The sequence below is a fragment of the Salvelinus sp. IW2-2015 genome, linkage group LG28 (assembly GCF_002910315.2).
Source record: "Salvelinus sp. IW2-2015 linkage group LG28, ASM291031v2, whole genome shotgun sequence".
In the NCBI taxonomy this organism is placed as follows: Eukaryota; Metazoa; Chordata; class Actinopteri; order Salmoniformes; family Salmonidae; genus Salvelinus; species Salvelinus sp. IW2-2015.
In genome coordinates, this window is record NC_036868.1 from 16,625,546 (window position 1) to 16,769,724 (window position 144,179).

At 42.6% G+C, this 144,179-nt stretch overlaps 3 protein-coding genes and 3 long non-coding RNA genes across 10 annotated transcripts in view; 5 read left to right on the plus strand and 1 right to left on the minus strand.

The window, feature by feature from the left end:
• Positions 1-4,484: 4,484 nt before the first annotated feature.
• Positions 4,485-79,686, minus strand: cd2ap (CD2-associated protein). 3 transcript variants are annotated; one of them, XM_023974239.2, is made up of 19 exons: positions 79,375-79,686; positions 59,583-59,740; positions 49,302-49,482; positions 46,943-47,043; positions 46,387-46,507; positions 43,716-43,894; positions 40,680-40,767; positions 39,930-40,024; positions 36,797-36,895; positions 36,587-36,643; positions 34,021-34,057; positions 29,110-29,172; positions 19,832-19,976; positions 18,599-18,708; positions 14,509-14,624; positions 13,851-13,934; positions 12,101-12,342; positions 11,653-11,716; positions 4,485-8,961 (listed from the first exon to the last, which is right to left on the minus strand). In XM_023974239.2, exons 1-19 carry the CDS (start codon positions 79,376-79,378, stop codon positions 8,920-8,922), a joined length of 1,986 nt encoding a protein of 661 aa, XP_023830007.1. In that variant the 5' UTR covers positions 79,379-79,686; the 3' UTR covers positions 4,485-8,919. The 3 variants fall into 3 exon arrangements, with proteins under 3 accessions (XP_023830007.1, XP_023830006.1, XP_023830008.1); XM_023974238.2 differs by having other exon boundaries at positions 59,583-59,743; XM_023974240.2 differs by having other exon boundaries at positions 49,311-49,482; positions 59,583-59,743; positions 79,375-79,685.
• A 6,116-nt stretch (positions 79,687-85,802) lies between these two features.
• tnfrsf21 (tumor necrosis factor receptor superfamily, member 21) lies at positions 85,803-116,031 on the plus strand. The gene is made up of 6 exons (XM_023974030.2): positions 85,803-86,162; positions 94,625-95,282; positions 98,836-99,381; positions 109,060-109,325; positions 113,684-113,897; positions 114,324-116,031. Exons 1-6 carry the CDS (start codon positions 86,100-86,102, stop codon positions 114,551-114,553), a joined length of 1,977 nt encoding a protein of 658 aa, XP_023829798.1. The 5' UTR covers positions 85,803-86,099; the 3' UTR covers positions 114,554-116,031.
• A 10,885-nt stretch (positions 116,032-126,916) lies between these two features.
• Positions 126,917-130,297, plus strand: LOC111954106 (uncharacterized). Its single transcript, XM_023973603.2, has 8 exons — positions 126,917-127,032; positions 128,587-128,690; positions 129,029-129,083; positions 129,229-129,381; positions 129,501-129,671; positions 129,772-129,813; positions 129,943-130,104; positions 130,196-130,297. Exons 2-8 carry the CDS (start codon positions 128,589-128,591, stop codon positions 130,285-130,287), a joined length of 777 nt encoding a protein of 258 aa, XP_023829371.1. The 5' UTR covers positions 126,917-127,032; positions 128,587-128,588; the 3' UTR covers positions 130,288-130,297.
• A 2,158-nt stretch (positions 130,298-132,455) lies between these two features.
• On the plus strand, positions 132,456-134,379 carry LOC111954151 (uncharacterized). Its single transcript, XR_002875949.2, has 3 exons — positions 132,456-132,502; positions 133,963-134,124; positions 134,215-134,379. It is a non-coding gene; the product is annotated as an uncharacterized lncRNA (long non-coding RNA).
• Positions 134,380-134,911: 532 nt separating this feature from the next.
• Positions 134,912-135,478, plus strand: LOC139023202 (uncharacterized). The gene is made up of 3 exons (XR_011474336.1): positions 134,912-135,057; positions 135,147-135,188; positions 135,318-135,478. It is a non-coding gene; the product is annotated as an uncharacterized lncRNA (long non-coding RNA).
• A 1,869-nt stretch (positions 135,479-137,347) lies between these two features.
• Positions 137,348-144,179, plus strand: part of LOC111954107 (uncharacterized) — a 16,004-nt gene continuing 9,172 nt past the window's right edge. Inside the window, exons 1-7 of one of the 3 annotated variants that reach the window (XR_011474337.1) lie at positions 137,348-137,506; positions 137,598-137,765; positions 137,853-137,894; positions 138,026-138,186; positions 138,277-138,444; positions 138,534-138,575; positions 138,917-138,994. This is a non-coding gene — a long non-coding RNA (uncharacterized lncRNA). Of the gene's footprint in view, positions 137,507-137,597; positions 137,766-137,852; positions 137,895-138,025; positions 138,187-138,276; positions 138,445-138,533; positions 138,576-138,916; positions 138,995-140,131; positions 140,210-144,179 lie in introns of those variants that run through there. The other 2 variants (XR_011474339.1, XR_011474338.1) reach the window with 2 other exon arrangements.

Sequence of the window (144,179 nt, forward strand, 5' to 3'; positions counted from 1 at the left end):
CTACACAGACAAGTATTTGCTGTGACTTCAAGGACTGGATACAAAACATGCATGACATTGTGGAGTCGGACCTTGGGGCCGGTTGGGTGGAACGGATGGCGAGAGGGTGGAATCATCTTTAAGAAAAAAAATTTACTCCAAGAGATTGCCTTCTACAAATCCAAAGAAACTGTCAAGAAATAGACACATGCATAAGTCAAACATTACATACCTCAAACATAAGTCAAACATTGTTCTATTCCCTTGAACATATGGAGTGGACAACATCCATCATATGCACTTTGTAAACTGCCTGCTACAAGTAACACGCCTCTCGTCAACTCTCTGCTCAATCTAACTAACCTTCAAACTCGCCATACAGCTATGAATATACGGCTTAGCAAAGGATGCTGGAAATAAATATACTGTATAAATATCCTAAATCTTCTTGTCATCCTTTTTGAAATGCTGGAACTGGGTTGAAAAGACTGAAGAAAAGGGGGTTGACATATTTAGTCTGTCCAGATAGGAAACAATGATGTCCAGACTCACACTAGGCCAGAGGGTAATTAGAGCAAAAGGGAGAACTATAATGTGAGACTGTGTTAGAAAACAGATTACATACATGAGACAAACACACTACTTATACACATCACTTCAACATTACAGTTTGAGAGAAACATGAGAGACATCCTTTGTGAATGTTAAAAGTTAAATTTGCTCTTGTATGATTGCACAGATAAGAAAACATGTTGGTCACACACCAGGCCAGAGGGACAAATTTGAATAAAATGTTTCAAAGGAGAACTAGAACAAGACAACATGGTAGTGAACAGATTACACACATACACGATGTGGCCTACATACATCACTACAACATCGAGCTACTCTATCATTACAGTTAGACAGAAACATTACATTCTTTGTGAATTTCATATTTTATGTCTGTCTGCATGAACTTGAACTAATGAGAAGTGACAGGCAATCCAAATATTTTATAACAGAATGGGTTGGCCTTGAAAGGCAACGGTGTCCCTTGGCTAGAGACCAATCAGCCCTCTGTTTGTGAACCCTGTACACCCAAATACTTCCTCAGAAACTGTCAAACTGAGGCAAACCAAGTGAACAACAGTTGGCATGAACATAATACAAACTCCTCCACAGCTGTTCCTGATGACCGGGCTGAGATTCAGTGAACTTCAGTCCTGGAGGAATAAAGAGTTATTCTGTTTATGGACAAAAGCTCCAAAATCCAATAATTCAATCCTGAGAGGTAGCAGCATGCAATCTTCAAGCAGCGGGGTGGTGCTCTGAGTCAGTGTGTGCAGTGACCATGCTGCTAAGAACAGTGGAGCGACACGCTTTGAACCAGAGGGTCTATCAAATGTAATGTCAGCTGATTCTCACAGGAACACCATGTAACATGTGGAAAGCATTTGGCTCAGCTTCTACTGTAACATCAAAAAGAAAATTAAACGATACTCAACTGTTTATAAGCTATAAAAGAGAAACAACTCAAAACAAAACCTGATAAGAAGATGCTTATTATTTACAATGACTTGTTCAACGTTTTTCTTAGTTAATCAACCTAACAAGTTACGTCATGTTAGATCTTGCACACTGTCATACACGTTTAGACCCTCTTTCTCTAAATGAATGCCCACAAACATGTTCAGAATGAAAGAAATGGCACCCTGCATAATCCTGGCTGACAATTATCATAATAACCTCCTCTTCCATAGAGCATTAGCTACCGGTTATGAAACAGGCTGCTTGTTATGAAATATCAACAACACAGATGGTTCAGACGGGCAACACTTCTATGGGCACCTTAGAAAATTAAACAAGTCTGTTCAATTAACTACCATGTCAATCTATTGAGTGGTGAGAGCGACCAAACACGGTATTATTGTATTCGGTGAAATACCTGTACAAATGACAAATATCCCATACCTGTCACAGTCAACTGCAAATATCTTATGATGTTAAAGTGTTCCGGCAGACATTGCTTTCCAATTTTTTGGGCTGTGTTTTTCATCGAAATATCGGAGTAATACAGTTGAAGTCGGAAGTTTACATACACCTTAGCCAAATACATATAAACTCAGTTTTTCACAATTCCTGACATTTAATCCTAGTAAAAATTCCCTGTCTTAGGTCAGTTAGGATCACCACTTTATTTTAAGAATGTGAAATGTCAGAATAAGAGTAGAGAGAATTATTTATTTCAGGTTTTATTTCTATCATCACATTCCCAGTGGGTTAGAGGTTTACATACACTATATCAGTATTTGGTAGCATTGCCTTTAAATTGTTTAACTTGGGTCAAACGTTTCGGGTAGCCTTCCACAAGCTTCCCACAATAAGTTGGGTGAATTTTGGATTGAGGTCAGGGCTTTGTGATGGCCACTCCAATACCTTGACTGTTGTCCTTAAGCCATTTTGCCACAACTTTGGAAGTATGCTAGGAGTCATTGTCCAATTGGGAGACCCATTTGCGACCAAGCTTTAACTTCCTGACTGATGTCATTATGGCCAAACGGTTCTATTTTTGTTTCATCAGACCAGAGGACATTTCTCCAAAAAGTATGATCTTTGTCCCCATGTGCAGTTGCAAACCATAGTCTGGCTTTTTTATGGTGGTTTTGGAGCAGTGGCTCCTTCCTTGCTGAGCAGCCTTTCAGGTTATGTCGATATAGGACTCGTTTTACTGTGGATATAAATACTTTTGTACCTGTTTCCTCCAGCATCTTCACAAGGTCCTTTGCTGTTGTTTTGGGATTGATTTGCACTTTTCGCAACAAAATACGTTCATCTCTAGGACACAGAACGTGTCTCCTTCCTGAGTGGTATGACGGCTGCATGTTCCCATGGTGTTTATACTGCGTACTATTGTTTGTACAGATGAACGTGGTACCTTCAGGCGTTTGGAAATTGCTCCCAAGGATGGACCAGACTTGTGGAGGTCTACAGTTTTCTTTTCCTGAGGTCTTGGATGATTACTTTTGATTTTCCCATGATGTCAAGCAAAGAGGCACTGAGTTTGAAGCTAGGCCTTGAAATACATCCACAGGTACACCTCCAGTTGACGTCAATTAGCCTATCAGACGTTTCTAAAGCATGACAATTTTCTGGAATTTTCCAAGCCGTTTAAAGGCACAGTCAACTTAGTGTATGTAAACATCTGACCCACTGGAATTGTGATACAGTGAATTATAAGTGAAATAATATGTCTGTAAACAATTGTTGGAAAAATTACTTTGCACAAAGTAGATGTCCTAACCGACTTGCCAAAACTATAGTTTTGTAACAAGAAATTTGTGGAGGGGTTGAAGAACGAGTTTTAATGACTCCAACCTAAGTGTATGTAAACTTCTGACTTCAACTGTATATCGCAATATACTGGAAAATCAACAGAACTTAGGCCGTTGACAATCGCACTGTAAAACCACATCTTGATGCTCACGAATCACTATGGCAAAACCCCCCATGTCTCTTCCATGGTCAACAAGCCAATTGGAAGTGAAGCTACAATTACTACCCACTCTACTGCATCAATTACGCATCACCCTCACTGACCTTCCTTGCACTGAACACCATATTTAGACAATCTTTTACACCAAGTGCATTTCACTTTTGTGGTGTCACAATACCAGTCATTGTAGGAGAAAATGAACCTTGTGTTATTCCCAGGACAGTGTTACCATATGAATGCAGGAGAAAGCACTATGCCATAATGCTAGTCAACCCCTACCCAGGGTTTGTGTATGGAGGGCATAAGTGCTCACAGTTGCTATTGTCAAGCTGACACGTGAGGCAGGAGGACACCCGTCTTCGTCTCTGGGAGACTCTCCGTTCCCCTTTTCCTTGAATGATGAGAGCAGAAAATGCTTTCATAAGAGACAGAGGAGTCAAAGTTCAGATTGCGAAAAGGTGCAGGAAATTACCATTCTGGCAGTGCTAAGACATTGGATGTTATTGTGTGACGGTTCAGTGGAATTGACTGTAGCCTCGGACAGAGTAAGTCCCTCACACTCTGTCTCTCTGCAGAACAGCAGGGCTCCAAGGGCCAACACTGACGTCTGACTAGGTTCGACCTGTCCAACGATGTCAGATATGCAGGTAGCCTATGGTTCTGTCAGGCTCATGCTTAACGATCCGTAGAGAATGCACACGCGTAAAATACGTTTCCTGTCATTGCTGAACTCAGTTTCCTATCCATATTCCCCATAAGGTGTTCAAATCAAATCAAAATGTTATCAGTCAGCCCTGATTCATCCGATAGACTCCCTCGTTATAATAAGTTGTGGACCAATCAATTCAGTGTGTCAGTCTTCTTACTCTGCCTCCATTTACTGATGAGTAAATATTTTCTCTCGCTTACCAAGCCATGAAAAGGACTCCCCATGAGGGTATAGTGTACCCACCTCTAGTGTTGGAGAGAAAAGACAAGATAGAGGCCAACTAGTGGACAATATCACATAAAATAACCTGGTACTCATGAGTGTAAATAAAGATTATATTTATTCATTTTGGAAGAATCTCAGTTCATGCAATTTTACAGCACATGTAAACAAGATAACTTGAACAGATGTTAAATGTGCACATAATTCCTATTTTCTTTGCATCAAATAATTGAATGTACAGTATTAAGCTGAATGACAGTTATATGGATAGCTTTTTCATATATATATATATATATATATATATATATATATATATATATATACTTTTTTTGTTTGTTGCATGATTAACTCTTTGCTCAAGCTCAACTTAGAATGTAGCATGAGAAACATTGAGGGATGGAAAAGAGAAAGATATTATTGCTTTAGGGATCAATGTGTAATCTTGCCCTTTATTTTACCCGGACCAGTCAACAAGGCCAAACACACTTAGGACAAACCCCAAACCCAACATCACAGATACATACACAGGCTTTCAGGTTTCCTTTCATGCATACACAAACACGTGCAAGCACAGTCCCTGATCAGGAATGCTTTCTTTTAAGGGATACGATTCTAAGCCTGAGGATAGTACACGACTTGGTGTACTCATGTGAAGGAGGAATAACAATAATTTCCCATTTTGTGAGATCAGTGTGTGTGTGTGTGTGTGTGTGTGTGAGATTATATATATATATATATATATATATATATATATATATATATATAGATATAGTACCAGTCAAAAGGTTTGGACACCGCCTGCTCATTGAATGGTTTTTCATTATTTTTACTATTTTCTACATTGTAGAATAATAGTGAATACATCAAAACGATGAAATAACACATATGGAATCATGTAGTAACCAAAAAAGTGTTAAACAACTCATAATATATTTTATATTTGAGATTCTTCAAAGTAGCCACCCTTTGCCTTGGTTCTCTCAATCAGCTTCATGAGGTAGTCACCTGGAAAGCATTTCAATTAACAGGCATGCCTTGTAAAAAGTTAATTTGTGGAATTTCTTTCCTTCTTAATGCGTTTGAGCCAATCAGTTGTATTGTGACAAGGTAGGGGTGGTAAACCGAAGACAGCCCTATTTGGTAAAAGGCCAAGTTCATATTATGGCAAGAACAGCTCAAATAAGGAAAGAGAAACGAAAGTCCATCATTACTTTAAGACATGAAGGTCAGTCAATACAGCAAATTTCAAGAACTTTGAAAAATGTGCAGTCTCAAAAACCATCAAGCGCTATGATGAAACTGGCTCTCATGAGGACCACCACAGGAAAGGAAGACCCAGAGTTACCTCTGCTGCAGAGGAGAGGTTCATGAGAGTTACCAGCCTTAGAAATTGCAGCCCAAATAAATGCGTCACAGAGTTCAAGAACAGACACATTTCAACATCACTTGTGCAGAGGAGACCGAGTGAATCAGGCATCCATGGTCGAATTGCTGCAAAGAAACCACTACTAAAGGACACCAATAAGAAGAAGAGACTTGATTGGGCCAAAAAACACAAGCAATGGACATTAGACCGGTAGAAATCTGATGAGTCCATATTTGAGATTGTTGGTTCCAACCGCCGTGTCTTTGTGAGACGCAGAGTAGGTGAACAGATGATCTCTGCATATCTGGTTCCCACCGTGAAGCATGGAGGTGGTGGTGTGATGGTGCTTGCTGGGACACAGTCTGTGATATATTTAGAATTCAAGGCACACTTAACCAGAATGGCTACCACAGCATTCTGCAGTGATACGCCATCCCATCTGGTTTGCGCATATTATGCATTTGGATAGAAAACACCCTGAAGTTTCTAAAACTGTTTGAATGATGTCTGTGTGTATAACAGAACTTATTTGGCAGGCGAAACCCCGAGGACAAACCATCCAGGATTTCTTTTTTTTGAGGTCACTCTCTTTTCAATGGGTTTTCTATGGTGATCTAGATTTCTAAGGCACTTGCTTGCAGTTCCTATCGCTTCCACTGGATATCAACAGTCTTTAGAAATTGGTTGATGTTTTTCCTTTGAGAAATGAAGAAGTTGGGCTGTTCAGAACGAGGGTCGAGTCTAGTGTACTGTTGTGGTTGGGGCGCGTGACCTGAAAGCTCGCTCCACTGTTTTTATCCGCTATTGAACGCAGTTTATCCTGTCTTAAATTTGATTGATTATTTACGTAAAATACCTAAAGTTGTATTAGGAAAGTTGTTTGAAATGTTTGGACAAAGATTACAGGTAACTTATTAGATATTTTGTAGTCATGTTGCGCGAGTTGGAACCGGTGTTTATCTGGATCAAACGCTCCAAATAAATGAACATTTTGGAGATATAACAACGGAATTAATCGAACAAAAGGACCATTTGTGATGTTTATGGGACATATATTGGAGAGCCAACAGAAGAAGCTCTTCAAAAGGTAAGGCATGAATTATATCGTTATTTCTGAGTTTTGTGTCGCGCCTGGCGGGATGAAATATGATTGTCTGTGTTTGTTTGATGGGGTGCTGTCCTCAGATAATCGCATGGTTTGCTTTCGCCGTAAAGCCCTTTTGAAATCTGACACCGTGGCTGGATTAACAAGAAGTCAAGCTTTAATTTGACATATTGCATGTGTATTTTCAAGAATGTTAAATATTTACAATTCTGTAGTTTGAATTTGACGTCCTGCACTTTCACTGGATGTTGGTCAGGTGGGACGGTAGCATCCCATCTAGCCTAGAGAGGTTAACACTTTTTTGGTTACTACATGATTCCATATGTGTTATTTCATAGTTTTGATGTATTCACTATTATTCTACAATGTAGAAAATAATAAAAAATAAAGAAAAACCCTTGAATGACTAGGTGAATTCAAACTTTTGACTGGTACTATATATATATATATATATATATATACACACACATACAGAAAAAAATGTAAATAATTCGCTTGCTAAAAAAGAATATGAAGAAGGATGCAGAGAAAGAAGGCCATCCACAGTGTTCAGGATGATCTGGAGTCGAGGCAAACATCCTTCTGGTCATGATGGGTAAATAACACGTTAGGAATCAACAAAATGCTGCATAATCTAGCGACAACCTCAAAGATGCTTTTCATCAAAGGCAATTTCTTTTATGATTTGTCTGTCCGGTACACTGAACGCATCCCATCAAAAACACTTTGTCCTTCGTTGAGTTCAATCACGTACATTTCATTGACAAAGTGGTGCTGGCTGTGCATAGGTACAGTGCAGAGCTTAACCCTTCTGTATCAAGTAGATCTCTTCCCCAATGCCTTTCCATTCAGCCTCTCACTTACAGTAATGAGAAATGGCAGAGATACTGTGTACTGGACTATGTGCTCAGTTGGCCTCCATGCTCCACATTTCTACTTGGTCCAAGTATAAAGACGTGTGAACCAGACCCATTCAGAACAACATGGAAACACACAAAGGTCACTGCTATACAGGACTTCAGGTCTCATCTGGGAGGTTAGAAAGAGATTGCTCACTCTTCAAAGCACACATGATTTTGTTTACAGAGAGAGATTTAGAGAGCTGCATATGGTTCATAAAAGAGGGGTCAGAGAAATTTGGCGTACAGGAGTTGGTGCAAGATAACAACAATCAATGAGTAAGCCACAATTCTGACCGTGGCGTGAAATAAAATTTAGGTTTATCTCATAAACCACTGGTGCTCTTTTCAAGTAGCGCTATTATTGGCTGTATTTGATGGTACCAAATATATGATCTATATAACACACCTGTCACTCTCTTTCTGAGAGAACCGTTCCACGTGACATGTACTTTACAAGAAGAACAAAATTAAAAGAAAAAAGGACCCTCTATATGTCTAAGCACATTGTCAGAACTTACAAATACATATCATCAGCAAGTCTAAACAGTTTGATAAATGTAATCTCCCAATATTAACACTTTAATATGTGTTTAACAGGCACAATAGTGTTACCCTGGATAGGAATGTTAGAATAAAAAAACCAACAAAGAAAATGATCCCTTATGCGATAGCAATGGAGTACAACACTGCTATAGCAACAGGGACATATCACAATATAATTCATTATGATCTAAAGGAGGCTAATATGGATACTTTAACTGAAAATCAGAATCATCTTTAAAATCAACTACCTGCAAGTCATTAAAAAAAAAAAAAAAAAAGGAATCCCCTATCGCTTTATACAGAATCAGTAGTATTGAGAGCAACCCTCACACATTCCCATAGAGAATGCAGAGACTGCCAGTCCAGCACAGTAGTTAGTAAGGCCTCGATCGTTTGTGTTGGCAAAAAAAAAAAAGTAACAAAAAACATATACATCTGTATTTAATTACACCTTTCTAGAACTAGAAAACCTTAATATGTGCAAAAATGTAAATCTTACAAATGTGGAATAGGTTGATGATAACTAAAAGTATTATAGGAATGCCATCGTCCCCTTCCTGTTTCTACTTAGAGACAGACCGATAGGTGACTGATGTTCCAGGCTGATTGGGTCAGACTTCACGTCAAATGAACCATCTTCTTTAATTTCTCTATCTCCATCTGAAAGAGACAGACACACACACAGACACACAGAGAGACACACAGACAGACACACACAGACACCATTTTAACTAATTTCTCATGGGAAACCAGCACCGGATGCAATTCTGATAACATCATAGCTAACAGTCTCACAGGGAGGTACGTCGGTATCAGATCTTGAATGAAATTAAAGTCTTATTTCCACTTTTGGTCCAATTTAACCCATCCATACCATTTACAATATAAGTGTAAAACACACTGCCATTTCATGCTCAGTGTCATTTGAATACTAATATGTAGGTTGACTGACAACGGCAGAAATAAGACACCATATGAAAATCTATTGCATTCATCAGAGAAAAGCTCTGACATAAATGGAATTCAAAAGGAGAGAGAGGCAGAGAGAGAGAGTCTGCACAGGCCTACCTCCCCTCACTGCTACCACTGGGGAGGATGGACAAGGTTGGGGTATACTGGGTCCGACTCCGTGAGTAGTGCTTAGGGTTGTTGTGGTGACTGTATTACCGCCACACCAGCGGTCACGAGTCAAATTCCACGTGACCGTTTAGTCACGGTAACTAGGCTTCTCCAAGTGCTGATGCTGCTGATAGTCATTAGTAGCCTACCAAACTTGCTAACTGCCTAGTACTCAGCACTCTGTTGTCAATCTAATCATGACAATGAAATTTAAATAAAACAATTCATGAGAGCCCATGAGCTCATGTGGCGCAACATTTCTATAGGCTATGCAACTGCGTGAGAAAACAGGCTAGGCCTACTATATGTATTTATCAACTTTCCTAATATTAAGCACATTGCTTTGCAACAGGCGTATTGTATTCCTGGTAGCATTAAAATGAAAAAGCTCCTCAATTTGCTATTTAAGTGCATAGATGAGATGTATTTTTCCCCCTGTTCTGAGACAGGTGCATGATAACGGTCCATTCTAAATCAAAACTAATTTCACAAATATATTATTTAGTATATGTAAAGGCAAGATTAAATTAAGAATAGTCTGATGTGGGACAACATTAGCCTATCACTTGTGAATGATGCCCAGCTTGCGTGCAGTAAGGCAAGAAACAGATCATATATTTGATTTGCGACTTTTTCAAATTATAGTCGCACACCTCATGTAGCCTAGCCCATAGGCCTGCCTATATGTTTTGATAAGGTTTGTATCACAACTAAAGTGGCCAAATAACTTCTTAAAATTAAGCAGATTCATCCAATTTACAACCGATGTAGAGCCGCCTAACTGGCAAATCCTGCGTATAGCCTACTGCCGTGTACGCATTGCTGCGCTTATAATGTGAAGAAATAGCCTAATAGTTCACCAACATTTTAAGCTAAACGTTCTGATCTGTTGCAGCAGCTTTGTTGCTTTAAATGTTTTGTTGTTGATGCAAGTGGTTGTATTAATTTGGGATCTATCGCATCCCACAACTGTCCCAGACTATGTTTGGAATATTTATCTCGCACAGAAGGACAATAGAATGTCAACTTCTGTAATATGGGGGAATAGTAGATTGACAGGCTACTGCGTTTGCTGTTCGTTAGAACTCCTCATCTTGTTGGCTGACAAAAAGATGGACATTTCTACTAACATCTTCAATATGCGCCTCAGAATTAGGTAAGGAAGCACGCAACTGCGTCCCCGATATGTTTGTCTTCTCTTGTAGCCTACTTCGGAGCTGAGATGCCTGTGAGAAGGACCCGATCACGTGACAGGCATTGGCTAATAAGAATTGTGAGTGAGAAGTGCTTCGGAGCACGGCAATTGGCTGCCAGGAGAAGGGAATTATAATTATTATATTCAGCTCAAGGGCACAACGGCCATTGCCCGCAAAAGGCATGGATTTTTTAGTGTGCATTGCCGCAGCGGAAATTCTAGGCATTATCATGTGCTTGTCAAATTGTGAATGAGAGACTGATGAAGTGTGCAGCCTGTGCAAGAAACAAAGCAGAGCTCAAATCATCATTAGTCGCAACATGCAGCCTTAGAATGTATTAAACATCTAAACATATAGCCCAACTTTGTATCAAATAAAGTTGCATAAATAACTCCAAATTAAGGATATAGGAGGACCTGTTTCTATGTTAACCGCATGTGCACACTCCCTCAGAAATTGTTTGGAGAAAATATAATTTTGATTTTATTCAGCTATGTTCAATTTTATTCTTCATACTATAAAATACTATAAAACAACGCAACGGAATTCAAAGCAAATGTCGTCTGTTAAATGAACTAGTGCAGCCCACAGCCGGGGCCTAACATAAGGACAACTCGGAGTATGCTATTCTGTTCTTCTGATATAGACTACATTTTCTTCATATCATGTTTCCTTAAACCTGTCAAAAATAAATACTGGATTTATTGTGATGGTGTAGGCTATATTACATGGATTTTAGACTTTTTGAAATGTAGATGTTCCAAAAGGTCTGCATCAGTGGTAGGCTGTGCGTGGAAGCCAGGAGATGCTAAATGTGTTTATGTAAATTAATGGTCAATTACCGTAAGACTGGCAGTTATTTGCTTGTCAATCACCGTCTGACAAAATGTCATGACCTCCACAGCCCTACTAGTGCTGAGTAGGGACATAAAGCATTCCACAGTGTGTATGAACCTCTGTCTTTCCAGCCCACCTCGCACCCGCTGACTGGACCTGACAAGCTGCGATGTAAAGACGGATACCGTCATCAACTTACCTGCAGGGCCACTCGTTTCAACCTCTCCTCATCCAGCTCGCTTCTCAGCTCTGCCATCTCTCTCCTGCAAAGCAAAGCCTGAATGTTTACAAGGCTCCTCAGAGATTGAACACATGACAGGCTAGCATCTGATCAACAATAAGATCACATCACCATTACTCTGCCTGAACAGGCTCCACTCACAAGCTCCAACAGTGACTCGCCTATATACAAGCCGTAGGGCACAAAAAAAAAATAGGACAGTAGCTAAAATAATGCTCTGAAAAGGGTACACAAAGAACAATTTTGACTGATTTATGTAGCTAGCTTTATAATGAAGCGTTATCATCTAAACAAGGCAACATTTGTTTGGACATCTTAACAAAAACATAACGCTTCATTTGAGGAGTACAGAGTAAATAGTAGGAACTGAACAATACCAGATCTAAGGAAAATGGTAGTTAGTTACATTTGCTGGGTCTTGAGGAGCTCCACAGACAGCAGCAGTTCTTTCATTTGGCCTCTGAGGTCCTGCAGCTCAGACTTCCGCTCCTCTGGCTCTGCCTTGGGCTTGGTCTCCGCGCTGGGGCCTGGGCTGGGGCTTCTGCGGCCAGGGGCCGAAGCCGCACTGGGCTTGAGCCCCTCTGACGGGGATGGGCTGGGCTTGGGGACGGGGACGGGAGATTGGGAGTGTGAGCTGGGCATGGATGGCTGCGGAAGAAGGAGAGAGATGGTATAAAAATATTTTTGTCCTGGCTGTGACCTCCATTCTGAATGCTTTTGACTAACGAATGAAGTCAGTGTTTCTTTGTTCAAAATTAATCAAGTCAATTCTTCTGGTCGTAACATACCGTAAGTAGTCTTCAGCGACCAGCCATGACTGCTAGGAGGGAGCTACAGTAGCCATTTGAAACACTGTTGCAGAGCATTCAGTTCGTACTGTAGCTGTGGAAGGCTATTTCATTTGGATTGAACACAACTGATCCCCTGTTTCTCCCTCTGAAGTTATGTCAGGGGTACTTTAATATTGTGTTCTCCTGCCTCCCATCACCTCAGGATATAGTTTTCATTCATTTCCTTATTTTCCTCTGCCGAGAGGGTCAACATCTAATTTTAAAGGATTTAAATGTCCAAGGAGCCAAAGGGTATCTTTAATTCAACCTATAGAACTTTGTAACCCACAGTTATGGGGCTTGATGCGCAGGGATTAGTCACTCGATTTAAGTGGTACAGGTAAACAGCTGGTGACCGCAGAGTCTGGTGGGTGCTTTGAGAGGGCCTCCAGTGGCACTGGCCTGCCCACACAGAGTCAGCGTGAGGTGCATGTCCGCTTTACTCCCCCACTGGGCATCTGAGGAAACGCTAACAAGATACACACGAGGATGGACATGAAGTTTTCATTAGAAACATGAGGATGCCCTCCGTTTGGCCTCTGTAGGACAACTAGCACCGTCTCCCAGTGTGACTAAAACCGGCCTTACACTGGGCCTGAGTGGATTTGTTGGATTGCAAAAGAGCATTATTTTGTGAATGCATGTGAATATCTGCGTGAGTGCGTGTGACTGCATGCGTGTGAATTATTAACTGGACGTATGTGTACGTACATCTTGTGTGACCTCAGGGAGCTTAATGCCAGAGGCTTGCGACTGTGCTGTACTGGAGCCGGTGGGATCAGGGTTCATCAAGATAAGAGGGCTTTCATACAGTAAAAGGGTGGCTTACATACAGAGGGAGGGAGGGAGGGACGGCGAGAGGGATGCCAGGAGGAAAACAACCTGGCAGGAGGACGGCGCCTATTAGTGAGGGATTGCCCAGAGGAACTGAGAGAGGTCTCTATGATTTAACAGAAGATCACAAGACGGTTGCAGTTTTCCGAGGATGTATTAGTTAATATCTATAGACAAACCTGACTCAGTTTCTGAACTGAGACATATATTTTCTGTTCTTTTTGGGGTGTTGTATCGTCTATATTAATTCCTTGCTGAGTGCAAATATTGGCTGAAGTGACTAATTTGCAGCAATAGCATCCATTTGGGATGATTTGTATAGGGGTAGAAATAGATCTAATGTGCATTTGGGCCATTGATTCAGACTCAGAAAACTTTATTGCCATACATACAAAATAGTTGTTCTGGAATGAGGTTGGTGTACCACACATACAAGTTCAATACAGGTTAGACACTAACCAATGCAATCAGACACGTCAATGTCATTGTTACCTTTCTTGCGTCTATCAACTTTGGCTTGGGGCGGTCCTCTTCGTCAAACTTGAAGGTTTTCTCCACGCTGATGTCCTTGTTTGGCTGAGAAGACAAAAATACAAAACAGGTCTGCTCAGTAGTTGACACACCTTGCCAGACATTCTCACAGGCAGACTCACAGGCTTGTTAATCTGTTTCTAATGGAAGGCTTTCACATTACTCTTCATGGAACTCAGTCAATCTCAGACAAATCAGAGCGACCTGACAGCTCTCCTCTCAGGCCTTCATGCAACTCAAATGTCTGCTATTCTGTTCTCAAATGTCTGATGTCTTTTCAAGTGGACATGTAGCAACCTGATCCCAATCTCACGTCAACTCCCCCGACCCATCATGAGGTTCAGATAAGGTGCGATATCTGTGTATGGAATGGGGTGATGTACATTTGCTGTTCAGATAGGGCCCGCAAGCCAAATGTGTTTTTGAGAGGAATTTGATGTGTAAACGTAATGTATGGAGCGAGATTAACGTGTGTGGTTTTGCAAGTCTGTGTGCAGAGTTGTGTCCTCAGCAGCGTGTTGGTATGTCTGTGTGCAGAGTTGTGTCCTCAGCAGCGTGTTGGTATGTCTGTGTGCAGAGTTGTGTCCTCAGCAGCGTGTTGGTATGTCTGTGTACTCACAGAGTGGCCTCCTCCAAACTGAGCAGGAAGCCTCTTGCCAGCCATCTTTGGTCTGTTAGCGGTGGGGTGAGACAGCTTCTCAGAGGTAGACGACAGATCATCAAAGCTCATCAGGTCTTCAGAGACATACCGAGACAGATACAGAGGGAGAGGCGTAAAGAGAAAAGTAAATAACAGCACTTTTCTTTACAAATGCAGACAGCAGAAAGATCATCGGCTTTTCATGAAATGGAACAAAGAACTGGATAGAAATAAGACGCTGCAACCAAAACCATTGAACAGTAGTTGTCATTCTATCGCCTTGTGTTTTCCTTTCAATGAGAAATACAAGAACACACAGGTTTTTCATCTGAAGAGACACAGTTCTGGGAAGAAGACCAACTAAGGAATGGGGCTGTAATCACATTTCATTGTTAAGATTTCATGGAGAATTGTACACACTGAAACTGCCACACAGTATGACAATCTTTGAGAAAAACATTAAGCACTATATAGTCCTACGGGTAACACATAATAAACCATTTAAGGTATTTATAAAATTGTGTGATCACCATTTATTAATCATTACTCCCACACTTATAAACCATTTAGTAATCATTAGTAAAGTATTTTTGCAGTCCCTAAAGTGAGAGCGATTTATATAAATACTTAATGTTTTGAGTAACCTGCAATTTCTCACAAAAAATGGGCATGCCATTGGTAGATATTCCAGCAATACCCGGTAAAAGAATAAGCAGAATGTTTAACGAAATATACACAAATGTGAGAATAACTAGCTTAGTAACAATAACAAATGCGGGAGTAATGATTCATTTTTTGTATTTTTTATGAATGCCTTATAAATGGATTATTAGGTACCCTTAAAATGAAGTGTTAACGTCCTATATAAAGACTATAGGCAGGACTTTTATTAACATTGCAGAACTCCCAGGGGAGTCAAGTTGACATAAAGGAGAATGAGGAGGAGTGTTTTTCCCTGTTTGTTTTCACACCCTAATCCCACGGGGCTAATGACCTATGGTTTTAGCAGCTCTTTGATGCTTTTAGCGGCGTGGGTCACAGACACGACTCCCCAGGGAACTTCTACCTCCATGATGTCATGATTCTGAGAACTCACCTCGCCTAAACTCCCTTGTCTTCCCTTAGATCGATCTCCATCCCTTTATCTCTTCCTAAAAGCTTTTCTCTTGTGTATTCCTGTTTGTGATTGTCCTTGGCATGACATGAGAGGTGATGTAAACATAGCCAACCTCCATCCCTCTTTCTCATCCTCTTTTATCCCGCCATCCTCCTCCTCTCTCCCTCTATCATCCAAAAACCTATTCACCCATGGGTTTAGAGGATTAAATCAACACATTAGCGACACAAACTCTAAAAATAAAAACTAAGTATTTTAGTAATTTGGGATTTTACAGACAAAGCTGTCTATATATCTTACAGCATTTGATCATGTGTTACAGTAGGCCTGAATTGCTTCAGAGAGGAAATCGTGATGCTGAAATTAAACCAGTCGATTTTGAATTAGTTTCAGAGTTTACGGATGTCTCCTGTTGCATCTGTGATGCAGTGTGAATCTACCGGTATGTGTCAAAGGGCAAACCAAACACATGAAATATGCATAATGTTAGTAAAAAACTAAGCTCTTAATGGACACAAAAAGCATACTGGACTTTTTAAATGTTGGAAGGAAAAAATTTAAAGAATGTCCCCGAATCAACCTTTAAAGAAAAAAGAACAAAGGCAACAGTAAACATGTCGTCGCCCACAAATGAATATCTGAATTATTAAAAAGGGGTTTCAGCTCATCCCCCTCTTTTTAGGTCAGTGTTTCCTGTTCTTGGGAACATTACTCCAACAGCCTGTTGTGGCAAGAGGAGTAATCCACAACTCCAATATGGATCTACTGCACTAATCCTCAGTTGAGATAGAACACCATCAGCCAGGAGCAAGAACACCATCAGCCAGGAGCAAGAACACCATCAGCCAGGAGCAACTCATCCCAAAACTCAATTAAAAACACAGGAGGGACCTACTGCAGAATGCTACACACACACACACACACAACTGGTGCTGGTGGTACGCAGGAGTGAATGACTGCCCCCTCTCATTGAAGCCACGGAAGTTAAAGGCCGACCCTGGTACTGCAGGCAGTTAGCATCCCCCATTCTAGTGATTGAAAAAATGGCAATCTTGTGGTCAATCTCCGTGCAAAAAATAAATAAATTCGAAGACAATCATGGTCCCAATAATTGTTTCTAATACACCAGATGTCCTTGAACTGATTATCGCACACAGAAGTAGTTAAGGACAATTTAGTTGCTAATGGCACCCTGCAGTACCTCGGTCTGCCTCGGTTACTCAATGAGAGGGAGCAGCACTGAGCTAGCCTGCAACATCACTCCCCAGAGTAGCTCAAACCGCACATGTTATGTCTCCATGAGACGCCATCTCAACCGACTTCATTTGGCTTCAATGCACTATTGCGTCTTCACATAAGCATGAATGGTGTCACGTGATCGATGGCTTTGTCCATTGATATACAGTCATTGGTGGTACTCCACATGGACAGGCACACAGACACTTTAAATGTGACATAGTGGAGGGCCATAAACAACTCGTTGGGGTCATAACTGTAGGTAGGTACTGCTAATGGATGCAGAAACAATAAGGTCTGCACACACTGAAGAAAAAACATCATTACCGAAATGTCTATAAGCAAGTATTGAACTGTAAAATGAATGAAGTAAGCTCTTTATTTTTGAAAAACAAAAGTACGTAGCCCTTTACACTCGTAGCCGTATGTAGGTTGAAAATGGCTGATCTGGGCACTGATAAGTGTCTAAATTGGAACACAGTGGCTGTACAGTAATATGCTATAAATGATGTCAGAGCTCTGGCTCTACGCTTCACAGCTCTGTATGGGTTTTGACTGACAGCCGTTCTGAACTTGAGCACCACACGCGACAAGTTGCCCCCCTTCCTCCCATTAATTGGGCAACTTTTGGAAAAAAAAGTGTTGTCAGGGAAATGCTGTAAATTAAGAGGACTCAATCTATTTTGAAAGATGAGACATTTAGGATTAAAATAAATACAGAGTTGATGTCATACAAGCAAGCCAAACACCTGTGAGTCCAAATGTACACTTCCCATTCTCCATATCATGTCATATACAGTGTCAACATTTATGATCACTGTGTTCGATGTACAGTTAAAAAGATGACATCGCGTCATACCCTGGGATGTTCTGAACACAATTAGCGTGTGTGTGTCTATTGTGACAAGCTTTCAAATTATGCCCTCCTGACCCAGATCAGTATTTAAAATGGACCGTTCTAGGATTGCGTAAAACAGCAATTGTGTGGATGGCGGGGATGCAGGCTTGTGTTCCAAACAAAACTACACGTGAGCTTGCTCTTGTTCCTCAACAGCACAGCTAGGAGTTTAAAAAAAAGCACCTTGTGACTCTTCTTTGAGTCATTGAAACCTCCAAACTGTGCTCTTTTAATTGCCACCATGCTTATGCATTTTCATATTTCTTCTGTACGAAACATTTAAATGCAGCCCTATCAATATAGGCCAAATCCCACGAGTGTAAAGGAACTTTATTTTACCACAGCTATATAGACTAACTGGTTTTACGCATTTCATAATTTAAAAAAATTTAAACAGGCAAATTCTTATTTACAATGACGGCCTACACAGGCCAAACCCGGATGACGCTGGGCCAATTGCGTGACGCCCTATGGGACTTCCAATCACGGCCGGTTGTGATACAGCCTGGATTCGAACGAGGGTGTCTGTCGCCTCATTAGACCGCTTCGCCACTCAGGAGGTTTTACACATAAAGAAATATTCAACCTAATAAGCTGGAAGAGTATATATGGTTTTATAGATGAAACGTGATCCTGCGTTTGGAGTAAGCTGAGCATAACTAATAATGATGTCACGGAGCTGTATAAATTGTGAATATATATATATATATATATATATATATATTATCGGACCCCTTATGAACGTTTCATTGCATGCCTTGTTATAAAGGTTTTACTGCTAGGAATTTCTTCAAAATAAAATGTGGAGCCATACATACCCATGTCAAGGGCTTTGTCCCCCCAGTCACCCGACAGCGTTTTTGGTTTGCTGGGTAACGTTGGCTCAAAGTCAGACTTTGGAAGTGTGGAAGGCACCTCTCCATTGTGCCTGTAGAGGGGGATAACAACAATAACAGTAGCAAAACATTACTAGAGCTGTAAACAGTAGTGGCAGTAATACAATCCTGATGGCTGGAGTTATAGGTACATTATGTTAGGAATGCAACTGGATTTCAAAGGCCTTTGTGGTACATACACATTGAGACTTAAATACCAAAACAGGAAAGATATTTTCAGCGTGAATGCAATCATTTCGAAGCCATAAACAAATGCCTGACAAACTAAATATACTGGTTATTAATATTGTTGTAGTTTGAAGCTGTTCCTCCTCAAATGCATCTATACTACCACAGCAGACCTACTATCCATCGACATCGTATACGTTAGACTAGTTTCTAGAGTATACGGTACCTGCCTGGCACCCTGGCCTCACTCAAACCCTGACTGCTCAGCTGGAGCGGGTCCAGAAGGGAGCGTGCAGAATAATTCTGGGCGAGTCGTACACCAGCTATGGGGAAGCCCATGAAACCTTAGGAATCATGTCCCGGGAGAACTGATGGAAGCAGATCTGCCTGACATTTGCTAAATCTCGGCAGAGCTCCCAGTTTGCAGACTGGCCCCCCCCAACCAGACAGCAGGTCACTGGACGTAACCCACAACATCCACAAACTGAACACTCCCATGACCCAGACAAGCTGCTATCAGAACTCTCCCATGACACAGACAAGCTGCTATCAGAACTCTCCCATGACACAGACAAGCTGCTATCAGAACTCTCCCATGACACAGACAAGCTGCTATCAGAACTCTCCCATCCCATACTTCCCTAAACTGATCAACCTGCACACACACACACACACCATTCAGCCCAGATGCCTAAGAAATGCCTACATAACTCTTGTATTTTATAAAGCGGTCACTCCAAACCTTGCTATTGTTGCTTTGTATACATTGCATATTTTAAATGGTATCATATTAAATGTTTATGCTAGTTTAGGATTTTACTATTGTATTATTAGGATTGTAAATTGGTGTACAACTTAAGTCTATGACTGCGAATTTGCCAATAAAACCTACTACAGCACAATGTTGTCCTTCCTCAAGTGAATATCCAATATGAACAAAGGGAAAGCTGGAAGAACAGGGGGACGGTAGAAGGATGGGAGGCTTACTTGGCCCCTAGGGAGGGTGCGAGAGGCTTGTCTGGACGTTTTGGGGGGAGGACGCCTGGTTTACCCTTGCCTGGCGGGGGTACAGGTTTCTTGGGCGGGACCAGAGGGGCAGTAGGCTTTGACAGTTTTTGATCCGTCTTGTCACCTTCACACACACACAAACACACACACAGAGAGAGAAAGAGACAGAGAGAGAGACAGAGTCAGAATGATCATTGTGATAAAATATTTCACATTGTATGCACTGTACACATTTCAAGATCATGGAGGTTGCACGAGGTCCTGGTTGTTTTAGGCACATTCATTCTTCATTCTCGGCTGCCAGGACATGTAAGCATCAACTATTCCCAGGGATATTCCACTGAAATATTAAAATAGACAACCCCTAATCTCATTAGGGAAATGCTTCATTCCTGACAGAGAAATAAACAAACAACGCTGTGACAAATTATTCATATGGATAGAGAGCGATAAGATATGCAAAGCAGGAACAAGTGTAAAACAGCAAGGTGTTTCTTTTAGCTAATCGAGGCCTAGAGAGAAGGGAAGTGTCACCCTGTCCCTGAAGTCATCCTTTGAAAGGGGTTAGTGCCAGGGCGAAGGAAAGCTTTTCAGCCACCCTGAGGACTGCCAGTGACATCACTTCTGTAGCGTACAGTGAATGTGTGTAAGTGCAGCACTTCACGTTAATACCAAAGCGCCTTCGTGCATGAAATGGGCAAATGTGCAAGAAGCCCAGAGGTAAGCCAAAAACAGACACATAATCTAGGCTAAAGCACTGCTAATAAAGGCCTGTCACAATGGATTGCCTGGAAGAAAAAACATGCAGTAGCCGTCCGCTCACTGTCACATTGTCCCTCCATTTACCCTGATGACATAACGCTACATGTACATTTAAAAAAATGTATTTTACCTTTAACTAGGCAAGTCAGTTAAGAACAAATTCTTATTTACAATGACGGCCTACCCCGGCCAAACCCGGATGACGCTGGGCCAATAGTGCGCCGCCCTATGAGACTCCCAATAACATCCGTTAACTCATCCAATATCAGACTAAAACCCTGGAGCTACGATAGATATAAAAAGCAAAGGGAACTTTAGGATGAAACTAAAAGAAAACTTACATTAAACTCATAAAAAGCTAAACACTTAGGCTAAATGTATATTTTTGTTAATTACCTGACACTTTTATCCAGAGTTACTAAGTAAAAATAAAGTACAGGACATATAAATTAGAAGTTTTAATTGCTAAATATATACTGAACAAAAATAAACACAACATGCTACAATTTCAAAGGTTTTACTGAGTTTCAGTTCAAATAAGGAAATCAAATCAATTGAAATAAATTCATTAGGCCCTAATCTATGGATTTCACATGACTGGGAATACAGAAACGGATCTGTTGGTCACAGATACTGTACATAAAAAATAAAATAAAAGTATGGGCTTGGATCAGAAAACCCGTCAGATTCTGGTGTGACCACCATTTGCCTCATGCAGTGCGACACATCTTCTTGACATCAGGCTGTTTATTGTGGCCTGTAGAATGTTGTCCTACTGCTCTTCAATGGCTGTGCGAAGTTGCTGGATATGGGCGGGAAACTGGAACGCGCTGTCGTACACGTCGATCCAGAGCATCCCAAACATGCTCAATGGGTGACATGTCTGGTGAGTGTGCAGGCGAGACATTTTCAGCTTCCAGGAATTGTGTACAGATCCTTGCGACATTGGGCCGTGCATTATAATGCGGAAACATGAGGTGATGGTGGCGGATTAATGGCACGACAATGGGCCTCAGGATTTCATCACGGTATCTGTACTTCACCATGGGGCACTCTGTTCACAACGTTGACATCAGCAAACCATACATGTGTTCTGCGGTTGTGAGGCCGGTTGGAAGTACTGTAAAATTCTCTAAAACACCGTTGGAGGCGGCTTATGGTAGAGAAATTAACATTTCATTATCTGTAACAGCGCTGGTGGACATTCCTGCAGTCAGCATGCCAATTGCACACTCCCTTAAAACTTGAGACATCCATGGAATTATGTTGTGTGACAAAACTGCACATTTTAGAGAGGCCTTTATATTGTCCCCAGCACAAGGTGCACGTGTGTAATGATCATGCTGTTTAAAATCAGCTTCTACATATGCCACAACTTGGCAAAGAAGAAATGCTCAATAAAACAGGGATGTAAACAAATGTGTGCACAAAAGTTTGAGTGTAATGCATTTGGAACATTTCGGGGATATTTTATTTCAGCTCATGAAACATTGAACCAAAATGTTACATGTTACGTTTATATTTTTGTTCAGTGTATATTAGGCTTCTGGTTTTCTGGACTCACATAATGTGCCGTTAGCACGGCGGTCCAACATGATTCAAGCCTGTCTCGAGGTTGAGATACATCTGCACACACAAGCTGACAGTTCCGGAACTAATTCATTGATAGCACCTTAACCCCATGAGCTATGAAATGTTGCTATTGATGGGTAATTACATACTGCATGACTGATTATAACATTAAGTATTCAAATACAATTACATTTTATGTAACTTGTATTTGTCACATGCTTCGTAAACAGGTGTAGATTAACAGTGAAATGCTTACTTAGGACCCATCCCAACAATGCAGAGAGAAAGAAAATAGAGAAATAATAGAAAAATAAAAAAAAGAAAGAAATACACAATGAGTAATGATAACTTGGCTATATACACAGGGTACCAGTACCGAGTCGATGTGCAGGGGTATGAAGTAATTGGAGGTAGATATGTACAATATAGGTAGGGATAAAGTGACTTAGGCAACAGGATAGATAATAAACAGTAACAGCAGCGTATGCAATGAGTAAAAAAATAAGTGCCAAAAGGGTCAATGCATATAGTTAACCAATAGCTACCAGAACTAACTGTTTAGCGGTCTTATGGCGTGGGGGTAGAAGCTGTGCATGGTCCTGTTGGTTCCAGACTTGGTGCATAGGTACCGCTTGCCGTGCGGTAGCAGAGAGTACATTCTATGACTTCGGTGACTGGAGTTTTTAAGGCCTTATTCTTACACCGCCTGGTATAGAGGTCCTGAATGGCAGGGAGCTCAGTCCCAGTGATGTACTGGGCGGAACACACCACCCTCTGTAGCGCCTTGCAGATAGATGCCAAGCAGTTGCCATACCAAGTGGTGATGCAGCCAGTCAAGATGCTCTCAATGGAGAAGCTGTAGAACGTTTTGAGGATCGGAGGGCCCATACCAAATCTTTTCGGCCTCCTGTGGGGGAAGAAGCATTGGTGTGCCCTCCTCACAACTGTGTTGTTGTGTAAGGACCATGATAATTCCTCTGCCCTATGTTTCCTGTAGTCCACGATCAGCTCCTTTGTCTTGCTGACGTTGAGTGGGAGGTCAGGTCTCTGACCTCCTCCCTATAGGCATTCTCATTGTCATGGGTGAACAGGGAGTACAGGAGGGGACTAAGTACGAGGGGGCCCCATGTTGAGGATCAGCGTGGCGGATGTGTTGTTGCCTACCATCACCACCTGGGGCTGCCAGTCAGGAAGTCCAGGATTTAGTTGCAGAGGGAGGTGTTTAATCCCAGGGTCCTTAGCTTAGTAATGAGCTTGGAGGGTACTATGGTGTTGAACGCTGAGTTCTAGTCAATAAACAGCATTCTCACATAGGTGTTCCTTTTGTCCAGGTGGGAAAGGGCAGTGTGGTGCAATAGAGATTGCATCATCTGTGGATCTGTTGGGGTGGTATGCGAATTGGAGTGGGTCCAGGGTGACTGGGATGATGGTGTTGATGGGAGACATGAACAGCCTTTCAAAGCAGTTCATGGTTACAGATGTGAATGCTACGGGGCGAGTCATTTAGACAGGTTATTTTGGTGTTCTTGGGCACAGTGATTATCGTGGTCAGCTTGAAACATAGGTATTACAGATTGGGTCAACGAAGAGAAGACACTTCGAAGACACTTGCCAGCGCACGCTCTGAGTATGCAACCTGGTAATCCGTCTGGCCCTGTGACCTTTTGAATGTTGGGAATGTTAGGCCTTGTGAATGTTAGGGCTGACTAATCCTTGGGCATTGTTCTTTGTGCTTTCTTTGTGTTCCTGCACCATTTGCCATGCAGCTCCAGGTGACAGAGAGCACATAAACGAGGGCTAAGCCTACAGTAACATGTTGGTAGAAATGAGATAAAACGGATTTCAGTTTCCTGCATTAAAATCACTGGCGACTATGAGCACCGCCTCCGGGTGAGCATTTCCTTGTTTGCTTATGGCCCTATATAGCTCGTTGAGTGCGGTATTAGTGCCAGCATCAGTTTGTGCTGGTAAATAGACAGCTACGAAAAATATAGATAAATTCTCTTGGTAATGTAGTGGAAGAATGAGAGAAGGTGATACTCACACCTGGTGACTGGCTGGGGCCGAGGCCCAGCGTGATGACTCAATCCCAATTCATGGCATTGTTTAATGACATACCATCTGTGGGCTACCACAGGGGTCAAACACCTTATCTGTGGCAATTTAGAGGAAGAGACATTCTCACTGAAGTCCTGGGGTCACTTACGCCAGGAAAGGTGGGGAAACTGATGAAAAAACTTTAATTGGCAAAATGAATATTACTGTGTGAATTTAATTGCCATGTTTGGATTGTTTCAAGTGTTCAGAAATAGTTCTGAATGTTGATATGCTTCATTGTACTGCAAGTGCTCTGGATTGAGCGATACAGAGAAATTGTGTTATTCTGTTCATCGGAAGGCGGATAGTTCAAAGAGGAGCGATACAGGGGTGTGTTCTTACTGTATCATACAGTGTTGAGGTGTGGTGATTAGATTAGAGAATGCGTGTGAAGTTAATGACTTTGTTTGAATGTTTTTGGTCATGCAAAGTGATGTTAATTAGACGATGGGAGATACTGGGATTTGGCGCTTTTGTAAGAATAAAAGCTGGGTTTAAACATTGTACATCAGGAGATCGGTTTACCAATGACGCTATGATCGTTTGTATGTCATACAGGTGAAATAGTTTTTTCTTCTTTTTATAGTGAAGATTTCTGGTATGTACTGTTTTTTTTATTGTATTCGTATTGTGTTACTGTAAAACATCGCATTACTTTTAAATGGATACGAACTGTAGTCCTCACATTTGAATAATATTCCTTGAATTATTTGGTAAAATGTCTAATGGTAAATTGAATTCACAATTTACATAGCATATATGCTTGTTCTCTAACTGTGCATCTCTGAGCTAAAGTTTACTCAATAATTGTATGCGAAGACATCGATTGCAAGATATTAGCTCCTTGTTGCTTAGCCTCTTAATAATTGCAAAACGGTTAACCTAGACACGTGCATCTTATAGTATTCCGAGTGGTGGCGCAAGGCTAGCAACCTTGGCTATACCCACTGGATACGATTATGGGCCTAAAGCAGTCACAGCATAATGGAGTAAGATTGATGTGTAGTTTATTATTACTATATACAAACTAAATGTTTGGATCATTTCCATCCACCTACATAAGTGACTCATCCAATTGATTGGGGATGTCCTATATCACACTACAGAAATAGTGTGGTCTACATCTTATCATGAGGTATTCTAACTCAGGTGAGCAGAACCTCGAGACATCCTTAACATATGATGGAAGTTTGCTTGTCCACAAAAATTCTGGAAGTAATATTGAATCACGATGGATTCACAATTGATTGATTCACCATTGAATTACGTAAAAGTGTTGCAGAGACTGAGTATACAAAAAGGGCCTGAAAACACACACACAAAAGTCAGAAGACAGGCCTGTGATATGTCTTCAGCAGATAGATCCACCTCCTTGTTTCTTATAATAAGTGACTAATTACAGAGACAACTTAATCACCGTGTTAACAGCACACTCACAACAAACACTTTGTCCAACCTTACGTCTGACAATTGTTAACAACCTCTCCAGCCTTCTTATGCAAATCAGTGTTCCCTTTCGCTTCCCCTCTCTCAAATCATAGATTAGGCCCAATCGAGTTGATTTATTTGATTAGTCCCCTGGAAGAAGTGTGTGTTAATTGTAAACATGAACATCCCAGAGACATTGGTCAGGAAGCTGATTGCCTGTTCATAAAACATGCTGGAAAAGTAGCACATTGCTGTAGAGCAACAGCGTCAGTGACACAATTCACATTAAATTACCAGACGATGGGCTGCAGCTGACTGTTCTGAAACCAACAGGGATTATGGCTGAGCGATATGGCCTAAGAATCACATCACGAGTCTTTTCAAACTTATGGGCGATTCACAAAATATATCTAGATTTTTTTTATTTTCACGTTCTCTCTAAATAAGCTCAGTTGCACAATTAAAGGTAAAAAAAAACATAATTTGTTACAAATTTAACCAAAAATATGCACAATGCACATCCACTAAATGACCAACTTCTGGAAGCAGGCAATTTAGAAAACAAGCCCACCTGGTAGTGAGTAACCAGCTAATCGTTATATTTAAAGTCTAGCCAACTTGGATCTATTTGCTTGCTAACAATGAATACACCCTCCTGTCAGTCTCCAACTGTTTGAACAACAGCCTGTTCACTAAGATATTGAAATCAAGCGGCCTACCTGGATAAGGTGCTTATTTCTCAGAATGAGAACGCGTTGCCAATTCCTTATATACACACACACAAGTAAACGTGTCTTTATATGCTCATTGTACATTTATAAAAACAGATTAGAAAGATAGCCCATACAGTGCCTTCGGAAAGTATTCAGACCCCTTTACTTTTTCCACATTTTGTTACGTTACAGCCTTACTCTAAAATGGATAAAATACAGATCCTCAGCAATCTACACAAAATACCCCATAATGACAAAGCGAAAACAGGTTAGGAATTTTATGCAAATGTATTAAAAATAAAAAAATTAAATGCCTTATTTACATGTATTCTGATCCTTTGCTATATGACTCGAAACGCAGCTCAGATGCATCCTGTTTCCATTGATCATCCTTGATGTTTCTCCAACTTTATTGGAGTCCACCCGTGGTAAATTCAATTGATTGGACAAAAGACACCTAAAGACTCTCAGACCATGAGAAACAAGATTCTCTGTTCTGATGAAACCAAGATTGAAGTCTTTGGCCTGAATGCCAAGCGTCACATCTGGAGGAAACCTGGCACCATCCCTACTGTGAAGCATGGCGGTGGCAGCATCATGCTGTGGGGATGTTTTTCAAAGGCAGGGACTGGGAGACTAGTCAGGATCGAGGCAAAGATGAACGGAGCAAAGTACAGAGAGATCCTTGATGAAAACCTGCTCCAGAGTTCTCAGGACCTCAGACTGGGGCGAAGGTTCACCTACTGACAGGACAACGACCCTAATCACACAGCCAAGACAATGCAGGAGTGGCTTCGGGACAAATCTCTGAATGTCCTTGAGTGGCCCAGCCAGAGCCCAGACTAGAACCCAATCGAACATCTCTGGAGACCTCAAATTAGCTCTGTAACGACACTCCCTATCCAACCTGACAGAGGTTGACAGGATCTGCAGAGAATGGGAGAAACCCAAATACAGGTGTGCCAAGCTTATAGCGTCATACCCAAGAAGACTCAATGCTGTAATTGCTGCCAAAGGTGCTTCAACAAAGTAAAGGGTCTGAATATTTTCAGTTACATTAGCAAAAACACATTTTGCTTTATCATTATGGGGTATTGTGTGTAGATTGATGAGGATTATAAAAATAAAAAAAACATTTAGAATAAGGCTGTAACGTAACAAAATGTGTAAAAAGTCAAGGGGTCTGAATACTTTCCAACGGCACTGTAAGTCAGTGGATAAAATGCTGCTAGCAGTATGTGGTACCGCAATGCTGTGCACGACAGAAACTGAGGAAAAATGTTTGACAATCTTGTTCAATGATACTCGTCTTAGTAGGGTCTGCTCTGTTTCACATTTTAGGAGTTGATACCCTTTTTATGTATCATCACAAAAGGTTAAGTTCTCCTCTATTACAGAAAAAAATAATGTCTCAATGCGTTTTCGTTGTCCATATGACCGATTATGTTGAACCAAACCTCAAATGTAAATAGCAAGTTGAAGTTGCTTGTTGTCAGAGAGGAAGACGATCTTTCGTCTTTGTTGTGAGTGGCAGGGGGTGGGGCTTGATGTCTGAGTGGGAAGGTGCGCAGTGCACACAGTGCACACAGCACAGAAGGAGCGAAGGAGACGAGACCAAAAAGACAAACAATAATAAAAATGGAAAGAAATTGAAACCGCGATTCTCACGATACAGGCATTTGGAACACCGCACTAAAACAAATTCAAATTAATTTAATATATCGAATCGATATATATATTGGCCCTACGCTCCCACGCACACACACTTCCAAAGAGATGCATAATGTCTCCTATCATAGAATTTCTATAGGATCAATTATTAAAACCATTCATATTATATGTGAAGTGGAGGCCAAAGTGCTCTCAAATTTCTGATTGCAATTCACTGTACATCTGATTGTCCAATAAGTGTGTAAACCACTTGTTAATAAAGAGAAGGCTGAAGAGGACACAAGTTGTTTTTATCCAAGACGACACGACGCCCAACATGTGAAATGAAAAGATCAGACTGTTTTCCTCTAATAGCCTGTGGTAGGATACGCTATGGTCAGGTAGGCATAGCAGGACTGGTGCAGCTGCTGCTCACTGACTAAGTGAGGGGACCAAAGGGATATTTGCATCATCATTTCCCTACAAGTGGATCAACTGTCAACACAAACACTACAAGGATGTGAATCCCTGTGTTTCTCTTGATCTGTCTGTCTTGAGTCTAGACCCTTGGGATCAGCTTTAGTGAGCATATACAGTTAGTTATTCATGAAGTTATTCATGTGATTTTAAGAGGGGCCCAAACACAAAGGCAAATGTCAAAATTAGAGCTTACATCTTCCAGGTGCAAATGCCAGAGCAATGAAGAGCAAACTCTTCAGTGGTGTGAGACTTAAGACTATTTTATACTATACGGAGACGAAAGGTTCGGCACGTAGCAGTGTCGCTTTTTCGTAACTACACACACACACACAACCGGGCCAGGTTGTGTAGTAACACTAATATAAAATGTATGTGATATCTGGGAGAATGTGATCGGTGTGAGCCTATTGACCTCATCTGGAGAGCCACGTCCCTTGGAGCTGATTGGAGGATGGGAAGTGTTGGCAGCACCCAGAGAGGAGAGGGGAAAGGTTTCTCATCCCTTAATGGGAAAGGGCAGGTAGGTGGAAGGATGGGGAAGAGGGCGAACCTTACCTCTGTCCTCAGGATGCGGATGCAGGGGCTTCTTGTCAGCCAACGGGACCTCGGGTTTGCGAGCTGAAAAGCGAAACATGTTCCTGTTGGTTAGTAACGTCCTCCTCTCTTTACAATCGCTCTACGAGTCCATGAGGGCAGCCACTTGTATACAGAGCAAACTGAACAGACATTCTGCAAGCAGGAGGAGGATGTGAGACACTCAAGTGTTTCCTGTGCAGACTAAAGCAAGAGAACAGAAATCTTTGCAGTGCTCTGCAAGCACCTGAAACTTCAGATGTTTCCTAGATATGAGGCATTCTTGCAATAAGTATTAACACCCTTTGGAAACATGAACCTAAAAGAACAGAAAACTCAGATTTTTTCCAATCAACACAGGGATACATCAATGATGTCGCTCTCGCTGCTGGTGATTCTTTGATCCACCTCTACGCAGACGACACCATTCTGCATACCTCTGGCCCTTCTTTGGACACTGTGTTAACTAACCTCCAGACGAGCTTCTTTGCCATACAACTCTCCTTCCGTGGCCTCCAACTCCTCTTAAATGCAAGTAAAACTAAATGCATGCTCTTCAACCGTTGCTGCCCGCACCTGCCCGCCCGTCCAGCATCACTACTCTGGACGGTTCTGACTTAGGTATTTGTGGTTGTCCACATATTCAGGTGTCTGGTTAGACTGTAAACTCTCCTTCCAGAGTCACATTAAACATCTCCAATCCAAAATTAAATCTAGAATCGGCATCCTATTTCGCAACAAAGCATCCTTCACTCATGCTGCCAAACATACCCTCGTAAAACTGACTATCCTACCGATCCTTGACTTCGGTGATGTCATTTACAAAATAGCCTCCAACACTCTACTCAACAAATTCGATGCAGTCTATCACAGTGCCATCCGTTTTGTCACCAAAGCCCCATATACTACCCACCACTGCGACCTGTATGCTCTCATTGGCTGGCCCTCGCTTCATACTCGTCACCAAACCCACTGGCTCCAGGTCATCGACAAGTCTCTGCTTGGTAAAGCCCCGCCTTATCTCAGCTCACTGGTCACCATAGCAGCACCCACCTGTAGCACGCACTCCAGCAGGTATATCTCACTGGTCACCCCCAAAGCCAATTCTTCCTTTGGCCGCCTACCCTTCCAGTTCTCTACTGCCAATGACTGGAACGAACTGCAAAAATCTCTGAAGCTGGAGACTTACCTCCCTCACTAGCTTTAAGCACCAGCTGTCAGAGCAGCTCACAGATGACTGCACCTGTACATAGCCCATCTGTAAATAGCCCAGCCAACTACCTCATCCCCCATAGTGTATGTTTGTTTACTCCATGTGTAACTCTGTTGTTGTTGTATGTGTCGAACTGCTTTGCTTTATCCTGGCCAGGTCGCAGTTGCAAATGAGAACTTGTTCTCAACTAGCCTACCTGGTTAAATAAAGGTGAAATAAAAAAAATAAAGACAGATATCTAGGTGAAAGGTGCTTGATAGAATAGCCAAGTCAATCTACACACAATACCTCATAATGACAAAGCAAAAACAGGTTTTTAGAAATGTTTGCTAATTTATAAATTAGGCAGCGATTACAGCATTGAATCTTCTTGGGTATGACGCTACAAGCTTGGTACACCTGTATTTGTGAAGTTTCTCCCATTCTTCTCTGCAGATCCTGTCAAGCTCTGTCATGTTGGCTGGGCAGCTATTTTGAGGTCTCTCCAGAGATGTTCGATTGGGTTCAAGTCCAGGCTCTGGCTGGGCCACTCAAGGACATTCAGAGACTTGTCCCGAAACCACTCCTGCATTGTCTTGGCTGTGTGATGAGGGTCGTTGTCCTGTCGGTAGGTGAACTTTCGCCCCAGTCTGAGGTCCTGAGAACTCTGGAGCAGGTTTTCATCAAGGATCTCTGTACTTAGCTCTGTTCATCTTTCCCTCGATCCTGACTAGTCTCCCAGTCCCTGCAGTTGAAAAACATCCCCACAGCATGATGCTGCCACCACCATGCTTCACAGTAGGGATGGTGCCAGGTTTCCTCCAGATGTGACGCTTGGAATTCAGGCCAAAGAGATCAATCTTGGTTTCATCAGACCAGAGAATCTTGTTCTCATGGTCTGAAAGTCTTTAGGTGTCTTTTGGCAAACTCCAAGGGGGCTGTCATTTGCCTTTTAATGAGGATGGCTTCTGTCTGGCCACTCTACCATAAAGGCCTGACTGGAGGAGTGCTGCAGAGATGGTTGTCCTTCTGGAAGGTTCTCCCATCTCCACAGAGGAACTCTGTCAGAGTGACCAACAGGTTCTTGGTCACCTCCGTGACCAAGGCCTTTCTCCCCCGATTGCTCTAGGATGAGTCTTGGTGGTTCCAAACATCTTCCATGTAAGAATGATGGAAGTCACTGTGTTCTTGGGGACCTTCAATGCTGCAGAAATGTTTTGGTACCCTTCCCCAGATCTGTGCCTTGACACAATCCTGTCTCGGAGCACTACGGACAATTCCTTCGACCTCATGGCTGGGTTTTTGCTCTGACATGCACTGTCAACTGTGGGACCTAATATATACAGGTGTGTGCGCCTTTCCAAATCATGTCCAATGAATTGAATTTACCACAGGTGGACTCCAATCAAGTTGTGGAAACATCTCAAGGATGACCGATGGAAACAGGATGCACCCGAGCTCAATTTCAAGTCTAATAGCAAAGGAGCTGAACACTTATGTAAATAAGGCATTTGTTTTTTAATTTTCAAAACAATTGCAAATATTTCTAAAAACCTGTTTTTACTTTGTCATTATGGGGTAGTGTGTAGATTTGATTTGATTTGATTTGATTTGATTTAATCCATTTTAGAATAAGGCTGTAACATAACAAAATGTGGAAAAAGTCAAGGGGTAGGAATACTTTAAAGGCACTGTATCATGTTAACCAACGACTGCAAATCATCAATTTTCTGTGACATGGTTTTAAAAAATTCAAAGTTCCTTACTCATGATGATTAATTTGTGTGTACCGCTTTAAGAGCGGTACGCACTCCTTTTCAATGTTCGTCTAATACGACCCAAATCTAACTGCCTGTAGCTCTGGATATGCATATTCATGATACTATTTGAAAGGAAACACTGAAGTTGGTGGAAATGTGAAATGAATGTAGGAGTATATAAAACATTAGATCTGGTAAAAGATAATACAAAGAAAAATACGTGTTTTTTTTGTACCATCATCTTTGAAATGCAAGAGAAAGGCCATAATGAATTATTCTAGCCCAGGCGCAGTTTAGACTCTGGCCACTAGATGGCAGCAGTGTATGTCCAACGTTTTAGACAGATCCAATGAACTATTGCATATCTATTCAAAATGTTGTATCAAGACTGTCCAAATGTGCCTAATTGGTTTATTCATACATTTTCAAGTTCATATTTGTGCCCTCTCCTCAAACAATAGCATGGTATTATTTCACTGTAATAGCTACTGTAAATTGGACAGTACAGTTAGAACATGAATTTAAGCTTTCTGCCCGTATCAGATATGTCTATGTCCTGAGATTTTTTTTTCTTTCTTACAAGCTCATGCTAATCACATTAGCCTACGTTAGCTCAACCGTCACAAGGTCGGGACACCGATCCTGTAGAGGTTAAACGATACAAATTTGACATCAGCATGAGCGCACTGGACTTGAAACAACGATACAGATGTTAACATGCTCCCAAATCAAAATTACATGTTAATTCCACAGGTCCTGTTTTTTAAAAGTTTTTTTTAAAGTGAGTGTTACATTTGTTAAAATCAAGATTAGGAAAAGTTTTGCGGCACACCTCATTGAAAACCACCGCTCTAGAGATGTAGATCTATGGCAAAGTTAAGACCTCCGGGTATAGTGGGTTTTATCGCTTTAACAGCCGGGATGTGGGACCTAGAAGTCTGCTACGTGAGACTACAGTGGGCCATTAGACAGGAGTCAAAGGCTCCTAAATATCTACATGCATCACATCTCTGTTCACCTTGGCAGACAATCAAGGATTCAGATCTGGACTGAATTTACAACATGGTACAAAACAAAGTTGGGGAATTCATAGATGTTTATTTTCCCTGAATCCCAAACCCCTCAGGGTAGTAGTGCAACACAGTCCTCCCAGTTCAAGGCAGGAAGTGCATTAATTAATAATGTCACAATTTAGCCCCCCCCCCCCCCCCCCGGAGCTTCACAGATATCGCCGTCGCCACTTCTGAGAAAATCGTTCCAATCTATAAATCATTTTGAGCAAGCGAGGAAGCGATTAGAACACTCCACCTCTCCATCGCATTCTTTCTGGCCATTACCCCCAAGACCGGTTGCCTTGTCAACCAAACCGATGGAGACGTGAACGACTAACTACAATCATGATCACCTCTGAAGCATTCATAACAAGAGATTATGATATTAGGTGACAGGGTGCACTGATAGACAAGCAGAGGTACATGTTTGTGTTCTTCTGCCCATATTGATTGATAATGTACTAACACTCGGCAAGAGACGACACCAGTGGGGAAGTTTGAAAACGTAGTGAAGAGTCGCATGCAAAACCACAGGTTCCTGCTTCTTGGAAACTAACACTGAGAGACAAGTCATCCACCGCCTGCCTCTCTGTTAAATGATAGCGATGTACTTTTACCAGGGGCGCAACTTTGTTTTAGAAGTGGGGGGGACATCATTATTATTTTTAATCCTGTCGGATAAACACTCCAAACTGCTTACCCGACCGCTCGGAGGTGTCTGCATGGTTCTAAAGCACACAATTATAAAAACTGGGGGGGGGGCAAAAATGCCATTTCAGACAAGTCCCGTCCCCAGAGAAAGTTGCGCCCCTGAATTTTACAATCGTTGACATGATCATCTAAAAAGGAGGTTGACGACGGTCACACGTTCATTATAAGCAGGCCTTACCTATGCTTTTTGATGGTGGGGGTGGCTTCTTGGGTCTCTGAAAAACAAAAAGTAGGTCAATGTGACATAGAGGACTTCTCATTCAGCTACAGTAGCCCTCATTCGTTTAAATATGAACAGACTCCCAGCAGATGCACCATGATGGCCAACAAGCAGAGCGCGAAAGAGCACTTCATTGCTCCACTGTTTTCAGTTTAACATTCAGGGAATATGTTCAAAATGACAGTACGTAGTGAGGTAACAAGTCAAGCCTTTTTCTAAAGAAAAGCAACCCAAAATACCTGGAGTTACACAAGCTGACAAGTCATAATGCACTGACAGGACAATAATAAGGACAGGCAAAAGGCTTATTTAAGCATAGAGAAAAAAAAATGTATTAAGGTGTGGGAGTGTCTCTCTGCATCTAGCTACTTGAATAGGCGCTATGGCAACAAAGAAAGGTGCCCTGGGTTTAACAGTTTGTTCAAGGGGGACAATGTTTTCATGTTTTTTCCAGTGACCAACAACATTTGTTTACTTTGGCTCAGGTGCATCACGTTTAACAAAGAAGAAAGTCAGGGTCGGTTCAATCATTGTTGGTCCTTGGTCTTCATCAGTTTCTTAAAATTCTTCCTTATGTTATTCCTTTCTGCCTGGCTTCTGTAATTACATACGAACATGTTTCGTCTTTATTCTTACCCGACACATCTCCAATTTAAAACAGTATATCAATCGAAACACAAGGCTTCATGTGCCACAGATGCAGATAATGCCGCAGCTGTTCCACGTAGTCAGCCTGAGCAACGCACTGTGCCGAATCACTGATCTACAAATCAACTAACACTTTGATTCTGAGTTAGAAAGAATCAGGCCCATCAGTGTGTGAGAGTATGGGGGGCTGAGGAGTGACGCCAGACATCTAATGCTGCTGAGGCAAGAGCATCAGTCAGAAGAGAAGCAAGTACTCCAAATGAAAACAAGCAATTATTTTCCGTTCTACAATGATCTTAAAGTCGAGATCTGCGAAAGTTGAAACAACGCCACTGGTCTCCCCAGGCTCACGCATTTATTGTTTTTGTTTTATTTTTGAAAAGGAGGCGATGTCCAGCAAAGAAGAATCAAATAATCGTAGCACATGCTCTGTTGTTCTATTTGCTGTGTCAAAAAAAAAACAGTGTTCATTGTTTGATGACAAATTCCATGGCAACTTTCCTTATTAAGGCTATATCTGAGAATGAATTGCAGCCAAACTGTGGTAGCTACCACCAGTATCTAATCTGAGAGCTATAATTGATGTTTTTTACATGCTGTGGTCACGAGGGTCCGCATCATGAAGAATCACAGGGAATGTGGGACTTTACATTCTCTATACATTAGAGTGAGAAACCGGGAAAATATTTAAATAAACAAACAATCTTCACTCTATCAACAGCATCAGTGGAACACCTATATGGGGTGTTAAAAGCTCAGTCGTTAGGAGGTTAAAAGCACAGTTGTTCCCCCGTGTAAATTAAACTTGCATTGACAACAGGGATGGAGGGAAAATCAATACAGAAGAGTATCACAATATTATATTGATTCTATGAGTAACATTTTTTGCTAGGTAGTTCATGTAGCTAGCACTAGACGTCTGTACATGCAAAAAATGTATACAAATAATAAATTGCGGTAATTCCTAATTGATAACAAGATTGATACAGCCAGTCAGGAAGACAATTTCAAACTGAAATATTAGACATCAAACTGAAATGTTGCAATTCAGATTGCCAGCTTCGCAAAGATGCATATTTTACTAGTATGTATCCTGTAACAATCCAAAAACTGGGACTTCTTTATAACATGCTCAAAATAACAATCTAGAAATAGAGAAGGGAAGAGAAAGTGAGAGAGACTGGCCTGACCGCCTCTCTTAATGGAGAATTGTTCATGTCTGCCCTCTACTGAGCATCTAGCAGAACTGAGAACATAAAGGGCAACAGTGAGATCCATTATGGCGCAAGAACTTCCTAATGCTCTGGGCCAGAAGGCTGTTCACCACCACTGCTGCTTGACCCATTGACCCCCATATGGTGATGCAGAGCAGCATGGTCTCTCCACCGGGCCGTGACACAACAGCAGCCACTGTGTGGGCCGGGGAGGCAACAGAGCTAATAAACAGGGACATTGAAGTTCAAGTACCAGGAATATTTTAGTCTGCTCTTAAAAGAACTTCCCTGAAATTCAACCTTAACAAATTAAAATAATTTAGCTGGAGGATACTTTTTTTGAAGGCAAAGACTCACAAAAGTGATATTTTGCACTTCTCTTTAAACAGAACAGCTGTGAAAGGGCTTAGCTAGAGACAAGATCAAAACTGACTAGAACGCGTATAAATATCTAGAGAAAGCATCATGTCCAGTCTAAAGTGTGTGATGACTTATAGGAGACTCCTGACAGAGACCCCAATCTGACCAGTCAACAGAACATTCCCAGGCTACCACTCTCATTAGACTTGCTCTCCATATCAAGGGAAAAGTCCCACATTAATTCCGTGAGCATACACCAACACCATGTACTCTAACACAAGCATGTGGAAAGCTCAGCCTACCTCTTCTGCTTCCTGCTTGGGAGAGAGTTTGACTGATCCTCTTGATGTGGGAGCCGGCTGCAACAAAAGGAAATAGTTTACGTTTTTATAAATTAAACATGTATGATCATTACACAAATGACTGACTTTACACAAAAGCTATCTAGGGAGAAGACCACTAGGGAACACATACTGCATGTGATCTGGTGTTCACTATTTCTTTCATCATACCTCTTTGTCTGCGTCTGACATCACAGCCACAAAGTTGTCAGGAAAAACCCCCTCTTTACCGCCGATCTCCCCTCTCCACCACCCCGGCTCCCCTGTGTCCTGAAACATAACTTAACTGGTCAAGCATTTTTTAAACATTACCATGAAAAGGCTAGGATAGGAGTCTTTACTATGTTATTCTAAGGGAGTCCCAAGTGGCGCAGCAGTCTAAGGCACTGCATCTCAGTGCTAGAGGAGTCACTACAGACCCTGGTTCGATCCCGGGCTGTATCACAACCGGCCATGATCGGGAGTCCCATAGGGCGGCGCACAATTGGCTCAGTGTCGTCCGGGTTAGGTGGTTTGGCTGGGGTAGGCCATAATTGTAAATAAGAATTTGTTCTTAACTGACTTGCCTAGTTAAATAAAAAGGGACAGGAGTGTTTCCAAATGTTTGCCTCGGGCCATTTGGTAATCAAAACAAATTCTCTGAATAAACAATTATGTTTTTGATTCAATATCAGCTTCAAAGCTGATAAAAGGCATCTGTGGAGATTCCTACAACCTCACTTCATGTTAGACATCACATGTAAGTCTGCTTAATGGACACTAGATGGCACTTAAACATGATTAATCAACAGCGAAACGTGATCTGTCATAATGTGTCTGCCTTAAATAACAAAACATGACTCAAGAGCCACCTCTTAATGGTAACTCAACCTCTCCATATGGCCTAGCACTGTCTTGGCCATGTTCCCAGTCATGGCACTCATGCTCTTCTTCAGGGTGTAAAATTCAACAGGGACCCAAGTCTCTGGCCAATGTCAAGGGAAGCTAACTGCAATAGATCACTTACTTGCTACGACGCAGCTTCCTACCATCACTCTGCTTCCAAAACACAGCAGGGTGCTCGATGGTGATCAGGGTCATGTTTAGAGGCCATTTTGAAATGGAAGAGGTACTACCTGAACTGGTCCCATAAGATGATCACTAGTTTTCAGTTACAAAATGTTGCTGTGCCTACAGCAAACTACCCAGGTCTACCAAAATCCTAAAAATAATCATTAGGACTAAATACTCAAATCTGTCCCTAGGGTCCTGGATCAGTTCTTGCTCACAGCATTCACCTACAGTTGAAGTCGGAAGTTTACATAAACTTAGCTTGGAGTCATTACAACTCGTTTATCAACCACTCCACAAATGTATTGTTAACAAACTATAGTTTTCGCAAGTCGGTTAGGACATCTACTTTGTGCTAATTTTTCCAACAATTCTTTACAGACAGATTATTTAACTTATAATTCACTGTATCACAATTCCAGTGGGTCAGAAGTTTATATACACTAAGTTGACTGTGCCTTTAAACAGCTTGGAAAATTCCAGAAAATTATGTAATGGAAGCTTCTGATAGGCTAATTGACTAATAGGCTAATCATTTGAGTCAATTGGAGGTGTACCTGTGGATGTATTTCAAGGCCTACCTTCAAACTCGGTGCCTCTTTGCTTGACATCATGAGAAAATCAAAAAGAAATTAGCCAAGACCTCAGGAAAAAAATTATAGATCTCCACAAGTCTGGTTCATCCTTGGGAGAAATTTCCAAATGCCTGAAGGTACCACGTTCATCTGTACAAACAACAGCTGGCAAGTATAAACACCATGGGACCACGCAGCCGTCATACCGCTTAGGAAAGAGACGCGTTCTGTCTTCTAGATATGAACGTATTTTGTTGCGAAAAGTGCAAATCAATCCCAGAACAACAGCAAAAGGACCTTGTGAAGATGCTGGAGGAAACAGGTACAAAAGTGCCTATATCCACAGTAAAATGAGTCCTATATCGACATAACCTGAAAGGCCACTCAGCAAGGAAGAAGCCACTGCTCCAAAACCGCCATAAAAAAGCCAGACTACGGTTTGCAACTGCACATGGGGACAAAGATCGTACTTTTTGGAGAAATGTCCTCTGGTCTGATGAAACAAAAATGGAACTGTTTGGCCATAATGACCATTGTTATGTTTGGAGGACAAGGGGGAGGCTTGCAAGCCGAAGAACACCATCCCAACCATGAAGCACGGGGGTGGCAGCATCATGTTGTGGGGGTGCTTTGCTGCAGGAGGGACTGGTGCACTTCACAAAATAGATGGCATCATGAAGGAGGAAAAATGTGGATATATTGAAGCAACATCTCAAGGCATCAGTCAGGAAGTTAAAGCTTGGTCGCAAATGGGTCTTCCAAATGGACAATGACCCCAAGCATACTTCCAAAGTTGTGGCAAAATGGCTTAAGGACAACAAAGTCAAGGTATTGGAGGGGCCATCACAAAGCCCTGAGCTCAATCCTATAGAAAATGTGTGGGCAGAACTGAAAAGGCGTGTGCGAGCAAGGAGGCGTACAAACCTGACTCAGTCACACCAGCTGTCAGGAGGAATGGGCCAAAATTCACCCAACTTATTGTGGGAAGCTTGTGGAAGTTTACCCGCAACGTTTGACCCAAGTTAAACAATTTAAAGGCAATGCTACCAAATGCTAATTGAGTATATGTAAACTTCTGACCCACTGGGAATGTGATGAAAGAAATAAAAGCTGAAATAAATAATTCTGTACTATTATTCTGACAATTCACATTCTTAAAATAAAGTGCTGATCCTAACTGACCTAAGACAGGGAATTTTTACTAGGATTAAATGTCAGGAATTGTGAAAAACTGAGTTTAAATGTATTTGGCAAAGGTATATGTAAACTTCCGACTTCAACTGTACTTCACTAGGGAAGAATAGACAAGGAGGCTGGAGAATGTCCTCATCCACCTTACTGCACAATCAGTACCACTATACCTGGGCCTGGTCCGGGAAGTGAAATGAACACACTGAGGAGCACGGACTGGGATGGACCATGTTGACCAGGATCAAATAGATAACTCCCTGTGTTTATATGTGTTATAGCGATACGCAAACAGGCACATTTTCCAGGTGTATAGTGTAAACATGTGGCTGGGAACAAGCCTATACATCGTCTAGTAAACTCTCTCCCTTACAAGTGGGACAGTTATGTAGACTGATTTAAAACCTGTTTGGAGAAGTAGTAGCTTTTCAACGGAGTATTGGCTGGGCCACAGGCTAGCAGCTGGTGCTGGTTAGGGTGGCTTTAATTACCTTACTCAAAATCTGTATGACGTCACCCTCTTTCAGTGTCAGCTCGTCTTCGTTTGTGGCTTCAAACGCAAAGGTGGCCTTGCAGTATTCTTTTACTGAGGGGAAAGAGGAACAATACTGTTCTTGAGAAATGCAGTCATTCACCAACAAAACCGACAGAATAAACGAACACATCCAATAAGAGTCAAGTGCTCCCGAGTGGCGCAGCGGTCTAAGGCACTGCATCTCAGTGCAAGAGGCGTCACTGTAGTCCCTGGTTCGAATCCAGGCAGCATCACATTCAACCGTGATTGGGAGTCCCATAGGGCGGCGCACAATTGGCCCAGCGTCGTCCGAGGTAGGCCATCATTGTAAATAAGAATTTGTTCTTAACCGGCTTGCCTAGTTAAATAAAGGTTAAATAAATCTAATTAAAAGTGATGGATGTTTTAAGTTTATTCCTAGTGATACCTTTACGATTGGCTAACCCTAAATCTACCATTGGCTTTAAAAGTTGAACACTTAGGAAGCACAACATCCCACACCACATAACAATATATCCCACTTGAACCTCAATGTAAGAACAAAATGTTACAATCACAATAAAACACCATAAATGTTGTGCTATGATTATCAAGTGTTGGACAATGGTCCTTACGTGCATGACAAAACACACCTATTGTACTCTCTGAGAACATAACACGAGATGACATTTTGTATTTAACAATCACTTCTAATCATACAGACTGGGACCTTCACCCTCCCCCTTACCTTTTGCTTTGCTGTCCCCCTCTGCTTTCTGTGAGTCTGTCACGTTGGAATGGGCGGACTTTGCGGCAGATGGTAATAATGGGATTGGCTAAAATGAAGCAAACCACAGATGGATTTACTGACATGATTGGATGCACAGTACAATGCTCAGATGGTCCCCACCAATGAGAGACTAGGCATGCCTGACTGGAATGAACACTGAGCACAGGGTCATCAGCGGACTCACCGATTGGTCAACAGACAGTGTGTTAGTCAGCGTGCAGGTCAGTGTTTGTGAAGAGTATGCCAGTCTGCTACAGAGTATGTCATATGGGTTATATGAGTTAAGCTAAAACATAGACCAATATCAGAAAGCATTTGTTAGTTACTGAGTGAGCAGACAGATAAGTGGTAGAGTCAGGCAGGCCTACGTTTATTCTGTGTTTTGTCTCAGCTAAGGTGAATGTCCTCTAGATTATAAGTAACAAGCTGTTGAGTCACAAGGATAGAGAGAGCGCGAGCGAAAAAGTGAGCGAGCGTGAGCGAAAAAGAAATAATGCCCTCAGATACGACGCCAGGAAACTAAGTCAGAGCGAGCGAGCGAAAGAGCGAGCGAGCGAAAGATCAGAGAGCGAGCGAGCGAAAGATCAGAGAGCGAGCGAGCGAAAGATGAGAGCGAGCGAGCGAAAGATCAGAGAGCGAGCAAGCGAAAGATCGAAAGAGCAGAGAACGAGCGAGCGGAGCAGAGAGAGAGCGAGCGAGCGAAAGAGCGAGCGAGCGAGCGAAAGAGCAGAGAGCGAGCGAAAGAGCAGAGAGCGAGCGAGCCGAAAGACAGAACAGAAGGAAAGATCGAGGCAGAGACGAGGACAGAGAGCAGGAGGACAGGCGAGCGGCGAGCATAGAGAAGAGAGCGAGCGAGCGAAAGAAGCAGAGCAGCAGAGCGAAAGAGCAGAGGGCGAGGAAAGAGCAGAGAGCGAGCGAAAGAGCAGAGAGCGAGCAGAGCGAGCGAAAAGCAAGCAGAGAGCGAGCGAAGCCGAGCGAAAGAGCAGAGAGGAGCGAAGAAGGCAGAGAGGCCGAGCGAGCGAAAGAGCAGAGAGCAGCGAGAGCGAGGCAGAGAGCGAGCGAGCGGAGCGAAAGAGCGAGCCGAGCGTGCGAAAGAGGCAGAGCGAGCGTGCGCACAAGAGCAGAGCGAGCGTGCGAAAGAGCAGAGCGAGCGTGCGAAAGAGCAGAGCGAGCGATGCAGAGGGGGAGGCAGAGCGGAGCGTTGGAAAGAGCAGAGAACGAGAGCGAGGGCAGTTTCGGCCGCAGAGGGGAGAGCGAGCGAGCAGTAGGGGGAGAGCGAGCGAGCAGAGGGGAGAGGCGAGCGAGCAGAGGGGGAGCGAGCGGAGCAGAGCAGGGGAGATGGAGAGAGCAGGTAGGGGGAGAGCGAGAGAGCAAAGGGGGCATGAGCGAGGAGAGCGAGGAGAGCAGAGGGGGAGAGCGAGAGAGAGCAGAGGGGGAGAGCGAGAGAGCCAGAGGGGGAGAGCGAGAGAGCTAGGGGGAGAGCGAGAGAGCAAGGAGGGGGAGAGCGAGAGAGCAGTAGGGGGAGAGCGAGAGAGCAGAGGGGGATGAGCGAGAGCAGGGGGCAGCGTCAGAGTGAGGGGAGAGCGTATGAGAGCAGTGGAGGGGGAGAGAGAGAGAGCAGAGAGGGGAGAAGCGAGAGAGCAGAGGGGAGAGCGAGAGAGCAGAGCGAGAGAGCAGAGGGAGAGAGCGAGAGAGCAGAGGGAGAGAGCGAGAGAGCAGAGGGAGAGAGCGAGAGTGGAAAGTGCCAGAGATGCTGCTACTGATGGATTGACTGTGTGAACGACAGCGTAATGGAATATGCCATGTTGTAAGCTGTGGGACAAAGACTGAACCAACGCTGCCATGAAAGAGAGAACAGGGAGAAGGAGGGGGGGGATGAGAGAATAGTTTCAGAGGGGGTTAAATGGAAGCTAGAAATTGTCAACTAAACCTACAGTGTGCTATTAGCGGGACTATTAAGTTATCACTATCCATGCAAATTAATGTGCTGCTGTAGTTTGTCTCCCTCAGATACGCTGAAATATCGCCCTCAGGTACGCTGAAATATCGCCCTCAGGTACGATGCCAGGAAACTAGGTCAGTCAGAGGGAGCAGGGAAACTGCCTGCCTGCCATCCAACCAATTAGCAACCAAAATAAAGGCTATCAGCTGGGGAGGAGGAAGGGTTGACAAAGACACCCAACCCACGCTGCATCACTTCTCCCAGGACTTAAACAGTCACCACAACACTAAACAATGCTGACTGGTGGTCCCCATACAGGATCATGTTTAATGGTGGCTGAACTAACGCTGAGACGATAAACCAGAAATGATCGACACCGACCACTTATCATGGACATTTTGCTAATATAGTTCATTACAAGAAATAACTTATAGGGCTCTACTAGAGAAATGTGAAGTTTGAAATTAAATAAGTTTGCTAAGATGGGTGATAGTTAATGGGATAATTGATAACTACAACATTCAAAGTCGTAGTAGTTTTAAGGGTAATATATTAAAAAATAACTTGTGCACATTGCTATATCGTTCAAATTATCGTAACTGTGATAAAGCAGTCAGTTTATCTTGAAATGTATTTTTGTTCATGTCACCCAGCTTTAGGCTGAACTCAGAATGTTAGTTAATGTAAAACAAGCTCATAAACCAATAATATCCCATGTAAAACTACCGTATTACTTTCACCAGCATTGGTTTCAATGCATTCCAGTTGAAATACCTTTCTGACTTCAGTCATATGACCCTCAGTATGTCAACACGCCAACCATAAACATTCTTCCTATTGTTATACTGTTATGTAACAGACAGTTGGGAACCTTTGGACACTTAAAAAAACATTTCCGTCTTCCTCTCAATTGTGAATTGGTTCTCAGAGGACTTCAGTCTATTTGAAGGGGAAGCACGTGTTTGAGTCTTATCGGAACCTGTTGAGGTGCATGACACCTTGTGAGTGACCTCTCAGACAGACATCTCTGAGTACCGGCTCAGCTCACTTACTTTGTCTTTCTTCTCCTCTCCCTCTGTGCTGGGCAGGCGGGCCTTTAGCTTGACCGAGCCTTCCCTGAAGATGTCCCCAAAGCCCACCCCCCGGATCTTCTTGGGCTGGGATATCACTCCATTGCCTGGAGAGGGGTGGGTGGGCGAGGGGGGGAGCAGAGCTTCTTTACCGCTGGCATCTGTGGGAAGGACACAACGCATGAGGCAAAGAGAACAAAGCAAAACGTGCAGAAACACGTGCATTTGTATATGTACACACTTGTGCATGAGAAAAATACACAAGCTAGGCCCCCCCCCCACACACACACAAACTAGTGGTGCGCGAGTCAGCTGTTTGTTCACCCACACCTGCTAATAACCCATCTGAAACCGCCTGACTATCTGTGATAAAGTGATCATCTGAGGCCCTCAGTCAACCATAACCCACAAATATAGAAAGGGGGTGCAGGATTTTTTTGGGGGCCTGATTTAGATACGTTTCTTATAATCTCCGCCATTCTGGTAGGGTGTGTTAGTCAACTTGTCTATAACTAGATACAAGTAGCTTCTCTTTTGTCATCATAGGTTGCCCTAGAAGACTAAATAAAGCCCTGCTCAACAGAATAATGTCATAGATGGATAGAATGAATGCTTTAATCCAGTTGACGTCGGTAACGTTCTCTCACCTTTCGTGGAGCAAAGAAGCTTAGGTACTGGGGAGAAAATACAATAAACCCCCCCAAAAAATAAATAAATATAATACAAAATAAAAATAATTCGGGAAAGATTTTCTGTGCAAAATGTCAAAATGACATCAGCTTGACGGGTTGTAAGAAAAAAGAAAGCGGTGAAAAGGACACAACGTGTTTCTGATAAGATTTCAGTTTGGCTTTGACGCATATTTTATGTGGTCGAAATACTATCCGCTTTTATGATGAAGGCGGCACCTCTACAGATGGTATCTAACTGAGCATTGCATTCTCTCAAGATGCAGAAATAAATAAATAATATTTCTCCACACCTGTGTATCATTTTACTGCCAGAAATGCTTAATTCTGTAGGAGTTAATATTAGGGCTATGAGAGATTATAGACCTATAGTCAGTGTCCAGATTTCAGTTTCCATTTAACCTATCGAAACTGTAGGCTACAGTTCCCTTGACATACAATAAGCCTATTTGAAGTCCTGTCTTGTGACTGTCGAATATGTATTGCGCCTCACAATCACCACATAACATAGCTGTCACTGATATCCTCTTTTACCACGTCACCAAATATTTTCCAAACATTTACCTGTGGTAAATTCAATTGATTGGACATGATTTGGAAAGGCACACACACCTGTCTATATAAAGGTCCCACAGTTGACCGTGCATGTCATGAGGTCGAAGGAATTGTCCGTAGAGCTCCGAGACAGGATTGTGTCAAGGCACAGATCTGGGGAAGGGTACCAACAGGTTTCTATGGCATTGAATGTCCCCAAGAACACAGTGACCTCCATCATTCTTAAATTGAAGAAGTTTGAACCACCAAGGCTCTTCTTAGAGCTGGCTGCCCGACCAAACTGAACAATCAGGGGAGAAGGGCCTTTGTCAGGGATGTGACCAAGATCCCGATAGTCACTGACAAAGCTCCAGAGTTCCTCTTTGGAGATGGGAGAATCTTCCAAAAGGACAACCATCTCTGCAGCACTCCACCAATCAGGCTTTTAAAATGGTAGAGTGGCTAGACAGAACCCACTCCTCAGTAAACGGCAAATGTCAGCCCGCTTTGAGTTGGCCAAAAGACACCTAAAGGACTCTAAGACCATGAAAAACAAGATTCTCTGGTCTGATGAAACAAAGATTGAGAATGACAAGCGTCACATCTGGAGGAAACCTGGCACCATCCCTACGGTGGCAGCATCAAGCTGTGGGGTTGTTTTTCCAGTGGCAGGAACTGAGAGACAGATCGATTGAAAGAAGAACAGAGCAAAGTACAGAGAGACCCTTGATGAAAACCTGCTCCAGAGCGCTCAAGATCTCGGAATGTGAACCTTTGCCCCAGTCTAACAGGACAACAAAACCTAAGCACACAGCCAAGACAACGCAGGAGTGGCTTCGGGACAAGTCTCTGAATGTCCTTGAGTGGTCCTGCGGGAGCCCGGACTCGAACACCTCTGGAGAGACCTGAAAATAGCTGTGCAGCCTGACAGAGCTTGAAAGGATCTGCAGAGAAGAATGGGAGAAACGCCCCAAAAACAGGTGTGCCACACCCAAGAAGACTGGAGGCTGTAATCGCTGCCAAAGGTGCTTCAACAACTGAGTAAAGGTACTGAATACTTATGGAAATGTGATATTTCAGTATTATTTTTTAAATTTGCAAAAATGTCTAAAAACCGGTGTTTGCTTTGTCAATATGGGGTATTGTGTGTAGATTGATGAGGGGGGGAATCGATTTAATCAATTTTTTAAATAAGGCTGTAACGTAACAAAATTTGGTTAAAAGTCAAGGGGTCGGAATACTTTCCGAATGCACTCATCTCAACAGGTAGGCTATCAACGTCTCTCATGTAGACACAATAATTAAAACATAAAAGCCTGGAGATTCCGCCAAGAAGCTACATTCTTTAGCAGCACTAACTTGTTATGACACGCTCTGCTTAAACATGAGTCACGCCTTCATTACTGAAGCTCTGCCAGCTCCAAAATTACCTGCTTCATCTGTTAAGTCATTTGTCTGTCCGTCTGCGTTCGTCTCCATCTCTTTGACAAAGTTGGAGGGAAACAGTCCTGATTTGCCGTTCATGGTTCCACTCCACCAGCCTTCCTCTACCTGGAACAACCAACCAGGAGCCAATGAATACCTGATGTAAACATCTAATCACCTTAGAATAAATGCCTCATAATCACCTTATCTGTAAATGATAATATAACCTTATGATAATAGAATAGACCTTATCATAAATCACACCAGCCTAAGATACTATTAGCTGTCACAATTTGCATCCAATGTAATGGTAATATGTAAACAGAATTAAAATGACCAGAAAGTTAGTTACAGAGATCATGGCAATTCTCTTTTATTCTCCCATGCAAAACTTATCCTCTAAAAAGAAAAGGAAAGACTACAAATCAACTCTCAACAGAACAATGAGTCTAACAAGGAGACATTAAATTAAGCTCAGGTAAGGAAACCCAACGCAGGAAAGTCATGACGAGCAGCGGAAATAGCTCAATGCAGGGCAGTGTAACGAAGCACTAGCCTCACCTCCTCATTGATGTCGATGATATCCCCCATCTTCAGCTCCAGCTCATCCTCGTTCTGGGGCACGTACTCAAACAGCGCCCTGCACTGCCGCTTCTTAGGTTCTGCAACCACAAAAGACAGGAGCCTGAGAAGACTGGGAACACCAGTTACATCAGTCTGCTCGCTGCTCAATGGGCCACCTCAAGGCTTCAACTTCCTGGACACACGTGTGTATGTGTACCCTGGTGTCCTGAGGAGGGCAGTAGTGATGGGGGAAAACATCTATACAGTTACATATCGGGATATTATTTTTGATGCTATCGTAACGTTTTGACAATAATCGCAATATTATTTTTGAGCTAGTTGGCTGTACCTGCACAAAAACTTTCCTTCATAGCTTGTTCTCCATCTTTTTAAATAGGGAGCAAATTAGTTTTCAGCACTTTAATTTCCATGACTGATCAAAACGTGTTATTTTCTCATGGCTCTCTTGTCCCTCTGCAGCAGACATATGGTGAGCAATAGGTTTGGACCATGGAATTGCAATAAAATCACAGTATTGAATTGCAATACATATAGAATTGGCACTTAAGTATCGTGATATCGTATCGCGAGGTCCCTGGCAATTCCCAGCCCTAGAGGGTGTCTGAATCTAAGAAGTGGATGACAATACTCCCCTCCTGCAAGAAGCACTACACCACTTTCAGCAAGGTGTTCCTGTGGCAGTTCAAAGCTGCACAGAGGGGATGTGTCCCAATAATATCTCCTTTCTCCTGAAGTGTACTCTCATTCACCACTTCCCACAAATCAGTTCCTTTCAAATCAGTGAATGGAAGTGAACAAGTGCACATTTTGGGAGGAAGGAGAGATAATTGGGACTTAGCCAGAGTAAACTAGACTGCAAGAAGTCACCTCACAGAGGGGACCTAATGGCTGCTCACTAGAACTGCACTAACACTCCACCATGTGTATAGGGCCTGAAACTAACTTTTTGGTCCTCCACCATTCACCCTCCCCTCAGACATTTTACCAGCATTTGACTAGTGGTCGAGTACTAATTTCAGGCTCCGGAATGTTTTTGTTCATTCCAATATACTGATCTCTGAAAACTTTTAACAACAGGTGGCAAGAGCTCCACTACAGTCAGTGCGCATCATTGTCGGACCAAGTGCTGCTGTTAATACCATCACACACATGCCTCTGCAGAGACAGACGATTATCAGAAGTTCGTCATCTCCACTTTAATGCTGCATTTCAATAGGGACTACTTGACATTTACGTAACAGTGCTTTTGACACTTTAATTAAATCAAGTTATATTGACAAATGTCACAAGAGAATGGTTGTGTAGGCTATACAAAGACTCAAGGTGGAAGAAAAGCCTCCATGACTAGCAAATACAGTAGCAGGTGATATATAGGCTATATCCAGTATCCACCTAGAATCTATGACACACTTCAGAGAAGAGAAAACGGATTTATTTCCTCCCACAGTGAGATGGAAAACATGAAATGAAAGCAGTTTATTCTGAGCGTTATATTCAAGTAGCGATACTCAAGAGAGGAACATAACCTCTGTTGGTTTACAATCTAAAAAAAAAAAAAGCATTCTCTAGTCTTCTTGACACCTTCTCTTGCTTGTTGTGTGTAGTAAAGGAAAATTAATAACTAAGATACCTTAAAGTCCTGCTTCATGGGCCCAATGAGAGCATCTTCATTGAAAGTGCTTTTTAGTCCAGGAATAAGCTTAGGAACCAATTCAGAGACAAAACAGTACATGCATGTCTAAATATGAACATAATAAACTATTGAAATGAATATATCCACTTGTCTTAATGCCATCATTACTGGGAAATATAGTTAGAGCCACAACTCAAGAGTCATTCAGTATTGGCATTACATATTTTAATGTGTGGGTTCCATCTGTGTGCAGTAGGCTTTAGCCTATGGTAGATTAAAGGGATACTTTGGGATTTTGGCAATGAAGCCCTTTATCTACTTCCCCAGAGTCAGATGAACTCTTAGATACCATTTTTATGTCTGCCTGCTAGCTGTTCCCATAGAATTCCAATTAATGCGCTAACGCTATTTAGCAATTGCGGCAACGCTATTTAGCAATTGCGGCAACGCTATTTAGCAATTGCGGCAACGCTATTTAGCAATTGCGGCAACGCTAGTTATCAGCTTCCGCGAGTTAATCTGACTCTGGGGAAGAAGATAGTGATTCTTTGACAAAATCCAGAAATATCCCTTGAAGTCCACAGAAATGAATGGGGGAAGACCCTAGGCATTCCTCCAAGTTTTTCAGGTAGTGCTTGAGTAGAGACATCTACATGTGTTCCTAAACAATAAAAGCACAGCCAACTGTTAACACACACACACCTGACTTACTCTTCTTGAGACCGCGGGGCTGTGAGTGTGGCTGGAAGCCCCCAGCTGGGATGCCGTAGGTGCTCATCCGCTGGACCAGGTTGGCCACGTTCCCTGCACTCTTCTCTCTCCGCTGGGGCTGCGCCTCCTCCTTGGCCTCCTCTTTTGTCACATTCAGCTCCTTCTTCATCTCCTGCCACCAGAGACACCACACACAGCAGAGAGGACAATGATTAATTTAGGCTAATTATAAAGAGGATCACTTACATGTAGCCTACACTGATCTTGCTGATAGTGGCTGTTTTGAAGAAAGCAATGATTGTGATCTGTGTTTTTCTTAAACTAATTTAGTAAAATGCACGTATTGTAGTTTAATTGACTAAAATGTGAATGTAGTATCAATCACATAATGAAATTCCCCAATCATGATGATGTCTGCTGATTTGCTGTGTGCTGTGAGCTAGCTAGCCAACTCCTCCTGGGGCTGCATTTAGATAAGGTTCGCGAGGCTGCAGTTTCAGCGTAGACTTAACTTAGCTGGCTCAATGAGATTGTGAGGCTGTGGGCACAAGAGGTGGGCACGAGAGGTAGGCCTACTGTATTGAGTTCAGTTCAGGAGATTCTATTTGACTCGGTGTGTATTCTCAAGATATTCTCTTGAGATGTTCAATACGTCCATAGTTTCATATGGGAATAGAAACTGCAGGGCACTATTTGAATTAGTGATACACCGATATGACATTTTTGGCCAATACCGATATCCGATATTTTCTTTGCAAAAAAAAACGATACTGATAACCGATATTTAAAATTTTTGCGGCCTTTTAAGCATTCTAGTACAGTTAAATAGTTAACACACACACACGGACGCAGCGGTCTAAGGCACTGCATCTCCGTGCAAGAGGCGTCAATACAGTCCTTGGTTCGAATCCAGGCTGTATCACATCCGGCCGTAATTGGGAGTCCCATAGTGCGGTGCACAATTGGCCCAGCGTCACCCGGGCCGTCATTGTAAATAAGAATTTGTTCTTAACTGACTTGGCTAGTTAAATAAAGGTTATTTTGTTGACGTTTACGCATGTCCCCATTACTAGTAAAACATAATCAAAACCTATTTCTTTCACTTACTTGCTGTGCTGTTTCGTTGTTCATATGTTCCATTCTCAACCAGGATTTCTATGGAACGCCGTTTGACGTGTCAAATAACACAACATAATCTGTTTCAGTAGCTATAGTTAGCTAGCTAACTATATAGCTAGGTGTCATCTAAAATAACCCAAATGTATTAACTTATTTGACTTATCTATGTGAAGTTAGCCACAATAAGGATTACCCACAATAGTGGACTTTGTGGTTAGCATTCAAAATAAAAGTATGGAATAATTCTACTATTTGAATTAATTTGCATCACTGTCAATGACATACTTTTATTTTGAAGACAAAACCGCAAATTCCACTATTGTGCCTAATCCTTATTGTAGCTAGTCTCACAACATATAACCTGGTACGGTAGAGCCTCACTAGCCAGATGAGGCTAGCTGGCTGCTTATTACTTTAGCTTTGGGCAACAGGGTTAAGTAGCTAGCTAGCTATTTTCATGAACTGAAGTTCAATTTCAATAGGCGAACAACAAGTGGCAACCTAGCTAATACTTAATCACAAAGATTCCTAAATAATTGCTTAGAATAATGAAATGACTGCAATTTCTACTGGGCATTGTTTTCAGGCTGGTTGTACTGGTAATAGCTAGGTAACGTAAACTCACCCCATTCCGTACAAATGTGAGCAACCGCAACATTCAAACGAGGCTACAAAGAAAACTAATGGGACTGTAGCGACTGTGTTGACTTCAAAATGCCTCTTGAACTCAGGATCGGGGGTGTGAACTACGTTTCTATTCAAGCGTTGATCGACATGGTAATGGCTCTATAGTATTGGAGAAAAGTTGAAACGTGACGTGTCATGCCATAACGTACAGCACGCATAAAGCAACTATTTCTGTCTTACAGTCTATCTCCACCAGGTGTCGCACTTCTCTCATCCTTTAAAAACAAGAAATGGACAGTGACAGGGGTAAGGGGGGATACCTAGTCGTTTTTTGCATCATCATTGCATGCGATCATCATTCAAATCTGCTGTTTACTTCTAAGATCACTTTAGCACCGCACTAAAAACCCGATTCAAATTCGACACAAACCTTCAAATAGGTTTGTAATGACACATTATATAAACTCTTTATAGTGTTTTATTTACATTTTAGAGGCGATAAGGTGATAAGTTAGATAGATCGAGTGAAAAAAAGCAATTTTCCCATACAACATCTCCCCTTCCACTATCACGCATTAGTTTCGCTTCCCCACCCGCCATTTTTTAAAAGAACCGATGGGGCTCATTGTCTTCTTGAATCATGCAGAAACGGGCAGCGTGGGGGTCATGTAATTGATTGTGTTGGAAAGGGGAGAAATAGTGCTTTACAATGGTATTGACATTACAGTTGATCTGGAAGTATTACGTTTTTATGGCGCTAAAATAAAGGTCAATTGTACGGACCAAGGCGATGTACAAAAGTGAGTGAGTTTACGTTACCAAGCTAAAGCTAGTTACCCCAGAAGTTGCGGTCGAACAAATTATGCTTTATTACCAACGCGGTACTGTAAACACATCGTTCGTGGCTGGTGTTTGCAGACTTTTTGTACAGCTTTGACAGTGCTACTGTATCTTTTTTGACACGCAAAGACCCAAACGGCGTTCCATAGTATGTATGTTGTGAAGCTAGTAGCAGTGACGCAATTACTGTGTAACTCCGGAAGGGCAATATTTGAAAAATAGCGCACTTGGTAGTGTGCACCGGTGCTCGACCAGTCGGCGAAAGCCAACATCACCCACGACAGAACAGTTGATTGTCAAGGACAATGAAATCCATTATCTTGGCTTTAATGGATTTCGCCTTAAGAGTTGTCTTGCTGGCATTTTCTTACTCTTTCAAATGACTGCTCGATCTACACAGCAAACATTGTGTGAGCTAGGTTAGGAATGCTGTGTTGTATGTGTAGCGCAACATTTTAAGTGGCGTTATTACGTCATATGCCTACATTTTATAGGTATGCATGTTACCTTTGACATCAGTTTTTAACGTCGGCATTAAATTAGACAGCCGATACCGACGTTGGCATTTTTCGCTAATATCGTCAGGTTCCGATATGTTCACCGATATATCGTGTATCCCTAATTTGAATGGTAAAAGGGAACACAAAACCTACAAATCATGAACTGATAGCATACAGATATGATGCCTTCATATTGAACTTCCATGGTAACTTTCACAGGCCAAACCTCTATCATGTCATGTGTAGTCACTCACTTTATCTAGCGCTAACATTTAAGCTCATGTAGGACAAGGCTGTCCCTTTAACTGTGGAAGTGGAATCAACCATTTTGTAGACCTATGTCCACACCCTCCTCAGAAATTCCATTATTCACTGAGCTGTGCTGCAGCAACTACACAGGGACATTCCTCCTCAGAGTGCTTTAACAGGCTCTTACAGACTCCTCATAAACACACACTATTGAGCAACTGTACTCAAAGTTCTCCTCTGACACAGGTTTCTCACCTTGTGTGCTTGAACGCTTCCTCAAAATTAACCACTAATAACTGATAGAATACAGTTCGCTCTGAGTGAATATGTAAACGTTTACTTTACTACTCTATGGGCCTGTGGGCCTGTGTCTGCTCATGTTGAGACCTGCCCCTTCTCCAGCTCAGACCATAGAAAAAGGCTAGGACAGCAGCCAGCCAGCCACAGCCCGCTCCACTCACTCTGCCGGAATCTCTCAGGAATGCTCGAAAAAGCACTCTGAAATCTCTCTGTCTCCAGTGGAGTCCGCCTCGCTAAACAAGTAAGAGCTAATGGCAACCTGCTTTCGAACCTGCTTTGCAGAGCCTTCACATGCTGATTCTACAGAAAACGATCCTATTATAGACTACAACAGTTCCACTTGCTAGATTGTAAAAAAACAACTAATATTAGGGTTCGACACTAACTTTTTCCACTGGTGGCACTGATGCTACTAACTTTTTGGTTCAGTTGGTGGCACCAGCACACATTTGTTTGTTTATATATATATATATATATATATATATATATATATATATTTTTTTTTAATATATATAATTGTGACTCACCACCTGGATTCGGTCTTATGTAGCAAAATGTGAAATGGTGTCTTTTGATAAAAGACATTGGATAAAAGTCGAGAATCAAAATGGTAAAAAAAGAGCTACAACATGGTATTTCATTTAAGGAACAATGGGAAAGTAATTCTGCTTTGAAAGTTGATGAACTTGTAAATTCACTTTTGAGAAAACCTTTGAATGTTTTGGTATCTAGTGAAGAGCTCTTCTTTGTCTACAACCATTCTACATTGTTCACGCCATCTTAAGCTTTAGCCTCACCCATCTCGCTTCGCTCTCGGAGCGCACACTTGACGCTCTGGCCGATGATTTGTTTACCTCTGGATAACATGAAAACAGTCTAACCAGCCCTGCTGGCAACAATTTCATTACACTTTTTTGCAGATATTTACTGACTCCGGCCATATTCAACAGGTGTTGCACACACGTCACATTAGCTAACGAGCCAGCCAGCTAACGTTAGCTAGTTACACAAAAATGAACAAAGTGCCATCAATGCCTAACATTAGGCTCTAACTAAAAAAGCAAACCACTTTGGGAAACAAATAATAACATCCACTAGGGAGACATCCAGCTAACGTTAGCTAGCTATCTAACAGTACACTTTAGCATAAGACATATAGCTAGCTAGGTAAGCAACAATGAACAACGTGCCAACAATGCCACAGTGCTGGGAGCTAACCAACCAGGTCCAATGTTAGCTGGCATTAGGCTATAACTAGAAAAGCAAACGGCTCTGGAAAACAAATAATGTCAGTTAGGGAGCCAGCCAGCTAACGTTAGCTAGCTAGCTAACAGTACACTTTAGCTTGAAATGAAACCACTTTGTCAAAATTAGAAACGTGTAATATCTGAAAATGTAGCTAGCTAACACTAGACTTTCTTAACTGTACACATCATCAAGCATGATGGACGCGTCTCCCTGTCAGGAATGCCATACCACTGTTGCCCTTAGTTTGAAGATGTTATCCGGAGACAGGTGTTTTCTCCATCTCTTTAGTTATCATACACTAATTCCACTGATTTCAAAACTTGATCCTCCAGAAAGTGGAGAGCAACACTTATGCAGCTCCACAATACATGTTTAAAAAAAGCCGTGTTCGACAGGATTACCAACACAGACTGACGAGCTCAAATAGACAGAAGCCTTGGATATAGCAGACCAATCCGAACTCCTCTATAGGTATGTCCATCCCACTCATTAACTCAGCCAATCATGGCTAGTGGGAAGGTTGCTCACTTTTTCTGTGGCTTAACCAACAAGGCTCGTAATTTAACAATTGTATTCGTATTTACAGATGGCATACAAGTTCGGTATTTAAGGCACATGAAAGTTCACATGTTCGAGAAGGCATTTCTGCCAAAAAAACGCATTTTGATAAAAAAAATGTTTTACATTCAAACGGCTCTCCTGTGAAGTTGTGATTTGCGACATACACCTAGTTTCCTGAATCGGGTCACAATTTATAATGACCTGGTCCGTGTCTCAATGTGCCTGCATTACCTTTTAATTAATTGCCTTAAAATCTACCTAAAGACAGGTAGGCCATCATTAGCGTCGCTAAGGGCTACATATAAGCACTACGTGCACTGCACACACAGGGCTCGACATTCAGGTAAATTTGCCAGTGGCACACTGGGCCAGTGCAAAAAAAATCTACTGGCTCAAATAATAATCTGAGCAACAACCAGCTGTTTGAGAGCTGCACAGTCTTTCTGCCCGACAGAGTTTCTATAGGCTACACTGTACGTGTGCATGAAAAAAAACAAAAAACTTTACGAACAGCTTCGGGATTCGATCGGATTAAAAATAAAAAAATAAAAATAAAAAAAACAGCATTATCCCAATATTCTTTTCACTGGCCCAAGCGGACTACTTGGGGATGATCAACTGGCTTGGAGTGTTTCCAAAACCTCCCGGGCCAGCAGACAGCCCTGTATGTCTAGCCCTGATCACGTTTACATTTTAGACATTTATCAGAAGTGCTTATCCAGAGCGACTTACAGGAGCAATAAGGGCACGTCGACCGATTTTTCACCTAGTCGGCTCAGGGATTCGAACCAGCAACCTTTCGGTTACTGGTCCAATCCTCTTAACTGCTAGGCTACCTGCCGCCCTTTATCGCAGACGGGCATTCCCGTGCCGTTGTTGCCTCTTGAGAAAGTTGGTTTATTTTTGGTCAATTGCACCTTACTTTTTGAATATGCAAATTCACGATCATAACTAAATGTGAAACTAACGTGACCAGGGGAAGAAAAAAAATGAATCACTGGCAGTGTTGCGACCAATTAAAACTTGTGTGTCGCACTGCGAGGTCAAATGGTCGCAAATGTGACTGTTGTGTTCGCAGTATCGCACCCTGACTATTAGATTCATTTCCTGAATAGATCCTGAGATCAAGAGGCAAAAAGTTACGGCCCTATAGACTCTGTTTTATTATTATTTGCCCGATAGTTTGCCCTTGTCTGTATGCGCACCACACATACAGACACAGACTGGGGAATTGTTGTTGCCTCTTCAGAAAGTTGCAGGAAACACGAATCACTGATGCATTCTGTTCATGTCTTATGATAAACTTGGGCAAATTAAAACATGTTCAATACATTTAGTTGATTCCCTACTGAGTGCGATACATTTTTAAAATAATTGTCGAATTCCGTTTTAATGTCTGGACTCTGATTCCATTCACGTTCTCCGCATTGCAGATTTGACAGGGAGGGCCCTACAAAGTCTATCCATATCAAGAGTTTAACTGTGTGTCTAGAGGGGGAAGCAGCCAACGTCAGCAAAGTCCCACTCACATATGATTGGGGTATGTGAAGTATTACAGGGCTAGGCCGCTGGCGCTGTCCACTCCTCACACTCCCTGGCTCTGCCCCTGTCAGTGAAGGGATAAACCAGTATGGGTGAGAGGGCTAGCCTGAGACTGACCCCACTCCATCCGCTTCCTGGTTTACACATGCTGACTGGGCATTTCCACAGCAGAGGAGACAGACAGCAACACTGTGTGTTTGTGTGTTGATTCTCTCACACAGGTCAGCGAGTCTATATTCCTGTGCCAACTGGAGACCAGCTTCCCGACTCAACCAGTGTCCTGACTCAAGCAACTCCTGAATTATAAATTATGAAACTATTTCAATGCATTCATTCAATCCATGACATTTTTTTTAAAGGAAAGCAAGCCAAGAGAGACGGCCGGGGGCAAGGAGTTGAGAGACCTTGGGAGAAGCCAGACTGCTGAAAGGGGAGAGAGAAAGAGAGACATCCTCCTATGGCCGACTCGAAGCTCTGTCCCAAGGGAAACTGACGGCCATTCTTAGAACAATAACACCTTATAGAGTTTACTGCTGACTTGCATAGCTCACTGTGTTGAAGCTGAACAAACAGCAAATGTAGCAGATACAGAAAACACCTAACTTTTATTGCATAATTGGCCACTATTTCCAATAAACTGAGAACAACCACATATTGAGGAAAGGAGTTTCATCCCTTTTCTCCTTGGAGGGCCAAACAAACTTGATTTCAGTAAGACTCTGAGGTGACAAAATTGCAAACAAGGTGAAAACGTGTGACAGCACTGCCAACACCTAAAACAGTAACACCTCCACAGAGCAGAGTTGTTGATTATAATGCACTTCAGAAACACCTCAAAGAACCCTGTCATATTGGCGTTGAGAAAAGACTAATTCCTTTATAAGTGCTTCTGTGACGAAACATTTTCTAACAGCGTCCGGGAGCAAAGTTCAGTAAAACTTTAATAGAATTGATTATTAAAAAAAATATATATAAAAGATGTACAATGTATTCCCAGAGGATCGCACAGAGCACATACGTAGCCATTTACACTCATACCCGTATATGGGTTGAAAATGGCAGATTAAGGCACTGATAAACACCCAAGTTGGAACACAGTGGCTGTACAGTAACATGCTATAAATGACGTCAGAGCTCTGGCTCTACGCTTCACAGCGCTGTATGGGTTTTGACTGACAGCCATTCTGAACTTGAGCACCGCGTGCAACAAGAAGTTGCCCCCAACCCTCACAGTAATTGGGCAATTTTTGCAAATGTTTTGTTGTCTGAGTGAGACAAATGCTGAAAATTAAGAGGACTCAATCTATTTTGAAAGATGAGGCATTGAGGATTATAAATACTGCTTTGATGTCATACAAGCAAGCCAAAACACCAAATGTGCACTTCAAATTTCCATATCATAAAACTCACGTCATATACAGTGTCAATGTTTATAATCACTATGTTTGATGTACAGTTACAAGATGACATGGGGTGGTTCTGAACAGAATGGGGTGGTTCTGAACAGAATGGGGTGGTTCTGAACAGAACGGGGTGGTTCTGAACAGAATGGGGTGGTTCTGAACAGAACGGGGTGGTTCTGAACAGAATGGGGTGGTTCTGAACAGAATGGGGTGGTTCTGAACAGAATGGGGTGGTTCTGAACAGAATGGGGTGGTTCTGAACAGAACGGGGTGGTTCTGAACAGAACGGGGTGGTTCTGAACAGAATGGGTTGGTTCTGAACAGAATGGGGTGGTTCTGAACAGAATGAGCCTGTTTGTCACAGACCTGAATGCACTCACTCCTTTCTATGCGCACCAAAATATGATCTGTTTCCCTGAATTGCATTGTTAAAGCCTAACACTGTAATATTGTATTTTGTAACTTAGCTAGTCATGTTGGCAATAGAACAGGCTTTCAAATGATGCCCACCTGACCCAGACAGCGTTTTACAAAATTGAAATTTTTGGGATTGTGTAAACGGTAATTGTGTGATGCCCGGGATGCAGGGTTGTGTTCCAAACAAAACAACTACAAGAGTGCTTGCTCGAATTCCTCAACGGCACAGCTAGGAGCAAAAAAACAAAAAACACCTTTTGGTCGGAGACTCTTCTTTCAGTCATAAAAGTGCATTGAAATTACTTAGGAACTGTGCACACTTTGGAGAGGTGTGTAGCCAGTTGAAGACACTAATTAGTCCTCTCACTCAAACCCTTGTCATTGTTTTGTCTTATGTTGCACCTACCCCACCTTGTTCAGGAATACTCTCATCATGGTACTGAATGTAGAGACTATTTTCAGATTTCGTTATCAACAAATGCGGCAAAAAAGTACAGTAAATGTAAAATGTACATAAAATCAACAGTAACGTTTGAATTCAGTGGTGTCAAGTGAACTGTTGTGCCCTCACCTTTGGTCTAATAATGTTCCCATAATCGCCTGTTCCCTTTTCAATTGCTACCATGGTTATGCATAGGCTTTACATATTTATTCTGTAAGAAACATTTCAATTTAGCCCTATCCATATCGGCCAAATCCCACGAGAGCAAAGGGTGAAAGGTATTCATTAAAACACTTGTTTCCAAAGTGGTCCTCGATGGTAAAAACTAGCTTGATGTAAAAGTTGCAATGAGTACCATGACAACTCCATTTCACAGTACTGTAATGAAACAGGCAGGGAGCAGGTCTCGAACCCTCGACCTTCTAGCCCGAAGTCCGGCGCGCTATCGACTGTGCCGCAAAAGCATGCTCGTGCGGCAGAGTCGATTTCCGCGCTTATAAACCCAGGGTCGTTACACTACTCCCTCCTTTCAAAGAGCGCGTCCTCGCGCTAGCTTGCGACTCTACGTCTTACAGGAACGCGCTCACCGGCCAAGCACACGCACTGTCGTGGATGCGAGGTCCGATCCCACTTCTGACACCAATGTAATGAAACAGGCAGGGAGCAGGTCTCGAACCCTCGACCTTCTAGCCCGAAGTCCGGCGCGCTATCGACTGTGCCGCCCGCAAAAGCATGCTCGTGCGGCAGAGTCGATTTCCGCGCTTATAAACCCAGGGTCGTTACAGTACATTAGAAAGAGAATTGTGTGCATGTCTTCAACTGAAATGCGAGATTTCCTGGTGCACCAGGGTTTACGAGTCCCAAGTCTGCAACCAGCAGACATGATTGTTTGTTAAAACCGGGAACATGGTTCATGTTGCAACGCCAGAGTTGTCTGCTTGATTCCTATATGGGCCTTTTCGTTACTGTACCTGTCAACCGGAATTCTCATAATATTGTCTAAATAGGGAGAGGCTCTACTCACCTTGACGAAGTTGTCAGGGAAGAGTCCTCTCTTCCCGTTGAGGTCTCCCTCCATCCATCCCTCCTCCTCGATCCTGCGGACGTTCCTGATCACTTCTCCCAGCCTCAGGGTCAGCTCATCTTCATGGAGGGCTTCGTACTCATACTCCACCACAACCTCTACTGGAGAGATGGAGGGAGGGGGAGAGGGAGAGAGAGCGATGGAAAGACTTACCGTTAGAACAATAGAGATTGCGAGACACATTGTTTTGACATGTAGAGGCCATACAGTCCTGATGTCAATAGAAGTCTGTTTTTTAAGATTTAAGCCTTGCAACAGCTAGCCTACATCACTGCACACAACTCATGATTGCAATTGATCATCCTAGCTCTTCACTCAATATTGACGCCGATCATCCCTGCATGCTTGAACATGTTGCAGATTAAGAATGTTTTTGCATTTAGGAGGGTCAACAAAGCAAAGCACATTTTGGGGAAAACAGGGATGCATCAAACCACATAGCCTACTATGATATGAACTCTTTAGGTATCTGCTACTTTCTGCGAAACCAATCCAGTCTAGACAAGACCACCATGTGACTCAGTGAGGCTCAGTCAATACATTGACCACGCTCTCAAAACGAGTAACCGGCTTTTAGACTGTCTGACACTTCTCCATCCAGTTATCATCGTTAGCCGACCACAGCACACCAAAACAAGCCTTGGGAAAGAGAAGACAGTCATCTGCTAGATGACAGACTTGTAGATCCTAGCCATGTCATTTTGTCTACAGTGCCCTGGGAATAGGCTATATCTAGCGACTCAGTCATTCACACGCCTGAAACCAATCTGATTGGTTGTTCGCTCACACACAGACGCAATCTCTGTTGACCATGGTTATTTACATAGCGATGTGGGAGATAAGCAAGCCACAGCGATACAGTACAGTACAGTGTACTAGCCAGTCTCCTTGTGGAAACAAAGGAAATAAGGTTACAGTCAGATAGAGAGATTGTTAGACTTAGTCTAAAACTATCGGAGAAGAGCCAATTGAAAGATATGTTTAAACTCTGACTAAAAGTTGAGAAAATATAAAGAAGTAGTGCTACAGATGAAAAACGTACAAATGGAATTGTATAAGAGACCGATGAGAATCTCATAACAGCCTACTATTGCTTCCTCTCAGAGGACACCATATCTGGATCAACGGGACCAAACTATCTGTTCTCCATCATAAACAAGAGCTGTTAACTCAGTGAAATCCTCTCCTGTGACCCTATTCTGTCATCTGGCCCACTGTTGTTAGCATTAGAATGATAGCTAGTGTGTTAGCCCAGTCAGCCACTGCTGTTCTGTCTGATGTGTCCTGCCCTCTCAGTGTCGGAGGCCATGATGATGTGGAGGAGGAGGAACAGCTGGTTAGTCAGGGCAGGCCGCTTCTATAAATATAGGACTACGCAACAGTTTGTAGCCCAATGAGCATCCAACGTGCCATGTTAGTCAGTCAGGAGGAGCGGTGTTGTGCTAACCTAGCCAACACACATGGGACCATTAGACAACACAGACAAGCAGAACCAGAAGAACAAAGAAACACCATTCCAGCACACACGCACATCAATGAGTCAATGGTGCACACAGTCGCGATAGGCTGTGCGAATATGCACGCGCACACACAGCAGTGTAGCTGGCAACGTCTTTGCTGAGCCTTGGTGCCAGCTGAGGCGTAGTTTAGCACTAAACCACACACACTGGGCAGCAGCACACACACACCAACCAAGCTTACTGCTGCAGAGGCTTGCTCTGTGGCTCTGCTCCTCTATGATCCTCAGTGTTGGCCCAGCAGCATGGGCCTGCGCCAGGGAGAAATTAACCCTAATCGCAGATCCAAGATTTCCCTACCCGGATCCAAACCTTCAACCATTACGACTTGAAATACGCCAGGCTGGACTGAGACCAGTCTGTGGGAACGACTGCCAGAAAGATCCCTCAGCCTCTTTTGCCTGACGACTCAAACTGAATTCTTCCGTTGCTCTGTTTGCTACATAGTTCAGTCTGAGACTGCCATTGTTGAAGTAGTTTGTGGTGACGTCAAAATGGAAGGGTGTTACTCAGCGATTGGATCATCTCTAACCAATCCGTTCTAGAAATCGTAGGGGTGGTACTCAGCGATTGGATCATCTCTAACCAATTCGTTCTAGATATCGTAGGGGTGGTACTCAGATCCAGACTCCTTGCGGAGAAGAAACTAACGTCTGTGGGCGTGGCGTAGCATTTGGCCGAAGCAAGGAGTTTGGGTAGCCAGGCAACAGCCTCTTTTCCTTAGGCTGCCACCAGACACTCAGATCCTCACTCAGGCCTGGCAAGGACACTCTGCTACTTCACTGACAGAGCTCTCTCACTCCTTAGATGATCCTTGCCACGGGCGAGCAGCCATCAATTCCCCAAGCATCCATCATTTGCCCAGGCACGACAGATAAGGCTATTTACTTCTCCTTACGATAATCTCTGTAAGCACTGCGCTTCACCACAACACAACACATTTATGGAGGCCCCCCTAATTTCTGTCCGTGTAACAACAGGATGAGATACCGTCTGACTGTGGCCAGTGGTAAACAATGCCCTGCAGACAGACTGCTGGTCTGGACCTAGCTTCATGGCCTGCTGAGCCTTCTCAATGTAGGCTACACCACTGCTAATATAGATAAGTGGTGGGTAATGGTGGGTAGATGGAGATTCACCGAATGGGGACACAAGCTGCTTTCATACCACCGTGTTTAGCCTCCAAGTGTCCTTTACCAAAGGCGTCCTCGTTGACCTATAAAAGGGTCTAGGCTAAATCTCTGTTTTGTCTTAGATCGTCCTGGGTTGACTCTTGTTCTTTTTCTACCAGAGTAATGAGACAAAGAAAGCCCTCTTGGTTTTTCCTCAGGATGAAATCCCTTCCTAAACACATCACAGCACATTGGTTGTTAGTACAACAGCTAGGCCATCTATTCCAGTACAGTAGGCTGGGGGCTTTCTGAATACATCCATTCAGGCGCCATGTTGACCAGTGGGTGAAACTTCCTTCCAGTTCTCTTTTATGAGATTTGAAGAAAAACTGGGCTGAAAAAACGGGTCCAGGAGCATAGTCGCTAGTTCTACTTTAAAAACAATATGGAATATTTCAACCTGCTCAAAACATCTTAGTTGCTGTAGGCCTAGGGCACGGACTGCACACACACATCTGGATTTAAAGCATATGCTCAGAGTGAGAGAGAGGTCCAGACTAGCTGTGCCCTGCGTGCTACTGGAACAAAGTGGGTCCGCTGATTAATTAAATAATACCACTGGCACGTCCAAGACAGGAAGAAACACTGTAGACAAATACATACAGGGAGAGATCACACCAATCAATACTATGACACCAAGACACAATAGTAGTGAGAGCAGCCCATGTTGTTGAACAGACGATGGGGGGGCTTCAGTACAGTAGAGTCCCAATGTAGCCTGAGGCCATGCAACCAATGTCCTGTCGACTACTCCCACTGCTCCAAGCCTGGATCTACCAAAGCACAAAACCAATGAACCGCCAACAGCCAGGCCAAGTACCAAACCAACCGCAACATTGGAAAGTGATATTTTTTTCATGGAACACTCGCAAGTCGTGTGAGCATGCCAGCATCCCTCACAGACACACAGGCTACACATGACAACCCTTAGATTCATTTGTGATTCAGATATCCATTCAGTGTCGTGCTATGCTTTCCCGTTGCTGGCCTGTCTGCCTTTCTGACATGCCTGTGCATTAAATGGCATACTATTGAGGATTTAGGTCAGCGGGGCTGCCAGGCTGACAATGCCTTAGTCAGAACACATACAGTACCATGGGATGGCCATTGGTCAGCGCTCATTGAGTATCAGCAGGGGAAAGGCTTCGACTGACTGTGCTTCAAATTACCAATTGGCTTTTCTGCTGAAGTGGCCATACAGATCCAAGATGGCGTAGCAGTGAAGACGTGTTTTTGTTCGTCCCTCTCGTGTACTTTTGTATTTTTCTTCTTTTTTGTATATATTTCAATTTTATTTTCACTCTTTTCCATTTGAATTCGATTATACCTTCCGGTAACCTGCCTTACCCAATGTGATACGGAATCGCTATTATTTTTAATTTTAGAACACATTCAAGAATCACCAGAAGCTAACAAGCTACAAGCTATTTAGTCATTGTTAGCCACTGCTAGCGGCTTTTACCTTCTGCATGCTACCAGCCCTGTTTTTAGCCTGGATAATAACCTGTTTTTAGCCTGGATAATACTCGCCAATCTACCAGTACTGAACTGTCTCTCCACTACAACTCCGGTTTCCTGCCGTAATCCCTGGACCACTACTTCTGATCTTCACAGCTAGCTAGTGGCAAACTTCCCTGCCACGAAGCTAGCACCAGTTAGCCGTGAGCCAGGCGCGTCTCCCGGCTAGCAAACTAAATTCTACAATACCTCTTTCGCCATCTGGCTTGGATCCTCTGTCGACACGGCGCCCCGCCGCACCACCACGACTGGTCTGCCGACGAATACTCCATCCGCTGCGCCTTCAACCGGCCTCCGTCGGAGCCGACGCTCCCACTAGCCCCGGGCTACTAACTTTAAACGCCGTGTCGCCCGCGTGCTAGCGCTTCCCTGTTCCATCTACTGCTGCCCCCTGGACACTATGATCACTTGGATACATAGCTGATGCCTGCTGGACTGTCCATTAATCACGGTACTCCATTCTGTTTATTTACTTTTTCTGTCGGCCCCAGCCGCGAACTCAGGCTCTGGGTGTAGTTAATCCGACCCTCTCTGCGTAGTCGTCGCCATTTTACCTGCGGTTGTTGTGTTAGCTGATTAGCTGTTGTTGTCTCACCTGTTGTCTTAGCTAGCTCTCCCAATCAATACCTGCGATTACTTTATGCCTCGCTGTATGTCTCTCTCAAATGTCAATATGCCCTGTATACTGTTGTTCAGGTTAGTTATCATTGTTTTAGTTTACAATGGAGTCCCTAGTTCCACTCTTCATACCCCTGACACCTCCTTTGTCCCACCTCCCACACATGCGGTGACCTCACCCATTATAACCAGCATGTCCAGAGATACAATCTCTCTTATCATCACCCGGTGCCTGGGCTTACCTCCGCTGTACCCGCACCCCACCATACCCCTGTCTGCACATTATGCCCTGAAATCTATTCTACCACGCCCAGAAATCTGCTCCTTTTATTCTTTGTCCCCAACGCTCTAGGCGACCAGTTTTGATAGCCTTTAGCCGCACCCTCATCCTACTCCTCCTCTGTTCCTCAGGTGATGTGGAGGTAAACCCAGGCCCTGCATGTCCCCAGGCACCCTCATTAGTTGACTTCTGTGATCTGTGACTTATTCTGCCTCCTCCCTAAGTTTGTTTTACTCACTGCTTTAGCACACTCTGCCAACCCTGATGTCCTTGTCGTGTCTGAATCCTGGCTTAGGAAGGCCACCAAAAATTCTGAGATTTCCATACCCAACTATAACACTTTCCGTCAAGATAGAACTGCCAAAGGGGGAGGAGTTGCAATCTACTGCAGAGATAGCCTGCAAAGTAATGTCATACTTTCCAGGTCCATTCCCAAACAGTTCGAACTTCTAATTTAAAAAAATTAATCTCTCCAGAAATAAGTCTCTCACTGTTGCCGCCTGCTACCGACCCCCCTCAGCTCCCAGCTGTGCCCTGGACACCATTTGTGAATTGATCGCCCCCCATCTAGCTTCAGAGTTTGTTCTGTTAGGTGWCCTAAACTGGGATATGCTTAACACCCCGGCAGTCCTACAATCCAAGCTTGATGCCCTCAATCTCACACAAATCATCAAGGAACCCACCAGGTACAACCCTAAATCCGTAAACATGGGCACCCTKATAGACATTATCCTGACCAACTTGCCCTCCAAATACACCTCTGCTGTCTTACATTTACATTTAAGTCATTTAGCAGACGCTCTTATCCAGAGCGACTTACAAGTTGGTGCATTCACCTTATGATATCCAGTGGAACAACCACTTTACAATAGTGCATCTAACTCTTTTAGGGGGGGGGGGTTAGAAGGATTACTTTATCCTATCCTAGGTATTCCTTAAAGAGGTGGGTTTCAGGTGTTTCCGAAAGGTGGTGATTGACTCCGCTGACCTGGCGTCGTGGGGAGTTTGTTCCACCATTGGTGCCAGAGCAGCGAACAGTTTTGACTGGGCTGAGCGGGAGCTGTACTCCTCAGAGGTAGGGAGCGAGCAGGCCAGAGGTGGATGAACGCAGTGCCCTTGTTGTGTAGGGCTGATCAGAGCCTGAAGGTACGGAGGTGCCGTTACCCTCACAGCTCCGTAGGCAAGCACCATGGTCTTGTAGCGGATGCGAGCTTCAACTGAAGCCAGTGGAGAGACGGAGGAGCGGGTGACGTGAGAGAACTTGGAAGTTGAACACCAGACGGGCTGCGGCGTTCTGATGAGTTGTAGGGTTTAATGGCACAGGCAGGGAGCCCAGCCAACAGCGAGTTGCAGTCTTCAATCAGGATCTCAGCGATCACTGCCTCATTGCCTGTATCCGCTACGGGTCCACGGTCAAACGACCACCCCTCATCACTGTCAAGCGCTCCCTAAAACACTTCTGCGGAGCAGGCCTTTCTAATTGACCTGGCCCGGTATCCTGGAAGGATATTGACCTCATCCGTCAGTTGAGGATGCCTGGTCATTCTTTAAAAAGTATGAAAATCACCTGGAATCTCAGACAGAGTTCAGTGTGTCAAATCGGAGGCATGTTGTCCGGTCCTCTGGCAGTCTCTATGGGTACCACAGGGTTCAATTCTCGGGCCGGCTTCTTTTCTCTGTATATATCAATGATGTTGCTCTTGCTGCGGGCGATTCCCTGATCCACCTATACGCAGACGACACCATTCTGTATACTTCTGGCCCTTCCTTGGATACTGTGCCATCTAACCTCCAAACGAGCTTCAATGCCATACAACACTCCTTCCGTGGCCTCCAACTGCTCTTAAAGGCTAGTAACACCAAATGCATGCTTTTCAACCGTTCGCTGCCTGCACCCGCACGCCCGACTAGCATCACCACCCTGGACGGTTCCGACCTAGAATATGTGTCTACAAATACCTAGGTGTCTGGCTAGACTGTAAACTCTCCTTCCAGACTCATATTAAACATCTCTAATCCAAAATCAAATCAAGAAATCGGCTTTCTATTTCGCAACAAGCCTCCTTCACTCACGCCGCCAAACTTACCCTAGTAAAACTGACTATCCTACCGATCCTCGACTTCGGCGATGTCATCTACAAAATAGCTTCCAATACTCTACTCAGCAAACTAGATGCAGTTTATCATGGTGCCATCCGTTTTGTTACTAAATCACCTTATACCACCCACCACTGCGACCTGTATGCTCTAGTCGGCTGGCCCTCGCTACATATTCGTCGCCAGACCCACTGGCTCCAGGTCATCTATAAGTCCATGCTAGGTAAAGCTCCGCCTTATCTCAGTTCACTGGTCACGATAACAACACCCACCCGTAGCACGCGCTCCAGCAGGTATATCTCACTGATCATCCCAAAAGTCAACACCTCATTTGGCCGCCTTTCCTTCCAGTTCTCTGCTGCCTGTGACTGGAACGAATTGCAAAAATAAAATATATTTAAAAAAAATAATTAAAAAATAGCTGAAGTTGGAGACTTTTATTTCCTTCACCAACTTTAAACATCTGCTATCTGAGCAGCTAACCGATCGCTGCAGCTGTACATAGTCCATCTGTAAACAGCCCACCCAATTTACCTACCTCATCCCCTTACTGTTTTTATTTATTTACTTTTCTGCCCTTTTGCACACCAGTATCTCTACTTGCACATGATCATCTGATGATTTATCACTCCAGTGTTAATCTGCTAAATTGTAATTATTCGCTCCTATGGCCTATTTATTGCCTACCTCCTCATGCCTTTTGCACACAATGTATATAGACTCATTTTTATTTGTATTTTATTTTTTTCCTACTGTTTTATTGACTTGTTTATTGTTTACTCCATGTGTAACTCTGTGTTGTTGTCTGTTCACACTGCTATGCTTTATCTTGGCCAGGTCGCAGTTGTAAATGAGAACTTGTTCTCAACTAGCCTACCTGGTTAAATAAAGGTCAAATAAAAAATTGAATAAAATAAATTATAGACATAAATTATATTGAGACAAATGGCTGAAAGCATGGCTTTACATAAATAGTGTTTAGTCAACTAGATGATGAGCTGCCATGATTCAGATGACAGACTGTGGTCACAGCCTGGCTTGCCTCGCTAACCGGCGGTCGTCAACACAAACATGTCTTAAAATGTTCTTTATCCTACAGTGTATGGTACTTGTGTTTTTGATGGAAAGTCAGTCCTGCAGAAGGCTAGTTAAAATGTCTAACAAAGAGGGCCTGACAGACTTAAAGCAGAGAAAGCTTTCATGTTGGGTTGAGTTTATGAGAGCCATATCTCTGCTGCTAGATTACTGTGTCATTAGAACAGGACCATGGCTTCCACTCTCTAATCAGCTTCCTCTCCCGCTCAGGGGGAGACAGGCAGGCGACACAAACTCAGCACCCCACAGGTGGTGGCCTTGTAACAAACTGACCTAAGAGCACACCAGTTGAAAGTGAAGTGATAGCCCTACTTGAAGTGAAAGAGGAACAATCTTGAATACTACTAGCATCATATAAGCCAATCTTTGGATACAAAGATGACTGAAACGTTTTTTGATTAGACATTTCAGTTGCTTTCACACACATTAGCACAATAATAAGACATGCCATGTAAAGCATTGATCTGCTTCAGTTAGGCTGAATTTAGTCTACACCATTTGCAACAACTGGGTGTTGATTCCAAGGGCCCCACTATAAAACCAAAACAACACATTCTGAAAGTCAAGCCTGAAGCTTTCTGTTCCATACAAGGTCACCAAATAAACACAGGTTTGTTTCTCTGTAAGTAGAAGAGGGTGGGGGAAAGTCTTAAACTCAGAGCACATTCCAAGACAACTCTACATACAACACTATTAATAACCCCAAGTAAGTGTAGACATTCTTGTGAGTCACCATTAATGGCAAGCTTAGGACTAGCTCTAACTAACATAATAGGGAGGGTAGGGCTAGGCTATATGCTAATGCTAAATGAAGTGGAGACTAGGGGGAGAGACTGGGCTCAGTAACTCACTCAGGCCCTTTGGCAATAGAAACACACTGTGTCACAACAACACTTAGGGGAGAGTCAGCAATAGAGATGATCAAAAGCTTTGGGATTCCTTCCACAGCAGAGTTTCATAAGGGAGGCACTTAGAGATTCTCTCTCTCCCATTGCTCAATATCCTCCAGTTCTCTCTGTGTATGTCTTGGGAACTAGCCTGTGAAAATGCTTTTAAAAAAGTGCTATTTGAGAAAGGAGATGTTTATCAGACAATGGGGGAAGAAATATAATCCAAAACAGCCAGCCATGCAGGCTGGGTCATTGGTGGATGCTGTAGGGTAGGCAAATGCCATGACCTGCAATTTCAGATTCAATTGATTGCTAGTGACAAGAGTTTTTCCCCCCTGGACCAATCCCAATGTTGAGCTGCTGTCCAGTAATACTGATTGAGAAGCTTCTTTTATGATGCGTCTGCCAGTGTCCGACACAGCAGAATGGGGCCCAGTTCATGAAGACCGCGTTTGCTTTCAAGAGGGATGTTTTTGAAACACAAAGCAACGCATTACCAAGGGGGCTGAAATCATTGTAATGGAAAAAGTAGGTACAATCAAATACAATTTTAACTGTCACATGCTTTGTATACAACAGGTGTAGACTAACAGTGCTTACGGGCTTGCTTATGGGTCCTTCAAAAATGCAGAGTAAAAAATGAAAAAACATGAAATGAAAGTGACACTGTGAATAACAAAAGTAAAGAGTAAAAATAACATGGCTATATATAGGGAGTAGAAAATAAAATGGCTGTATACAGTGCATTCGGATAGTATTCAGACCCCTAGGCTTTTCCACATTTTGTTACGTTATGGTCACTCTGACAGAGCTCCAGAGTTCCTCTGTGGAGATGGGAGAACCTTCCAGAAGGACAACCATCTCTGTAGCGATGCACCAATCAGGTCTTTATGGTAGAGTGACCAGACGGAAGCCACTCCTCAGTAAAAAGGCACATGACAGCCCGCTTGGAGTTTTCCAAAAGGCACCTAAAGGACTCTGACCATGAGAAACAAGATTCTCTGGTCTGATGAAACCAAGATTGAACTCTGGCCTGAATGCCAAGCGTCACATCTGGAGGAAATCAGGCACCGTTCATCACCTGGCAAATACATTCCCTATGGTGAAGCATGGTGGTGGCAGCATCATGCTGTGTGGATGTTTTTCAGCAGCAGGTACTGGAAGACTAGTCAGGATGGAGGGAAAGAATATCAGAGCAAAGTACAGAGAGATCCTTGATGAAAACCTGCTCCAGAGTTCTCAGGACCTCAGACTGGGGGCAAAGGTTCACCTTCCAACAGGACAATGACCCTAAACACACAGCCAAGACACCGCAGGAGTCTCAATGTCCTTGAGTGGCCCAGCCAGGGCCCGGACTTGAACCCGATCGAACATCTGGGATGGTGTTGTTGATGTTAGCCATGACTAGCCTTTCACAGCATTTCATGGCTACAGCCCAGAGTGCTACAGGGCGATAGTCATTTAGACAGGTTACCTTGGCGTTCTTGGGTACTTGGACTATGGTGTCCTGCTTGAAACATGTAGGTATTACAGACTGTGTCAGGGAGATTCTACTTGCCAGCTGGTCAGTGCATGTTCCGAGTACATGTCCTGGTAATCCGTCTGGCCCTGCGGCCTTGTGAATGTTAACCTGTTTAAATGTCTTACATCGGCTACAGACCACGTGATCACAGTCATCCGGATAAGCTGGTGCTCTCACACATGGTTCGGTCTTGCTTGCCTCGAAGCAAGCATAGAAAGCATTTAGGTCGTTTGCAAGCCCTGCCACATCTGAAGAGCGTCAGAGCCGGTGTAGTAGAAAACAATCTTAGTCCTATATTGACGTAAAAGCTGTAGTTATCCCATCTGAGACTGCTGCTCAATCAAAGACCAGTGGGTGCAGTTATAGAACACATTAGGGATGAACTAGTCAATATCCGGGAGGGGGTCGTAAGGTCAAGCTCAACTAAACTTGTCATAAGTTGTGCTTTAACTTCTTATGGCTGCAGGGGCAGTATTGAGTAGCTTGGATGAAAGGTGCACAGAGGTGCCCATAGTAAACTGCCTGCTCCTCAGTCCCAGTTGCTAATATATGCATATTATTATTCGTATTGGATAGAAAACACTCTGAAGTTTCTAAAACTGTTTGAATGATGTCTGTGAGTATAACAGAACTCATATGGCCTGAGAATTTCAAAAACCTGAGAAAAAAATCGAAAACAGGAAGTGGGAATTCTGAGGTTGGTTGATTTTCAACACAGCCCCTATTGAACACACAGTGGGATATGGATGAGTTCCTAACTTGTCTGATGCCTCTACTGTGAAGTGGGGCCGAAGGAGACATGAAATAGTCAGGTCTACCATGACCTGGCCATGCTCTGACCATGCGCGTTCACATGAGAGGGAGCTCTGTTCCATCGCACATCTGAAGTCAATGTAATTCTCCGGTTGGAACTTTATTGAAGATTTATGTTAAAAACATTCTAAAGTTTGATTCAATACATCGTTTGACATGTTTCTACTGACTGTTACGGAACTTTCGTCTGCTTGTAGTGAATGCGCTTCTTGACTTTGAATTTGTTTACCAAACACGCTAACAAAAATAGCTATTTGGACATAAATGATGGACATTACCGAACAAAACAAACATTTCTTGTGGAAGTGGGAGTCCTGGGAGTGCATTCCGACGAAGATCAGCAAAGTGAAGATTTATAATGCTTTTTATGAATTTTGTTGACTGCACAATTTGGCGGGTAACTGTATGGCTTCCTTTTGTGGCAGAACGCTGTTCTCAGATTATTGAATATTGTGCATTTGCCGTAAAGCTTTTTGAAATCTGACACAGCGGTTGCATTAAGAACAAGTGTATCTTCAATTCTATGTAAAACATGTATCTTTCATCAAAGTTTATGATGAGTATTTATGTTATTTGACGTGGCTCTCTGCAATTTCTCCGGATATTTTGGAGGCATTTCTGAACATGACGCCAATGTAAACTGAGGTTTTTGGATATAAATATGAGCTTCATCGAACAAAACATATGTATTGTGTAACATGATGTCCTATGAATGTCATCTGATGAAGATCAAAGGTTAGTGATTCATTTTATCTTTATTTCTGCTTTTTGTGACTCCTGTCTGGCGGGAAAAATGACTGTTCTTCTGTGATTTTGCAGTGACATAACATAATAGTTTGTGGTGCTTTCGCTGTAAAGCCTATTTGAAATCGGACACTTTGGTGGGATTAACAACAAGATTACCTTTAAAAATGGTATAAGATACATGTATGTTTGAGGAATTTTAATTATGAGATTTCTGTTTGAATTTGGCGCCCTGCACTTTCACTGGCTGTTGTCATATCATCCCGTTAACGGGATTGCAGCCATAAGAAGTTTTAAACATGTAGCCTAGTTGATCATAAAGCTTCTGTGACTGGGATTACTGATTTTAACATCTTATAAAAGAGAAGTGTAGAGAGCCAGACAATGATCTAGTCTCATTACTATCTAGCCAATACCTAGGCCTAAACATTGGCACCTTTACCTACTTTAGCCTCTTATTAGAAGTTGTTACATCCAGCCCAGTCTGAGTTGGACCATTGTGTTTACACAAATAGGTGGGTGTGCGCACATACTTCCACGTCCAGTCTAGCTAGTCTGACACACTGTATCCTTCCTATATATATATTTTTCCTTTAGTTTCAATTTAGAATTTACATGCTGCTTGAGACAGAATGTACAACTGCCACAAGGCCTACCCTAGCCTAGTGTAGAAGTGAAATTACTCAAGAAAGACATTTTCTCAAGGCTGAGCCAGAGACAGCTGGATAGAAAAGACCTCCAGATCCAGATGATTGTTTCCCTCACTACAGTACTTCCTGGTCGAGCTCTGTTTCAATGTGTGGCTTACGTAACCCAGTGACAGTGTGATGTATTAAATCGGAGAGGGAGAAACAGTCAAGGCCACGAAGGCGACCTGCCTGCCAGCCGCATTCTGAGCAGCTCTACCCAGGCTCCTCTAGAATGTAGTACACAGTATGCACACACACATTGACTGACTAACTGCTATCCACCATATCAGCAGAGAGGAAAGTCATAACTTCATACTTTCCCACTGATCGGAAAAGCTTCTGATGTGTGCGTGTGGTAGTTAAATAGCAAAGTTAAAGTGGGAGGCCTGATACTTTGACTTTGCACTAGGTATGAGGTTAACTACACCTAAAGGCTTAAAGGGTAGGAAGAGATGAGTTTTTACTCAAAGTAAAAACACAGTGTGATCAAAGAATTAGTTGTAGTCACGAACTACAAACAGTTATATTTTAGTGTTTTTAAATACTTATTCATTGATTTCCGGATATCTTCGGGAACTACCAACAATGCCTGGAAGGCTCAGTAGGTAGAGCATGGTGCTTGCACCACCAGGGTCGTGGGTTCGATTCTCGGGGGCACCCACACGTACAATGTCGCTATTTCTCAACGTCATATGGAGAACCAATGCTACCAAACTATACTGAACAAAAATATAAAATGCAACAATTTCAAAGATTTTTCTGAGTTACAGTTCATCAGGAAGTCAATCAATTGAAATTAATTAATTAGGCCCTAATCTATGGATATCACATGACTGGGAAGACATAGGTTGTGTGATAAAACTGCACATTTTAGAGTGGCCTTTTGTTGTCCCCAGCACAAGGCACACCTGTGTAATGATCATGCCGCTTAATCAGCTTCTTGATATGCTACACCTGTCAGGTGGATGGATTATCTTGGCAAATGAGAAATCCTCATTAACAGGGATGTACACAAATTACAGATCAAAAAGCTATTTGTGCAAATGGAAAATTTCTGGGATCGTTTATTTCAGCTCATGAAAAATGGGACCAACACTTTACATATTGCGTTTATATTTTTGTTCCAAACCAAATGTTGGTGCTACTGAGCTACTATGTACAGTTGAAGTCAGAAGTTTACATACACCTTAGACAAATACATTTAAAAACTGCGTTTCTCACAATTCCTGACATGTAATCCTAGTAAAAAATTCCCCGTCTTCGGTCAGTTAGGATCACCACTTTATTTTAAGAATGTGAAATGTCAGAATAATAGCAGAGAGAACGATTTATTTCAGCTTTTATTTATTTCATCACATTCCCAGTGGGTCAGAAGTTTACATACATGCAATTAGTATTTGGTAGCATTGCCTTTAAATTGTTTAACTTGGGTCAAATGTTGCGGGTAGCCTTCCACAAGCTCCCCACAATAAATTGGGTGAATTTTGGCCTATTCCTCCTGACAGAGCTGGTGTGACTGAGTCAGGTTTGTACGCCTCCTTGCTCGCACACGCTTTTTCAGTTCTGCCCACAAATTTTCTATAGGATTGAGGCCAGGGCTTTGTGATGGCCACTTCAATACCTTGACTTTGTTCCTTAAGCCATTTTGCCACAACTTTGGAAGTATGCTTGGGGTCATTGTCCATTTGGAAGACCCATTTGCAACCAAGCTTTAACTTTCTGTCTGATGTCTTGAGATGTTGCTTCAATATATCCACATCAATTTCCATCCTCATAATGCCATTTATTTTGTGAAGTGCACCAGTCCCTCCTGAAGCAAAGCACCCCCACAACATGATGCTGCCACCCACGTGATTTATAGTTGGGGTGGTGTTCTTCGGCTTGCAAGCATCCCCCTTTATCCTCCAAACATAACGATGGTCGTTTTGGCCAAACAGTTCTATTTTTGTTTCATCAGACCAGATGAAATTTCTCCAAAAAGTACGATCTTTGTCCCCATGTGCAGTTGCAAAATGTAGTCTGGCTTTTTTATGGCGGTTTTGGAGCAGTGGCCTCTGCCTTGCTGAGTGGCCTTTCAGGTTATGTCGATATAGGACTTGTTTTACTGTGGATATAAAGACTTTTGTACCCGTTTCCTCCAGCATCTTCACAAGGTCCTTTGCTGTTGTTCTGGGATTGATTTGCACCAAAGTACGTTCATCTCTAGGAGACAGAACATGTCTCCTTCCCATGATGTCAAGCAAAGAGGCACTGAGTTTGAAGGTAGGCCTTGAAATACATCAACAGGTACACCTCCAATTGTCTCAAATTATGTCAATTAGCGTATCAGAAGCTTCTAAAGCCATGACATCCTTTTCTGGAATTTTCCAAGCTGTTTAAAAGGCACAGTCAACTTAGTGTATGTAAACTTCTGGCCCACTGGAATTGTAATACAGTAAATTATAAGTTAAATAATCTGTCTGTAAACAATTGTTGGAAAAATGACTTGTGTCATGCACAAAGTAGATGTCCTAACCAACTTGCCAAAACTATAGTTTGTTAACAATAAATTTGTGGAGTGGTTGAAAAACAAGTTTTAATGACTCCAACCTAAGCGTTTGTCAACTTCTGACTTCAACTGTACATCCACGAAGAAACCATATACATTTGTGCAAAAAACTGCAAAAATGTTCCTACGTTTGGTAGTGGTAGTCGAACGAGCGTGTTGTAGTAGTTTGTCATTTGTAGCTAGTGAGGTAATACCCACAAGGACAACTCATTTGTGGCCCAAAAACAATAAGCAAGCTTTGAAATTGGAACGGTTTGTCCGGTTGAAGTGAGCAGATTGGAGTATGGGAACCGTGCGCACGTCTACTGTACAAGGTGCTCATTTCACCCCGGAGGACTCCGATGGCTTAGTATAACCAGTGGAAGGCAGGATTCGGAATGAGACTGACTGAAACCAGGTGCTGTGCCAAGCGTGAATGTGAACCCTGCAACCTATATTTCCTACCGATCTACCAGTACAACACGAGTGTAAATTCAATGTGGATTTACTTCAATAGCAATATAGTGGATTAGCTAGCTGACTCTCCCTCCGAATGCCTCTCATTGGCTCTTCTTTGACTTTGGTAGCTAAACTCAGCCATCAAATCAGTAAGTCTCCGCTCTCTCTACTTTATATTAGCTGGATTTTTTTTGTTGTGTTCCGCTTATGTGTCTTTGTAGAGCAAAACTTATTGTGGAAGGTACTACGCAGCATACAGACCCCCCTTGCGCACTCAACGTCGTCAAGTTATGTCGAGTTTCCTTGTAGGTCTATTTGGCGGAGAAACTGAAGCCAGCTGTATAGCTTATTGGCTGTTTCTGTTTATGAGTCTTTTATTAAAGAATGTGAAACAATGTTGCACCTGTTTGATTCTTTTCATTAAAATAATGCATAGCTGTCCTTAATATGGCCTAAAATAAAATGTGTTCATATGGGCAAAATATTATCTATAGGCTATAGCATACTGAATTTGATCAGTTATAAAAATAGAACATTTCATGAGAGAAAAAAAAAATTCTGCTAAAAGGTCAACATTTGAAAGTTTCAATTAAAACAATTATCTGTTGTATGACTATAGAAATGGAACCATTGTGATTTGAGACACAAAATAACAATAGCCTATGATTAAAGAGCTATACTGGGCTCTCACCATCATTATTATTATTCTAATCATTAGAATTTAATCAAGTCACAATTATCAGCTTTGGTACTGACATCAGTGAGCAGGCTTTCTGAGTGAGGAGAGACATGGGTAGGCCTACTAATGAAAATTATGAAATTAGAGCTACAGAAATCCAATGTTAATATAAAATACCTGCCTTTCCGCCAACATTTTAACAGTCTAATAAGTCCATTTAATATAAGACATCACAAAATCCTCCCTGAAGACCATGGGCTGACAGGGATCCTATTTGCAGGTGTGAATTTTTTAAAAGTTTCCTAAAATAATTTCCTGCAATTCTACATAATGTCTTCATTATTGCCTTTCCTGTCTTATCCTACCTCATTTGCACATACTGTATATAGATTTTTCTATGTATTATTGATTGTATGTTTGTTTATTCCATGTGTAACTCTGTGCTGTTGTATGTGTCTGCTTTGCTTTATCTTGGCCAGGTCGCAGTTGCAAATGAGAACTTGTTCTCAACTAGCGTACCTGGTTAAATAAAGGTGAAATAATTGTTTTTTTTTAATGTAAAATTACATTCATATTTTTTAATACCAAAAATGACAAGATAAAACTAAAGACCCATGTCTTAAACAAAATCAACAGCATAGGCCAATGAGTTTTATCTCCAAGTTATGCTGGATGCCTGGTTCTTTCAGCGTCCGGAACATCAACTGGAGGAGCACCTAACATACTTTCAGGCAACATGGGTAGAAGAGAAGGTCGGATGCATTGGAAGAAAGCCAATGTTACCAAAAGGTATGTCTTGTTTACCATAACAATGGCTTTATCATTCTTAATGACAGCATGCCCAAGGCCAATAATACTAATCTGCTTCTCTTTTCTATATTTTCTGAATTATAGAACTGCTATGATGCTGGCTGCAAGACTTGGTAAAGACCAACAACGGAGTGGAGGGCTGACAACATTTACTTGGTGCTATCCACCCCACCAATTGAAAGTTAATTGAGGCATTGCAACGACAGCATCAGAGGTGAAATGAGAATGGAGCAGCAACTTGCTGACATTCCACCGCAAGCAATGGAAGGATCTGAAGTCACTGGTTCAGAAGTACACCACGACTAAACAGCTGGAGTCTTACCTGAAGAGCGTTGCCTACACTTTCATGTTACATTTTGGAGTATTCACAACTGCATCTGAGAAATCTTTGCACCAAGCCAACTTGGACACTTCTTCAATTTCAACCCTTTCAATAACTCCAAAATCCTTATAAGACCAGAACATTAAGCATATTCTTGGACGATTTGTTCTGAATTTGTTTATATGGCGCTGCATTGTCATGTAGCCTACTCTTACTTGTTCGTATTTTTTGGTTATTTTAAATAAATGTTTTAGGCATACTTATTTTCCCCCCATAATTTTTGGTGTTTTGCTAAGCTTTTTTGTTGATAAAGGTTTTATAGTGAATGGTTGGTGTTAATGGGTGGTGTAAACATTAGATAAAAACGGAAAATACATTCTTTTAAACTAAAACACATTGTAGAAACAAGATATTGGCTGTTTTTAGCCTTCAGCCATATGAACAAATTTATCGGCCACATTATTTGAAAATTTGTTAAATGGCGTTATGTATTTCCAAAATGTTGGTTTACTTTAACGTAGCTGTAAGCTAGGTGTTGATAGCAATTGGTTAATGTAACATTAACATGATAGTAGTGCTAACTTTAGCAGGCTAGCAACCTTGCAAGCTGATTTGTAAATATAAATTCATAAAGTATTTGCTTGGTAGTTGGCTGAACATTGTATTGAAACCAATAGTTATGAGTACCTACGATTTGGTTTAATTTAAAGTTATACATTTTACGTTATTTCTGTTAGAGTTTACATTGTGGGGAATAGGCTGGCTTGCAGGGTCCTCCATATTGCATCACACTCTGCAAATGTTATTTCAGGCATGACGTCAGCATTCTTTGGTATTCTGATCAGTTTTATGTAATAACTCGAAAAAAGAAATTGAGGTGTAACTTCACATTGGGACTTTGATACGTATTGTAATGAAAATCCATATGTTATGTTTATGCTATCTGCCCTTTAAGACAAACCACACTGCAGATGTGCAAAGTATGAGATGGAAAGATTGAGAGCATGCCACAGAGAGAGAATGTGAGGGGCTCACAACTGTCTCTGACATGTTTAAACATATCAGCTACTGCAAAGCAAGTTAGTTACTGAACCTCTATACGAAAAGACAACCCAGTAATAAACCGAAGACACCATCTTGTCGTGTGAACAGTATGTTTAAAAATAAGTCTTAACCTGAACCAGTTTCACAACATAGCGAAGTGTTGAACAACTTCACTCTGAATATTACACATCCAACATTACGCGTTCAGCTAACTGGCTTCATGAAATGCTGATTCACATTTTCAATGTGTCAAGATCATCCCCTCCATACTTTGGGTGTGGAACTGAGACTGTCGAAAGTCAATGAAATGTGTCAAACCTATTTGACACAATATTTGCAAGAAAGCTATCCAAGGGCAAACCTAGCTTGGAATGCTGTACAAAAATAACAAGCAGTAGGAGGGAAATGTTGCTTCTTAGCTAACGTTACTTAAGTCTCAACGCACAACCCTTGTAGCTAAGTAAACAAACAAGTACAAAGGCGAAGGTGGAGAAGATGGCATCCCATTTGCTTTTCCACTGGAGCTATTAAAACATTGAAATTATTAGTTGGTGCTAACTACTGTACATGCATACAGCAGCCATTACTCCTGACGCAAAAACATGGCCATTGAATTGCCTGGTTAGCGCCAGCTATGTAGTTAGATAATTGAGTTAACTTGCTGACAAGATGCAGCTAATGACAGCATGGAAGCTATGGATTTAGCTAGCTATCTGACATTATCACGTCTTGATGGTAGCTAACTTATTGTAACTAGCTAGCTAACTTAACGTTTGTGGATTGATCCATCTCACAAGGAGCATAACTTTACTCAAAATCCAGTCACGATTGATGATGTCAATGTATCCCTCTTATTGGTTAAAGCAAGGCAATTTGAAGCGGGGAACATCGGATAAGCATTACGATAAACAAAAACCACACAACGAAAATACTCACCCATACTGTCCTTCAATGTGGCTAGGACCGTCTCGATATATGAGATGTTTGGAATCTGCTATCCGGTTGCTTGAGTTATATAGCAGCTTGAATGCTAGCTACTGTATGTGTATTTAATTCAATACCGATAATCAAGTTTAGCACTCCGTTACTTAAGGTTAAGCCATTCGTCTTTGCTTGAACAGCCAAACAAACCTATCTTTGTAGCTAATGATATCAAGATTATTGTACAGGAAGTTATCCCGAAAGTCTCCACCTTTCTTAGACTTGCCTGAAACTACGCCTGCCACACACATACAAAACAGAAGGAAACTCCGCGATATTTAGAAAGGAGAGTCCCGCGAGAGGAAGTTGGACTGCCATTCGTTCATTAGCCGAGAGCATGAACAGTGTAATGGTTTGGGGATCAAAGAAGTCCATCACTTGAATCAGTGTTGAGCGTCAACGGTGGCCATTAGTTTCTTGGTGAACATTCGTTTTGACATTTGCATCATCAGACGACAATCGGCCCATGGGGGCGACATGGGACCATGGAGCCTATCTTGACCATATTGTAGTGAATTCGGGGGTAGCCCTGACCGGATCCGAGTCCAGCGAATATAATGGTCATTCCACGCTTTCATTGTATTAAATAGGTAACTAAGATATTTTATTTTATATTTGTTTCTTATAAATAAATATTTGAGCTTGTGAATGGCACTGTGTGATGAAACTACATATTCACGTAGTGTCCCATACCACTTCGAGAGAGAGAGAGAGAGAGAGAGAGAGAGAGAGAGAGAAAAGAGAGAGAGAGAGAGAGAGAGAGAGAGAAAAGAGTGAGAGAAAAGAGTGAGAGAGAGAGAGGTGTGTATGTGGTGGGGGGTACACACCTTGGTGCTCTGGCCCAAAAGCCAATCTGTCACATTTCATAATTCCCCTGTTTAATTGACCAAATAATGGCATGTGAGGTTTATGCTGAGAGTTATTTTAGTGGCCAATTCGCAGACTGAGATTAGGGATAAATACAGGGAGAGCTAGACAGTCTCTCTCTCTGTGTGTATGTGCATCCTACATGCCATGAATCATTGTTAGCGTGTGTTTGTTCTACGTCAAACTCAGTAGGGTTCTCCCCAGCTGTTCTGACAAAATTACATTTTCACATTAAATGCACAATATCTTTGCATCGTATACTGTGCAGGGGAGCAGATTTATCAGCCTACTGTCAATGTACTGAGACATGCAGAGTTTATGCTTTTCAAACATCTATTTTGTTGCTATTATTTGAACTGCTAAAGCTCACAGTTTTCCTATGTAGACTGCATTATGATTAGGGCTTGGGTTTTTTCCTGACCACATTACCTGACGAGGAAAAAGTTGGGGACCTATAGTATAGCAAATTGTTAAAATAACGATATCAATTATATACCTAGGCTATGACTAGGGCCCAAGTTTCTCCTTGTCAGTTCATATGCTCAGGAAAAATCGCTGGTCCTAAATTCCGATGAAGAGTTGGTCCAGTGAGTCCCATCTGTCTCCCCTGTCCCCTCTTAACAGAGAAATCCATGTTTGGCCTATCTGTACTACATGCAGTGTCACTTTAAAAGGAAGTACAGAGTGCAAATTCGCTTGAGTGGGTCCATTTGAGAAGAGTATCAACATCCTATAGAAAGCAGCGTAAACACAAATTATATTCAAATGAATCTAACCACAGAAATGCTAAACATGGAGGGACACCAGGGCCGGCTCAGACTGGGGAATAGAGATCTAGTTTATAGTGGAGTAGAGAATGAAGATTCAGTACCATCACTTTGATCTCTTATTGGTATGTTTTATGGTTCATTCAGTCAAATAAATACACACACTAAACTTTTACAGTAATACTGCAATGGCAAGCAAAGTACCAACTATTTTCAGTTACTGTATATTGAAACTGTATACTGGGAATATATGTTATATTATTAATGCAATCACTGTCAGAAAACAATGGACTTTAATTTGCTGGTTGCTGGCTTTTATACTATAGCCTATGTCTCTGATCAGTGAACATTGACACTTAGAGCGATGTGCTGCCACCTTGTGTTGAAAATCCTAACATTGACACAGAGTGTAATCTGAAATCCTTTTTGAAAACTATGGTATGTATACTGAACTAAAATACAGTATAAATGCAACATGTAAAGTGTTGGTCCAATGTTTCATGAGCTGAAATAAAAGATTCCAGAAAGGTTCCATATGAATAAAAAGCTTATTTCTCTCAAATGTTGTACACAAATTTGTTTACATCCCTGTTAGTGAGCATATATCCTTTGCCAAGATAATCAATCCACCTGACAGGTGTGGCATATCAAGAAGCTGATTAAACAGCATGATCATTACACAGGTGTACCTTGTGCTGGGTACACTAAAAGGCCACCATAAAATGTGCAATTTTGTCACACAACACAATGCCACAGATGTCTCAAGTTGAGGGAGCATGCAATTGGCATGCTGACTGCAGGAATGTCCACCAGAGTTGTTGCCAGAGAATGTAATGTTAATTTCTCTACCATAAGCCGCCTCCGTTGTTTTACATAATTTTGCAGTATGTCCAACCGGCCTCACAACCGGAGACCACGTGTAACCACGCCAGCCCAGGACCTCCACATCTGGAGAAGTGTGCTCTTCACGGATGAATCCCGGTTTCAACTGTACCGGGCAGTTGGCAGACAGTGTGCATGGCGTTGTGTCAGCGAGCGGTTTGCTGATGTCAACATTGTGAACAGCGTGCCGCATGGTGGTAGTGGGGTTATGGTATGGGCAGGCATAAGCTACAGACAACGAACAAAATTGCATTTTATCGATGGCAATTTGAATGCAGAGATACCGTGATGAGATCCTGAGGCCCATTGTCGTGCCCTTCATCCGCCGCCATGACCTCATGTTTCAGCATGATAATGCATGGCCCCATGTCTCAAGTATCTGTACACAATTCCCGGAAGCTGAAAATGTCCCAGTTCTTCCATGGCCTGCATACTCATGTCACCCATTGAACATGTTTGGGATACTCTAGATCGACGTGTATGACAGCGTGTTCCAGTTCCCTTCAATATCCAGCAACTTCGCACAGCCATTGGAGAGGAGTGGGACAACACTCCACAGGCCACAACCAACAGCCTGATCAACTCTATGCAAAGGAGATGTGTTACACTGCATGAGGAAAATGGTGGTCACACCAGATACTGACTGGTTTTCTGATCCACGTCCCTACCTTATTTTTTAAGGTATCTGTGACCAACAGATGCATATCTGTATTCCTAATCATGTGAAATCCATAGATTTTTGTTTTTACGCAGAGGCTAGTGGAATTAATGCATTTATTTCAAATGACTGATTTCTTTATATGAACTGTAACTCAGTAAAATCTTTGAAATTGTTACATGTTGTGTTTATATTTTTGTTCAGTGTATTTAAGCTAATTGTAAAATAGTGAACCCTACTGTCTTGTCACCCTACTGTCCTGACTCCTGATGCAAAGCATCAGGAGTCAGGCATGATTCCGGTGCAAAACTGAGAAGGTGAATAAAACTGGATTTTAAAAATGTATAGACTATTGGACGTTGCCGAACCTTGACAGAGGTAGACTTACAAAATAACAAACAATAATGTAAATTGCCAAATCGGAACTGTGAAACTACAACCAGTTAGAAAGTCAGATATTGCAGAGTTTACTAGGTCCCGATTAGCACGTGAATGCGGAGTCTAGAGTGTGGAGTTTGGTGCCAAGTGAGGCAAATGTCACACTAATGTTAGACGTAGCTTAGGCTACTCTCACTTGCCTTTAGTAGGCCTATTTATCACAAATTCATAAAGGCCTATACTCAAATTATTTTAGAAACATATCACACAAGATAATACAATAGCCAACAATAGGCTACTTAAATAAACACAGAATACAGAGTTTGATTATAGATGATAGAGCAGTTACAGTAGGCTAAATAAAGATTTTTTTAAACTTCAGAAGACAGTCAAGACACATCCACTCGTCAGGTTGTAACAGACCAAAATGACCAGCAGAGGTCCAACTTAATGTTCCTATTGCAGCAGTTGGCTTGTGGAACAGAGTCTGAGAAAGATAGACACAAACAGCGGAGTAGACCTATGCTGAATAGAACTGCCTCTAAGATTAGTAGGCAATTTATATTAGATATCTATAAGGCATTTCAAAATGTCTAATTGTTTTGTAGCTAGTGGACAACTGGTAAAATATTTTAATATATTATGTTATCAATATCAAGAAGGTTGATGAAGATCAGCCTATCATTTCAATTCCTAAAAGTGGCATGCATTCTCTCCCAAAACATCTCAAGGCCACACGTTCATTTAATTCTAAAGCATTAGTAACAAATATAAAAACGATATATATAAAAGGCTCGGACTGAAATATATTATTAATATAAAGTACCCACTGGGCACAGACGTCAATTCAAAGTCTATTCCACATTCAATGTAATTTCATTGAAATGATGTAAAACAACGTTGATTCAACCACATCCCATGCCCTTCTGGTGTAGCCTAAATCCCCAGGGAATGTCAAACATATTTTTATCCCACATGTACCAGATGAGTGAATTAAGCAGACTCTTAAAACCTGCCAACTAGCATTTTTCACTAGATATTTGCCGTACTTCCTGGTCACATTTCAACAGATACTGAGCACCCAGCAGTCCCCATAACATTATTTTATACTTGATTAAAACATTTGATTTGAGCGCAGAACTTGGAGACACTTCTCACCTTCCTATATCTGGTTATATTTAAAGCAATCTAGTGACATTTAATCTGAGGGCAACAGAGATGCCCCTAAGGCGAAGGGAAGGAAATCCATGTTGAATGTCACGTCACAGCTTGAGTGCACAGGAATGTTGGCCAGGCAGGCGAATCCCCAGACAGTCTCTGGCACTATATCTGCATTTTCTATCCTGAGTCACTATCCAACTTACATAGTGGCATGTGAGGGCTTTTTCCCATTTCATCCCTTTATCTCCCCCTCCACGTGCACGTCAGATATAGTGTTGTGCTCCTCGATCCGCTGGCTCTATTTGGAGTCACTGTCTGAAGGCAAAGCACAATATCCTGCATCACTGATGCTGGACCTGGGCCATTGCTTTTCCACTGACACACATTAATTGAACGGCTCATTCAGCTGTGTAGTAGACATGGCAGTCTCATGGTAATAATGGTTTGGGGATTAAACAGAGAATTCCCATTCTTAAAATGTGCAGAGTCCGCATGACTGTGCCAATATGAACCCAATCCCACTGTTTGTGTGACATGCAAAAATATGTGCAAATCCCCTATCACAAAACAGAAAGTATGGGTGAAGGCTACCATTTGGTAGTGGATCTTTTAGCTTTTTTTAAATCACAGAACAGCATGCTAAAATAGGGTGACATCCCATCCCTGTGCTCGACAATGGACTAATTGTCCATTAATTGACATTGTGAGCGAGGAGTAAAACATAGGGAAATTGTATGTGATTTGCCCTAGTTTAAATATGCCTTGGGGTGGCAGAGTTAAAGGTCCAATGCAGCTGTTTTTTCAAATAATGTATGGGTAACAATTAAGCACCTTACTGTGTTTTCAATTAAACTGATAACATAACATATTAGCAAAGAGCAATTTCTCAAGCAACAAAGTGGTCTGTGTAGGGAGGTGAAAACTAGCTGTTATTGGCAGAGAGGTTTGGAACTCTTTCTTATTGGTCTATTAACTAATTTTCCGCCTGGTGATGTCATCAGGCAGGTCAAAACTCCATCCCATCAAAACAGGCTGAAATTTCAGGCGGTCTTTTCAAACAGCTCTTACACTAAAAGGGCATTAGCATAATTTTCACAAATTCACAGCATTATTCCAACCTCACAGGGTGGAAATATATATAAAACACAGATAAATATCACGTTCACGTTTTTGACTGCACTGGGCCTTTAAAGCCCACTGGACATATTTAAAGGTATACTTCGGGATTTTGGCAATTTACTTCCCCAGAGTCAGATGAACTTGTGGATACCATTGTTATGTCTCTTCATGCAGTTTGAAGTTGCTAACTAGTGTTAGCTCAATTGCTAACTATCGTTAGCATAATGACTTGCTAACTCTATGCTATAACAGCTGTTACCATTGACATCCAGTCATTGTGCTAACGTTAGATCAGTCAATATTTGTCTATTGTATTATCTATAATCTACATAGCTTCATCAACATGAAATGTAACCTCAGTTTGAGCCTAAGAGTTATTTTCCATGCTGGTGTATTTGAAAGTAAAGGACACCAGACATATAAAGCCGACATACTGTATTTTCATTTGTCTCCCACTGTAAATGCAATTTCTTCCTGGAAACTGAGTCAACTGCGTTTGGTTTGGGCGAGCGGAGCGCCAGTACCGAGTTTCGTTGGTGACGTCTGTCGCCAGTACCCGCCCTATTCAGTCATCGCCCTGGCTTTGCTGCATAGACCGCACAGGAACCTGGACCAAAGGAGGCAGAATTTCAGTTTCTTATCCATTATCGCTATGGGAATTATACAATTCTTTCAGAACCAATCTCTCATCTCATACTATCTGAAGCTAGTCCACCCTCGCCACACAGACTATAAAAAACTGCCGGTTGAAGGAACACCAGCAGTAGATTGTTGGTATTGCTTCATAGCCAGTAGTGTTTCTAGAATATGTGTCCTGCTCATGCAGGAATGATGTACCACCCTGTGCGATGAGAAGTAGCCAAACATTTGCTCAGAACTGGAAAATGTCAGTGCTCTGTGTGTCTGTGGCGGTAAGTACAAGACACCTTTGTCTATTATTTTATTCTTATTATAGGAGTAACGTTACTCCCCGGCAGGTTCTCGATTTAAAGAGACATCGTCTATTTTTGCGTATGTCCCGATTTAAACTTGCCGGTATGTGCAATTAGTCAAGTGAATATATTGTTAACTTTGATTATTCTATAATTCATGTATTGTACAGGTAATATAGTATAATAGGCTACTACATCTATATATATATATATATATATATATATATATATATATATATATATATATATAAAACACATCTATTGTCAGAACAGAATGGAAGGATGGAGAACAATAGCACAAATATGACTATTGTTTGCCCAATGAGAATGGCACAAATATTAATCATATTGCAGGTTACCTGTAAATGGGAATAATTTATTGTTATTATCTAGCATGAATTCATTGTACACTAATTTACTGTAAAATATTTATGATATATAATATCATCTTAAGAAGCACTGTATTCAAACAGCTTTCATGGGACTCTACCCCTATGAGATCATATATGTACTGAAAACATCCCATACAAAGACGTCAGGTTCACATACAAGGACTTGAGGCTTTGTTTCTCCATGCTGGAGAAAAACATAGGGAAAACATTGACTACATTTGAAATGCTGTAGTGGATGTTGACCCACCCTGCCTCCATCCAATTTAACACGTATATTTAAGTAATGTTTTCATTTATACATAGATCCATGTATTTTGGCCTTATTAATATTTCGGGAATGAACTCAGAACTTACAGTGCAGGGCAATGTATATATGAGCGCTATACCAACATATCAGCCAGAGAGAACATACCAAATAGAAATCTATGCATGTTTATTTACCAATTTATACAATTTTTTATTTATTTGTTATTTATTTGTATTATCTGGCCAAATCCTGATAGTAGGGTGGTATCTAACCTTCTTTACAGATAATGTAGTCCATCATCCACTACAATCAATGATTAACATTTAAGCAGTATATGGGGTGTCCTTATCTCCTAGCATCACCATAGAACAGATATTTTAACAAAATTATATTTTCCATTCAAATATTACAATGCATGTCAGTCAGTTCTGTGTTTGGCCCCCTCTGTGCATCTTCTCTCAGGCGAAGTCCACTGGTTGTTTGTGATGCGTTGTTGGCAGTACATTGTGACATTAGCAAGAATATTCTTCACTGGCCCATGAAGGAGGAGGCTCCACTGGCTTTTGTCAGTGATAAATGAGGCATGACTGCATCCTAACAGACTCACTTTTTCTCTCCGTTTAGTTGCATGATGATGTTGCAACAGGTGCTGGTTTGGTTGTGTGTTATCTGGTACTGTAATGGCTTATGGAAATCTCAATGATGTTCAAGATACACACAGAGTTACTTTTGCACTGTTGTGGCAAACATCCATATCTTCCATGTACAACAGCACAGATAGGATGTGAGCTAAATGTTGTGGATGATACCAGAGGCTCTGACAACAACAATGGAATGCAGCATGTTGCGGCACATGTATATACTGTATATGCGGTTATTTTTAAGATAATGTCAGGAAATGTAAAAAAATATATTTTAAAAAATACACCTGCCTAATGGCAGTGTGTCTGTCCATTTCCGTATCAGATTTCTGATGAATACTTTCCCTTTGTGTGTGCTCAGAGATATGCTTGCCTATGCAGTTGGCAAAATTTTGAGGCGTTACCTAACCCATGGACAGGCACATGCACACTCACATGCACACACACACACACTCACAATCACAGGGGTTGTCATCATGTGCACTCGACCCCTAGACCTTAGGTACATAACTGACAGTATACTTAGGGAACTGGGTGTGCCCTCTTGTCACAGATGTCTCATGCAGAACATGTGAAGATGGATCACATCATCCTCTCACAGTAAGGATGACAAATTGTTGAAACCGAAAGATGGTTCTGGTTCAACATGTCACTGAACCATGTTGATTGAAAACCATTGCCCAAACGCCTAAGCATTTTCTTTGTGTTACTGTTGGGTGCATGATGTGCAAAGAGGCCCTGTACAAAGGGGTTGTGTGCGTCTTGGGGCAGGCGTGTTGTTGTTGGAGGTTGAATTACAGAGTGTTCAGGCAGGCAGTGCAGATTTTGCTGAGTCTGGCTGTCTCCAGGAACCAGCCCTGCAACCAGCAGCAGCACTGCAGTGACACGGCATAAACGGGCTGGCCCATCCTTTCCTCTCCTCTCTTCCCTCTGTCCTCCAGCCAGGGAGGTAGCATACTGATATCACTATCACTAACCTCCTGGGGTTCAGCTCGAAACATATGAGTCATAGAACTAGTGATGCTATGGTTTTAGCGTTTCCCTTCAGTATTAATAATGTCCTATCAACAGATGTGTAGCCTATACACATCCATCATGTATCAAATGTATTAGATTTAGAGGATACTACTGAATAGATATCTACAAACAAGATTATACTACAGTATGTATCCCCTTCTCTTTGTATCCTGCATGGCAGGTATGAAATGCTGAAGAGGCTTGAGGTAGATTCAGAGTAATAGAGGTAGTTATCAGTGATTCATGGCCACTCACAGACGGTGAGGTGTGGTGTTGATGGGCAGTCTCCTGACAGGATGCCAGCAGTGCGTTTTTTCAAACAGGAGATGCAGGGACATGAACCTGCTCTCTTATCTGAGCTAGAAGGGAGGGACATTCACTCGCTCTCTCTCACACACACACACACACACACACACACTCACACACACCGCTTTTCAGGCCACCAAACCATTGTACCTGCAGTGTGTCACGTTGAATATTACCAGTTGCACACTTGCTTTTTATTGGGTAAATATGTGATGTGGCTGGAGCTGGAACATTTTGTTCCTCATGATCATCATCAACAGGCAGAGTGTGTCGGCTAAAAATGAGATGGTTTGAGTAATGATGTTGCCCTTAATTACCCCTAATCTTCAAATGTGCTTTCCTTCTCAAGGGGTCGATTTTCACATGATGATTTTACATAACCGAATGAAACTCAGAAGATTCTACAAAAAATGTAGTCCTGGGACCACTGTTATTGTTTAGTAATGAGTCCTGGGAAGTGGACAGACCCCTTAGGGCCCCTGGTCTGTAGAGGGGAATTTGTACAGTCATCAGCAGAATTTGATGACTGTCTCCTCCAGTGCCTGACTTCAAATATGCATGGCATTGTTTTAAAAAGGTAATTAAGACTAGGGTTTGTAGAGGTGGTTACATTCCCCAGCACAGACGTTGCATGCATCAACCAATGGTTGCATGCCACATCATTGACTGTGCCATCAGGCACCAGATTGCTATAACACATGGGGCGTGTTGCTCTGCCCAGGCATTGCTGACGCAGGCCAGATCTTAAAATGCCTGGATAGGTATTTTACTTATCAGATAGCTGCTAACCACATCAAATATTACAGTAGATGGTGTGGCATGCAACCATTGGTCAATTCATGCGACGTCTGAGCAAGGGAACGCAACCTTGATGTGGTTAGCTGATACATAAATGACCTATCCAGGCATTGTAAGATCTGGCATGCGTCAGCAACGCCTGGGCAAAGGAATGTGCCCATGGTTAGGCGCAATTGCGCAACAAATTGTTGTTTCTGAAGGGAGGCCCAGACTTTGAAAAGTGTGTAAACCATTAAAAGCACTCTGGATTTGGCTCCTAACTTTTAACAGGGTCCTGCATGTACAGAAAGTGATGATGCAGCTTCCCTTGCTCTCCCTGCCTATCAGCAGTTATTACCTCCAACATCATATTTCTGTGATAAATTGACACCCTGGCCAAAGAATTTAGAAAAAAAGAGTCACATCCCAGCCAGCTCCACATTTAAGAGAGGAAATAAAACATGCATTAGGGCTAGACTGGATGTACTGTAAATGCAGTGAAAGGATTGTAGGAGGGCTGTTGTGGATGCGGATGGCATTTCAATGCCATGGAACACATTCAAGCCCATAATCACTTCAGAATGGCAGCGTTTACTGGTCCTGAAAGAATTCCCTTCAGCGAAAGTCAAACAGAAGGTCATCACACATCAACAGAACATTGGCTACTCTGTTTTTTCACCAGATAACATGTTGATGAAGTTCCTCAATGTGCTGTTTAGAACATCAGCCAAGTTGTGGTACCTGTAATTTGAATGGATTTTAAGTGCTTACTATTGAGAATCTAACATATTTTCATGTCCCTTGCCTGGATGTGCTAACCATACGGTGAATTCAGAAAGTATTCAGACTCCTTGACTTTTTCCACATTTTGTTATGTTACAGCCTTATTCTAAAATTGATTATATCATTTTTTCCCCTCATCAATCTACACACAATGCCCCATAATGACAAAGCAAAAACTGTTTTTTCAAAATGTTTGCCAAAAAACGGAAATATCACATTTACATAAGTATTCAGACCCTTTACTCAGTACTTTGTTGAAGCACCTTTGGCAGCGATTACAACCTTGAGTCTTCTTGGGCATGGCGCTACAAGCTTGGAACACCTGTATTTGAGGAGTTTCTCCCATTCTTCTCTGCAGATCCTCTCAAGCTCTGTCAGGTTGGATGGGAAGCGTCACTGCACAGCTATTTTCAGGTCTCTCCATAGACGTTAGATCGGGTTCAAATCCGGGCTCTGGCTGGGCCACTCAAGGACATTCAGAGACTTGTCCCAAAGCCACTCCTGCGTTGTCTTGGCTGTGTGCTTAGGGTGGTTGTCCCGTTGGAAGGTCAAACTTCACCCCAGTCTGAGGTCCTGAGCGCTCTGCAGAAGGTTTTCATCAAGGATCTCTCTGTACTTTGCTCCGTTCATCTTTCCCTCGATCCTGACTAGTCTCTCAGTCCCTGCCAATGAAAAACATCCCCACCGCATGATGCTGCCACCACCATACTTCACCATAGGGCTGGTGCCGGGTTTCCTCCAGACGTGATGCTTGGCATTCAGGCCAAAGAGTTCAATATTGGTTTCATCAGACCAGAGAATATTGTTACTCATGGTCTGAGAGTCTTTAGGTGCCTTTTGGCAAACTAAGTGGGCTGTCATGTACCTTTTACCGAGGAGTGGCTTCCATCTGGCAACTACCATAAAAGGCCTGATTGATGGAGTGCTGCAGAGATGGTTGTCCTTCTGGAAGGTTCTCCCATCTCCACAGAGGAACTCTAGAGCTCTGTCAGAGTGACCGTCGGGTTCTTGGTCACCTCACTGATCAAGGTCCTTCTCCCCCGATTGCTCAGTTTGGCCGGGCGGCCTGCTCTAGGAGGAGTATTGGTGTTTCTCAACTTTTTCTATTTAAGAATGATGGAGGCCAATGTGTTCTTGGGGACCTTCAATGATGCAGACATTTTTTGGTACCCTTCCCCAGATCTGTGCCTCGACAATCTTGTCTCTGAGCTCTACGGACAATTCCTTTGACCCCATGGCTTGGTTTTTGCTCTGACATGCACTGTCAACTGTGGGACCTTTTATAGACAGGTGTGTGCCTTTCCAAATCATGTCCAATCAATTGAATTTAACACAGGTGGATTACAATCAAGTTAAAGAAACATCTCAAGGATGATCAATGGAAACAGGATGCACCTGAACTCAATTTCGTGTCTCAGAGCAAAGGGTCTGAATACTTATGTAAATAAGGTATTTCTTGTTTTTATTTTTAATACATTTGGAAACATTTCTAAGAACATGTTTTCCCTTTGTAATAATGTGGTATTGTGTGTAGTTTGTTGAGGAAAAAACATAATTTAATCCATGTTCGAATAATGCTGTAACGTAACAAAATGTGGAAAAAGTCAAAGTGTCTGAATACTTTACGAATGCACTGTAAATATTAAAATAACTAAATACAACCATGTTGAGCTCGCCTTGATTAAAAATAGACGGTCTATTTACAAAGTTATTTCAATTCATTTTTTGGATCTATTATAGGTTGTAGCAACAACACCAAAAGACTGATGACAACAGAAAAACTCAACATTCTATTAGTACTAATGGAATTATATTGATTGTAGACATAATATACTTATCCATAGTCCCAGTCGGTATTAGATCGAACATCGCGTCCCTGCCCGCCTCTGGGGAAAACAACCTGTGGTTACATAGGTTAACCCCATTTTTCAAACCCAATTTTCTTGTTTTCTACTTGCTTTAGTGTATTACAAAACTACATTTAAGAAAAGTACAAGATGTTTAAAGATTACTTTTCAACATTGCCTGCTCCAGAGCATTCTCACTGCATACAAAACATAATATTGTAGGGCTTCCATCACTCATGCCCCTTTTTATGACGGTGCTAGCAGTCACGTGAGTGCTAGCTAAGCTACCGACCGGAACATTAAGCTAGTCAAGATCAACAACCACAAACAAACGGACTATACAGCTACAAGTGGTGAGTGGTGGTACAAATGGACTATACTAAACAAGTTAAATGTCTTACCTGTGACGAAATGTTTTCCAAACACATAGCTATGTGTAGCCTACTTCGACACCAGGTCCCCACATTTCCCACGTCAAATAGCCTAAAGGTACAGGGCTCTTCTTGCAGTATGTATTTCCCTACATGGGAGACTTGCAAACCGTATGGTTGGGATTTTTGACCTGGTTACATGTACATTGAACACAACAGCAGCTTTTCGGCATTTTTTGTTATTTCTGTATAACAAAAAATCGACAATGAAGTTGTGGGCGTAGTCGTAGGAGAATTTCTTATTATTACGTGAATATTGACTCGGAGTACTCCATAGTGGTGGCATCGTTAGAGCATGACCCATGACCAAGCTTCTGTCACATTACAGTAAGTGAGAAAGCCCAGTAGGTGGCTTAGCATTACACGGAACCCAAACCGGCTGCGCGCGTGCGCTATCGTGCATACATTCATTTTGTCCCCCTACACCAAACGCGATCACGACACGCAGGTTAAAATATCAAAACAAACTCTGAACCAATGACATGAATTTTGGGACAGGTCGAAAAGCATTAAACATGTATGGTAATTTAGCTAGTTAGCTTGCACTTGCTAGCTAATTTGTCCTATTTAGCTAACTTGCTGTTGCTAGCTAATTTGTCCTGGGATATAAACATTGAGTTGTTATTTTACCTGAACTACACAAGGTCCTCTACTCCGACAATTAATCCACACATAAAACGGCCAACCGAGTCGTTTTTAGTCATCTCTCCTCCTTGCAGACTTTTTCATCGTTGAACTTATATGGTGATCGCATCTAAACTTTCATAGTATTACCACGACTACCGGCAAAACAGTTCGTCTTTCAATCACCCACGTGGGTATAACCAATGAGGAGATGGCACGTGGGTACCTGCTTCTATAAACCAATGAGGAGATGGGAGAGGCAGGACTTTCAGTGCGATCTGCGTCAGAAATAGAAAGGAGTTCTATTTTAGCCATTGGCATTGCAGACGCCCATTGGCGCGCGCGCGCAAGCAGTGTGGGTGCAATAATTGAATAACATGGATTTCTATATTTATTTTGCGACGCTCGTGTCCGGTCTGTTCAGCATGTTACACGGAACCCAAACCGGCTGCGCGCGTGTGCCATCGTGCGCTATCGTGCATACATTCATTTTGTCCCCCTACACCAAACGCGATCACGACACGCAGGTTAAAATATCAAAACAAACTCTGAACCAATGACATTAATTTGGGGACAGGTCGAAAAGCATTAAACATGTATGGTAATTTAGCTAGTTAGCTTGCACTTGCTAGCTAATTTGTCCTATTTAGCTAYCTTGCTGTTGCTAGCTAATTTGTCCTGGGATATAAACATTGAGTTGTTATTTTACCTGAAATGCACAAGGTCCTCTACTCCGACAATTAATCCACACATAAAACGGCCAACCGAATCGTTTCTAGTCATCTCTCCTCCTTCCAGGCTTTTTCATCTTTGAACTTATATGGTGATCGGCATCTAAACTTTCATAGTATTACCACGACGACCGGCAAAACAGTTCGTCTTTCAATCACCCACGTGGGTATAACCAATGAGGAGATGGCACGTGGGTACCTGCTTCTATAAACCAATGAGGAGATGGGAGAGGCAGGACTTTCAGTGCGATCTGCGTCAGAAATAGGAATTACTTCTATTTTAGCCCTTGGTAACACAGACGCTCGTTGGCACGCGCAATAATTGAATAACATGGATTTGTACATTTATTTTACGACGCTCGCGCACGCGACGTGTCTGGTCTGGTCAGCATGTTAGGGTTGAGAATGTGTCCTATAATGTTGACTCACTGCAAATGTTTCTGACTCACTGTCCTTTAACTACAGAGAGTTTGGGTGTTTCTAGGGGTGACTTTGCCTTAGCTGTGGTTGTTTTCACACATCCATTTATTTGGTAAATGAGCTGCGGCCTGGGTCTCTACCTGCGACTCTATGTGTTGCCATCTTTTCGGCAGTACATTGTCGAAGCTCAACACTGTCTCTGTTGTCATTTCTTTCTGTTCTCAGCTACTGTACAGTGTGGTTGGTGAGGCCTCTAGCCAGCCTCTGACACCCAGCCCTGGCACTGAGATAGTGGCCCTGTCTGCCCGCCACTACTACCACACAGACCAAAGCACGGGCAGTCAACTGGTTTGTGACAAGTGCCCCGCAGGAACCTTCGTGTCCAGGCACTGCAACCAGACCAACGTGAGGGAGTGCAGCCGCTGTGGCGAGGGCACATTCACGCGCGGAGAGAACGGGGTTCAGCAATGCCACCGCTGCAGGAGGCCCTGCAGCGCCCCCCTCGTTGAGAAGTTCCCCTGCACGGCCACCTTGGACCGGGTCTGCACCTGCCCCCCGGACACCTTCGCCAAGGGGGACACCTGTACTCCCCACTTCCTGTGCCCTGTGGGCTCAGGGGTGAAGAAAAGGGGCAGCGAGGTGGAGGATGTGAGCTGTAAGGTGTGCGCGCGAGGGAGCTTCTCGGACGTGGTTTCCAGTGTATTGAGGTGCAGGACACACACAGACTGTCTGGCCCAGGGTCTGCCCCTACTGGCAGCAGGCACCAGAGAGACAGACAACATCTGTGGATCTGCTTCTCCCACCTCCCCCACCCTCCTGGGACCTGCACAGTCTGCCTTCATCCAGGAGCCCTCCTCTTCCTCAGCTGGCCCAGTACACAAAGGTAAGGCAGTGCCCTGGGACAGTGGACCCGACCCAGGCTATTTTGCTATGTGTTTCATTTGAGTATCTTCATGTAGAAACTCAAGGGGAAGACCAGACTGTAGAACAGGCTTGTGTTCCTCAACAAAATGTCTCCACATGGCTGTTATTCTCCCTATGTAGTCCGTCATATCAAACATTGACCTGGCCATCAGGTACTGTACAGTGATAAAGTGACATGTTTGATCTTGTCACAGACAACACTGCTTTGGTGGAAAACATGTTGTTTCCATTCAATCCCAAACTCCTCACTTGCTTGTTCTCACTCTTGTCCACAAAGGTCATGTCTGTACATTTGTTCTGTAATTGCTTATAGAGGGGAAAGTGGAATAAACTGGGTAAACGGCTGCCCTTTTACTTCGACACATCACACGCTTAGGAAGACAGGGGGAAGCCATTAAGGCTATACATTCAACAGAGAGATTGGTTCCTTTGTAGTGGCTGTAGTTTTTTCCTCGCAACAGCCAAGTGTTATGTAGCTTAACAGGTCATATTGAAAAATATCACAAAGTTTTCTCATCGGAAACACATATAAGCGTTGAAGTGAAACGTTACTATTTTTTTTCTACTAACCAAATATTAGGCTGTCTATAATATATACTATATGTCTTAGCTAGCTAGCTAACGTTAGCTGGCTGGCTCCCTAGCTGACGTTATTATTTGTATTCCAGAGCCGTTTGCTTTTCTAGTTAGAGCCTATTGTTAGCTAGCTAACATTGAACCTTGTTGGTTAGCTCCCAGCACTGTGGCATTGTTGGAACTGTTAATTGTTGTTTAACTAGCTAACGTTAGATGGCTGGCTCGTTAGCTAACTTTACGTGACGTGTGTACAACACCCGTTGAATATAGCCGGTGTAAGTAAAAGTCTGCAAAAAAGTGTAATGAAATTGTTGCCAGTAGAGCTGGTTAGGCTGTTTTCATGTTATCCAGAGGTAAACAAATCATCGGCCAGAGAGTCAAGTGTGCGCTCCGAGAGCGAAGCGAGATGGGTTGGGCTTAAGTGAGTTTACAAAAGTGAGTTTACAAGTTGATCACCTTTCAATGCAGAATTACTTTCCCATTGTCCCTTTGTAGCTCTGAGTCTCTACTTTTATCCAATGTAAAAAAAACACAATTTCGGATTTTGCTACACACTGTAAGACCGAATCCAGGTGGTGAGTCACATATGTGAAAAATGTTAAACAGTTTTTTTGGGGTCAGAGAAGACACTACTCATTCCCAAAAGTAGTTACTCATTGAAAATGTTACTATGGCAACATACACTACCGTTCAAAAGTTTAGGGTCACTTAGAAATGTCCTTGTTTTTGAAAGAAAAGCAAATTTTTTGTCCATTAAAATAACATCAAATTGATCAGAAATACAGTGTAGACATTATTAATGTTGTAAATGACTATTGTAGCTGGAAACGGCTGATTTGTAATGGAATATCTACATATGCGTACAGAGCCCCATTTATCAGAAACCATCATTCCTGTGTTCCAATGGCACGTTGTGCTAGCAAATCCAAGTTTATCATTTTAAAAGGCTAATTGATCATTAGAAAAGCCTTTTGCAGTTATGTTAGCACCGCTGAAAACTGTTGTAATGATTAAAGAAGCAATAAAACTGGCCTTCTTTAGACTAGTTGAGTATCTGGAGCATCAGCATTTGTGTGTTTGATTACAGGCTGAAAATTGCCAGAAACAAAGACTTTCTTCTGAAACTCGTCAATCTATTCTTGTTCTGAGAAATGAAGGCTATTCCATGCGAGAAACTGCCAAGAAACTGTAATTGCTGCAAATGCAGGATTCTTTGACGAAAGCAAAGTTGGAAGGACACAATTATTATTTCAATTAAAAATCATTATTTATAACCTTGTAAACGTCTTGACTATATTTACTATTCATTTTGCAACTCATGTCATGTATGTTTTCTTTGAAAACAAGGACATTTCTGTGACCCCAAACTTTTGAACAGTGGTATAGTTCTCAGAGACTAACTAACTATTTAGTTGTTGTTGCTGATTGTTTACAAGTTGATGGACATTTGAGACTGTTTGTTACGGCCGTCGAAAGAACTGGACCGAAGCGCAGCGTTGTGAGCGTACATATTGCTTTTTATTAGGATGACGCCGACAAAAACAATAAACAATACCAATACGACCGTGAAGCTTAAGGCTATAGTGCCACAAACAAAGACAACTTCCCACACTGAAAGGAGGGAAAGGGCTACCTAAGTATGGTTCCCAATCAGAGACAACGATAGACAGCTGTCCCTGATTGAGAACCATACCCGGCCAAAACATAGAAATACAAAATCATAGAAAACAAAAACATGGAATGCCCACCCCAAATCACACCCTGACCAAACCAAATAGAGACATAAAAAGGCTCTCTAATGTCAGGGCGTGACACTGTTAAAATAAACATATGGCTTCTAGACCTTAAGGAAGCAGCTACAGTATTTCCAGCCACAGGACTGTACAAGTCTCTCTTACATGTTTTCTTCTGCTGGTGCTTTAGTCCACAGTTTAGTCAGTAGTATTTCACAATGTCAACCTACCGTAACAGACCATTAATGCCACTGCTGTTTGTCTTGTGTGTAGATAAATAGCCTCTCACCTAAGTTGCACCCTAGTTCAGTGAGAATAGCTGAAGGGGGTGTTCCACTTCCACATGTATTACAGAGATCGCCATGCCTCAGTCTCAACTGTGTCTGTATCAATGAGAGGGGAGGGGAAGGAGGCTGTTGCACAAAATCTGCAAAGACAGGACAGTGTGTCCCCATGCAGTGAGGAACTGAAATCAGTGTAGTTGAGATGGTGATGCTGGTAACACAGCTTGCTTCTGAATTACCTGTGCACAGGGATAACCAATGATCCAGGTGCCAATCCCAAAAGCATCCCCCTATAGGATGCCATAATGAAATGCTAATCTGTTTAATACTGTAGTGGTAGACAGGGGTATTCCAGCTCAGGGTAAGGGAATTTTTACAGTATATTGATTCTGGTTCAGTGGCGGTTAACACAACTCCCCTATTTATTGGTTGTTTTGGTTTTAACACTAGCCTATAGAGGCAGTGTAGCTTCAACGTTTGTACCTGCAATAGTAATTTATCAGGGTCAATCTAGTTCAATCTCAATTGACTAACAGTTACATGAATGTGTTCAGGCATATTTTGTTGACCTCTTTTCAACTCAAAATCTTTTCCCCATTCATCCCCTGCTGAGACTGGAGCTGTAATGGAATTCACTCGATCTTTAGTAGAGTACTGTATAAATGCGGTGGCTGTAGAAGGAGCAATCTAGTGCTCTTCTTGTGTCAGATTAGATTGGAGAGCACTGCTGGGGTCTGGCCAGGGCGGGGCCCTTCCCTTCCTCGGCTGTCCAGCAGATTGCCTGTGGGATTAAAGTTTTACAATTTTGACTAAATTTTATTATCTTTCTCCGCATCTCCCTCCCCCTTTATCTCGCTCTTTCTCCTCTCCCTTTCTCTCTTTCCCTTTCTATTTGTGGTTGTGTTTCTCTGTGGGTTAGATGCCTTCAGCCTGACAGCAGGTTCTGAGGTCTTAGAGCTCTTACTGAGTACCACGGGGACTCTACCCAGCTCCAGCAACAGCCAGGACTCCACCCCATCAGGCTCCTATGAGGCCAGCCCCGAAGATGATGTAGAGGTGCTGAACCTGGCCGCTACGGCCGGAGCCCAGGACCCCACACAGACTGAGCACCGCCGCACCCACCCGGCAGCCAACAAGCGGGCCATGGACGGCGTAGAGGACGGATCGGAGGTAGGGGTAGGTCAGGGTGTGCAAAGATCAGGGTACAGGCCCACACGAAGGGGCTCCCCCAGGCCCAGCACTCATACACACTTTGACATCAACGAGCACTTGCCCTGGATGATCGTGCTGCTGCTGCTGCTGGTGCTGGTGGTGATCGTGGTGTGCAGCGTGAAGAGGAGCTCCAGAGTGCTGAAGAAGGGACCAGTTCAGGACCCCAGCAGCATCATTGAGAAAGCAATCCAGAAGAAGACCTGCCCCCCGACACAGACCAAGGAGAAGTGGATCTACTACTCCAATGGACAGGGTGAGTGGACGCTTTATTTTACCTCTCAAGGTTTATAGAAAGAAATGCAACTTTGTTAATTAGTCTTTTTTATATATAGCCGCATACTTTATAAAGACAGATAACAGAAAACATACAAACAAATACATTTTTATTACAAAGATATATTGCCGAGAAGACCGACCGACCATCTGTTATAGCATCAGTGGGGAAATCTAAATCCAATCCATTCTGCCCAAGAGAACATGACACATAGCAGAACAGTATAGCTGTTACACAAGCAAGGGCATGGCCTGCAACAGACTGTAACTGCCACCTCCCCACACGCATCTCCCTTTATCTTTCTCTACCTCTCCCTTCCTCTGTTGTCTCGCTTTCTTTCTCTACTTCTCTCTTTACCCCCTCCCCTCCTGCCTTACTCCCTCTATCTTTACACCCCCCCCCCACCCCTCAGTCCTCCTCCTTCCTTCTCTTCCTCTTTTCCTTCTCACTCTCTGTCTGTATCTCTCTCTCTCTCTCTGTCTGTATCTCGCTGTCTCTATCTCGCTCTCTGTCTGTATCTCTCTCTATCTGTATCTCTCTGTGTCTCTCTCTCTCTCTCTGTCTGCATATCTCTCTCGCTCTGTGTCTGTATCTCTCTCTCTAACTGTCTCTCTGATGTGTCTGGTTGTCTGTAACCATGGGAGCCGAGGAGGCCACATGGGCTGCTAGGTTACAGTAGTGAAACCCCAGTACCGCAGCAGGCAGGCAGAGGAAGATACGCCAGCCGCAGCCTATGTCAGCCTCAGATATCCATCCGCTTGTAACAGAGAGAGGGAGAGCTCTAACCCAGTGCAGTTCAGTTCAAACCAGATTATTCCAGTTCTCTGTGGTTGGAGAGAAGCTCAACTTATCATTGCACAGACACATGCCCCCCCCCCCCCCCCCCCCCCCCCCAGGAAAGGGTGGAGTGAGGGCTGGGGAACGCTGGGTGGGCCGCGGCTTTCAAAGTTATGTGTCACTGAAAGTGTCGGTGGTCAGGGCTCCCACCGTGTGAAATGAAGATCTTAGCACATTGTACCGGTCTGCTCACACCACGTGAGAATGTTCTAGGAATGTATAGTAGGGATGTAGACATTGCGAAGATAGAAAAGTACAACTGAAACATGATCAATAGTCTAATCTTCACATTGTCTTACTACATTAAACTTCCCTTTTTTGTTACTCATGGAAATACCCTTTGAAAGTATTTCAGTTAGCAATCTGACTGTTCTTTTTTCTTTTAACAATTGACTCCTCAAGGAAAGTCCTCAATGATAAACTGCTTTTGCATTCACATGGATTCAGGCTGCTATGTTAGTATTTTCAGCATTTACAAATGTTTCCCATACTTTTCTTTACTGTTATAAATAGTAGAGTAGTAATATTTTGATATACATGTCCAGATCAGATATACAAATGATCTTCACTTTTACTGCGTTGTTTATCTACATTCAGTTCCAAAAAAGAGAATTTAAATGTATTTGAAACTTCAAAAAACTTAAGAGAATTTAGGGCATGTTCTTTAAAAAGTATTACAGAATGTTTATCAAGTAGATGCAGAGTTTAACATTCAGTGTGTGTGTGTGTGTGATTACACAGCTATTTACTCTCTCGAGCACAAAACAAAACAGTTTCTTAATTCTTCCAAGGTGTGTAATTGACTACCCTGAAGGCTTTAATGTCTATTTACTGGAGTAGTTAAAAAGGCGCACTAAACAGTGGAATGGGAAACATATATATATATATATATAAGAAAAAGGCAAGATCATACAAATAGCTCATTATTTCATAGGAGTCCAGAAAGTGGCTTGAAGGGCAAGCAGGGTGAAAAGAATCCCCCCTGTGGGCCTGCTGTTTACCAACGCCAAACAGGCGGGGAAGTACCCAGGTGGCCGTGCTGCTCAGCTCCAGGGTGGGCCACATGGACAGGCAGCAGGGATAGGACCTGGGCTGTGGCTATGACTGGGTCGGTTGGGCCTGCTGTGTGGGCTCTGTTGCTTTCACGTGCCTCGGAAATCAGGGCAATTTGATAGGGACATTTTACAGATTTCGCTATCATTGTGTACTCTGTGATCTGACAAAGTAATTTCCTTCCTCGATTTGGACAGGCTTTCATATTATAACTTTTTTTTTAATGCAGATTGATTTGAATATGATACCTTACATTCATTTTGTGTTGTTTAGTGTTATTTGAATGACAGCAACATTTTCTACAAAATGATCAAAACTGAGCAAGACACCAGAGCACTAGGCAATCAAGAGATTGAGACAATAAACGTGACTAAGCAGCAAGCTGGTCTTATGTGACCACTTTGTCTCTTCTATTACAATGACAAGCTTACTTTGTCACCAGCGACAATCCCCAGAGAGGCTCAGAGCAAACGGGACTGGAGGAGAAAAACTGCATGGCTGCCATTGTGGGCTGTTTGTGGCCTCGTTGTCATGCAGCCCACTCAGCTCAGACCTGCTCTGGCTGGTTTGCTGTCTCAATGGAGTTTTCTAATGGAAATATTACAGCACCACCACTTCCCATAATAGTCTGTGGTACTGGATAATCGTCAGTTCCTCTACTTGAAATGGATGGAGACTATGTGACAATATGTTTGTATTGTGCAGTAGCGATGCTTGGGTAAAATCAGTGGGGAAGGCACGCCATATTACAACCTACACTGTATGTGTTGTAATAATTGCATTGTTTGCTGTTAATTGATATGCCTTGCGACCGTGATAGGCCAAGGCAATAAGAAGACAGTGGCAGAATAAATTCAATTACAAAACTGGATAGCAACCTCTGTCCACAACGCATGTTGCATGTAACAAACAGTTACATGACCATCAACATGATTAAGCAAGTTAATGTTTCCGACATTTTCGGACCACTAAACAACTATTGATTTAGAACCACAGAGATTTACTGCAAGTCGCAAAGAAAACAGGAGCTGCCTCCACTATTACAGCACCATTTCAACTTCAACATTTCAACATCATCAAATCTCCTCTGCTTAGTCTAATACAGTGACTACTAAAAGATACCAAAAACTGTTTAGTCCAATCACCATCAGCTAGATATGACTTGGCTGTCCATGGTTCTGATCTCTGGTTGCGCACATGTGTGTGTGTGCGTGCGCGCGCCTTCGTGCAAGTAGAAAAACATGCTGACTCACCCTACTTGTAGAGAAACGCCTATACCATCCTCTCATGTTGATAAAATAGTCTATCACACTGTCATACAGTACACGCTTTTATTTTTTGTTGTCCTAGGCTGGCTAAAATGCTTGCTCGCTAGCCTAACTTCCATTCATGGGCAACGTTAGCTAGTTAACATTAGCCTTCTACATCTAGCTACTGTAAATATTGAACTTCCATCCTCTCAGGCCACAGGCATAACAATGTGGTTGGATCAAAATTGCCGTTATAATCATTGGCCAGTATGGAGAATTAAGTAAAACCACAAGTCCAAATCCCTATCTCCATCCATAGCTAATTTAGGAATGGGCCGATTTCTGTTAATGCTCTCAAAGCGATTTGATAGGAGAGATGCCAAATCCAAGCTGGCTTCCCATTTTTTGTTGGTGTTGCCAGGACCATTCACAGTTGAGCTCACTCAGTTTAGCTCAAAGCTGATTGTCAAATGTTTTATCATTTTTTTTGTCAAGGGAGGCCAAATGCTCGCTGGCTTCACTTGCATTCAATGTTACAGGTATGGGGGATTTTCCGGTGCATGTGTTGTGTGTCTCAGAGTGGTGAGCACAATCAATGTGGGCTTGGGGGAAGGCCAGTGTGTGTGTGTGTGTGTGTGTCTGGGTCAGTGTGGGATTGAGGGAGGCAGTTGCATAGTCCTGTGGGTGTCCTTAGACATGCACCTGCAATATTTGTATTTCTGTATAATATTTTGTATCATTGCTGTGGTTATGCCACCAATATAATCTATTCCCTGGAGTATGTGCCAAGAAGGGGAGGAGAAACCAAGGAAAGATGGACGTAGACAGACTAGAAGTAAGAATAGGGAACAATAGTGTCAGAATACCAAAAGATGTGGATCATATACATAAAGATGAGTGACTATGTATGTTGTCAGACTGAAACTGTATATAAAGAGATCTCTGACTCTGGGACCGGCAGTTTGCTCCATGGACAGGCTCGGCTTGTTACTTTGTAATATAGTCTATATTGAAATCCCAAGCTCCGGTGTCTAAGAGATATTTTGTGTCTAAGAGATATTTTTAAGAAGTATTTCCACGACACAGGCGGCAACAATGTCATACTCGTTTGGACCGGACAGTATCAGATAGATGGCTTACACGTAGAGAGGCAGAGGGGTGGTGTTTCACTCGCTCAGTTGCTTTCTCCTGTGAGATACATTCAGCCTCTTATGAATTTAAGGAATATTATGAAACACAGAGAGACGAAAGATAAATTATTTTATGTTTTTATTGTTATTTTGGGGAAGCCTGGCTTCCCTTGGCATCCATGAATACACAACACTGGTATTGTGTGACTCTGAATAACCCGTTGAATAAAGGCGTCAGCGTGCTTCAGTTTGGCTGGCGCCTAGCCGAACCGAACGAGTGTGGTCGCATACTCCCTTCAAAAAACCTTTGCTTGAAAAATTAGCAATAGTACTGTTTTTCTATTTTGAGACTCCATAGCCAGTATCCTCAAAATAGTCAGATTTTGATAACTCAAGAAATCTGTCATTCAATTTTACATCTAACTAAGATGTTTGGTGCATTATTTCTCAATTAATAAATGTGCATGAAAACGAGTCATCTCTCGTTGAATGACAACAAAGACTTTATTGAAGACACATCTGACATGCAGTAGCTAACTTTCTCTGCCCTGCAGGCAACGTTATATTGTTGCTTCATATCTATGTACCATAATCACTGTGATAACTCTAACTGTTTTACATCTAACTAACAGATTACATTTGGAGTCTTCAAAGCGTTTAAAATAAATCAACCCTGCCCCTCTATTTATTTATTAGCAGCCATTTTAGGTCAGCCATTCTGTAGTTTGAATATAAACAATCTGCCACCGCTGCATTCATATGCCTGGAGGTTTAGGAAGCTGACATAGCACTGCTGAACACATCCACTAACATACTGAATCATCAGGATTAGATTTATGTAGGTCATCTTTTATAACCCACTAAAACAGAGAGGGAATTTCTCCCTAACCAAGCTCTGTCACTTAAAAAAAAAAAATCCCCTAAAGAAGATGACAGTAGGCAGGCTTGGTAGGAACTGAAAGTGACTGTCACGCGAGGCTTCTAGATACAGTTGAAGTCGGAAGTTTACATACACCTTAGCCAAATACATTTAAACTCAGTTTTTCACAATTCCTGACTTTTAATCCAAGTAAAAATTCCCTGTTTTAGGTCAGTTAGTTATTTTAAGAATGTGAAATGTTAGAATAATAGTAGAGAGAATGATTTATTTCAGCTTTTATTACTTTCATCACATTCCCAGTGGGTCAGAAGTTTACATACACTCAATTAGTATTTGGTAGCATTGCCTTTAAATTGTTGAACTTGGGTCAAACGTTTTGGGTAGCCTTCCACAAGCTTCCCACAATAAGTTGGGTGAATTTTGGCCCATTCCTCCTGACAGAGCTGGTGTAACTGAGTCAGGTTTGTAGGCCTCCTTGCTCGCACACGCTTTTTCAGTTCTGCCCACACATTTTCGATGGGATTGAGGTCAGGGCTTTGATGGCCACTCCAATACTTGACTTTGTTGTCCTTAAGCCATTTTGCCACAACTTTGGAAGTATGCTTGGGGTCATTGTTCATTTGGAAGACCCATTTGCGACCAAGCTTTAACTTCCTGACTGATGTCTTGATGTTGCTTCAATATATCCACATAATTTTCCTTCCTCATGAAGCCATCTATTTTGTGAAGTGCACCAGTCCCTCCTGCAGCAAAGCACCCCCACAACATGATGCTGCCACCCCCGTGCTTCATGGTTGGGATGGTGTTCTTCGGCGATGGTCATTATGGCCAAACAGTTCTATTTTTGTTTCATCAGACCAGAGGACATTTCTCCAAAAAGTGCGATCTTTGTCCCCATGTGCAGTTGCAAACTGTAGTCTGGCTTTTTTTATAGCGGTTTTGGAGCAGTGGCTTTTTCCTTACTGAGCGGCCTTTCAGGTTATGTCGATATAGGACTCGTTTTACTGTGGATATAGATACTTTTGTACCTGTTTCCTCCAGCATCTTCAAGGTCCTTTGCTGCTGTTCCGGGATTTATTTGCACTTTTCGCACCAAGTACGTTCATCTCTAGGAGACAGAACGCGTCTCCTTCCTGAGCCGTATGACGGCTGCGTGGTCCCATGGTGTTTATACTTGCGTACTATTGTTTGTACAGATGAACGTGGTACCTTCAGGCGTTTGGAAATTGCACCCAATGATGAACCTGACTTGTGGAGGTCTACAAAAGATTTTCTGAGGTCTTGGCTGATTTATTTAGATTTTCCCATGATGTCAAGCAAAGCGGCACTGAGTTTGAAGGTAGGCCTTGAAATACATCTACAGGTACACCTCCAATTGACTCAAATTATGTCAATTAGCCTGTCAGAAGCTTCTGAAGCCATGACATCCTTACCTGGAATTTTCCAAGCTGTTTTAAAGGCACAGTCAACTTAGTGCATGTAAACTTCTGACTCACTGGAATTGTGATACAGTGAAATAATCTGTTTGTAAACAATTGTTGGAAAAAGGACTTGTGTCATGCACAAAGTAGATGTCCTAACCGACTTGCCAAAACTATAGTTTGTTAACATGAAGTTTGTGGGGTGGTTGAAAAACGAGTTTCAATGACTCAAACCTAAGTGTATGTAAACCTCTGACTTCAACTGTATATAGGGTCGTTCAACACAACGTCATTTCGTGGCATGACTCTGACCCTCCGGGCAGGACAACTGTAGTGGAGCCTTGGCCTCTTCCAGATCATAAGCCAACCACCGCTGGCTTACAGTCAATCTCCCAGCTACAACTGCTCCAAACCCGACCTCGTATTATGCACTTTGCATATTTGGGCTTTGATAGTAGACATTAATCAGACATCACTGTGATCCTTATCTAAATTGAAAAATGTATTATGTTTCTTTACACTTTATAGTTATTTCTGCATAATGTGGCCTTTTGTATGTGGAGCGAAGTTTAGACCAATTCAATTTCACCTCTCTCAATTCAATAATGAATTTGAATAAATGTTATATTCAGTTAATACATTGGAAATTCCCCTGTGTATCAGGTTTAAGGTAAGACCCAGGCGTAGACAGTGTCGAAGTACGTTTATAACTCAAACAGGGGCAGGCAAAAGGACAGGTCAAGGGCAGGCAGAGGTCAGAATCCAGAAAGGTGGGGCAAAGGTACAGGACGGCAGGCCGACTCAGGGTCAGGTAGAGGTCAGTAATCCAGATAAGTAGGGCGAAGGTACAGGACGGCAGGCCGGCTCAGGGTCAGGTCAGGTAGAGGTCAGTAATCCAGATAGGTAGGGCAAAGGTACAGGACGGCAGGCAGGGTCAGGGCACGCAGGAATGGTCAAAACCGGGAAACTAGGAAGCAAGAACTATAGCAAAGACAGGAGCAAGGGAGAAAACGGTGGTAGGTTTGAACAAACAAAATGAACTTGCAACAGACAGAGAACACAGGTATAAATACACAGTGGATAATGGTGAAGATGGGCGACACCTGGAGGGGTTGGAGACAATCACAAAGACAGGTGAAACAGATCAGGGTGTGACACTTTTTTAATTAAGCTTTTGTTTTTGATTTCAATTCATTCAAGTTGAATTATGATGCACAGAGTTGTCTTTCAATTGAATATGGTTATGCCTGCAGGGATGGCACAGACATGGGTTTTTTCTACGCCTGTTTTGAAGCGATCATGTTCTGTTTTGACTGAGTGAAGTTATAACACCTAGTGATGTTATATGTCTGCCTGGCAGTCTGAATATAAATTAGAGTATTCACGCCTGGTAAATTTCCTGTAGTGACAATTTTTCCCCCAGACATATTTCTATTATTGTATATGCAAGTCAACATGTTCTGCTGCGTCCCTCAGAAGTGAGACAGCTAGGCAGGGTGCAGTGTATGATATCTTTCAGATAAGATCCATCAGCTTCAGCAAGGCTGTGGTGAGGAGGAGAACCCCATGTTCTCTTTTTCCGCTCGCATCGTTTCACAGTAAACAAGTTGAGGTCGCTTAGTACTATTTTTACATGAAAACCAGCGAGTCAGCATTTTCTCAAACCTGTCACATAGCCTACATAACACAATAATCAGTAAAAATGCATTGTATGTCATCTAGCTGCCATGAACAGCAGAGAGAGGCCTTTGTGTCAGCACCAGCCACTCACACACGCCTACACTCGTATAAAAAAAGGGTTCTTCAGCTGTCCCAATAGGAGAGGCCTTTTTGGTTCCAAGTAGAACCCTTTTTGGTTCCATGTAGAATGCTCTGTGGAAAGGGTTCTACATGGATCCCAAAAAGGTTCTACCTGGAACCAAAAAGGGTTCTTCAATTTAGAGCACAAAAGGCTGGACAGGAGGACAGGCGGGCGATTTCTCAAGGGTCATTGAACCCAGCAGGAGGTTGTCTTCACATACTGAAAATAACACTTCCTCCATGTGATTGAGACCAATTCAGCTTTCTGAGCTGCCAATGTCTTAGGACGGAGTCACGCTTGGTCTGTCTGGACAGGGTGTCCAGATCTACATATCTTGCATTACTCATCTCATATGTACTGTATATACTGTATTTTATACCATCTATTGCATCTTGCCTATGCCACTCTGTCATTGCTCATCCGTATATTGATATGTATATATTCCATTCCTTACTTATATTTGTGTGTATTAGGTAGTTGTGGAATTGTTAGATTGCATGTTAGATATTGCTGCACTGTTGGAACTAGAAGCACAAGCATTTCGCTACACACATTAACATCTGCTAACCATGTGTATGTGACCAATACCATTTGATCTGGGTTGTGAAGAGGTGGAGGGTGGTGAACTTCAGATGCATCTGCTGAGGTAACGCTCTGTGACAGATCACTTTCAGAGCGTGAATTCCTGGATTCCACTAGCTCATGATGTTGCATTCCTCATGAGCGCTAACCAGCTAAAACAGTTCTGTTTACCTTCTGAGACCTCAGGCTCAAGAGGTCATAACCCCTTATGTAACACACTCGCATGTGAACACAAGTGCAAGCACGCACACGCATGTGCACACTCACAAACACACTCACTCACTCTCTACATCTCTACAACTCAAATGTTAGATACATTTTTTTTTTTTTCATTTTATTAGAAAGGAACAAAGGCTTAGTGTGGTTGAAGATGACCCAATTATTTTGTTGTTGTATCTTATTAGCAATGTAAGTTGTTTAGTTGGGTGTTGCGTTGAACTGTTCTGACCTTACAATTAAGTAGAAATCAAGTAATCTAATTGCATGCTCTTTTAACGTGACTTCTAAGTAGTTTGGGCATAATTACTGTAAATAAATAAAAAAGGGTTGCAAAGGCAAAATGGGTAAATGATCATATGATGTCTCATGATCAACAAAGGATACATGTGACTTAATAGTTGAGGGACTTCCATTGTCCATCCATGGCTCAAGTCCATTCCACACATTGCATAACAATAACCTGTCGTCTCCTCTCTTTACCCAGGTGTGGACATCCTGAAGTTGGTGGCAGCTCAGATTGGCAGCCAGTGGATCGACATGTACCAGTCCCTGGCCAATGCCACAGAGCGCGAGGTGGCAGCCTTCTCCAATGGCTACCAGTCGGACCACGACCGGGCATACGCTGCCCTGCAACACTGGACCATCCGCGACGGGGACGCTAACCTGGCCAAGCTCATCAACGCCCTGCACCGCCACCACCGCATCGACGTGGTGGAGAAGATACGGGGCGTCATGGAAGACAATCCTCAGGTATGCTCTACTACAGTACCTTGAATCACTGGCATAAAGAATATGTTATGTCTCCCAGTGTACTCACCCATCTTGAATCACAGGTGGGCTCTTTGGACTAAATGACACTCCTCACTTATGAGTCTTCAGGCTCTCATATTATCTCATTAAATCTCCAGTGTACCAAGTCACTTCACATGCACACAAACATAGAAATCACATATGGGATGCCAACATTAGTTTTAAAGAAGTCACAAGCGGGATGGCCAACCCTCCTGCCTTAAGTGCCCTTTTGACTGTCCTGGCTTGGCCTCCTAGCGCTATAGAGGTCAGAGGGAACAGTGGATCGTTCATCGCCGTCCACTTTTCTTCTTCTCTTTCTCCACTCTGTCAGATACATTTCATATTATCCTCATGTCCAGTGTCCTTGTCTGCTCAAGGTTAGATTCTTACAGTTAAGGGCTTGTCATAGTCCTCTTAGGAAATATATTGAGACCCGTAGATATCTTACCTTTTGTAATTCTGCCTGTCATCACCACTTAATAATGTTGGTAATATATGGTGTGGTTTATCTCAATCCATGGTGGATGATATAGCAGGTAATAGGAGGGAATAGGGAAGCAGAAACACAGTACGAGTAGGGAGCATAGTGTGCTGGAGGCTCCTCCCTCCCTCGTCTCCCATGTTCCCTCAGTAAACTCTTGGCCGTTTCTACAGGTTTTCTCCTCATTCCATTAAATTAGCACTGGGTCATGTGGTGTAAGTGACGTGAGAGTAAAAAACCACCAGGAAATGATCATACATCCGTCATGTGCCTCATTGGTACCAGACAGAGTGTACTGTAGGTCTACACGTATGGTATTCCTCCTTAGAGAGCTATAAAGTACAACCGTGTGGTTCCATTGACATAAGACTTCCCCAGCCGTGTGAGTCATGAAGGAGGTCTGTGTGTGGTGATTCCACCAAAGTGGGCTGGCTGTCTTATGTGTGGGAGGAATGGAGCCAAGGAAGGAGGGAGGGAGGGAGAGGATGCATTTTCTGCTGCCACCCCAGTCTTTTAGCTCCCAGACACAGTTTGGAGCTAAGCTCCGTGACTGGGTTATTTTTACACAAACCACAGGTGGTGAGCCCCAAACATTGCTAATCTCACTGCCTCCCCAGTTGATAGTCTCTCATTCCAATAGAGTGATTTCATCATAGCTGTAAGGCAAGGAGCCTGAAGAAGAAAGGACAGAGGCTGATCCAGGTTGTGTGTGTGTCAGCATGTACATGTAATACTGCATTTATTTCACCAGGTAAGCTAGTTGAGAACAAGTTGTCATTTACAACTGCGACCTGGCCAAGATAAAGCAAAGCAGTGCGACAGAAACAACACAGAGTTAAACATGGAATAAACAAGTGTACAGTCAATAACACAATAGAAAGGAAAAAAAGTCAATATACAGTGTGAGCAAATGGCAGGAGGAGGTAATGCAATAAATAGGCCATAATATCAAAGTAATTACAATTTAGCAGATTAACACTGGAGTGATAGATGAGCAGATGATGATGAGCAGATGATGGTGTGTAAGTAGTGATACTGGTGTGCAAAAGAGCAGCAAAGTAAATAAAAACAATATGGGGATGAGGTAGGTAGATTGGGTTGGCTATTTACAGATGGAATATGTACAGCTGCAGCGATTGGTTAGCTGTTCAGATATCTGATGTTTAAAGTTAGTGAGGGAAAGGTAAGTCTCCAGCTTCAGGGATTTTTGCAATTCGTTCCAGTCACTGGCAACAGCGAACTGGAAGGAAAGGCGGCCAAAGGAGGTGTTGGCTTTGGGGATGACCAGTGAGATATACCTGCTGGAGTGCGTGCTACGGGTGGGTGTTGTTATCGTGACCAGTGAGCTGAGATAAGGCAGAGCTTTACCTAGCATAGACTTAGATGACCTGGAGCCAGTGGGTCTGGCGACAAATATGTAGCAAGGGCCACCCGACTAGAGCCTACAGGTCGCAGTGGTGGGTGGTTAAGGCGCTTTGGTAACAAAACGGATGGCACTGTGATAGACTACATCCAATTTGCTGAGTAGAGTGTTGGAAGCTATTTTGTAGATGACATCGCCAAAGTCGAGGATCGGTAGGATAGTCAGTTTTACTAGGGTAAGTTTGGCGGCGTGAGTGAAGGAGGCTTTGTTGCGAAATAGAAAGCCGATTCTAGATTTGATTTTCGATTGGAGGTGTTTGATATGAGTCTGGAAGGAGAGTTTACAGTCTAGCCAGACACCTAGGTATTTGTAGTTGTCCACGTATTCTAGGTCCGAACCGTCCAGAGTAATGATGCTAGTCGGGCAGGCGGGCGGGTGCGGGCAGCAATCGGTTGAAGAGCATGCATATAGTTTTACTAGCATTTAAAAGCAGTTGGAGGCTACGGAAGGAGTGTTTTATGGCATTGAAGCTCGTTTGGGGGTTTGTTAACACAGTGTGTCAGTGCCTTGGCCAGGTCGATGAGGGACGGCTGCACAGTACTGTCTTTTATCGATGGCGGCTGTGATATCGCTTAGGACCTTGAGCGTGGCTGAGGTACACCCATGACCAGCTCGGAAACCAGATTGCATAGTGGAGAAGGTACGGTGGGATTCGAAATGGTCGGTGATCTGTTTGTTAAACTTGGTTTTCAAAGATTTTAGAAAGGCAGGGCAGGATGGATATAGGTCTATAACAGTTTGGGTCAAGAGTGTCTACCCTTTGAAGAGGGGGATGACCACGGCAGCTTTCCAGTCTTTGGGGATCTCAGACGATACGAAAGAGAGGTTGAACAGGCTGGTAATAGGGGTTGCAACATAGCACCTATGTCTTGAAACCGCAACATATGAAGATTCACTTCAATGGTAAAGGCTCTCTTTACCCACAATGTCTTATGACATTGCAGTTTTTTCAGAGCCTACTGTATTTTTCTGCTGAATAGGGTTTATGAATAGACATGCAACACATCTCTCCACAGTTAGTAATTACTCACTTGAATTATTCACAGCCACTCTGCAGGGAATGATTATTAAGCAGATTCACTAAAGTGTTGTTTTTGATCTAATTAAAACGTAGATGTTCTCTGTGTCTCTGATGCCGCAGTAGTTCCTCCCTACACAGGGGCTGACCCTCTAGCGTGTTTATTGTGTGTTTGAGTGTGTGTATGTGTGTGCGTGCATGCACCTGTATGTTGGTGTGATGAATGTCACTGTCCCTAACCTGGGATTTTATCAGGGCTTAGTGGTTCTGTGTTACATGCTATGTCAGTGACTCGGCCAGATCACACTCTCTCATCTAATGACTCAGTCACTGGCTACTAACTGACAACTCAGAGAAGCTTCTGGAACAGTGACACCATTTCCCCTGTTCTCTCCTAACTCTCCATGGTGAGTCTTTTCTTTGTAGCCTCTAGGGGTTTCTCTTGAGGGTTAGTTGGTAGGTTTTGTAACATTTGTTTGTAACATAATGTGGCTACATCTGTTCTCTGTGGGAGGCGGGAGGGAGCAGTGCTCTTATCACAGTAGATGTGTGTCATCCCCCACTAAACTGACCTAGTGCACCGACTAACTTGTTATTGAATAGGGGAGATAGCAGGGGCTGCATATGGGTCATACATGCACACAGATGTAATGTAAGTGAAGTCTGTCTGATGCCACATCGAGCTGTTTTATATCAGATTTTATGTTAGCATCAGAAGTTTTCCACTGCGTTCCTGTGAAGCTATATTGAACTGTGTTTTATTGGATTTTTAGCACTGATGGTTTTCCATTGCATTTCCATCACCTGTATGAAATGCCCTCTACCATGTCCTTTGTGCATCACATCACAGAGCAGAGCCTTTTTTTCTACAGTACCGAAGACAAATATTATTCTACCATGAGCTCATCCGGTCCGGTCACGACCAGTTCACACCATTACCATACCAAATAAGACTGTTATTTATGTCTTCCCTGGGCCCCAGGGCAGACACAGTGGTGGTGTACTATGCCTGTTAGTTTGTGACTGGGCACATGTGGTCCGTGGGCAGTACATTCCGGTCTGTGCAAGTCCACAGAATCCCTTTCATGGCTGGTCGGTTGTGTACGCGCCCTGAGGCAAGGAAGAGAGAGGCGCGGGTGCGAGTGTGGGTGGTCTGGGGCTGGGAGGTTGGCCCCGCTGTGTCACCCGACCCGGGCTGCATGGGGCTGGGGCTTCACACACAGGAGCTCCCTGTCCTGTCCCTGTGCTCTGTCCGGACACCAGCGTGACTCAGGACACTGCTTTCTCAGCCATTGTTTCCCGACACTGACTCTGACCCGCTCTTTCTCTCTGTCTCTCTCTCGCTCCCCCCCTCTCTCTATATATCTCTCTTCCTCCTGTCTCTCTCTCTGCAGTTTGATCTGAACCAGCTGATGACCGCTGTGAATGTAACCCCGAGCCACAGTCCTGTCCACAAGCCTTTGGATTCTCCTAGGGTGCTGGTGGAGCAGTCTCCTGTGCACCGGACCAAGGGTTTCTTCCCTGATGAATCAGAGCCCCTTCTCCGCTGTGACTCCACCTCCAGCAAAGACTCCGCCCTCAGCAGGACCGGCTCGTTCATTACCAAAGGTGAGCACATATGACGCAGTCCTGTTTCAGTAACTATGCTAGACAACGTCTCTTACAGAGGTGATGTACTTGCATTTACTGCTCCCTTCTGGTTACCAATTGCACCTGATTCTATACTCCATTATAGGAAGTCATCAACTATGAAAACTTTGAGAAATAAAGGGAAAGGGGGAAACCTAGTCAGTTGCGCAACTGAATGTATTCAACCGAAATGTGTCTTCCACAGTTAACCAAACCCTTCTGAATCAGATGCATCTTAGTCATCATAAGGATGACTGGGCTTTTATTCCCAGTTAGTCATTCACAATTTCCTATTATATGGACAACAACAAGCTGTAGCTAACATCAACACTATGTTGTAGTCTGTCCTCCTCCTCATTCTGATATTGTTTTCTTTCCCCTCCTCTCTTCCTCTGTGACTTCCAGAGAAGAAAGACACGGTGCTACGTCAGGTCCGGCTGGACCGGTGCGACCTGCAACCCATCTTCGACGACATGCTGCACATCCTAAACCCTGACGAGCTGCACGTCATCGAGGAGATCCCCATGGCCGAGGACAAACTGGACCGCCTCTTTGAGATTGCCGGGGTCAAGAGCCAGGAGGCCAGCCAGACCCTGCTAGACTCGGTCTACAGCCACTTGCCTGACCTCCTATAGACTGCTGCTGTGGTGCTATAGACCTCTACTGTGGTCAGGGGACACCCCACTTCCTTCTACTGCAAACCCTTCCTTCCCGGGTGTGGCTACCTGGGTGTGGCTTCCTCTCTTGCCTCACACTCCCCCACCCCCCCCAAGTAGTGAGAGACTACTTGATTCTGGCTACAGTTACCTACTTGCCTTCGAGACCTCCGATGGGTTCCCCTTGGCTATCCTCCATTCCTAGTAGCCTGACTGAGTCCCCCACTCCTACAATAATCAGGGAGCCTCCCTCCCCTCTCTGGAAGTCTCCTTCCATCACTCCCCCCATGTTGAGGGAAGGGAACCAGGCTGTCCCCATCTCTCACCAGGTGGCAAGCCTGCCTGCCTGGAGGAAGGGCAGGACAGAGGGGCCAGGCTCTGTACCCCAGCCTGGAGTTCTGGACAGAGAGACGGCTCGATACCACCACCACCATCACCACTATGCTCATTAAACCACTGCTATTGCACTCGTGTCAATGTAACGTTAAAACAGTGTTCTCTTGACATTTTGGAGCTTATTGTGGGTGTATCAGCCAGTGCTATAAACCAATATTCACTCATTCATGCAAGCAAACTTCAACAACACACACTCATGCACAATGTCTAACAATGTAAAACATACTATGACGCACACTCATGGTGCGCAATGTCTAACACTAATAGTATGTAATATGATTGATGCACTAATTCTTGTTCTTTGAGTAACATAACCATTTAATTGGTATGCATTCTGCCACATGTGCTTCAATGTCTCTTTGAAATGCTGTTTACTAACATTTCACAATGTATTATCATTTTTAGATTTTAGATTTCTTAGCAACTATGTTTGTCATGAATATACGAGCATTCTGATGTTTCCCAGCTTTGTGTAATGAGACCATCTTACTGGATGTAAGACATGCATAGTTATTCTACTTGAATCTGACTCTCACCTGGATTGTGGTACTTGATTAAAACAGAAGATAATGTACTATAGTTCCTTCCAGATCTTAAAAAAGCACCACCAAAAAACATGTTGCTGTAAAAGGGTCAGTATTCAACTCACAAATGCTACGAAAGGAACACAGACTGTCTTTTTGCCAAGCCAGTCATATCAAGCTACTCTGGTGCTAGACTTGAAATTATCTGGTTGTGCATAATACTAGGATGATATTGGGGGGGCTTGCTGGACAATGGCTACTGAAGTATTCTGGACATTGCGGAGTGTAAAGAAGATGCAGCTGCTGTGGACTTTGCTGGACTGAATTGAAAAGTGCTGTTTGAGCTATCCACTTCTCTGTTGAGTCAAATGTAAGAGTGCGACTGTTAGCGTATAGTACGAGTCTGAAACGTTGAAGCTGAGGTTTGAATACATGTACTCTGGTGGCTGTTTTAAAACTTAACACGTGTAACCAGTATGTTTACTATTATGTCACCTCTTAAATCAAACCAATTAAAGTTCCAGAATTTGTCATAAAGTGGAGTGTGTGTCTTACTTCTATGACATATTTACTGCATTTCTCTTTCAGCAATATTTTTTTACAGTAACTTGTTTTATACTGTTGCTCATGATATAGCACAAACCCTAGTGTGTGATTTTGATATTCATTATGTCAGTTTTCTGAAGGTAGTGTTGGTTACAATTTCTCTGCCTGATAAGAAGATACTCCTTCTGTTCTGAAATTGTGTTATTGTGGGGCTGGTTCAAGGAGGTGAGGAGCTAAATGTTGATATTGTAGCTGCACAGTCTTTCCTGTAATGTGACACGGATATAATGGGGTGGCGTTTTACTGCAAAGGCTGTTAATATATGTATTTAGTCTCCATAAAAGAGTGTCTGGTGTTGTCTGTGTGTATGATAATAGGTAAGGGAGATGGAACTGGGGCTGGGGAGGGGTAGGCTTCTTTCATCTCCACCCAGTCACTAGCGTATTGGAGAGAGGACAAAACATCCCTGCTCTATTTGATCCTGTAGGTGTCTCTGCTTCAAAATGTGCACAGTATGACAGCAGAAAAGGGAAAGAAGATTCAGTAACAACATACTAGTTTAATGTTCAGTCATAACCACTACATATCGGTCTTGGACAATATCTCCATAGATCAGTGGTGTAAATTACTTAAGTAAAAATACTTTAAAGTACTACTTAAGTAGTTTTTTGGGGTATCTGTAATTTACTGTTTATATTTTTGCCAACTTTTACTTCACTACATTCCTAAAGAAAATAATGTACTTTTTACTCTATACATTTTCACTGACACCCAAAAGTACTTCTTACATTTTGACAGGAAAATGGTCCAATTCACACACTTATCAAGACAACATCACCTGTCATCCCTACTGCCTCTGATCTGGCGAACTCACTAAACACAAATGCGTTGTTTGTAAATTATGTCTGAGTGTTGGAGTGTGCCCCTGGCTATCTGTCAAATAAAAAAAAAAATGATTCTGTCTGGTTTGCTTATAAGGAATTTGAAATGATTTATACTTTTACTTTTGATACTTAAGTACATTTTAGCAATCCACATTTACTTTTGATACTTAGGTATATTCAAAACCAAATACTTTTAGACTTTTACTCAAGTAGTATTATACTGGGTGACTTTTACTTTTACTTGAGTCATTTTCTATTAAGTTATCTTTACTTTTACTCAAGTATGACAATTGAGTACTTTTTCCACCACTGCCATAGATTATGTTATGCATCTGTGGCATCACACTTCACATAACAAGAACACTTATTCTTACTTATTCTTACACACAATATTGCTATATCTAATAATGTCTTTGTATTTATTCAATAATAGTCGTCACATTTAAGCAGGATTGTTCTTGCCAGACAGAGCCTGATGCTGATGGCAGAGGATTAGATAACACTGATTTCTGGTGACTCCTTGGCAGCCTGGCTGATCTGGTTTTTCAGTACATTTTTTATGTTGAAGCGATGTCAATGTCTGCCAAAGGAATGTCGTTCATCAAGTCACATCACTGTTGTCTCAGCAAATGCCATCACAAACAATTGGGCACAATTAACTTGTACACTTTAACTCAATACTCAAATTCTCCTACTTATTTAGCAGTCAACGGTTGTGCATTCATGCATACAGCAGAACCTACCGAACACCAGTAACAAAACCAGTTGAAGTTTATGTGGTTTACTTTTAAATGTGGTCATAAAGTGAGCAAAACTAGTACTTACTAATAACGACCAATGTTGGTTACAGGGTGACAGTCTCCTGATGTCAGGGATAAACATCTTAATTCCGAACATCAAATACTCTGTAGCTGGGAGACCATCCCTCCTACATCGATAGCCTAGCTGCTATCTGACATTTGACATGGTCCAGGAAACAACCCCCCAATGAACCAGCTTTACCAGCAAGTCAAAATGGAACTATGTTCAACATTGCGTTGCTGGGAGAGCCACTGTAAAAAGTCTTGACTCAGATACTGTAGATGCTAGGCTAATGATCTTAAGAGGGTCTCCTGGCTGCTCTTCCACTGTAAATGGTTGAACAGCCTGGGGACTGTATGTGCAGAGGTGTGAAGTGTCATGCACTCAGGGCACTGTATGTGAAGAAAGGCTCTCATAGGGGGAAAGGGGAGGGATCTCCCATATTAAACCTCAGCCTCTGACACAAAATACCAATTTAATCCATTTTAAGTTCAAGTTGTTATCAAGGTAATCCTAGACACATGAAAAGAGATGGGGAAAGGGCCGATGAAACGGGCATATTCCACCCACACGAGTTGCTGACTCCAGGTGGTGAGGTTGGCGGAGACGAGGCAACGAAGAGTCTCCAGGTCCTGATTGGCTCGCTCCATCTGGCCGTTAGATTGGGGGTGAAAACCAGAGGACAGGCTGGCTGACGATCCAATGAGAGTGGAGAACGCCTTCTAGAACCGGGACGAGAACTGAGGACCCCGATCAGAGACCATGTCGACCGGAAGTCCATGGAGCCGGAAGACGTGTTGCACCATGAGCTGAGCCGTCTCCTTGGCTGAGGGTAACTTGAGAAGGGGAATAAAATGGGCAGCTTTATAAAACCTATCCACCACCGTCAGGATCGTGCTGTTGCCATCTGACGGAGGAAGACCAGTAACCAAGTCCAGGGATATATGGGAACAGGGGCAGTGAGGAACAGGGAGTGGTTGAAGAAGGCCAGCCGGAGCTTGCCGCGCAGTCTTGTTTTGTGCACACATAATGCAGGCGGCGATGAATGTGGAGACATCAGGAACCATGGAAGGCCACCAAAAGTATTAACAGAGGAAAGCCAGGGTCCAACGTGAGCCTGATTGGCAGGTCAATCTCGAGAAATGTGCCCATTCCAGGACCGGGGAATGGGCAGGGTCCGGGACAAACATCTGGTTAGCCGGACCCCCCCACGGGTGGTGCAGAGATTTTCCAGGTTCTTATGGTCAGTCCACAGTAAGAATAGGTGTTCCGCCCCCTCCAACCAGTGCCTCCACTCCTCCAACACCATCTTGAAGACGAGGAGTTCTCGATTTCCCACATCATAGTTCCTCTCATCAGGGGTAAGACGATGGGAGAGAAAAGCGCAGGGGTGCAGCTTTTGGTCCTGGGCAGAACGCTGAGACAGAACGGGCCCCACTCTGAGATCCGAGGCATCGACATCCACCACGCACTAATGGGACGGGTACGGATGGATTAAGATGGGGGCTGTAATGAATCGATGTATGAGGTACGAGAACACCCAGTCAGCTGCTGGAGACCACGTGAATGGAACCTTAGGAGAGGTGAGTGCTGAGAGGGGGAAGCCAATCCACCACCGTGGTGGTTGAGGCCAATCCACCACCGTGATGTCATTAAGGCCCCGGTAGTCAGAACACGGACGCAGGGTTTTGTCCTTCTTCTCCACAAAGAAGATCAGTGCGCCATCGGGAGAGGCAGATGGATGAATACTCCCTGCAGCGAGAGAGTCCTCAATGTACTCCTCCATAGCCTTGGTCTCCGGACCCGAAAGGAAGTAAAGCCGCCCCTGAGGTGGTGTTGTGCCCGGGAGAAGTTCAATGGCGCAGTCGTAGGGTCGATGAGGAGGGAGAGACGTAGTGCGGGCCTTGATGAAGACCTCCCGGAGGTCTAGGTACTCCGCAGGAATGGCGGAGAGATCCGAGGCTTCTCCCAAGCCTGCAGGAAAATGTCCCGGGGCAGGCTGTGCTGACTTAAGACACCGTGCATGGCAGAACAGGCTCCAACCCACAATAGAACCAGTAGCCCAGTTGTGCTTCTAGAGCCATGAATACCCCAAAACCATGGGGACATGGGGAGATTCTATGCGCAGGATCTGCATACACTCACTATGATTTCCTGATACTCGTAGTTTGATAGGAAACGTATTGCGGGTGACTCTGCCAATAGAGCGCCCATCCAGCACTCTGAAGTCCATGTGAATGGAGAGGGGTTAAGTGAAGATTCCCAGCTCCAACACCAAGGTAGCGTTGATAAATCTCTCATCGACCCCAGAGTCAAGGAGCATCCGTAGAGATTTGGCCTGGTCACCCCACAACAGGGTGGCATGGAGAGGGGTATGAATAATGGAAGATTGGAAAATCTCTGTACCGTTCACCAGAGTACTCATACCTACTAATGAGCCTGGTCTTTTTAATTGACAGGTGGAAATATAATGTCCTGTAGTCCCACAGTACAGACAGCTCCTGGTACTCAACCTGCGTAAACATTCATCCGGAGACAATCTAGCCCTTCTCAGTAGCTTGGGCTCTGGAGGAGGCGAGTCGACCGCCCTCTGTGATTCCCGTGGACACTCGGGTGACCTCGGATTCTCTATGTAAGGTGGACGTCGGGAACTTCTGGGATTCCTCGGAGACGAGGTGGGAGCAGTGGGCGAGCGAGTATGACCAGGGAACAGACCTCCTCTCCCTCCTACGTTCCCATAGCCACCCATCGATCCATAAGGTCAAGGTGATGAGGGAGTCGAGGTCCATGAGAAGCTCTCGGGCTGCGAGCTCGTCTTTAACCTCCTCCGATAATCAGTGAAGGAACGTGTCGAAAAGAGATTCCGGGTTCCAGGCACTATCAGCGGCAAACGTGTGAAAGTCTACAGCAAAGTCTGCCAAACTACAGGAGTTTTTAAACTTTTATCCCTTTTTCTCCCCAATTTTGTGATATCCAATTGGTAATTACAGTCTTGTCTCATCGCTGCAACTCTCGTACGGACTCGGGAGAGGCAAAGGTCGAGAGCCGTGCTCCCCCGAAACACAACCCAGCCAAGCAGCACTGCTTCTTGACACAATGCCCGCTTAACCTGAAAGCCAGCCACACCAATGTGTCGGAGGAAACACCATACACCTGGTGACCGCATCAGTGCGCATTGCGCCCGGCCCGCCACAGGAGTCGCTAGACCGCGATGGGACAAGAACATCCCTGCCGGCCAAACCCTCCCCTAACCCAAACAACACTGAGCCAATTGTGCGCCGCCCCATGGGTCTCCCGGTCGTGGCTGGCGGCGACAGAGCCTGGACTCGAACCAGGATCTCTAGTGGCTCAGCTAGCACTGTGATGCAGTGCCTTAGATCACTGCGCCCTTCGGGAGGCCTCTCACTACGGGAGTTTTGTCGCAGATTGAGTAGCTTCCGAGCAGCCTCTCTCCTGGACAACGGAGAATCTAACACCTTCTTTACCTCCTCCATGAACTCCTCCAGACTGAGGAAAATGGTTGATTGTTGCTTCCTCACCGCTGTCACCCAGGCGAGAGCCCTTCGAGCGATCAGAGGGAAACAAAGAGGGCTGCAGCTTGAAGATGAGGGAGCACTGGGAGAGAAATGCTTGGCAGGTTCTTGAATCTCCGGCGTAGCGGTGTTCTCAGGAAGCCAGGATAGGCTGGGGAGAAGCGCCGCTGGTAGCTGTGTTACTGAGAGTCTAGGGGGTTACCGTAGAGGCTTGCTGCCTAGTAGAGTTTCCTTCGAATTCCTCCAGCCTTACATTGAAAGCACGGTTATGGCGCGTTCTGCCAAGTTCTGGAGTCCTTCCATAAGGTTATGAAGTAACTCCTCGTGTCTTCCAATAGTGGCTCCTTGGGAGGAGACAGCGTTGCAGAGCTGGTCTGCTGGGTCAATCATGGCCAGGTCGTACTATCAAGGCTCAGGCTAAGACCCAGATGCAGACACAGGAGGCGGATAGGGAAGCACAGCCGAGAGCTGCCCAGTGACATGAGCCTACCAGACAAGCTAAACTACTTCTATGCTTGCTTCGAGGCAAATAACACTGAAACATGTATGAGAGCACCAGCTGTTCCGGAAGACTGTGTGATCACGCTCTCCGCAGCCGATGTGAGTAAGACCTTTCAACAGGTCAACATTTACAAGGCCGCAGGGCCAGACGGATTACCAGGTAGTGTAATGCGAACATGTGCTGACCAACTGGCAAGTGACTTCACTGACATTTTCAACCTCTCCCTCTCCCCGAATGTGTAATACCAACATGTTTTAAGCAGACCACCATAGTCCCTGTGCCCAAGAACACTAAGGTAACCTGCCTAAATGACTACCGACCCATAGAACTCACATCTGTAGCCATGAAGTGCTTTGAAAGGCTGGTCATGGCTCACATCAACACCAATATCCCAGAAACCCCAGACCCACTCCAATTTGCGTACTGCCCAAACAGATCCACAGATGATGCAATCTCTATTGCACTCCACACTGCCCTTTCCCACCTGGACAAAAGGATCACCTATGTGAGAATGCTATTCATTGACTACAGCTCAGTGTTTAACACCATAGTGCCCTCAAAGCTTATCAAGCTCACCAATAAGCTAAGGACCGTGGGACTAAACACCTCCCTCTGCAACTGGATCCTGGACTTCCTGACGGGCCACCCCCAGGTGGTAAGGGTAGGTAACAACACATCTGCCACGCTGATCCGCAACACAGGGGCCCCTCAGGGGTGCATGCTCAGTCCCCTCCTGTACTCCCTGTTCACTCATGACTGCACGGCCAGGCACGACTCCAACACCATCATTAAGTTTGCCGATGACACAACAGTGGTCACCGAACGACGAGACAGCCTATAGGGAGGAGGTCAGAGACCTGGCCGTGTGATGCCAGGACAACAACCTCTCCCTCAACGTGATCAAGACAAAGGAGATGATTGTGGACTACAGGAAAAAGAGGACAGAGCATGCCCCCATTCACATCGACGGGGCTGTAGTGGAGCAGGGTGAGAGCTTCAAGTTCCTTGGTGTCCACATCACCAAGAAACTAACATGGTCCAAGCACACCAAGACAATCGTGAAGAGGGCACGACAAAGCCTATTCCCCCTCAGGGGACTGAAAAGATTTGGCATGGGTCCTCAGATCCTCAAAAGGTTCTACAGCTGCACCACTGAGAGCATCCTGACTGGTTGCATCAATGCCTGATATGGCAACTGCTTGGCCTCCGACCGCAAGGCATTACAGAGGGTAGGGCGTACGGCCCAGTACATCAATGGGGCAAAGCTTCCTGCCATCCAGGATCTCTAAAGCAAGCGGTATCAGAGGAAGGCCCTAAAAATTGTCAAAGACTCCAGCCACCCTAGTCATAGACTGTTCTCCCTTCTACCGCACTGCAAGCGGTACCGGAGCGCCAAGTCTAGGTCCAAGAGTCTTCTAAACAGCTTCTACCCCCAAGCCATAAGACTCCTGAACATCTAATCAAATGGCTACCCGGACTATTTGCATTTCCCCCCCTTTTACACCACTGCTACTCTCTATTGTTATCATCTATGCATAGTCACTTTAATAACTCTACCTACCTACATGTACATATTACCTCAATTACCTCGACTAACCAGTGCCCCCGCACATTGACTCTTTACCGGTACCCCCTGTATATAGTCTCACTATTGTTATTTTACTGCTGCTCTTTAATTACTTGTTACTTTTATTTCCTATTCTTATTCGTATGTTTAAAACATTCTTTTTTTTTAACTGCATTGTTGGTTAGGGGTAAGTAAGCATTTCAATGTAAGGTCTACACCTGTTGTATTCGGCGCATGTCACTAATAACATTTTATTTTATTTTGTTTGGATTTGATAGTACGAGTCTCAGAGTTTATTATAGTACAAGGGTCAAGAAAAAGGTAGGTCAAGGCAGGCAAAGAGTCGTAATCCAAATCAGAGTCAGGCAGGTACAGGAAGGCAGGCAGGATCAAGGTCAAGATAGGCAGAAAGGTCAGAACTGGAAGAACTAAAACTAGAGCACAGGAAATATGGGAACACGTTGGAATGACTTGACGGGACAAGACGAACTGGCATCAGATAAACAGAAAACGCAGGTATAAATACATAGGGGATAATGGAGGGAGATGGGAGACACCTGGTGGGGGGTGGAGACAAGCACAAAGACAGGTGAAACAGATCAGGGTGTGACAGTTGTTACAAAACAACATGGGTGAAAAGTCAAGGGGTGTGAATACTTCCTGAAGGAACTGTATATGTACATAGCTACCTCAATTACCTTGCACCCCTGCACATTGACTCAGTACTGGTACTCCCTGTATCTAGCCATGTTATTTTTACTTGTTATTGCTATTCGTTATTCACTGTGTATTTATTCCTTTTGTCACTATTTCTAGATGTATCTTTAACTCTGTATTGCTGGAAAATGACCCATTCAGTGTTAATCTACAACTGTGGTTTACAAAGCACATGACAAATAAAATGTGATTTGATTGTATGCAACATTTAACTTTTTTCACAACTGCCATGGGTTTGGTGCCAAATCATTTACAAAAAATACATACTGACATAGTAAAATAAATAAAAGTGTGTAAAAAATAATTATCATGGATTCCATGCTGAACTTCAATGGCATTCACTAAATGTATGGTTTTATTTAGGATAATGTTTTACAGGTTTGTTGGTCTATTTTTTTATTTTAAAATCTTCTTACTTGATGATGGTATATATTTTACATGTGATAATGCCACACTGAGGGCCAGAGATAATTACAGACACCTGTGATATTCTGAAGTACTGTACCCACATTGTTTTTAAAACCAACATTCCAGTAATATACCCTCTCCTTGTAACCGTAGGTAAAAGACAACTAAGTAAAACATATAAAATGTTCAGTTTCAATAACGATCTAAATCAGAAATACTGTATGTGTTGCATTTCAACAATACCAATATTAGCAGAGCACAGCACAGCAATCGCTACACCTCTGAGAGAAACATACTGCATTCTTTAGATTCTTGATTAAATACCATGTGACTTCTCTACCCATCCTGATGATTGGGTTTCATGAAAAGCTGTCTGCCCTGGTTGTGATGTCACAAGCAACCTACTTAACCCATTTGTTCCCAATTTTTTTGCCGACATACCACTATGAAAGTCTTATACTATTAGTAACCCTTACATGTAATCCATATTGCTTTTTGAAAAAGTCTAGCCCTGTTACCCACTTTGCCAAGGCCTGTATTCCCCCAAGTCAGCAACATTTACCTCCAGTATATGCAGCTATCCGCTGCACACCCCATCCCTGTTATTTGCATATCTTAGTATTGTGACCACTGACCTGTTACCTGTTATACCCTAACCATTTCATATATAAACTCAAAGTACATTACATTAGCCTCATTCACTTTTTGTCTACCACGAATTTGTTACCAAAAAGGATGTTAAAGGGCAGTAGACTTCCATTCAGACTCATTACCTGTAGGAGCCTAGTACATCTCTACACCACATTACTCATATACTCGTAAACCAGGTCAATTCATGGGCATAAAGGTCTAAAACATAAAACATAAAACAGGTCTACCCCAGTGCCCAAGCCTCAACATTCATAGAAAAACAGATTTACACCTGCAATGCAGCCCTTATATATCCATACAAACCAGATTTACACCTGTTGCTATGTTCAATAATTTGATTAAACAGGTCTACCCTATTTACCAAAACTCACATACACCAGTATACCCGTGTGAAAGAGACACTGAACAAAACTATTAACATGATATATTTGTTATATTAACACACTAATTGTTACATCGCCAATCTCCCCTGAAATAACAAAATTATACGTTTTACAGTCAGAATCACTGATTTAAGCATATGTAAAGGCTAATGGATAATAGTAAAATCATCTGTAGGATCATCTTCATGAAGTATATTGATAACCAAACAACTTCAATTTAGTTAATTCAATTTAATAAGTTACCTTTTCACTGTGTATTCATCTGTCACTGTTCAATTCAAATTGTGTGTATTCACTGCTTTGTATTCTATTGTAAAACGGACGGTCCTTTGACCAGAGCGATCAAGTATATTTTAGTTTTGTTGAGACACAATGTTCATGACAGTTCAGACAATGCATAGTCACTGACCCACTGCACTGGTGTTTTTACATGATTACCTTTTACTTCTAATTTATAACGATGGTTGTGCTGATGGCTCAAGTGTGTCTGTGCTCTGCTCTTCAATACTAACTCAGTTTCAGTATGTGACACAAGGAAACAGAATAAATAATGAAACCTGTTGAGCAGGTTCTCTGTCACAGTCATTCAGTTCCTTACCATATTTCAGGAATTCTTACCGTAGTTCACGGTATTAAGGGCGTGACAGTCAGTAAACGGTATTGGATGTGGGTTTTGAGTCTCCCTGCAACGTACAATAATACACTTGTCAACCAGAACAGTAAGGAGAAGCAAGGTAAGGCATTTTTGTTAGTTTGTTTTTCAGTGAAATGATACATGAGGATGATAGTGAAGAACTGAATAATAATTTAGGTCAATGTTAAAAGGAGGGGGAGAAAGAGACAGAAATTGGCCTACATGGATGGGAGTCTTCACTTGGATGGTAATGAGACTGACTTCCTTTCTGAGTTGAGGCTTAAATACACATCTAAATGTTTCTGTTGTATCTGTAACTCATTATTACTTAGGGTCTAACATGATATAAGCAACATCAAATAACAGTGCATATCAATAGCACCGATTGAATATCTTATTTTCCATGTTTTCAACTGATTAATTTGCCCTGACTGGCCCAACAATACGCTATCTGTAGTCACATTGATTTCCTTAGTTGGTTTATTAGTTAAAGATATTTTGTGCTGTCAAGTTTTATACGTAAGACTTTCTGGTAGTGGTAGCAGTAGCTCCATTAAATTTTCTCAGCTACCTATTGGTGTCTATATAAATATTCTGTAGCCTGTTGGTGCCTATATTTTTCTGGTGTCTTTCAATTCCCTTTTCTGTTGCATGCTGGTGCCTATATTTTTCTGGTGCCTGTTGTTGGTGCCTATTAGATCCTTTTCTGTCTGAAAAGCTAAATAATTAGATTTAAGTTTTTTAAACATCAAGCTTGTTTTTCTTGTGTTCTTTTTGTTATTTGTGTGGTAGACATGACATGATTGATGATTGATGTCAACTGCTTTTAAACAAATCTGCAACAATTTGGACATCAGCACTTCAGTGATCAACGTGTTAATGCTCATAGGAAGAGCAGTGTGGCCAATAAAGGTAAAGTTAAATATTTATGAAAATGTAATTGTACCTGAACAATAATATGGCACATAAAATACATTTTTCCCACACTGCACTTTCAGAAGTGTGTTTGATTTGCATAGCAACATGTCTAAGGATGAAGTTGACACTTGATTTAGACAGTTCAGTAGGATTCCCCATTCAGAACTGACAGTGAAGCTGGCTAAGAAGTCATCAGACTGGCACAGACAAAGGGACTGGAAATTTCTAAATCAAATGTCAACTACCTTCACGCAGAGAAGGCTCCTAATCTAAATCAGAAGAGCAGGCCTACAAAAGGACAACAGAGCCCTAGTCTGTTACACCAGGGCTTGGGGCCCGGCCCACGAGGTAGATGTGACCAATATGGCCATACAATAACTGAGATTATGCCAGTAAAGCATGTTGTCATTACATATAAGATTAATCTGTTTGGCATGGTACAGTGGTTGTCAATTACATTTCTTTGACTAAAGACCTACCATGCTATTTGTAACCGATTTCCATGTTTATGATTGTACTTTTGGCATAATATGGGTATCAATAATGTTAGATGAGATATACAGAATCGGTTTTTCATTCAGTGAATGTTGACTACCATATGCAGCAGAATTTATTTATATTTTTCAGAGATCCAGTAATATTTTAACTTTGAAATAATATTTATGTTATATTAATTTCCTACAGTAAGTCCGCACATCATTCAGAAATGTATTTTGACACTTTTTTGGAGGAATACTCTGTAGTGGTTAGAGCATTGGGCCAGTAACCGAACGGTTGCTGGATCGAATCCCCGAGCTGACAAAAAAATCCCTGAGCTGTAAAAATCTGTCGTTCTGCCCCTGAGCACGGCAGTTAACCCACTGTTCCCTGGGCGCCGAAGACGTGGATGTTGATTAATGCAGCCCCTGCACCTCTCAGAGGGGTTGGGTTAAATGCGGAAGACACATTTCAGTTGAAGGCATTCACTTGTACAACTGACTAGGTTACCCCCCTTTCCCTTTATTATATGTTATTTACAATTAATTGTCTTAGATAATGTATTTCGACATGACATTGGAACATATGGGGAATTGTCCACTCACCAGGGACAGGGACATTCTAGGCAATGGCATTCTAGGAATGAGGAAAGAACTTCAGCTATTATACATAACATAACATAAATGTTTTGTAACAATAGCAGATCACATTTCAAACAGTGTCTTTCCTACTTACAAATAAATGGCTGCACACTAAGTGTGTTTGTACAATAAGTCCAGATGAGATTAATTATTTCAGTTAGCACATTACATAAGGTTATAATTAAGATGATATCACAAATCCCTTGATTACGCTTAATCAGATTTGTTTTTAAATCTCAGAATTACAAATCATGAAATGAAACAATAGATACTTCTATGGACATTTTTAAATGACACGTGCATGATATAAGTGCCTCAGAAAAGTTACCTGTGTGGTTTTATTGTGTACTTTAAACATTATAGTGAATGTAGTTTTTTACAGTTCTTCCTGTTTTTTTCTCAACTCCTTTACCTTGTTTCCCCATAACAGGAATGGCAATAACAAATAATGGGCTGAGTGTCCTTGTCCTCCTGATGACATGCTCTATTTTGGAAACACGGGAATTCATTGATATTTCAAGCCTTGTTTCACAGGTATTATGTTAACAGTAACTCATGCTGTCCAATAGAAACCTTCAGACAATATTTAGAAACACACGTAACAAAATATGAGAAACTTAGCAACTTGATGATCTTAGTAAGAGTTAGGCGGTCTACTGTTTAGTTCTTGCACCATGTTTTTTTGACATCTTTATGATTGAACGGGTTAGTGTGGAGTCTCGTGATTAGATGATCGTACAGTATTGAACCCCCCTTGAAACCCCCAAAACCTATCAAACAGGATATTCTAAATGTGGAAAATATTCTAAGATGATATAAACTCTCTGAAGCAAATGTAAATGTGGATACTGACTTTCATTCTCTTGGTAAAGGCATTCAACACAGAGTACAACCCACATCTGTCACATGTTAGGGAAAAAAGAGCAGGTGAGTTTAGTCAACAGATCACCTTTAAATGATCTTGCAAAGTCAAACATCATCCTCTTGAATGACAATTCAAACCATGTATTTAAAAAGAGCATACGGACTCTTCTCCTGAACGTCACCCTTGCTTCTATTTCAATCCTTACAGTATTATCCAATCGATGGAACTACATAATTGATGTTGAAGTGAACGTGTCAGACATCAAAACAATAGAGCAAATTAAGTCAGCTGTGAATTCAACAAGTCTTCCCCTCACTATCAACAACTCCACTGAAATCACTGATGTTGACATCACTTCTGGTAGTTATACTGTTGGGCTAGCTAGTGCTAGGCATTGCTTTTCTAATTATGTAGGAGAAAAATAATTGATTGAATACATTTTTTACATGCACATGTCCTGAAACTCATTTCCATTTCAGTTTGCTACCCAAGTGGTACTGGATTCCAGTGCAGATGTGAGGATCAGTATCGTTGGTCGTGTAACAATTGCGCTATCTATGGGGCATGTGAAGAAAATACAGATAAACCCTGTGGATGTATTAATGCAATTCCTTCCGATGGAGAGTACTGCCAGTCGGTTCAAAACCCAAGTAAACGCCAAAGTCCTGTTTTTTATAGATTTTATTGTCAACATATTTTTCCTATTTCTGATAACCAGTTCAAAATTTTTCTATTTTCGTCACCTTACAGACTTTACAGCATGTCCAACAACAACAGCCTCTCCTTCAACAGGTAACGTACGACCAAAATATATCTGATGAATTGCCTGAAAAATAATAGCATGACAATTGTTTTGGGATATTGATAAATCTAAATCTATTTAATTTTAGCAAATGAATGACTGACATTGTTCATTTTCAGGTCCAACAGTACCAGCAACTCTCTATGAGTACATGATTGAAATTGAGCTGAACACCACAGACGTTACAGTGATAGATCAACTGAGAGGCATTCTGAGAAATGCTATTTTCCCTGTCAGAATCAATAATCTGATACAAATCACCGGTGTAAACATGTCTACAGGTAAGACTTCAATGTGCAAGTTATTATTTTTAACTGCTTACACACCGATTAAGTGTCATTTTGATATCTTAATCCACTCTCATGTCCTCAGTTTGCTACCCAAATGGTACTGGATTCCAGTGCAGATGTGAGGACCAGTATCGTTGGTCATGTGACCAGTGTGTCTCTTATGGGAAATGTTGATGACATCACATCTGACAGTGTGCATGTATCAATGCAATTCCTCCAGATGGACAGTACTGCCAGTCGGTTCACAACCAAAGTAAGACCGCACATCCTCACAGATTTGACTTTTGTACATTTTATAATATGTTTAACTAACCAATATCCTATTTTCTCACCTCAAAGATTTAACAGCATGTCCAACAACAACACCTCTCCTCAACAGGTAACGTAGAACCAAAATTATCTGATGAAATTGCCTGAAAAACAATAGCATGAACAATTTGTTTGGGATATTGTGAATCTAAATCTATTTAATTTTAGCAAATGAATGACTGACATTGTTTCATTTTTCAGTGTCAACAGTCCAGCACTCTCTATGAGTACATGATTGAAATGGAAGCTGACACCACAGACGTTACAGTGATAGATCAACTGAGAGCCATTCTGAGAAATGCTATTTTCCTGTCAGAATCAATATCTGACACAAATCACGGTGTTAACATGTCTACAGTAAGACTTCATGTGCAAGTTATTATTTTTAACTGCTTACACAACCGTGATTAAGTGTCATTTTGATATCTTAATCCACTCTCATGTCCTCAGTTTGCTACCCAAATGGTACTGGATTCCAGTGCAGATGTGAGGACCAGTATCGTTGGTCATGTGACCAGTGTGTCCTTATGGGAAATGTGATGACATCAACATCTGACACGTGTGGATGTATCAATGCATTCCTCCAGATGGACGTACTGCCAGTCGGTTCACTACCAAGTAAGAACCAACATCCTCAAACATTTGACATTGTTAACATTTTTCTAATATGTTTAACTAACAATATCTATTTTCTTCACCAAAGACTTTACAGCATGTCCAACAACAACAGCCTCTCCTTCAACAGGTAACGTGGACCAAATATATCTGATGAATGGCCTGAAAAACAATAGCATGACAATTGTTTTGGATATTGATGAATCTAAATCTATTTAATTTTAGCAAATGAATGACTGACATTGTTCATTTTCGTCCAACAGTACCAGCACTCTCTATGAGTACATGATTGAAATTGAGCTGAACACCACAGACGTTACAGTGATAGATCAACTGAGAGCCATTCTGAGAAATGCTATTTTCCCTGTCAGAATCAATAATCTGAACAAATACCGGTGTTAACATGTCTACAGGTAAGACTCAATGTGCAAGTTATTATTTTTAACTGCTTACACACCGATTAAGTGTCATTTTGATACTTAATCACTCTCATGTCTCAGTTTGCTACCCAAATGGTACTGGATTCCAGTGCAGATGTGAGGACCAGTATCGTTGGTCATGTGACCAGTGTGTCTCTTGGGAAATGTGATGACATCACATCTGACACGTGTGGATGTATCAATGCCATTCCTCCAGATGGACAGTACTGCCAGTCGGTTCACTACCAAAGTAAGAACCAACATCCTCACAATTTGACTTTGTTAACATTTTCTAATTGTTTAACTAACCAATATCCTATTTTCTTCAACCAAAGATTACAGCATGTCAACAACAACAGCCTCTCCTTCAACAGGTAACGTAGGACCAAAATATATCTGATGAATTGCCTGAAAAACAATAGCATGACAATTGTTTTGGCATATTGATGATCTAAATCTATTTAATTTTAGCAAATGAATGACTGACATTGTTCATTTTCAGTCCAACAGTACCAGCAACTCTCTATGAGTACATGATTGAATTGAGCTGAACACCACAGACGTTACAGTGATAGATCAACTGGAGCCATTCTGAGAAATGCTATTTTTCCCTGTCAGAATCAATAATCTGATACAAATCACTGGTGTTAACATGTCTACAGGTAAGACTTCAATGTGCAAGTTATTATTTTTAACTGCTTACACACCGATTAAGTGTCATTTTGATATCTTAATCCACTCTCATGTCCTCAGTTTGCTACCCAAATGGTACTGGATTCCAGTGCAGATGTGAGGACCAGTATCGTTGGTCATGTGACCAGTGTGCTCTTATGGGAATGTGATGACATCACATCTGACACGTGTGGATGTATCAATGCCATTCCTCCAGATGGACAGTACTGCCAGTCGGTTCACTACCAAAGTAAGAACCAACATCCTCACAATTTGAATTTGTTAACATTTTCTATATGTTTAACTAACAATATCTATTTTCTTCACTCAAAGATTTACAGCATGTCCAACAACAACAGCCTCTCCTTCAACAGGTACGTAGGACCAAAATATATCTGATGAATTGCCTGAAAAACATAGCATGACAATTGTTTTGGATATTGATGATTCTAAATCTATTTAATTTTAGCAAATGAATGACTGACATTGTTCATTTTCAGGTCCACATGTCCAGCAACTCTCATGAGTACATGATTGAAATTGAGCTGAACACCACAGACGTTACAGTGATAGATCAACTGAGAGCCATTCTGAGAAATGCTATTTTCCCTGTCAGAATCAATAATCTGCACAATCACTGGTGTTAACATGTCTACAGGTAAGACTTCAATGGCAAGTTATTATTTTTAACTGCTTACCACCGATTAAGTGTCATTTTGATATCTTAATCCACTCTCATGTCCTCAGTTTGCTACCCAAATGGTACTGGATTCCAGTGCAGATGTGAGGACCAGTATCGTTGGTCATGTGACAGTGTGTCTCTTATGGGAAATGTGATGACATCACATCTGACACGTGTGATGTATCAATGCCATTCCTCAGATGGACGTACTGCCAGTCGGTTCACTACCAAAGTAAGAACCAATCCTCACAATTTGACATTTGTTAACATTTTCTAATATGTTTAACTAACCAATATCTATTTTCTTCACTCAAAGACTTTACAGCATGTCCAACAACAACAGCCTCTCCTTCAACAGTTAACGTAGGACCAAAAATATATCTGATGAATTGCCTGAAAACAATACATGACAATTGTTTTGGATATTGATGGATCTAAATCTATTTAATTTTAGCAAATGAATGACTGACATTGTTCATTTTCGGTCCAACAGTACCAGCCATCTCTATGAGTACATGATTGAAATTGAGCTGAACACCACAGACGTTACAGTGATAGATCAACTGAGAGCCATTCTGAGAAATGTTATTTTCCTGTCAGAATCAATAATCTGACCAAAATCACTGGTGTTAACATGTCTACAGGTAAGACTTCAATGTGCAAGTTATTATTTTTAACTGCTTACACACCGATTAAGTGTCATTTTGATATCTTAATCCTCTCATGTCCTCAGTTTGCTACCAAATGGTACTGGATTCCAGTGCAGATGTGAGGACCAGTATCGTTGGTCATGTGACCAGTGTGTCTCTTATGGAAATGTGATGACATCACATCTGACACGTGTGCATGTTCAGCAATTCCTCCAGATGGACAGTACTGCCAGTCGGTTCACTACCAAAGTAAGAACCAACATCCTCACAGATTTGACTTTTGTCAACATTTTATAATATTTTTACTAACCAATATCCTATTTTCTTCACCTCAAAGATTTTACAGCATGTCCAACAACAACACCTCTCCTACAAAGGTAATGAACGACCAAAATATATCTGATGAATTGACTGAAAACAAAAGCATGACAATTGTTTTGGCATATTGATGTCTAAATCTATTTAATTTAGCAAATGAATGACTGACATTGTTCATTTTCAGGTCCAACAGTACCAGCAACTCTCTATGAGTACATGATTGAAATTGAGCTGAACACCACAGACGTTACAGTGATAGATCAACTGAGAGCCATTCTGAGAAATGCTATTTTCCCTGTCAGAATCAATAATCTGACACAAATCACTGGTGTTAACATGTCTACAGGTAAGACTTCAATGGCTAAGTTATTATTTTTAACTGCTTAACACCGATTAAGTGTCATTTTGATATCTTAATCCACTCTCATGTCCTCAGTTTGCTACCCAAATGGTACTGGATTCCAGTGCAGATGCGAGGACCAGTATCGTTGGTCATGTGACCAGTGTGTCTCTTATGGGAATGTGATGACATCACATCTGACACGTGTGGATGTATCAATGCCATTCCTCCAGATGGACAGTACTGCCAGTCAGTTCACTACCAAAGTAAGAACCAACATCCTCACACATTTGCATTTTGTTAACATTTTCTAATATGTTAACTAACCAATATCCTATTTTCTTCACCTCAAAGATTTTACAGCATGTACAATAACAACAACTCTCCTACAACAGGTAATGACGAACAAAATATATCTGACGATTGCCTGAAAACAATAGCATGACAATTGTTTTGGGATATTGATGAATCTAAATCTATTTAATTTTAGCAAATGAATGACTGACATTGTTCATTTTCAGTTCCAACAGTACCAGCAACTCTCTATGAGTACATGATTGAAATTGAGCTGAACACCACAGCGTTACAGTGATAGATCAACTGAGAGCCATTCTGAGAAATGCTATTTTCCCTGTCAGAATCAATAATCTGACACAATCACTGTGTTAACATGTCTACAGGTAAGACTTCAATGTGCAAGTTATTATTTTTAACTGCTTACACACCGATTAAGTGTCATTTTGATATCTTAATCCACTCTCATGTCCTCAGTTTGCTACCCAAATGGTACTGGATTCCAGTGCAGATGTGAGGCCAGTACGTTTGGTCATGTGACCATGTGTCCTTATGGGAAATGTGATGACATTGCATCTGACACGTGTGGATGTATCAATGCCATTCCTCCAGATGGACAGTACTGCCAGTCGGTTCACTACCAAAGTAAGAACCAACATCCTCACAGATTTGACTTTTGTTAACATTTTCTAATATGTTTAACTAACCAATATCCTATTTTCTTCACCTCAAAGATTTTACAGCATGTCCAACAACAACAACCTCTCCTACAACAGGTAATGAACGACCAAAATATATCTGATGAATTGCCTGAAAAATAATAGCATGACAATTGTTTTGGGAAATTGATGAATCTAAATCTATTTAATTTTAGCAAATGAATGACTGACATTGTTCATTTTCAGTTCCAACAGTACCAGCAACTCTCTATGAGTACATGATTGAAATTGAGCTGAACACCACAGACGTTACAGTGATAGATCAACTGAGAGCCATTCTGAGAAATGCTATTTACCCTGTCAGAATCAATAATCTGACACAAACACTGGTGTTAACATGTCTACAGGTAAGACTTCAATGTTTAAGTTATTATTTTATCTGCTTACAACCGATTAAGTGTCATTTTGATATCTTAATCCACTCTCATGTCCTCAGTTTGCTACCAAATGGTACTGGATTCCAGTGCAGATGTGAGGACCAGTATCGTTGGTCATGTGACCAGTGTGTCTCTTATGGAAATGTGATGACATAATCTCTGACACGTGTGGATGTATCAATGCCATCCTCCAGATGGACAGTACTGCCAGTCGGTTCACTACCAAAAGTAAGACCAACATCCTCACACATTTGACTTTTGTTAACATTTCTAATATGTTTAACTAACCAATATCCTATTTTCTTCAACTCAAAGACTTTACAGCATGTCCAACAACAACAGCCTCTCCTTCAACAGGTAACGTACGACCAAAAATATATCTGATGAATTGCCTGAAAAACAATAGCATGACAATTGTTTTGGGATTTATGATCTAAATCTATTTAATTTTAGCAAATGAATGACTGACATTGTTCATTTTCAGGTCCACCATTACCAGCAACTCTCTATGAGTACATGATTGAAATTGAGCTGAACACCACAGACGTTACAGTGATAGATCAACTGAGAGCCATTCTGAGAAATGCTATTTTCCCTGTCAGAATCAATAATCTGACACAAATCACTGGTGTTAACATGTCTACAGGTAAGACTTCAATGTGCAAGTTATTATTTTTAACTGCTTAAACACCGATTAAGTGTCATTTTGATATCTTAATCCACTCTCATGTCCTCAGTTTGCTACCCAAATGGTACTGGATTCCAGTGCAGATGTGAGGACCAGTATCGTTGGTCATGTGACCAGTGTGTCTCTTATGGGAAATGTGATGACATCACATCTGACACGTGTGGATGTATCAATGCATTCCTCCAGATGGACAGTACTGCCAGTCGTTCACTACCAAAGTAAGAACCAACATCCTACACATTTGCATTTGTTAACATTTTCTAATATGTTTAACTAACCAATATCCTATTTTCTTCACCTCAAAGATTTTACAGCATGTCAAACAACAACCTCTCCTACAACAGGTAATGAACGACAAAAATATATCTGACGAATTGCCTGAAAAACAATAGCATGACAATTGTTTTGGATATTGATGAATCTAAATCTATTTAATTTAGCAAATGAATGACTGACATTGTTCATTTTCAGTTCCAACAGTACCAGCAACTCTCTATGAGTACATGATTGAAATTGAGCTGAACACCACAGACGTTACAGTGATAGATCAACTGAGAGCCATTCTGAGAAATGCTATTTTCCCTGTCAGAATCAATAATCTGACACAAATCACTGTGTTAACATGTCTACAGGTAAGACTTCAATGTGCAAGTTATTATTTTTAACTGCTTACACACCGATTAAGTGTCATTTTGATATCTTAATCCACTCTCATGTCCTCAGTTTGCTACCCAAATGGTACTGATCCAGTGCAGATGTGAGGACCAGTATTCGTGGTCATGTGACCAGTGTGTCTCTTATGGGAATTGTGATGACATTGCATCTGACACGTGTGATGTATCAATGCCATTCCTCCAGATGGACAGTACTGCCAGTCGGTTCACTACCAAAGTAAGAACCAACATCCTCACAGATTTGACTTTTGTTAACATTTTCTAATTGTTTAACTAACCAATATCCTATTTTCTTCACCTCAAAGTTTTACAGCATGTCCAACAACAACAACCTCTCCTACAACAGTAATGAACGACCAAAATATATCTGATGAATTGCCTGAAAAATAATAGCATGACAATTGTTTTGGGAAATTGATGAATCTAAATCTATTTAATTTTAGCAAATGAATGACTGACATTGTTCATTTTCAGTTCCAACAGTACCAGCAACTCTCTATGAGTACATGATTGAAATTGAGCTGAACACCACAGACGTTACAGTGATAGATCAACTGAGAGCCATTCTGAGAAATGCTATTTACCCTGTCAGAATCAATAATCTGACACAAATCACTGGTGTTAACATGTCTACAGGTAAGACTTCAATGTTTAAGTTATTATTTTATCTGCTTACACACCGATTAAGTGTCATTTTTGATATCTTAATCCACTCTCATGTCCTCAGTTTGCTACCCAAATGGTACTGGATTCAGTGCAGATGTGAGGACCAGTATCGTTGTCATGTGACCAGTGTGTCTCTTATGGGAAATGTGATGACATACATCTGACACGTGTGGATGTATCAATGCCATTCCTCCAGATGGACAGTACTGCCAGTCGGTTCACTACCAAAGTAAGAACCAACATCCTCAACATTTGACTTTTGTTAACATTTTCTAATATGTTTAACTAACCAATATCCTATTTCTTCAACTCAAAGACTTTACAGCATGTCCAACAACAACAGCCTCTCCTTCAACAGGTAACGTACGACCAAAATATATCTGATGAATTGCCTGAAAAACAATAGCATGACAATTGTTTTGGGATATTATGATGAATCTAAATCTATTTAATTTTAGCAAATGAATGACTGACATTGTTCATTTTCAGGTCCACCATTACCAGCAACTCTCTATGAGTACATGATTGAAATTGAGCTGAACACCACAGACGTTACAGTGATAGATCAACTGAGAGCCATTCTGAGAAATGCTATTTCCCTGTCAGAATCAATAATCTGACACAAATCACTGGTGTTAACATGTCTACAGGTAAGACTTCAATGTGCAAGTTATTATTTTAACTGCTTAAACACCGATTAAGTGTCATTTTGATATCTTAATCCACTCTCATGTCCTCAGTTTGCTACCCAAATGGTACTGGATTCCAGTGCAGATGTGAGGACCAGTATCGTTGTCATGTGACCAGTGTGTCTCTTATGGGAAATGTGATGACATCACATCTGACACGTGTGATGTATCAATGCCATTCCTCCAGATGACAGTACTGCCAGTCGGTTCACTACCAAAGTAAGAACCAACATCCTCACAGATTTGACTTTTGTCAACATTTTCTAATATGTTTTACTAACCAATATCCTATTTTCTTCACCTCAAAGATTTTACAGCATGTCCAACAACAACAACCTCTCCTACAACAGGTACCTTTCGAAATACCTACTGAAAAACATGACATCGTTTTTGCAAACCATATAATAGTTATGTTGTCATGTCTATCGATAACCTACAGTAGGCTACATTTCATGCTCTTCAAGTCATAGTTTTATAATTTCCAGTCTCTACTCCAGCTGACCCAACAACAGCACTAATCACAGTAACCAGTTAGGGCTGTCCAATGAGATAAAGCAGTTCATCCCACAACACAGCTCATCACAATTACCAGCAAATACAATCAAGTACCTGTGAATAGAGTTTGTTCTGAACTCATCACACATTTGTCACAATCTCTCGGTCTCTCTGTCACTCTCTCACTCTGCTTTAGACTCTACGACACCTGAGGCCAACACTACAGAACAAAGTACTACAGTTGATCCCACAACACAACTGATCACAGTTACTAGTAAGTATCATCAAGTTGTCGAGAACAAAGCTTGTCTGAAACAGAGTTTACCACCAAAGCATGTAACACTCAATCACTATCCCACTGGGCACAAACTGGTTGAATAAACATTATATCAAAGTAATATGTCAACGTATTGTGATGTGGAATCTACGTGGAAAATACATTGGATTTGAAAAAGTCATCAACGTAAAATGTTGTTTTTTGGGAGAAATGTCAACCACAGGCTTATGTCATCATGGTAACCAAATTTCAACATAGTCAAACCTTGTCTAAAATATGTTGAATTTATACCTTTAAAACAATGTCAGATCTTCAAGGTTATATCCATTATCAGAAAAAAAAAACAATTCGGTGGACAGTACCTCCTACTGGAGTATTGATCTATCTTCAATTACCCTTTGGTGACCAGTGGGGTATCACAGTGCTTAATCCAAAAGCAGAACCAAATGACCTGGGTTGCATTTGAGATTACATTAAAATTGGCCTACATGGTGCAAGAGATCAATGACGTTCGAGATCCTGCACAGATTATTACAACAATTGTGAAGATCTCCACAGACCTGTACTTATGCCTGCTATCTTGAACATGCATGTTTTATATGATTACACAAGAAGAAATGTACAGTTACAGGAACCTCAACATGTGGCCACGGATGTGTTACTAATTTTAAGGTTGACTTTTCCATTCTTTAACGTTTATTTTGGTTGAGTTGGAGATGTGAATCCAACATCACTTGTTAACTTGTCAACAAGTTAATAGGATACTTATTGTATTTCAAAAGTGATATTGAATTATGTTTGGTTGTTGATGCAACCAAATATCAACATTTGAAGGAGATTTGTCTTCTTCTTGGATAGTTCTATTCATGCCACTGACTTAGTCTGGCTTGAATTCCAGTTTGTCTACAAATTAATAATTGATTTGTTGTATTCATGTCTCCATCTCAACAAAAAATTTAAGTTAAAGAATAGTACTACATCAAATCAAAATGTATGCAAAGTGCATTTAACTTTTGATTTGATTTAGTCCTACTCTTTAACTTCCAGAGCTTGATCAACTTCTCAACCAAATATTTCCCAATTATCCACGTTGAAATGACGTGGTGTGCCCACTGGGATGTTACTTCCATGCTATAGACTCTACAACAACTGCACCCAAAACAGAACAAAGTACTACAGTTGACCTCACAACACAACTGACCACAGTTACCAGCGTGTGTATGCTAATATGTTTCAGTTCAGAACGATGTTGCGATAACGTGTCACTATCTGCTACAACAGAGCTGACAGCAGTGAACAGTATTCTAATTAAGCAATAATGTCCGAGGAGGTGTGGTATATGGTCAATATACCACAGCTAAGGGCTGTTCTTAGCACGACGCGACGTGAGTAACTGTATACAGCCCTTAGCCGTGGTATATTGGCAATATACCACAAACACCAGAGGTGCCTTAGTTCTATTATAAACTGGTTACCAACGTAATTAGAGCAGTAAAAATAAATATTTTGTCATACYCGTGTTATACGGTCTGATATTCCATGGCTTTCAGCCAGTTAACATTCAAGGCTCGAACCACCCCATTTATAAGGGGGTGGGGCCAGAAACTACACCCCCCCCCCGGGCCTTATTAGTTGTGCTTCTAAAGGCTAGATAATCCCTCCACCTGACAGGTGTGGCAAGCTGATTAAACAGCATGATTATTACACAGGTTGCACCTTGTGCTGGGGACAATAAAAGACCACTCTAAAATGTGCAGTTTTGTCACACAACACAATGCCACAGATGTCTCAAGTTTTGAGGGAGTTTGCAATTGGCATGCTGACTGCAGGGAAGTCCACCAGAGCTGTTGCCAGAGAATTGAATGTTAATTTCTCTACCATAAGCCGCCTCCAACGTCGTTTTAGAGAATTTGGCAGTACATCCAACCGGCCTCACAACCTGCAGGCTACGTATAACCTCGCCAGCCTAGGACCTCCACATCTGGCTTCTTCATCTGCGGGATCGTCTGAGACCAGCCACCTGGACAGCTGATGAAACTGAGTATTTCTGTCTGTATTAAATCCATTTTGTGGGAATTTATTTTTCCTGAATGTTCTCTCAGGCCCACACAAGGCTGCGGTCCTGCCCAGTCATGTGAAATCCATAGCTTAGGGCCCAATTAATTTATTTCAATTGACCGATAATATGAACTGTGACTCAGTAAAATGTTTGAAATTGTTGCATGTTGCGTTTATATTTTTGTTCAGTATATGTTTTGAGGTTGGACTTTAGCACTTGTAGCACGTTAGCACTTAGGGTGCACCGGTTGGTGTCACCTCATTAGTCAGTATGTGTTCCATCTCTGCTGGGTTGTCCGTCTCGTTAGTCAGAAGGATGTTTAACCTGTTGTCACGCCCTGACCTTAGAGAGCCTTTTTATTTCTCTATTTGGTGAGGTCAAGGTGTGATTTGGTCGGGAAATTCTAGTTTGTCTGTTTCTTTGTTGGCCGGTATGGTTCCCAATCAGAGGCAGCTGTCTATCGTTGTCTCTGATTGGGAATCATACTTAGGCAGCCTTTTAACCACCTGTGTTTGTGGGTAATTATTATTTTCTGTGTGTGTGGTGTGCGCCACGGGGTGCGTCACCTTCGGTTTCTGTTTACCTGTTTTTTTGTGAAGGTTTCACTTTATTAAAGATGTGAATTACAAGCTGCGCCTTGGCTCATCTATGACAGGGAGTTTGAAGACAGTGATCGTGACAGAATTACCCACACCAGAAGACCAAGCAGCGTGCGCCATCTTGGAGAGACGAGCTGACCGGGAGGAGATTATGGCAGGGGACAAGACCCGGTCACGGAAGCCCGAGAGGCAGCTCCAAAAAGAAATTGGGAGGGGGCACGACGGGAGATTGGCGGAGGCAGGGTTTAGACCTGAGCCAACTCCCCGTGCTTACCGTGTGGAGCATGTGACCGGTCAGGCACCGTGTTATGCGGTGATTGCGCACTGTGTCTCCAGTGAGCATTCACAGGCCGGTGCGCTCTGTGCCGGTGCCCCGCATTTTGCCGGGCAGAAGTGGGCATCCACCAGGACGGTTGTGCAGCTCTACGCTCGAGACCTCTAGTGCGCCTCCACGGCCCCAGTGTATCCGGTGCCTGCTCCACGCACCAGGCTTCCAGTGCATCTCCCCAGTCCGGTGAGACCTGTTCCGGCTCCACGTGCCAGGCCTCCAGTGTGTCTCCCCAGCCTGGTAAGCCCTGTGGCAGTTCCACGCACCACGCTGCCAGTATGTCTCCTCAGTCCGGTGAGACCTTCCGGCTCCACGTACGAAGCCTCCAGTGATGATCCATGGTCCGGAGCCTGTAGTGATGATCCATGGCACGAAGCCTCCAGTGATAACCCATGGCCCGGAGCCTGCAGTGAACATCCATGGCCCGGAGCCTGCAGTGAACATCCAGGGCACGAAGCCTCCAACGACAATCCATGGCCCGGAGCCTGTAGCGACGATCCATGGCACGGAGCCTGCAGCGACTGTCCCCTGTCCGGAGCCTGCAGCGACGGTCCCCAGTCCGGAGCCTCCAGCGACGGTCCCCAGTCCGGAGCCTCCAGCGTCCGGTCCCCAGTCCGGAGCCCTCCAGAGAAGGTCCCCAGTCCGGAGCCTCCAGCGACGGCCCCAGTCCGGAGGGCTCCAGCGACGGTCTCCAGTCCGGAGCCTGCAGCGACGGTCTCCAGTCCGGAGCCTCCAGCGACGGTCACCAGTCCGGAGCCCCAGCGACGGTCCACCAGTCCGGAGTCTCCAGCGACGGTCCCCAGTCCGAGCCTCCAGCGACAGTCCCCAGTCCGGAGCCTCCAGCGACGGTGCCGCAGTCCGGAGCCTCCAGCGACGGTCCGCAGTCCGGAGTCTCCAGCGACGGTCCGCAGTCCGGAGTCTCCAGCGGCGGTATAGAGCCTACCGCGGGGGTCCCAATCCAGAGCCTCCGGCGATGATCCACGGTCCGGCTCCTCCGGCGACGATACACGTTCCGGTTCCACGGAAGCAGAGGGATCAGGTCACTGCGGAGCGGGGGCTACGTCCCGAACCGGAGCCGCCACCGAGGATAGATGCCCACCGGGCCCTCCCCTATAGAGTCAGGTTTGCCGGCCAGAGTCCGACCTTTGCGGGGGGTACTGTCACGCCCTGACCTTAGAGAGCCTTTTTATTTCTCTATTTAGGTCAGGGTGTGATTTGGTGGGAATTCTAGTTTGTCTGTGTCTTTGTTGGCCGGGTATGGTTCCCAATCAGAGGCAGCTGTCTATCGTTGTCTCTGATTGGAATTCATACTTAGGCAGCCTTTTAACCACCTGTGTTTGTGGGTAATTATTATTTTCTGTGTGTGTTTGTGTGCGCCACGGTTGCGTCACCTTCGTTTCTGTTACCTGTTTTTTGTGAAGGTTTCACTTTATTAAAGATGTGGAATTACAAGCTGCGCCTTGGCTCATCTATGACAGGGAGTTTGAAGACAGTGATCGTGACACCTGTGTTGGCACAGGTGATATCTAAGAGTGGCTGGCCCAGTGCTCCAGTTGTGCAGTCGTAAGACCTTTAGTTGACTTCCTATTTTGATTTCTAGACATACAATCATTTGTCTGATCTTCCCTGTTTTCGTTTTGCTCCACTTTTTGGTTTGCTTACTGTCTTAAAGTTTGATGTGGGTTTTTCTTTTGTTTGCCTGTTCTTGAGCAAATTTAGTGAGCGCTCATGGTCGGTGTCTTTTAGGTTTCAGTTGTTGTTGCTAGTCAACTTTCAGGGGACACCCCCATGAGTGTCTTTCAGAACCCCTCTTAAAACCCCACCATATTATTTTGGGTTGTTGTCAGTGACTCTTTGTTAGTTCCCCCTTCTGTTTGAGCAACATTATTTGGTTTTCTTGTCGGAGGAACGTATCATAATGGGGAGCTCTTCCGGGATTTTGTTTCCCATGAGTATGGTAGTCACTCTAGTCACCTACTCTGACGCTCTAATGTGCCCAGATATTTGAGTGTTCAAAATACACTTTTGTGGTAGAGTTTCCGTACCTGACATCCACCTTGAGGGGTTATAAGGGATGGTGGAATCATTTTGAAAGTTGCATAAACACACAGACTTATAAAAAAAAGCCTGGACTTTAAGCTGGAAACATTTGTGGAAAACCCTACATGGGAGATGCTAGATAAACGTACAAAGGTG

Bases quoted from the DNA above. Each gene is read 5' to 3' on its own strand.
- LOC111954106 (XM_023973603.2), top strand. From the start codon at position 128,589: ATGGCAATAACAAATAATGGGCTGAGTGTCCTTGTCCTCCTGATGACA. The intron at 128,691-129,028 runs GTATTATGTTAA...CTCTTGGTAAAG, and splicing joins TTTCAAGCCTTGTTTCACAG to GCATTCAACACAGAGTACAA. The intron at 129,814-129,942 runs GTAACGTACGAC...GTTCATTTTCAG, and splicing joins AACAGCCTCTCCTTCAACAG to GTCCAACAGTACCAGCAACT.
- tnfrsf21 (XM_023974030.2), top strand. From the start codon at position 86,100: ATGAGAAGTAGCCAAACATTTGCTCAGAACTGGAAAATGTCAGTGCTC. The intron at 109,326-113,683 runs GTATGCTCTACT...CTCTCTCTGCAG, and splicing joins TCATGGAAGACAATCCTCAG to TTTGATCTGAACCAGCTGAT. The intron at 113,898-114,323 runs GTGAGCACATAT...TGTGACTTCCAG, and splicing joins CGGCTCGTTCATTACCAAAG to AGAAGAAAGACACGGTGCTA.
- cd2ap (XM_023974238.2), bottom strand. The intron at 47,044-49,301 runs GTGTGTGTGTGT...TTGTGGTTGCAG, and splicing joins TCTCAAGAAGAGTAAGTCAG to AACCTAAGAAGCGGCAGTGC. The intron at 11,717-12,100 runs GTAACTAACTAC...TTTGCTTTGCAG, and splicing joins CTCCTCAAGACCCAGCAAAT to GAGAGAGATGGCAGAGCTGA.